Source organism: Schistocerca americana, chromosome 4, assembly GCF_021461395.2.
Source record: "Schistocerca americana isolate TAMUIC-IGC-003095 chromosome 4, iqSchAmer2.1, whole genome shotgun sequence".
Classification (NCBI taxonomy): Eukaryota; Metazoa; Arthropoda; class Insecta; order Orthoptera; family Acrididae; genus Schistocerca; species Schistocerca americana.
Window position 1 is genome coordinate 154,336,676 of NC_060122.1, and position 144,179 is coordinate 154,480,854.

Genomic DNA, 144,179 nt, shown 5'->3' on the forward strand with positions numbered 1-144,179 from the left:
TCAGCGAATCGTATCATTGATATCCTTTCACCTTGTATTTTAATTCCATTCTTGAACCTTTCTTTTATTTCCATCATTGCTTCCTCTATGTACAGATTGAAGAGTAGGGGCGAAAGGCTACAGCCTTGTCTTACACCCTTCTTAATACGAGCACTTCGTTCTTGATCGTCCACCCTTATTATTCCCTCTTGGTTGTTGTACATATTGTATATGACCCGTCTCTCCCTATAGCTAACCCCTACATTTTTCAGAATCTCGAACAGCTTGCACCATTTTATATTGTCGAACGCTTTTTCCAGGTCGACAAATCCTATGAACGTGTCTTGATTTTTCTTTAGCCTTGCTTCCATTGTTAGACGTAACGTCAGAATTGCCTCTCTCGTCCCTTTACTTTTCCTAAAGCCAAACTGATCGTCACCTAGCGCATTCTCAATTTTCTTTTCCATTCTTCTGTATATTATTCTTGTAAGCAGCTTCGATGCATGAGCTGTTAAGCTGATTGTGCGATAATTCTCGCACTTGTCAGCTCTTCCCGTCTTCGGAATTGTGTGGATGATGCTTTTCCGAAAGTCAGATGGTATATCGCCAGACTCATATATTCTGCACACCAACGTGAATAGTCGTTTTGTTGCCACTTCCCCCAATGATTTTAGAAATTCTGATGGAATGTTATGTATCCATTCTGCCTTATTTGACCGTAAGTCCTCCAAAGCTGTTTTAAATTCCGATTCTAATACTGGATCCCCTATCTCTTCTAAATCGACTCCTGTTTCTTCTTCTATCATATCAGACAAATCTTCACCCTCATAGAGGCTTTCAATGTATTCTTTCCACCTATCTGCTCTCTCCTCTGCATTTAACAGTGGAATTCCCGTTGCACTCTTAATGTTACCACCGTTGCTTTTAATGTCACCAAAGGTTGTTTTGACTTTCCTGTATGCTGAGTCTGTCCTTCCGACAATCATATCTTTTTCGATGTCTTCACATTTTTCCTGCAGCCATTTCGTCTTAGCTTCCCTGCACTTCCTATTTATTTCATTCCTCAGCGACTTGAATTTCTGTATTCCTGATTTCCCCGGAACATGTTTGTACTTCCTCCTTTCATCAATCAACTGAAGTATTTCTTCTGTTACCCATGGTTTCTTCGCAGCTACCTTCTTTGTACCTATGTTTTCCTTCCCAACTTCTGTGATGACCAAGTATACAATCAACCAAAGTGGGTTAAATCGCGGCGACATTCGTGAGCGAGTGGCACTGGCTGGCCTTCTTCTTCTTCCGTGTCCGGATGCACCAATTATATCTTCCCTTCCCAGTAATTAGCAACGTAGATTGCTTTGTCATTGACTTTCAAAATATCATCTTTAGTGCATGTCATAGACATGTCTGGGCAGATCAGTAGGTGGTCCAAGTCCTGTATTGCTCCGCATTCACACCTATCGCTATCACTGTAACCCCATTTAAATAGGTTTAATTTGCACCCAGTTACTCCAGTGCGCAGCCGGTTTAATGACCTCCAAGTTGTAAAAGGTAGTTGAAATCCTGCAGATCCCTCCTCAAGTAGTTCCATTGTGGAGTGTGGCACCATTTCTTCCCAGAGAGATAGCCGCCTTGCGACGGGCTTGGTGGCGAGCTCTTCAGTAGTTTCAATGAAACTCCTGCGGGATTTCAGCCGGACACGTTGTTTTCGGTGCATATACATCGGGTGTCGAGGATCATTCTTTTGTTTTGATCTTTCGATCTCGGCGGCTACTTGTCTGCGGATAGTGGGTGGTGCTATGCCTATGATGGGGTAAATGATGTCTGTGGGAGTTGGTTTGAGGCATCCTGTGGCAATACGTACAGTTTCGTTTACGGCGACGTCAACTTGCTTAGCGTGGGCAGAGTTCCTCCAAACTGGCGCCGCATATTCCGCAGCTGAGATACTCAGCACCAGACCTGTGGTGCGCAAAACATGTGGTTGAGCTCCCCACGATGAACCTGTTAGCTTCCGCAGTATGTTGTTCCTGGCACAGACCTTTTTTTTAGTGTTGTGACAGTGCTGCTTAAAAGTAAGTGCTCTGTCCAATGTTACTCCCAGGTATTTTGGGCTGTTTGTATGTTTCAGCTCTTCCCCTTGCCACATGACTCGGAGTTTCCGTTTGGCTTGTTTGCTCCTAAGATGGAAGGCGGATACTTGTGATTTACTGGGGTTTGGTTTGAGATTATTGCCGTCGTAATAGGTAGCAAGTTCTGTTAAGGCTCCTGTGAGATTCTCCTCCACTTGTTCAAAGGTTTTATCCTGTGTGGCCACTGCTGCATCATCAGCATATATGAACATTCGTGTCTGGTGGCTGATGGGAAGATCATTGGTATAGATGTTAAATAATATTGGAGCCAAAACACTGCCCTGTGCAAGTCCATTTTTCTGTGTCCTCCATCGGCTGTTTTTAGATTGTAAGGTTACATAGTAGCGTCTGTTCTGTAGCATACATTGCACGAACATAGAAAGGGTGTAGTCCTTAGTGACATTATACACTTTCTGGGTAAGCAACTTATGGTTAACTGTGTCATATGCAGCACTGAGATCCAGGAATGCGACCCCAGTTACTTCTCCTCTCTGATAGCCGTCTTCGATGTACTGTGTGAGATTCAGGATTTGGCCACAGCATGATTTTCCTGGTCGGAATCCAGCTTGTTCGTTAATGAGGACTTTGTCCACATAATCAGCTATGCGTTTGAGGATCATTCGCTCCAGCACTTTAAATAAATGACAAAGGAGTGAGACAGGCCGGAAATTTTTAGCTTCAGCTGGGTCTTTCCCTGGTTTTAGTAACGCAATAACCCGGGCTTTCCTCCACAGTTTAGGAATTTGCATTGTTGTAATACATTTATTCATTAGCTCTAGGATCCATGCTTGTACTCCCGGTCCAAAATGTTTAATTTGCTCAGATCTCAGATCGTTGAGGCCAGCGGCCTTATTGTTTTTCAAATCTTTGATGGCGTCTTGTAGCTCCTGAATGGAGAACGGGTGAGCTAGGAAGCTAATCTCCTCGTTCAATTTTCTTTTAATTTTGCCATTCCTGATCTTCCTTTTAGTTTTTCCGTTCATGAGTAGTTGGTGAGCTATCTGATCAGGTGTAACTTCACTGTAATTTGGTTGTGGTTCTGTTGGGTCGTTGTTGAGACTTTTGACCAGTTTCCATGCCTTCCTACTGCTGTGCTTCATGTCCGTCTCTTGTAGGAGGTTGCACCACTTTTCCTTTCTCGCTTCGGAGATACCAGACATCAGTGCTTCACCTGCCTGGATCGTTTCCTCTGAGAAGGGGTCCTTATTGTACAGTTCTTCATACTTTTTCAGAGCTTCCTTGCTGCTACCATTGAGTCCAGCGGTATACTGGGTGCGGCACCCTCTAGGTATGCGCCGACGAGAGATTTTCTTGACAAGGTCTATAAAAGTTTCATATGTTTGTATCTCTGGATTAATTTCCAGGATCTCCTTATCAAGGTCCTCTGTGAAAAGTTCCCAATGAGCTTTTTTGAAATTGAAGCGTCTCTTGAAGGGCATTACATCTGATTTGATTACTGCAGTAATGCAGCAAGTTATTGCTCTGTGTTGCGATCTTGGAATTGGGTCCTCGATTTGCTTTACAGTTTGCAGGGATACCTTTTCGGAGACAAAGATATTATCTGGATTATATCCTCGTTTCCATCTTCCGCTGTTAAATGATGCAGGCAACTTTGGGTCATGTATCAATTTCAGTTTAGCCTGGTCTGCCCAGGTCTCCAGCATTTCGCCATCGTCATTTGTCTCTTTATAACCCCATGCGAGACCGTGACAGTTAAAGTCTCCTAGTACAACTTTCATGTTTTTTGAATGGAAATTTCCAGGCTCCGTAAATTTGAACCTCGCACCGGGTGGTTTGTACACGGATGTTACAGTACATGAATGTAGCTCAATAGTTAAGATTTCTATGTTTTCTTCGCAGGTCAGAGCACAGGAGCGTACGTCTAAGTTCGGTTTCACAAATATAGCACTTCCGTACCTTTCGTGTGGTCTCTCAAGAACTAATTTCATGCCCTGTATTTTTGGTCTATGGCTAGTTGGTGCTCTGTGTGTTTCTTGTAACACTAAAACATCACAGTTGTTTCGTTTGCACATGTCAGATAATAAAATTTCTTTATTTACAGATAAGCCTTCAATATTGCAGGAAGTTGTCACTAGTGATGGTCTTGATAAAGGCCTTTTTTGAGTCTCTTCGGAGAGTTGTTTTGTCATCTTTGGTTTTGGTGCTCCGGTGTTTGCAGGATTGGCCGACTAGGTCGTTTCCAGGGGACGCCCGATTGCTTGTTGTTCGAGTGGTGAACGCAATCTTCGTGGAGGCTCCTGCAGTGTCCCCCTGGCTGGCCTGATGTTTGATTTTGGTCGCATACTGCGCCTCACAGCGTCTGGCAAGGAGTACTTGTGGCACCACTTCTCATGATTCCTCCGTATATCAGGTTTTTAATCGATTATGGGTGTCATACTACTGAACGCAAAACAACAATAATGTAATTCATATAGTTACTTGAAGGATAAATGGCTTATACAACCACATACATTAAAACAAAACCATTGTAAATTAAAATAGAGAAAAAAATTTCCCAGTAAATATCACAACTTCTGCCTGGGTAAAAGATTAACTGGATGTTAATCATTCCCCGTGCCCCCTATACGTGCACTGCCTGACTAAAAATAAAGTACCTGGAAGACGTGGTCGGATATCTAAGTACTCACCATCGGCGGGTACGTAAATGACAAGAAATTCAGTTCTCTGTAACTGGTAGAAGAGCCACCAGAGTGCATGTTGTTCGTGTTTAGTGTTATCAGACATCATGGAGTATATAAGGGGCGCGAATTGCTTCAGATGCGTGATCGCCGTGAAGGAAATGCGGGTCTGCATTTGGTCGGATGGTTGAATCGTGCAATATCAAGATTTGTGGGGCCTCCGGTTGTGACCATGGACTCGTATTGGAGTGCGTGGGAACGTGAGGGCAGCCATTAAAAAAATGGTTCAAATGGCTCTGAGCACTGTGGGACTTAACATCTGTGGTCATCAGTCCCCTAGAACTATTTAAACCTAACTAACCTAAGGACATCACACACATCCATGCCCGAGGCGGGATTCGAACCTGCGACCGTAGCAGTCGCGCGGTTAGGGCAGCCATACTCGGTCCTCAAGATTGTAGTCGACCACGTCTGACCACCACGAAGGAGGATTGTCGTACTGTGCAGCAAGTATATTGTAGCACCATCACATTTGCGTCTGCCATTCAGAAGAAGAAACTGGTTCCCTGCAGTTCTGTGTCATTCTGCACCATTGGTAGGACACAAGCTAGTATCAACCAGGGTAGAGAATTACCGTCCTCTAAGTAGGCTACCGTTAACTTCTCAACACAAACGGTTGCGTCTGGCATGGTGCCGTGATTCGACAGTGAGTCGTGGTTCTGCACTACCGCTGATGACCATACTCGACGAGTACGGCAGCGACCTAGAAATAGGTCACATTCTTCCAGTGTCTTGGAGAGGCACACCGGGATTACTATTGCGTCACTGCGTGAGCAGCCGTCGGATTACGACTTCAGGACATGGGAGATACTGAGGGGACTCTGAGGAGACCAAACAAAAACGCGCACATACTGCGCCCTCATGTGTTGACTTTCATGCGACTGTATCGTGGTGCTATTTTTCAACAGGACAATGATGGACCACGCATGGCACGTGTCTTTGTGAACTGTCCGTGTGGTGTGTTGAAGTACTTCAGTGGCCAACAATTCTGCAGTTGCGTCCCTGACAAAAAATGTGTGGGACCAGCTGGGACGTCAGCTCTGTTTGAGTGGCAGTATCAAGGATATGAAGGCCCAGCGTGCCTCAGGAGAGGATATAAGGGATTTGTGACACCCTTGTGAACCGAATCCAGGACAGAGGGAGGTGCAACGTCTTACTGATGGTTCAAATGGCTCTAAGTACTATGGGATTTAACATCTGAGGTCGACAGTCCCCTAGACTTAGATCTATGTAAACCTAACTAACCTAAGGACATCACACACATCCATGCCCGAGGCAGGATTCGAACCTGCGACCGTAGCAAATGGTTCAAATGGCTCTGAGCACTATGGGACTTAACGTCTGAGGTTATCAGTCCCCTAGACTTTGAACTACTTAAACCTAACGAACCTAAGAATATCACACACATCCATGCCCGAGGCAGGATTCGAACCTACGACCGTATCAGCAGCGTGGTTCCAGACGGAAGCACCTAGAGCCGATCGACCACAGCGGCCGGCGTGACCGTAGCAGCAGCGCGGTTCTGGACAAAAGCGCCTAGAACCGCTCGGCCACAGCGGCCGGCTCTTACTGAGAAGTGGGATCGTACTGTCACTTTGTAAATCTGATTCGATTTTGCAATCACTGAAATAAAATCGCATACAATCTTAATCCACGAAGATTCCTTTTGGTTCTTCGTCCTCATCTGGGCATTTCACAATTTTGATCGGCAGTGTAGTTGACTGTGGTTATACAGTTACATTTTCTACCGTCTCGCACCATCGTACTCTTCTAGGAGCGTCAAGACTTTGGAGAAGGTCGTCTGCAATGTCGCTGTCGCCAGTTTCGCCATATTCTTCGTAAAGCTGTTCGCAATTTTCATCACACCCTGGTATACGTTCCTTTCTGTATCCAGGAGAGATAAATTATTTTAGAAAGTGGCGGCTTAAAGACAGTACAAGTAAAACTGAAGTATGGGCAGTCCATCTGAACAACAAACAAGCTAATCGAGCTGAGAGTAAAACTTAACGGGAACATTCTTTGCCGGCCGAGGTGGCTGAGCGATTCTAGGCTCTACAGTCTGGAACCGCGCGACCGCTACGGTCGCAGGTTCGAATCCTGCCTCGGGCATGGATGTGTGTGATGTCCTAAGGTTAGTTAGGTTTAAGTAGTTCTAAGTTCTAGGGGACTGATGACCTCAGAAGTTAAGTCCCATAGTGCTCAGAGCCATTTGAACCATTTTAACGGGAACATTCTTTGCCACACCAAGTACCCTAGGTACCTTGGTATCACCCTTGACCACACTCTTTCACATAAAAAACGTCTTGAAAATACCTCTCCCAAGATAAAATCTTCTAACAGTGTTATTCAAAAATTGTGTGGGATGATATAGAGAGCTTCAGCAGATACCTTGCATGCACCATCCGTTGCGTCGGTCGTCTCAGCAGCTGAGTATTGTGCCCCAGTGGGGCTAAACAGTTGCCACACAAATTTCATCGACGTCGAGTTTGGCTTCCTCTGCTGAGCAACATATATCCACCCGCAATCCTTAGAAGCGAGGCCTTGCTTAGGGAATGCCGTAAGTTACAAGGAGAACCTGGAGTTACCCATACAGGAAGTCGTACCATATCTAAGACGAAATACACCCCGTTTAAGAAACCCACTGTTACAGAAGTAGAAATGCTGTATGCCAGTAATATCGAGGTGAGAGAACTGTGTGACGAGAACTGTCCATTTATCTAAAATCCTGAAGAACGTGAGTGGTTCCGGTACTATAACTGTGATACTGTTGACACAGAACTCGACAGAAAGCTATGGGTCAAACTGAACAGAGCTCGAGCAATGCCGAGAGTCACTTTGCAGACGGTGTGCTACAGAGGCTCCGGTTTGTGACTGTGGGGCTCCGAACCAGATAACCAAGCACCCTCGAGATGACTGCCTCTTGGGATCCTCTCAGGAGAGTTGGAGGGACCTCATGCAAGCTGACGATACAGCTCTTCCATGGATTAGGAACTTAGTTAATGGACGTTTAGTTAGTTTTATATGTAGTTTTGTCTTTCTGTATTCTTGTTATATGCATATACTAGTGCTGTATACCTGTATTTTTGTACTGCATGTGAGCCATAGGAATGAATAAATAAATAAAATACAATTTCCAAGTATTCTTTGAGCTTGGAGTCATCAACTCCAGTTGAAGCAGAGTTCTCCTCTCATAGTGACGGCAGTATGTCAATCGTAAGAGCCCGGGTTCGATCCCGGGCTGGGTCGGAAATTTTCTCCCCTCAGGGACTGGGTATTGTCCTAATCATCATCATTTCATCCCCCTCGACCCGCAAGTCGTCGAAGTGACGTCAAATCGAAAGACTTGCACCCGGCGAACGGTCCACCCAACGGGAAGCCCTGGTCACACGACACTTACTTAGTGAGGGCAGTTAACCTAGTCCACTTCAGCAATGTTGTAAATGTGACACGCACTGAGCTGCTAGCCACTCGGTCTGTGGAAGCTAAGCAATGGGTAATAATCCACGTAGAGTTCGCTAATAACAGACAGAAAACTCATCAGATCAGCAATAAGTTACATCGGACGGATAGTCACTCAATTTCCTTTCTGTGCAGTCCTTTTTATATGTTAAGTGTCCATTCTCTTACACCTTGTGAAACTTCAGCATGAGCCCGTTCAGGGCTGTTAGTCCGTAGTTACACGTTTTTCCACAAATGTTGGACGCTGTTACTGGAAATTGTAGCTGCTCAATTCCTTCGTGTTTATTGGCGACTCTCTTCCACTTATACTGTTCTTCATACATCATCTGGACATCAAAATAAAAAATAGCCTCGTAGGTGGCCTCCATCAGCTATAGAACATCATATATGTTCTTGTACTGTGAACATTCGCTATTTCCAGCATTGTTTCAGGCAACACAACGTTGTATGTTTCATATAGCATACAAATTAGCCCACTTCAAGCCATCGATCTGCAGCCCGACAGCATGCGGTTTCCTGAAATCTGCTTACAATGAAAGCGCTTGTAACAGGGCAAGAAATGCAGCACATTTTACAAGTGTCCTTAGCTCAGAAATCCATAGAGGAGAATGCTGGCATACTATAACGGCTGCCTGTGGATAGACTTAGAGTTGTCTGCCTTCCTCACATATAACACTGTGCTTGTAGCGGAACAACTCCTATGAACCTTATATAATAGATATACCGATTTGTAAGTAGAACGAGCCGTTCACGCCACTAGTGTTGAAAGGCAACCGTCCTATTTGCCATGACGATTTTCGGGTAGTTTTGGCCATAAATGTGAATAAAGTTGCGAATTTTGCAAATGTACTCAACCTCTGTAATATTATTTTCCTCATAAGAGACCAGAGATGTTGGTCACAGAGGTTACTTCATTTTGAAGAGAGTAGCAGTGTGTGTTGGACAGTCTGTCTATGTATTTGGTTTGAAAAAGATCGAAGCTGGCCTGTTCAAATGGCTCTGAGCACTATGGGACTTAACATCTGTGGTCATCAGTCCCCTAGAACTTAGAACTACTTAAACCTAACTAACCTAAGGACATCACACACATCCATGCCCGAGCTAGAGCTGGCCTGTAGTCCACTACATTATTTAAAAATGATTCTCTACTAACATGTTTTGAGGAAAGAAAATGAAATTATATTAATTGAAGAATGCCAAAAGCCAGTATTAAGGTAATCCAGTTTTTTATATTTTTGTAACTATATAGCTTCTTATAGATGGAACATTGCGTATGGTTTGAGTTTACTGTAGATATCTTATAATGCAACATATGGTTTTGTCTTATTCTTGAAAACAGTGTCAAGGAAAGTAACGGTGCGCAGAAAAGTTACTAAGAAATGCTTTGCTAACTTGTCTGGGTGTGAGAACTTTATAATACGGCGATTGTCGTCATGGCTTAATGAAGCATAGTTAAACATGGAGACTTGTTCTCATTTATCAGTCGTTAAGATTACTTCCCCATTTTCACTTACTTTCATGACTGTGTTTGCACACTCTCTTTGCACATCTCCAGTTCTGTAGTGAGAAGCATTTACGAAAATTGAAAATTGGTAAGATACCGTCTTGCACAGCATATTGCAAGTACGCCAAATGAAATTTGATTTTTGTCTATCTCATTATCCTAATAGTGACAGGTTGCAGAGAAAAGTGCTGTCTTGTGAATTTTCAAGCAGTTTTATTAGAAAGTGGCGTTAATTTTTATGTTCATTTTCTTCGTAATTACAGTTACAGTTCTGGTATAGCGATAATTTGCGAGAGTAGAGATAAACATTAGCAATATCAGGGCCAATATTTTTATATAAATCATTTTGCTTTGCAGTCAGCCGGTGTTTGTAAATTTCATGAAAGACTGATTACGAGTACTTTCTAGCAGGCGAATTGTTTAATGTATTAGCTAGTCTGTATTTCGTATCGTGTAACGTGAGCTCACATATTTCCGTTCAGAGATAAACCTCCGAACAGTTCTGTTGACCTGCACTGAGATTTATGTATTTCTATACCAAAATAAATTTCACAAATTTTTCAGATACCAACTTGACACTTACGACAACGGTTTTAAATATAACAAGAAGATTTGAGAGTTTCTACAAAATAAATTCAACAGAGCATAACGTCTCAACACTGACTGAGTTTGCCGTAGGCCCTTAAGAAACACTTGAAGACTTGCTTGTTTGACTAGTAACCGTATGTTATTTCTCGGACAAAGATCACAGCCATAAGGATAATTGAAGGGATGTATTTTTGCTAGAATTCAAGGTCCACGTTTTTTTTTCACAAGAAAATCACGGTTTTAAGTAAAAAAAATAGGCAAGCAGAATATCAAATCGTGATGCTTACGATGTACAATGTGGGAAAAGTAAAGCTGACCCACTAAATATTTATAATACGACAAATGGGACTGACACTTGTTGACAAACATCACAGAAGGTGCTGTAAATGGCCGCCGTTGACGATGATGCAGCGCTGCACTGGAATTATCAAATTGTGATGCAATGTTACTTTATAAATGAATAAAAAGTAGCCTGAATTTCAACTAATGCCTAAAAATATTATAAATAATTTTCACATGTATAAATAAATTTGTATATTAATTGAAAGAAACGATGTGCTAATGAGATGATGTATTTTTAATCACCCATGAAATATTTCGTAAAAAAGGTGTCCACGAGTTAAAATGTATATATAAAACTTTTTGAAACAAAACGCAATAAATACCTTCGTTTATCTAACAATATAAGGAAGCGGAACGCGACTAGCTCTCTCTCTCTCTCTCTCTTTTGTCCCCAGCTATTGAGATAAGCTGTGTGTCCCTTGTAGGCTTTTATTGAATAATTATGTTAATTTTATATTAAGGAGCCGTGTCTCATCTGAAGATTCCTTTCCTTGCTACTCATGCTGTATGTGATTTTATTACGCATTTTTTTGGTCCAGTTTCAGGCTGCATCGAAGAGAAGTTGCTGGCTCATTGTTTGGTAGCCACGGCCGAACACTGTTAGCGTCCATTCGCCGTTTAATCCATTACATCATAATTTAGACATCCCTGAGATCATTACTACCAATCTTTTCTCTCAAAATACAGGCAATGTAATTACGCGAAACGCGTAATATTCGGATCGGTTATTGGCCTCCAAATAATCTCGCTGCCAACGCACTCGCCAGTCTGTTGTGCTGACAGTGCTGGAAGGCAGAGTTCAGTTTAATGAGAGAAGAGAGAAAAATTTTTCGGTGACATGTTTCATCATTTCAGTAGCTTTGCCACCAGCAAAGCAAGAAACATTCATGTAGTGTTCCCAACCAGTACTTACCAACTATTCATTGCTTTCTTAAAAGTCATGATTACTAGCAGAAATAAAATCTATTAACATTTCATTTTAATTAATTAATCCATATCCATCCAATCAATAATAATAGCATAAAATATATCTTATTTTGTTATTGTTTTTTAAACTGTAAAACGCTACAGGGAGACAAATGTAGCAGCTGTCCATGAGAGAAAGCAGCAGCAGCGTTTTCAGTGCCCTGCTGTAGCTCTTGCGTTGTGTTGGGATTGACTGAATACATCTCTCCATCAATTTCCTACACAGGCGAAAATCACAGGGATAGAGATCAGGCGATCGATGTAGAGACTGAGACTGCACTATCTCTGCTGACTGTTCTCTCCTCGTCGAACACCTCACACTCTCGCGACAAGGTTGTCAATGCGGTGTTTGCTTTTGCTCTGTCTTGCAGAAAATACCCATACAGTGGGTCACCCTCTGTCGGTTGATCCACATATGGATTAAATAGCTCTGGACAGTCCACTTACCATTAACAGTTTGATGAAAGAATCGTGTTACGATGCGGACACCGTAGCCTATATTGTCCACCAAACACCAGTCTTGAGTTGGTGCAACGACTTTTCAAAGTACTGATGGAGATTTTCCGATGCATACTGTTTCGTATTCTGGAAGTTCACACACCTTGGCAGGCTGAACCAAGTCTCATCTGAAGAAATGACAAACTGGAGATCTAGAAGCCCTGATTCCATTCAATCATAAATCACCAGCAGAATTCAGCATGCGAGAGTTCGTATGTACGCTGTAACTCATACAGAATAGTAAATTTGTAATGATTGTGGCGAAATAAATAAATTAATTAAATTTATTGATTTTTCATAAGAGAAAAAATTATTGATATGGAACTGTAACTTTAGAATTTTTTAAAGGCTTTTTACGGACTGTATTGACCGGCTTGAATGCGGACAAATTCAGTGCTGCGTGAAATTTCCCTGTAATATAATTTACAATTCCGATTAATTACAGTTTTGAATTCTACGTCATTTTTGATTTCATCAGTGTTCTCACCTTAGACGTAGAATTAGTCCTTCTGCCACAATATTAATTCATTTGTCGCCATCGATGTTATTCTCGTTGTTGACCGTGTGTATCTTCCTAAGTCGGCATCGGTTTACTTCACGAAGACGGTGGAAACCAAGGAATACATTGCTACGTCGCTTTAAATAATTCTCTAAAAACTTAAGATACATTTCACATTTCCTATTCACAAGACAATAAGACTGCTCTGCTCGTCACACAAACCATAAATACTAACAAGATGGTTGCCTTTCCGCACACACCACAAATTACGTCCATCCCCCACGAGGTAACAATCGAAAGTGTATCTTAAATCCTTCTTGGAGTATGAAACAAAAGAGAATCCAATATGTTGAGTGGTAAATTCGAGGGCGAATTTCTCCGAAGGGTGGAGGAATGTTGAGTGGTACTTAAGTAAATAAATTAGTGAAATCAAAGTGAACTAGAAATTAGAATATAAATGGAAAACTTGGTTTAGTTTAGAGAGTTACATACTGGCATTCAGCGGGCAGAACAGAAGAGACAATGACCATGAAGTCAGCAAGTTCCACATAAGCGGGCGCTGTCGATTCAGCCGTCAGGGCATCGCCCGACCGGCTCACGTGTTTCTCAGTTGTCGCATGGGAGCAAAGGCCCTCGCCTACATTCCAAGAGCCAATGACCGACGTTAAGAAGATTCTTTGAGAAGCTTTTCAACGTGACGGAAGAGGCAATGACCGGCTCACGTGTTTCTCAGTCGTCACATCCAAATGTAACAACTAAAACTGCTTCTGACATCAAATGTAACAGTTGTGTTACTAAATGTGACTCAATGTAACTGGGTTTTCTCTTTTGATGCTGTCAATTGTCAGGATGAGCATTCTAAAGCATTCTGTCAGGGTGAAAATATTAAATAAATTAACTTTTCTCTCTTAATAACATGTGGGCAGGGTGGGTTCTTCCTTGGCTCGGGTATGAGGTCGAATGAAACATCATTTTTACATAAGATAACTTTTATTGAAGATTTGTACAACTGTATCTTACGGGATGTTCTGGTTCGGAGAGCGGCAGCTGTGTCGTTTGTGAAGTCTTCTGCTGTGGCAGCGGCGGCGGCGGCGGCAGCGGCGGCGGCGGCGGCGGCGTCTGATTACGCGTAGCGGTGTGTATCTCGTGTCGCTGTCTCGCCCAGCTGACGGGAGACGCGCAGCGCGAGGTGGCCGGTTTAACTATTGCGAGCGAAGTCGTGCATCGGATGATACCTTGGGTGTGGCGTCCCAGTGTTTCTCTTCTCTAAGCGGCCGCGTGTGTTGTGCGTCGACCAGCGCAGCGGCGCGGCGGGGCAAGGCCAGTGTCCCGAACTCGAACCACGGACTCCCGCTTGCCAGTCTTCGGCTATCAGGTCTTCATCCCAGCTCACAGGTGACTGCTGAGGTGAGGCCGTCTCCTTCCCGTCCTCACGAATCACCCGGGTACGTAAAAATCAGACTTCAAATACCTTTTAACTTCTGTCTTCTGGCGCCGCGGCTGCTGCTTGCTATTCCATTACAGCGGCGGATAGTCTCTTCTTGCATGACGGTCTTCAGCACAGAAACTGACTGAAAACTACTGCTACTCTTCTTTTCTTCCTTCGTCTCTCGTCTTCGTCTCCGTCCCCGTCTCCGTCTCCGTCTTCGTCTTCGGCCCCGTCTTCATCTGTCTACATCTGTCGGGCCCACCGCGTCTCGCTTATTTATTCACTTCAGTTCACTGGAGGTGAACGACTTCACGTTGAAAAGCTTCTCGAAGAATCTTCTTGACCTCGGTCATTGGCTCTTGGAATGTAGACGGGGGCCTCTGATCGCATGTGACGACTGAGAAACACGTGAGCCGGTCATTGCCTCTTCCGTCACGTTGAAAAGCTTCTCGAAGAATCTTCTTAACGTCGGTCATTGGCTCTTGGAATGTAGGCGAGGGCCTTTGCTCACATGCGACAACTGAGAAACACGTGAGCCGGTCGGGCGATGCCCTGACGGCTGAATCGACAGCTCCCACTTATGTGGAACTTGCTGACTTCATGGTCATTGTCTCTTCTGTTCTGCCCGCTGAATGCCAGTATGTAACTCTCTAAACTAAACCAAGTTTTCCATTTATATTCTAATTTCTAGTTCACTTTGATTTCACTAATTTATTTACTTAAGTACCACTCAACAAATATGAACATTGCAGAGATTATATTCTACATCCCTCTCAATTTAATCTTTGGCGCAGCCGTTAAGGTATTGTATGTCTCTGCGTCGGAATGTGTCCTTACATGATACAGATGAAGATCCCTTTTGATAATGTTTTGACGCAATGATCTCTTAATTTCCGCTTGCACAAATAAATAGCGTTGAGATTTCGTCTGTGTTTGATTCAGGTTTTCCTTCACTTGAGCAGAGTTTTCTAGTGTTCTAACACTTTTCGATAGTTAGGGTTTTTATTCACTGCAGAGCCTGTGTCACTAAGACTTTGCTGGAGGTTTTGCCAAAATACTTCCAGTTTCAAACTCTTGCACTAACACATCGTTCTCTGGACCGAATATTTGGGATGTCGTATCATTTTGTGTGGAGTTGCCCGCATCTCGTGGTCGTGCGGTAGCGTTCTCGCTTCCCACGCCCGGGTTCCCGGGTTCGATTCCCGGCGGTGTCAGGAATTTTCTCTGCCTCGTAATGGCTGGGTGTTGTGTGCTGTCCTTAGGTTAGTTAGGTGTAAGCAGTTCTACGTTCTAGGGGACTTATGACCATAGCAGTTGAGTCCCATAGTGCTCAGAGCCATTTGAACCATTTTTTTGTGTGGAGTTCTGTGGACATTAAATACGCCTACTCCTCTCACTCACTCAAACGTAATGACACAGCAATTACCCAGGACAGAGCATGGGCGAGACCTGCAAGTGCTGACTTGTGACAGCAACCAATCACGATTTCCAGCATTTTCTGCGATTAGCATTTCTCCTGCTTACTAACAGGGGTCAATTCCGCACCAGTCTAATAAATATTTTCGGGGCCTGTGTTATTTTACCCGCCAAGTATTATGCATTAACAAATTCGGAAAACACATTACTGCATAATAAAATAAAATTCGCAGGTGCAAATCCCATTTGTATGCGTTATTCAAAGCCATATGTATGCACGATTCGTTAGCAAACAATGTCTCAAACGTATCTAATATACACTACAGGCGATTAAAATTGCTACACCACGAACATGACGTGCTACAGACGCGAAATTTAACAGACAGGAAGAAGATGCAGTGATATGCAAATGATTAGCTTTTCAGAGCATTCACACAAGGTTGGCACCGGCGGCGACACCTACAACGTGCTGACACGAGGAATGTTTCCAAACGATTTCTCATACACAAACAGCAGTTGACCGGCGTTGCCTGGTGAAATGTTGTTGTGATGCATCGTGTAAGGAGGAGAAATGAGTACCATCACGTTTCCGACTTTGATAAAGTGCGGATTGTAGCCTATCGCGATTGCGGTTTATCGTATCGCGACATTGCTGCTCGCGTTGGTCGAGATTCAATGACTGTTAGCAGAACATGGAGTCGGTGGCTTCAGGAGGGTAATACGGAACGCCGTGCTGGATCCCAATGGCCTCGTATCACTAACAATCGAGATGACAGGCATCTTATCCGCATGGCTGTAACGGATCGTGCAGCCATGTCTCGATCCCTGAGTCAACAGATGGGGAAGTTTGCAAGACAACAACCATCTGCACGAACAGTTCGACGACGTTTTCAGAAGCATGGACTATCAGCTCGGAGACCATGGCTGCGGTTACCCTTGACGCTGCATCACAGACAGGAGCGCATGCGATGGTGTACTCAACGACGACGAATAGCAAAACGTCATTTTTTCGGATGAATCCAGGTTCTGTTTACAGCATCGTGATGGTTTCACCCGTGTTTGGCAACATCGCGGTGAACGTTCATTGGAAGCGTGTATTCGTCGTCGCCATACTGGCGTATCACCCGGTGTGGTGGTATAGGGTGCCATTGGTTACACGCCTCGGTCACCTCTTTTTCGGACTAACGACACTTTGACCAGTGGACGTTACATTTCAGATGTGTTACGACCCGTGGCTCTACCCTTCATTCGATCCCTGCGAAACCCTAGATTTCAGCAGAATAATGCACGTCCGCATATTGCAGGTCCCGTACGGGCCTTTCTGGACACAGAAAATGTTCGACTGCTGCCCTGGACAGCACCTTCTCCAGATCTCTCACCAATTGAAAACGTCTTGTCAACTGTGGCCGAGCCACTGGCTCGTCACGATACGCCAGTCACTACTCTTGATGAACTGTGATATCGTCTTGAAGCTGCATGGGCAGCTGTACCTGTACACGCCATCCACGCTCTGTTTGACTCAATGCCCTGGCGTATCAAGGGCGTTATAACGGCCAGAGGCGGTTGTTCTGGGTACTGATTTCTCAGGATCGATGCACCCAAATTGCATGAAATTGTAATCACTTATCAGTTCTAGTATAATATATTTGTCCAATGAATACCAGTTTATCATCTACATTTCTTCTTGGTGTAGAAGTTTTAATGGCCAGTAGTGTAATTCTAAGTCTAGGGGACTAATGACCTCAGATGTTTAGTCCCATAGCGCTTAGAGCCATTTGAACCATTTGTACCATTTGAAGCAAACAATGTCTTAACGTAAAAAAATGCATAAGAGGGAGGACAAAAAGAAATTACGCAATTCCAGATCGTTTAGGGGTGAGTCATAGCGGACAAAGTGGCCATTTGGGTCTTAGGGGCTGTAAGGTGCTGACATGCCGCGGAAAATGCCCTAAGTTATTCCACCTGGAGGAGCCAGTCACCCCACGAAGTCTAAACGGTTAACTAACTAATTTAACTAACGCCTGATCAGTGTTACACGCTCTGATAGCATATCACTTCATTGATACGATGAAGGAATCAGAGTGTGTGAGCGATATTATATCTGTGTCTCATAGTACCGTTGTCGGCTGCCGCTACTACAGGGTGTTCCGGCACGCACGTCACATAGGGATGGGCGCTTGTCTTACTCAGGAAACAAATACCTACTCGGATAGTTGATCAGCAGTTCCCATCTAGTTGCGCTGGCTGTCGAGAACAATTGTTATCTCTCTGTCTCGAGTTGGAATTTGACTTTGAGGCCCATATTATTGTGTGTTGCTGCTTACGACGATTATAGTTTTGGCTGTCGGTATAGCATTTTTGGCAACCGATATTTCTTTCATACTGGCTTCCGTATGCTGCGTGGTTCGAAGCCGTGGCCTTCCTAATTTGTTTCGCAAAACACACATTTTCGATTACAATACATTCCACTACCCTTGTGTTCTCAAACCACTCTGAAATACTCTATTAAGAAAAAAAGCTTTTTATTTTCAACGCTTCAAGGCATAAATATGTAATACAGTCATCTGACAAACGTTACACGTTATTCACCAGATCTACAACTATCCTACATCATATAAATTACTACTACAGAGGATACAAACAGACTGTTTACGGTGGAAGCAATTTTCTTCCATCAGTCTATAACTTTAAACTTCCAGTTTGTTCCAGAGAAGACCATCCTGTCAATAACAGATCTACGTTCATTGCTTTTGTCTTTGTCTCACATGGCAGTTCCCTTCAGAGTCGGCGTAGGAAACAGGAATTCCGGCACGGTTTATCAAAATCTGTAATCTCTTTACAGGTCAGATGGACCTTTGTGCTCTTCTTTCTAAATTCTACCGCATTTGACCATTTAAAACCGTTGTCGATTTCATCCACGATAATAACTTGTCCTGCAACGCATTAAAATGGCTGTGAGCACTATGGGACTTAACATCTGAGGTCATCAGTCCCCCAGAACTTAGAACTACTAAAAAACCTAACTAACCTAAGGACATCACACACGTCCATGCCCGAGGCAGGATTCCAGACTGAAGCGCCTAGAACCGCTCGGCCACACCAGCCGGCTGCAACGCATTCTTCGCTTCTGACAACCATGAGAGTACATTTTCTTCGTTCGTGTCACTCTGTAGTGATAACTGGAATGCACAGTGGCAAAAAAAAAAAAAAAAAAAAAAAATGGTTCAAATGGCTCTGAGCACTACGGGCCTTAACATCTATGGTCATCAGTCCCCTAGAAATTAGAACTACTTAAACCTAACTAACCTAAGGACATCACACAACACCCAGTCATCACGAGGCAGAGAAAATTACTGACCCCCGCCGGGAATCGAACCCGGAAACCCGGGCGTGGGAAGCGAGAACGCTACCGCACGATGCACAGTGGCGCTACCACTTTATTGCAATCCTGACATATGTCACGTCAGCCAGTACGCCTGAAAGTTTACTTTCATGAGAAATCGTATTTAAATGACAACGAGCTGATGTTTGTGAAATTAACAGCCACAACAGTTTTTCGATCCTGCATTCGTGTCGTGGAAACAAGGATGATTATAGTGCAATGAAAGATGTGCGTTAGAAATAGAGTGGAAGAACGAGAAGTCCATTACATTAAATCATGCTACAATAAAAATCTATTTTCCTAGTAAAATGTCCCAGCTACTGCCGTTCAAGCATTACTTCTTTGTCACCCTTCGTAGCAGTGCCTTCCATCTTATTATGTACTCCTTGATCGTCAACTATGAAGGTTTTTCTTCTATGTACCAATGAATCAATCTCTAGTGACTTACACATTTTAGTATATTATTATTATTATCGGTTAATTAATTAAAATATACTTTACATCTTTATTTTTACAAATAAATAATCTTTATGTGTGCTTTTATTTTAATTATTCGTTTAGTTATTCGTTTCAGTTGGTTTAGCTTAGTTTCTTATTTCCCTTTATCTTTACTCTCCTGAAAACCTGTAAAATGTAAATAATTGTTTTAAAAATCACAGGAGAGCAAGAGGTGCATTCCGCAGCGGCGATCTCTCGGAAATTCCTCGGAACGCTCCACCTGAACTCTCTAAAACCTTTATTCGCTACGCAGATCGGGCCGACCGCTGTGGCCGAGCGGTTCTAGGCGCTTCAGTCCGGAACCGCACTGCTGCTGCTACGGTCGCAGATTCGAATCCTGCCTCGGGCATGGATGTATGTGATGTCCTTAGGTTAGTCAGGTTTAAGTAGTTCTAAGTCTAGGGAACTGATGACCTCAGATGTTAACTCCCATAGTGCTCAGAGCCATTTGAACCATTTTCGCTACGCAGATCGTTCGGCAGGTTGTTAAGTCCTGGCTCCTGACAAAGAGCTCCTCGAAACTGATCGCCTGTTCGCGTACTTCTGTCCTGAACACCTGTGGAAATTAGTTGAATGTCAGTGAAAGCAGAAGCAGGAACAAGGTGTTGGACGACCACACGTCGTCACAGAGAGAGTAGGTCTGAAGCTTGGCCGCTCTTTAAAGCAGGACTGGCAGAGGCTTGTGGCAGATCTGACGACAAGTACTATGCTGATGAAGGCACAAGTGTTTCAGGGTATACCGGTAGTGCACATTGTTGAACTTGGGGCTCCGCAGCGGACCACTTCTCCTAGGTGGTCCCATGTTGACCCAACAACATCGACAATTACGATTGCACTGGGCACGGGATCACTTAGACTGGACCTTGGATCAGTGGAACGTGTCGCCCCGTCGGTCGAACCACGTCTCTTGTCATACGGAAACGCCCTCATTCACGCTAACTGCTGCCCGCTCAGCTTCCATGCGACCAGTGGTAGTAACCGAAGGCACCATGACAGCTGTGGACCTAGTGAAAATTTTTGCGGACCACTTCCATCCCTTCATGCTTGGGATCTTCGCCAACCCACGTAGTCTTCCAGCAACATACAAGAGCGTGCTAAAAGGTGATGCCTTCGGATTGTTTATGTGAGAACTCAAAAGATGGCTCTGAGCACTACGGGACTTAACTTCTGAGGTCATCCGTCCCCTAGAACTTAGAACTACTTAAACCTAACTAGCCTAAGGAAATCACACACATCCATTCCCGAGGCAGGATTCGAACCTGCGACCGTGGCGGTCGCGCGGATCCAGACTGAAGCGCCTAGAACTTCTCGGCCACACGGGCCGGCTTATGTGAGAACTCAAAGCATTCTAAATAATGCAAACTTTATTAATATTCCACATCTTTATTCTTCACGTCTGCATACTTATTTCTCAATATAGTCACACTGGCGGAGAACGCTTTTCTCCCAACGAAAGACCAGTATGTTGATATCAGAGTTGCAAAACTACCGTCGGCTATTGTAGAATATCATAAGTAAGCGAAGGCTGTAGTAGTTTTCCTAGTAGCCTTCGTCAGTTAAGATTGTAACCACGTTACCTGTACATTACCTGTTTTGCATACCTATCGTGCGTTATCTCATGTCGATCGCTTTGTTAGCATATGCGATCAGTGTCTTACTAGATCCGCCTAGGAAGCGGAAGTGGCGAACCGTTTAGAAACTGACCTCACCTCTGCTTCCACCACTTCATCAGTATCAAAGTGAAGTATTCAAAGGCATTCTTTATATTTTGAAAACAGCTGGAAATCGTATAGGACCTGTATGTGGACTTTACGGGGACCATCGATGACAGTGAATACAAGGCGTGGGATTGTCGCAGGTGCTGCAGCGTTCCTCCCGCCAGAGGTTCGAGTCCTCCCTTGTGCATTGGTATGTGTTTTGTTCTTTGCATTAGTTTAAGTACTGTGTAACCTCAGCAGTTTGGTCCCTTCGAAATGCACACACATTTGAACATTATTTTTTGTTGCAGCGTTCGTGTCTGGTCTCGTACTGTCTGGCTGAAGGAGAGGGTGATTATGTTTGGATGAACTCTTCGAATTCGAAACTCGATTACAGTACGCTGTTTCTCACGCCCCGACATTGTTACATTACACGCCGACATGTTACGGGCTAAAATTCGGAACTCTCGAGCGGCAGAAGGTTCCAACATACGTCAGCCAAACGGGAAAGTCTACCGGGTAAAATATACGGCATGTAATATCTCAGTCGATGCTAAAAACACATCAAAAAATCAGAGGCAACACTCGTCAGCACGCACTCGTGAGCGAGCGTGTCACGATGCCCTATCTTGCCACAGTGGTTTGAGGATGTTAACCTAGTCCGCCTGATCTGAAACCGATTGAACACGTGTGGAACACTATCAGGTTCCGGCTCCGCGCTCATGTACCACCGGACAAAAGCTTACGCAAATTTCGTACCCTACGCGTACACGTCGGGTGTCAAATGTCTTCGGAAACCTACTAAGGACTTATCTAATCAGTCTCACGCGGAATCGCTGTTGTATTGCGTTTCAGATGTGGATCAACGTGCTAGCACTGTACGCAGGTGGTCGTAATGTTTAGATTCAACAGCGTATGTAAATCTGGCAGACAAATCGATGTTTTTTTCTACAGTTCGTGATAGTCCCTAAATCTAGCAGCAAGCGAGACTGAAATTCAGTACGATCCATATAAACCGAAACTACTTTTACGAGTCATAATATTTGAAGTAATAACAGGACATTTTTGCAATGTTGGGGATGATAATAGACAACTGGGAGATTACATAGATACACACAAACTCACAGCATATTTTGGAAGTGATCTCCGCCAACATCGATGCACAGTTGTACTTGTTTCACGATATTCCGCGGCGTTCTGTGAAATGTATCCTCGCCAATGTTGCTTATTTCATGGGTAATTACCTCACTGAGTATCACAGTTGTTCATGGTCTATTCTAATACCCTCGGCTTTTAAGATACCACTCACAAGAAAAAAATCGGGGAGTTGAGGACTAGATCAAGTGATTGGGGAGGCCACAATTTTTTTGATATTATTCGGTCACCAAACAAACTGGTTACAAGTTGCATGGAAGCTTAGACATGTGAGATACTGCTCCATCTTGTTGGAAATAACCTTCTGTAAGTTTGATGTCATCCCTTGTTGGAAATAACCTTCTGTAAGTTTGATGTCATCCAACAATCCTGGAAGGTGACACCAAACATAGCAATCCGATTTTTCTATCATGTAGTCATGCTTCGTGGGTAGTACAGTGGTTTACACCAGTCTAGCGTCTGCTGTTTTGTGTGTTGATGTAACCTCATAGATGGTACCACGCCTCATCTGTAAACCAAATTGTGGAGACAAAGTCTGTCGTTGAATAACAAACCCCTGAAACCATCGACAGTAACTTGTTCTCTTCTAGTGATGTTTCTTGCAATGCTTGCATCATGTGCACTGTGTGTAGTCGCAACGCCGATATATTCGCAGTTCTCTAACATGTGCGTTATGAAATGCTTGTCACCTGCCCCAATCGACGCAAAAATTTCTGCAAATCTCCAAGCGCCCACGAGTATTACCACTAACCTCTGCACTCATTGATGGTCTATGTTTACCACTGTCACTGTTTAGTACACCAGTTGTCTCCAGCTTCCTTACAATCGATGAAATTGTTGCCTTTGTTGGAACATCGCGCTCACTGAACTCTCTCAGACATGCCCTTTGTGTTGTGACCAATGAGTCTCTCTTCCAATATATTTTGACAATAAAAACCCGCTCTCGAAGTGTGTACTGCATGTTTTTTCCAGCCAAAGACTGCGAACGAATCACTAACTTGCTCGATATTCACTACGTTTACATGTGACACATCTTCCGAAAGACGAAAACTGAATTTCGGAAACCGTTTTTCGCTGTCGCTGTCGCTGCCTGAAAAACAGCTGTTACAGTTTCTGATTTAGCCAGCACACATACTATTTCTCTCCAATTAGACGCGGTGTGAAGTGTTTCAGTCTAATCTATTTATCATTCACTGTAACGAACGTCACTCCGTCCATATTAGACGAAAATTTTTAAAAGCACGTTTCAAAAGGCAACTAGAAGCGGATTTCCAGAATCGATTTTGAAATGTTTACATGACCACCCAGAAGCCGTATTGAAAAATCGGTTTACGAAATCCGGTTTTGGGAGCCCATGTAAATGGAGTGATTGTGGTGGAGTTCCTAAGGGACCAACCTGCTGAGGTCATCGGTCCCTAGGCTTACACATTACTTAATCTAACTTAAACTAACTTACGCTAAGGGCAACATACACACACACACACACACACACACACACACACACACACACACACACACACACACACACACGCCCTAGTCCACGCGGCGATCCTGCGCGCCTGGTGATTGTCACAATGTCCAAACTATACACTCACTGACTTCACAAAGCGCGACCGACGAAGCTACGAACGAACTAACACGAGCCGAGCAAGCGTGACATTATACCAGACAAAGGACTAATACGCAAAAACAACAATCAACTTCCAATGACGGGCGATACTTCTGATTCTCCCAGAGCTACTAAGATCATTTAAACAACTTTCCCGTTTCTACGAGATTTCGTGGGGAAATTATGACCCACTGAAGTAGTTCAAATGTAATTGGGTAGCCCTATACCGAAGAGCTGGATATTCGAGATAAGAATCTGCAAATTGTACTTTCCTCACTGACGTGAAACGATGAGCCAAAATGTTTAAAATAACTGCACAGTTGAACGTTAAATGTTACTAAAAATGGTAGGGTATCTCAGAAAGTTATTTCTAGATACCACACTTCCGCCATCTGGATACTGTTGCATATTCATTAATCTAAAACGTAGGATAAATTTGTCTCCTTTCTTCTCCCGCAATGTCCTCCAGATCTTAACAGAGCCACTAATCCCTTAATGCGCGTCGTTTTTCGAATCACAGTACAGCCGCGGATAGTTTTTGTACCCCAAACCTCCTGACCCGTGATTAACGGCGCTTTAAACCCGCACCGGGCGGGAGAAGTTTCTCAACTGCGATCGCTAAATAATTATGTTGCTGCCGATGAATAATTCAGGCCGCCTTAAGCGCACCGAGATCCTCGCCCGCCGGCTTAATGTTGCGTGAAGAAGTTGAATACACGGCCGCTCGAAGAATATTAAACACTGAAACAGAGAAACAAGCAATTATAAATTGAAACAAAGTGATGAAACTCGGCAGCACTTAATTTCAAGTTCAGCAAAAGTTAAATTAATTTTCTAATTGGAATTATAGTCATTAGAGGTCCAGTATAAAGAAACTCCCAGCCGAGGGTAATGGTTTTGGTCCTTCTGAGCGCGCCTCCAAGAACACCCGGGGCACCGCAGGATTATCTCTCCGACTGCTCCCGTCTTTTCGCTTTGAGACGAAACAGTCTCCTTACATTACACCAGCAGCATGTGAATAATCCAACAGTTGTTAAAATGTTCATACGTTTTTGACCTATGAATATATATGATGTAATGGACAGTGGGTAATTGTGCGTAGGGGATAACCGTACATCTACATCTGTATGACTACTCTGCAATTCACAGTTACGTGCCTGACAGAGGGTTCAACGAACCACCTTCAAACTATTTCTCTAGCGTTCTACTCCTGAACAGCGCGCGTGGAAACAACATTTAAATCTTTCCTTGCGAGTTCGCGCTTATTTTATTACGACAAGCCTATGGAGCGTGGTATCAACAAAATATTTTCGTATTCAAAAGATGAGGTTAGTGATTCCAATTTCTTGGAAAGATCTCACCATAACGAAAAACTCCTTTGTTCTAATGACTACTCCCGAACTCGGATACCAAACGCATGACACTCTGTTCCCGTTTTCGCTATAATACAAAACGTGCTGCCATTCTTTGAACTTTTTCAATGTCCTCTGTCAGCTCTATCTGATACGGATCCCATATCGAATAGCAGTACTCACGATGAGGTCGGGCAAGCGTAGTGTAGGCAGTCTCCTACAGTAGACCTGTAGAAACACTGAATATTTGAAACTACCGATAAATGAGACGACTTCCGACTACTGCTGCCCTCTTCTGATACCAGTGAGTAGACAGGAACAAGTTCACAGACCTCATTTCAACTGTGAAATGCGTGATGATGATGATGAGGTCCCATACTCCGAGGGGCGTAGGGGACCATGCGGGAGACCCGCACCGCCGTACTAGGCAAGGTCCTAGCGGAGGTGGTTTGCCATTGCCTTCCTCCGACCGTAATGGGGATGAATGATGATGATGAAGACGTCACAGCACCACCCAGTTTTCTCGAGGCAGAAAAAAAATCCCTGACCCCGCCGGGACTCGAACCCGGGACCCCGTGAGCGGGAAGCGAGAACGCTACCGCAAGATCACGAGTGTGAGGCAAATAAAAAAAAAGGCCAGTTTCTTATAATTTGCAGCAGGCAGAAAATAAGGTGGTAAGTTTACAGTTATTACCATTTTACTTTTATCTGAATATGTTGTTAAAACCTGTATTTCATTGTATCATATCATCAGTTTGCTTTCGAAATGTAATAGTGCGATGAAGAGAATGATTGTATTAGTATGTAGTGGAAAACTGAAGCCGTGGTGCACTAAAAGAGAACACGTGAAATCACTGACAAAAAAGCTGGAAGAAGCTGAAATGAAGAAGGAACTGAAGAATGAAGGAAACACCAGAAAAGGTTGAAGAACAAGAATGGGAAAACTGTACGTGGGTGCTGCACTGAGAAGCCAGAAAAGAAGGAAAATCATAGTAAAAGGAAGGAGGAAACACTAGAATTACCGAAAATGTAGGATGTTCTCAGCATTTGCATAATGTTGGTTAAGATGATTTTGACAACAAGTTTACTGCTCCACTGAACACAGTACCTGCGCGTAATACATAACGTAATACATTTGTGTTGTATCTGTGGAGATATAGGTAAATACGATGAATTGTGTCCTGTGTGTGTTCGGTGCTCTGTTTGGAATAATTCTGCATGTACAGAAGACATCCAAGTACTATGTGATGACTGCTTATCCAAGAAGCGAACATTCTACAAAATTTTGAAAAGTGAAACTGCAAATGATTACACATTCCGTGTTGTTATTGAAAAACGTTCCAATAATACAACTTCCTAACAGAAATCGGCAGATAATTTAAGTGGCGATAATTTTCATTCATCCATCATTAATATAAGCTTCCCGTCTCAAGGCACAATTCCGAAATCACTTACACCATGGGTTAGGCTGCCATACACAACCTCTTCTTCACGATATTTACAGTTAAACTTCATTGTAATTATATATATATATACTAAGATAGTATCTGTTCTTTCGGACATGTCCGAAAGAACAGATACCATCTTAGTATATATATAGTTAAGGCTCACCGGCCACTTGACCATCTTCTTCTTCTGTGCGAATGCACAAACAGTGCCAGAAATCTTACGGGAATCGGCAGTAAAGCCGCGAGTAATGAGTATAATGGTCGGGGCACTACGAATGTAGTGCGGGACAATATGCTGATAATGTGAGTTTTCGCGGGAGGCGTGCTAGAGATAAATCCCTGCAGTCGCGCTGTGTCCTCGGTGTGTCAGATGGAGGTATAACCGCAAAGCTCTATGAGGCTGTGACACCCCATAGCTTGCAAGCACCGATTGATGTCCGAAGGATTAATGCCCGTCTGCAGTATGTGAGGAACTTTTACCTCGAAGCAAATTATCTTAGTGACGAAATCAGAAGCAACACATGTATCACAGCGCGCGACATCATACTTGAAAGCAAGTTAAATGAGGGCAGAAACAAAATTGAAAGAAAATTCCCTAATTGTGTCTGGAAAGCTGTATGGCGGAACACCAACTATGCCGGGCTATCTACAGACGCTATTTCCGCATGGTACAAAACAGTTAACAATGACATCAGCACCAACGAGAGACTATATGGGATCGGTTTAAACCAGACACACCTTTCTGGAAAATGCAATCTGGCGGATACACTCATCCACAGATTCACCTGTGGCGGCAATTTGAATAACTGGAATTGGATCCGGCAAGAAATCACCTTTCTCAACAGATCCTCGACGGAGTATATAACGCCATCGCTCCTCCTGAGACCAGACATGACATACTTTCCGAAATGAAAAACCAACGCCATTAGCTGGTTACTAGGAAAGTATGTTAGTTATGTCATCAACGAACTTAGGTCGGACAACGAGATAGAATTCCGCGTTAACATGAAGTGTGAATACGCAAAAATCAGCACGTATCGCAACCACAAGAAGCACTACTGCAACATGCTGAAGATCATTTTTGAAAGAATGGGTGTCGGTTAAACATGTGGAACCACTACAACACCTTGAACGAAAACAAACAGAAGAAAATTAAAAGTCACTTGTGTTCTTATTATTATTTGCTATTACTTTGCTTCCGAAACTTCTATGTTACACGAAGAGTTTTTTCAAAACATTTTGTTCAGAATTACTCGTGTTCGACTTCCAAAGTGTTTGTGTGATTCAAGAAGAATTGTTAAGTTTTTATCAGTGTTCAGTTTCTACTCAGAGAAGAGGTTTCTTTGTCTTAAAAAAAAGGAAAAAACAAAAAAAGAAGAAAAAAAGATGGATACAGCGTCTGCCATGTAAGCAGGAGATCCTGGGTTCGAGTCCCGGACGGGGCACACATTTTCATCTGTCCCCGTTGACGTATGTCAACGCCTGTAAGCAGCTAAGGGTGTTCATTTCATTGTAATTTCATTCATTGTAATTGTTTGGAACATTTAAACTGATTTAGTATAGTAAAAGTAGAAAAATTACAGGAACCTTACAAACAGTTGGTTTTCAAAGCACTTACTATGAATGTGACAAAATAATAAATTTTGCTTAAGTGCGCACAATTCTGCCACTTTCCAATCCATCTGTCTTTTGAAAATGCTGCTAATGAAACAATAGTCTTCCTGAAGACGATCTGTCATTAATGAGGCGTAGTGCCTCTACATCGTCCGTATTGAGATGGAAGATATGTGAACAGGCGTGCAGTGTGAGTCACGCGCCAGACACATGGCGTCAGATGGAGTGTATGTAATTTCTATGCCATAGTATAGAGGCCGCTAGGTGACGGACGCTGTTGGAGATGCAGTCAAATTACTGTCAGTTTTATTTCCGATTTTGTTGGATTAATTTTCTAATTGTGTATTAATTACTGCTATTATTGTATTTCGCGTCCATCGGCCGTCGTAATTTAATATATTGTTATTACTATTTTTTGATTGTTGCCGACTTACGTGGTGGGCCTTCTTAAAAATGGTATTTCATTCAATTTTGATTTACGATTAAATGCTTTTGTGGAGTTCTCCGTTTTAACAATATTAATCTTAAATTATTTGTTACGTTAATGAATGTTAGACTCGCTGAATCTCAAGACATGAGCATATAAGTTGGACAATGGAATAAACTTTTCATATTAATTTCCTCGGCTAGTCAGTTCACTTTAAAGCAAAAAATCTTTAGTTATTAATTACAATTGCGGCCCACACACACGTGAGAGTATTTCTTCTTACCTCCGTTAACCATTGCCTTGTAGTCGGAGTCCTGGCTCTGGCTCTCGGCTATGGTACTGAAAATAAGAATCTTAAAGCTACTTATTTTCTGCAACTTCGTGCGGCTGTGGAGAAAAATGTGTATTACGTTAATGGCGGGCGAGTATTTCGCTTCCGCTAAATTTTACAAGTTAATATCGCCACGTAATGGCGTCGTTGGCTGCATCGGCCGCTGCGATTGTTGAACTGTAAATTGCTCGAATGCAGGTTAATTCAAAGGAAGGCGGACATGAAATCGGAATCACCTCTTACAACATAAAAGTGAACAATGATATTAAATCAATATATTATCTGCTTAATTCATACAATTATGCTTACATTTGCCAGCACTCGCAAGATGTCCGTCTACACGCAACCAAGACAAGAGAAGAAGTGAAGACGACTAAAACAATTAACAAAAGAGCGTATCTTGTCGTCTCTTTAGATCATTTAGCTATATTTCTTTGTTACTCGAAACTTACACAGAGAAATTATTATTTTACTGCTTCATGATAAAAATATATTATTCAATTTTTAAATGTCTCTTCTTTATAAATACTGTTTTTAAGTCTTTTCGTAATATAGCACTGGGGACGCTATATTGCCCCCCGAAATGTTTATGTCAAAAAAATGTTCGTGGTTTTTGACATAAATATTTCCTATTTCATGTCTACAGTGTCCACACACAGGTTTTTCTTTCACAGTCTACATATGTCACATCGTATATTTAAATCGTTGTAATTACTGAGGTTTGTTGCACACAAAGTGTAATACAGATGAAGTTATTTACATAACAGTATAACATAGAACCCCTCCATGAACCATGGACCTTGCCGTTGGTGGGGAGGCTTGCGTGCCTCAGCGATACAGTTGGCCGTACCGTAGGTGCAACCACAACGGAGGGGTATCTGTTGAGAGGCCAGACAAACATGTGGTTCCTGAAGAGGGGCAGCAGCCTTTTCAGTAGTTGCAGGGGCAACAGTCTGGATGATTGACTGATCTGGCCTTGTAACATTAACCAAAACGACCTTGCTGTGCTGGTACTGTGAACGGCTGAAAGCAAGGGGAAACTACAGCCGTAATTTTTCCCGAGGACATGAGGACATGCAGCTTTACTGTATGATTAAATGATGATGACGTCCTCTTGGGTAAAATATTCCGGAGGTAAAATAGTCCCCCATTCGGATCTCCGGGCGGGGACTACTCAAGAGGACGTCGTTATCAGGAGAACGAAAACTGGCGTTTTACGGATCGGAGTGTGGAATGTCAGATCCCTTAATCGGGCAGGTAGGTTAGAAAATTTAAAAAGGGGAATGTATATGTTAAAGTTAGATATAGTGGGAATTAGTGAAGTTCGGTGGCAGGAGGAACAAGACTTTTGGTCAGGTGAATACAGGGTTATAAATACAAAATCAAATAGGGGTAATGCAGGAGTAGGTTTAATAATGAATAAAAAAATAGGAGTGCGGGTAAGCTACTACAAACAGCTTAGTGAACGCATTATTGTGGCCAAGACAGACACAAAGCCCATGCCTACTACAGTAGTACAAGTTTATATGCCAACTAGCTCTGCAGATGATGAAGAAATAGATGAAATATATGACGAGATAAAAGAAATTATTCGGGTAGTGAAGGGAGACGAAAATTTAATAGTCATTGGTGACTGGAATTCGTCAGTAGGAAAAGGGAGAGAAGGAAACATAGTAGGTGAATATGGATTGGGGAGAAGAAATGAAACCGGCCGAAGTGGCCGTGCGGTTCTAGGCGCTGCAGTCTGGAACCGCCAGACCGCTACGGTCGTAGGTTAGAATCCTGCCTCGGGCATGGATGTGTGTGATGTCCTTAGGTTAGTTATGTTTAACTAGTTCTAAGTTCTAGGGGACTAATGACCTCAGAAGTTGAGTCCCATAATGCTCAGAGCCATTTGAACCATTTTTTTTTTTTTTTTTTGAAGAAATGAAAGAGGAAGCCGCCTGGTAGAATTTTGCACAGAGCATGATTTAATCATAGCTAACACTTGGTTCAAGAATCATAAAAGAAGATTGTATACCTGGAAGAATCCTGGAGATACTAAAAGGTATCAGATAGATTATATAATGGTAAGACAGAGATTTAGGCACCCGGTTTTAAATTGTAAGACATTTCCAGGGGCAGAGGTGGACTCTGACCACAATCTATTGCTTATGAACTGCAGATTGAAACTGAAGAAACTGCAAAAAGGTGGGAATTTAAGGAGATGGGACCTGGATAAACTGAAAGAACCAGAGGTTGAAGAGAGTTCCAGGGAGAGCATAAGGGAAGAATTGACAGGAATGGGGGAAAGAAATACAGTAGAAGAAGAATGGATAGCTCTCAGGGATGAAGTAGTGAAGGCAGCAGACGATCAAGTAGGTAAAAAGACGAAGGCTAATAAAAATCCTTGGGTAACAGAAGAAATATTGAATTTAATTGATGAAAGGAGAAAATATAAAAATGCCGTAAATGAAGCATGCAAAAAGGAATACAAACGTCTCAAAAATGAGATTGACAGGAAGTCCAAAATGGCTAAGCAGGGATGGCTAGAGGACAAATGTAAGGATGTAGAGGCTTGTCTCACTAGGGGTAAGATAGATACTGCCTACACGAAAATTAAAGAGACCTTTGGAGAGAAGGGAACCACTTGTATGAATATCAAGAGCTCAGATGGCAACCCAGTTCTAAGCAAAGAAGGGAAGGCAGAAAGGTGGAAGGAGTATACAGAGGGTTTATACAAGGGCGTTGTACTTGAGGACAATATTATGGAAATGGAAGAGGATGTAGATGAAGATGAAATGGGAGATAAGATACTGCGTGAAGAGTTTGACAGAGCACTGAAAGACCTGAGTCGAAACAAGGCCCCGGGAGTAGACAACATTCCATTAGAACTACTGATGGCCTTGGGAGAGCCAGTCATGACAAAAATCTACCATCTGGTGAGCAAGATGTATGAGACAGGCGAAATACCCTCAGACTTCAAGAAGAATATAATAATTCCAATCCCAAAGAAAGCAGGTGTTGACAGATGTGAAAATTACCGAACTATCAGTTTAATGAGTCACAGTTGCAAAATACTAACGCGAATTCCTTACAGACGAATGGAAAAACTGGTAGAAGCCGACCTCGGGGAAGATCAGTTTGGATTCCGTAGAAATGTTGGAACACGTGAGGCAATACTAACCTTACGACTTATCTTAGAAGAAAGATTAAGGAAAGCCAAACCTACGTTTCTAGTATTTGTAGACTTAGAGAAAGCTTTTGACAATGTTAACTGGAATACTCTCTTTCAAATTCTGAAGGTGGCAGGGGTAAAATACAGGGAGCGAAAGGCTATTTGCAATTTGTACAGAAACCAGATGGCAGTTATAAGAGTCGAGGAACATGAAAGGGAAGCAGTGGTTGGGAAAGGAGTGATACAGGGTTGTAGCCTCTCTCGATGTTATTCAATCTGTATATTGAGCAAGCAGTGAAGGAAACAAAAGAAAAATTTGGAGTAGGTATTAAAATTCATGGAGAAAAGTAAAAACTTTGAGGTTCGCCGATGACATTGTAAATCTGTCAGAGACAGCAAAGTACTTGGAAGAGCAGTTGAACGGAATGGACAGTGTCTTGAAAGGAGGATATAAGATGAACATCACCAAAAGCAAAACGAGGATAATGGAATGTAGTCGAATTAAGTCGGGTGATGCTGAGGGAATTAGATTAGGAAATGAGGCACTTAAAGTAGTAAAGGAGTTTTGCTATTTGGGGAGCAAAATAACTGATGATGGTCAAGTAGATAGGATATAAAATGTAGACTGGCAACGACAAGGAAAGCGTTTCTGAAGAAGAGAAATTTGTTAACATCGAGTATAGATTTAAGTGTCAGGAAGTCGTTTCTGAAAGTATTTGTATGGAGTGTAGCCATGTGTGGAAGTGAAACATGGACGATAACTAGTTTGGACAAGAAAAGAATAGAAGCTTTCGACATGTGGTGCTACAGAAGAATGCTGAAGATAAGGTGGGTGGATCACGTAACTAATGAGGAGCTACTGAATAGGATTGGAGAGAAGAGAAGTTTGTGGCACAACTTGACTAGAAGAAGGGATCGGTTGGTAGGACATGTTTTGAGGCATCAAGGGATCACAAATTTAGAATTGGAGGGCAGCGTGGAGGGTAAAAATCGTAGAGGGAGACCAAGAGATGAATACACTAAGCAGATTCAGAAGGATGTAGGTTGCAGTAGGTGCTGGTAGATGAAGAAGCTTGCACAGGATAGAGTAGCATGGAGAGGTGCATCAAACCAGTCTCAGGACTGAAGACCACAACAACAACAACAACATAATATATAATTGGTTACGAATATAGTCATGTACAAAGGAAAAGGACGTAGAATACAATTAGTTTCATTTTGGCTGCTTCGCCGGCCGCGGTGGTCTCGCGGTTCTAGGCGCGCAGTCCGGAACCGCGCGACTGCTGCGGTCGCAGGTTCGAATCCTGCCTCGGGCATGGATGTGTGTGTGATGTCCTTAGGTTAGTTAGGTTTAAGTAGTTCTACGTTCTAGGGGACTGGTGACCTAAGCTGTTAAGTCCCATAGTGCTCAGAGCCATTTGAACCATTTTTTTGGCTGCTTCCTTTTAAGGTTGCAACTTTTCCAGTGTTCAAAGGTATACAATCATGAGTTAGTCTGTAATACTTGAAGTCCCAGGGGTGTCAACTGTTCGCTCCCCATTTGGCGCGGCCGTAGGGAAACCCTGGGAAAAAACCTCGGCGGAGCGACAGACTAACAGCTTTGGTTACTTTCACTTAATTGTTTCTGGGATCTCATTGGAATACAGGATGTGCATACATTACGAATAATTTTTCGTTGCACTATGCAAAAAATGAGGTCATTATAACAATTGATTGCGGTGTCGTTGATGATCTACGCCGTGACCTTTAGCCCACGACGGCGCCGGGTGGTGTGTTCGGTGCTCGGCGTTCGTGGCGGCTGCGGAGAGGTCAACGCCCGTTCGACGCCAGCGTGTCTCTCGCCGTCGTGGAACGTCAGAATCAGCTGATCGGCTGCACGGTTGGCGATGCGCTTCTGTCTCGCCCGGGCGTGGCGGAGTGGGATGACATCCGCCCCACGCGCTTGTTGGCAGGAGTCAGCTCTGCTACGCATCTCAGACGTAGTACATGAAACATACACACAACCAACGTAATATTTGTTTCTCGCTGCAGATGGTTACGCTAGTGGGAAAGAAGCATTTATTAGTGCGGCAGTTGTTGTTAAGTTTTCGCCAGTTTCCGAGTGTCAAGCCAGCACTCTCCTGCAGAATACATGACATGGATCTTCCCCCGTGAATGCAGTTTTGATGCGCCACTGTTTCCATTACACGTCAGTTTTTGTCTTGATAAAATTATTTATGTCTTCGCCGCACTCGCGGGCACTGGTGAGTGTCCCAATACGAGCTTAGCACAAACATTCGCAATTTCTGCGGTCGCTGTTTTGCAGCAGTCCACACATCGCATTCCAATCTCGCATTATTGTACCCACTGAAATTACAGTCTGCCCCAAAAATATTGACTGTGGGTTCACTTCACGTTAATAGTTCACATTTATAAGCAAATTCACAGTTTTTCGTGCGTAATATTGGCGTTTGGCGTCCTAACCGCTGTTGAACGTTCAATACTAGCACTTCACCGTCCGTATCACAGTTTCACCTTCACAGTTTTTCACACTGCTTCAAGTAACTGTTTGGATTAGTTCACAAACACTAATGTATTTCATTCAGTCTGAACCGGATTTTGGCTCGTGCTGGATTTTACCAGTCTCTGGCACTAATTCTCTCTTTTCATTTTCCACTTAGAGTCGTACTTGCCTTCAGAATTTTTGACAATACAATTGTATTTCCGTCTCATCTGAGGTAAGTCCCCATGTCATGTCGGCCCACTCATTGCGTACTTGCCCTCCAGAGCCAGGCTCCACTTTACAAAACTTTGTCTCTCGCATTATTGTACACATTTTATAATCTAGGCCTATCGTGCAAGTTCCTAGATTAGTGTTAGATTTGTGACTTTTGTTTACACGATAAATTCGTGCAAATCTCTGCCTTAGCAGATGGCAATATATTTTAACAGTGCTTAGCGGTAGTCGCGTTTATTGATTTGCTTTGTACCTTGTCCACAACACATGAGGTACCTTACGTGATATATACCCCGCACTCATGTTGTTTAGTAAATTTTGACTGAGCATATTTCAGGATCGGTATAGACATAAATACATGGAACAACATATACACTATAATATTGAATTTCATAAGTTTCATTACTACTACAGTTCAAAAATATTCATGACACACTAATGAAAAATTCTTTCAACATTACATGCTGTTGAATTTTTTTAATATTTTTTAAAGCATTTTTAAAAATGAAATTTGTAAAATATTCTTAAACCTACGTTCATTTTTTTGTGTAGTTACTTTAAAATTACTGTTATTCCTTAACATCTACAAAATTAAATCACACTAATCTTGTGTGCCTCATTGTCTTTACCTGTTACACTAAAATCTGAACATTTACACACAGAAAAAAATACGCTATAAACTTAACCTACTACACACATATGTAAAAGTTTCTCTACTGAGCGATCTTCTTTAAGTCTTTATATGGATAGAGTCCTTTGATCTCTTCAGATTCTACGTCACCCAACAAATAGCTACATCCATGTGGTATGTCTATGATTTTGTAGGGCCCGGCATACACCGGTTGCCATTTCTTATTCTTTTTCGCTAACAGAGATGACTTGGGATGAGTCCTTATTAGCACCAAGTCACCTGGTTGATACACTGTTACCTTATTTATTTTCTTGTCATGCTTCTCCTTTCGGCGCTCCGCGCATCTCGTTAAGTTATTTAAAGTCTCAGCTATAATTTGTTCGTGAGGTACAACTTGCCGTGGTACAGTTGGTAATGGTGACAGCCAGCTGTCGGTTTCATTCATTCCAGACATGACTTCTAGTGGAGTATAACCGGTGGCTGAATGTGGCAATCTATTGTGGAGTTCCTCAAAAGTCGAAACGTATTCTGCCCACTTGGTGTGGCTATTCGGAATGTAAGTTCTCATGAACCTGTTCAACTCTTTAAAGGTACGCTCTACCAGACTGTTCTCGGGGTGAAATCGAGCTACAAAAATGTGTTTAATACCTTACTCTTGTAGAAACGTTTTCCATTTGAGACCAGTAAAATAGGTGGCATTATCGGATAATATGATCTGTGGTTTGCCAACATTAACAAAATAATCTGTTCGTAATTTCTGAATGAGGGGTGTGGCCGTTGAAGCTTTTACAGGATACAATTTTAGAAATTTGGAAAAGGCATCATATACAGCAAATATATATTTCACACCACCTCTGCCAGTGGGTAGTGGCCCTAGAATGTCAACAGAAACTAGTCGTAATGGTTTGTTATGAACAACAGGGTGCAATTCACTTACAGTGGGCAGATTTGTAGGTTTCGTCATTTGACAAACTACACATGTCCGTACAACATTCTGAATTATTCTTTTCATATTCTTAAAATGACACTGTCTTGCTGCATTTCTCAATGCCCGCGTGTCCCCACGAAAGGCGCACGTGCCAGATTAAATCACTGATACATACTTCCGGCACACAGATACACCACAAGTCCTTGTTAACATCCTTCCGGTAATATAATACTCTATTTTGCACAGAATAATGGCTACCTATCTGATTTCCACCCGAAGCTAGGAGTTCTTGTTTGAGTTTTCCCAAGGCGGGATCTTCGTCCTGTAAACCAGCCGTTGCTTGCACGCCTGCAGGAACTTTTTTCGACAAGTAGGGTCTTTCATAACTAAAATTTTGTACTCTGTTGCCTGTTATAGTATTGTTGTTAGCTCAGGCAGACCTTGCGGCAACCGTGACAAAGCATCAGGTACTACGTTGTCACAACCTTTTATATACATTATTTGAAATTGATATTCCTGCAGAGCAAGCAACCACCTAGTCAACCTGTCGTGCATTAACTTGCATGTCAGCAAAAAACTTAAGGCCTGATGATCACAGAAAATTTTTACATATTTTCCGTACACATAATATCTGAACTTCTTCATGGCCCATACTACTGCTAGTGTTTCGAGTTCGGTGACTGTATATGATCGTTCACAACTTGACAACACTCGGCATGCGAACGCGATTATTCTTACGTTCTTGTTTCCACCCTCCTCATCGATTTGGAATAAACAAGCACCTAGTCCGACAGTGGAAGCGTCTGTAGCAAGGCAAAATTCCTTTGACATGTCAGGATGTGAGAGTAGATTAGCATTTAGAAGGGCTTGTCGTATTTGCTCAAATGACTGCTGGCACAGTTAATTCCATATCCAGGGTGTATTCTTTCTCAACAAGTTTAACAGGGTATTATCTTTTAAAAGCTCGTCGGGTATGAATCGTCCAAAAATTGACACTAGACCCAGAAATGCCTTTAACTGTTTCTTGGTTCTAGGAGGAGGGAAGTTCTCAATTGCTGCCATTTTCTTCGGATTGGGCACAATACCTGTAGTTGATACTACATGACCAAGAAGTTTTATTCTCTCCCTGCCAAATTTGGACTTTGCGAGGTTTGCTGTTACGCCTACCTCAGAAAATCTTTTTAGTACGCATCTCAGCGTGTCCATGTGGCTTTCCGAATCGGGAGTAGCTATTAATAAGTCATCGACATACAACGTTACTCGGTCCAACAAATCTGGTCCTAATACTGTATCGAGCGCTGCAATGAAGACACCTGCACTAACATTTAATCCAAATGGTAAAACTTTAAATTGGTAACTTCTGCCGGCAAACACAAAGGCAGTGTACTTTCTTGATTATTCAGTTAGTGGGATTTGCCAATACGACGAACGCATATCGACAGAGGCCAGATATTTAACTCCATAAAACTTCTGTATCTGTTCATCCAGGTTTTCTGGTCGCGTTCTGACAGGTACAATTATTTTCTTAATATCGCGCGCATCAAGCACGAGACGTAGGCCTATACTGCCGTCCGCTTTCACTACGGCCACGAGCGGACTGCTGTACGGGGATAGAAATGGTTCAATTATCCCCCAATCAAGCATTTTTCTTATTTCCTTCGTATCTGCCTCCTTCTTTGACCACGGGATGGTGTAGTTTGCGTGACAGAAAGTATCGTGAGGTACCACTTCGATGTTATAGGTGTAGCCCTCGATAACACCGGGTTTTTCCGAAAACACATTCTCATAATCTGTAAGTAGCTGAGTCAATTCGTTTTGTTGTGCTTCAGTCAAATGTTCTGACTCCCTGACTTTCATGGCTATCAGTTTCCTTTTTTCCTCTTTGCCTTCAGTAATAAATTCTTTATAATATGCTTGTCTTGTACTTAAGTCAGAATATAAATTCATTACCTGTATTCCTTCGAATCTAGACTGAAAGCTCCGGCAATATTTACCGTGCACTTCCCGTGACCTCAACAATGGCAAAATTACACGTCTACCCTCATTCACAAGGCTTACTCCCCGCACAAGAGGTCGATTTTTGCGTCCCTCTGGCGTAAAAATTCCATCCCCAGGATGCAAGCAACACCTAATCCCTTAACTACTAGGAACGAGCTTTTCATTGCTTCATTTCCTACCGTAAACTCGACTTGCACCTGGTGCTTTATGATATGAGATTGTGCACCTATTGCACCTGTAACACGACAATTCTTCACTGGCAATACTGGTATTCTATTATTTTGACTCAAGCACTTGTAAAAATTTGCACTCATGACATTGGTTGACGCACCGGTATCGACTATTATCTGTATTGGTGCTCCGTACATATCTGCTTGCAATATAGCCTGCACAACAATTTTGTCGGTTCGGTTACATTTCTGCGGTATGGCTACAAGTTCCTTGTCTACTTTTATTCCCTCATTGCATCTCAGCATACAAAGTTTATGGCTGTCATCCGTGAATGTGCCCTCACTACACCATCATGCAGCCAACAACGGAGAGCGTATTGTGGCTGTCTTTAGTTTAACGGATTAGCATTAGTGGGTTGACAGTTGTCTATCACTTCCACTAACCTCACATTGTGGTTCTGGTTGTTGTTGTTGCTACTGTTGGGTTGGCCGCCCTGCCTCCCCGATGGCATGGCCCTGGTTTTGCGGTGGTCGGTTGTAACTTCCTGCCATGTTCTGTGATGGACCTGGGTTGGCATTACATTGTGGCGCTGTGTTTTGTTGCCACTGTGGTGTCGGTTCATTACTACCACGCCACTGGTTTAGGTTGTTCCGCCATTGCGGATTGCCGTTACCATAATATCCATTACTCATGCGTCCATCACGATGCCTCTTCCGATTTTGACGATTATAACCGTTGCCGTTATAACCTTTGCCATTGTTTCTGCCTCGATTCTGTTGCCGGTGCTCTTGCCTATTCCCGTTACCATTTGGTACTAAGTTACTACCGTTACTGTGGCTGCCATTGTAATCGGCTTTTTGTTGAATACAGCCTGCATTGTTCCTCTTGTTTTCGGTTTTCATATCTTCGATCAATAAGTCAACAGAATCCACTATTTCCATGAATTGTTCTATATCGTATTCCGGCACACTGATGAAATATCTTTTAATTTCACTGGGCAACTTCATTTTTATTAATCTGATTATGTCACGATCGGACGTTGGCTCGTCCCAGTACCTGGTTTTGTTTATGTACTTTTCAAAATATTTGCGTAACGTTCCCATCTTAGGATTGTACATTTCTGGACTGTACAACTCCTTGCGTAGTCTTTCTTGGACGCTATCGGACCAGAATTTTTGCAAGAATGCACCTTCAAACTGTTGCATCGTTAGACATTTTTCGGACACGTCGGTGGCCCACAGTGCCGCGTCACCTTGAATAAAGTAAACCACGAACTGTATTCTTTGTCTCTCCGTCAATGTCCTGGGAAACACATTCCTTAAGCGCTTAATTAATACCACAGGGTGGACATTTCGTTTGTCGCTACTGAAGGGTTGGAATGTCCTGTGTTTTATTACGTTGTCCTCTTTTTTGCACATCTGATTGCTACATTCTGTGACATTCATTACTTCGTGATGTGCGCTGCACGGTATCGCATATTGTTCGTGCCCGTAATTCACATTAGGTTGCGGTTGCGCACTCGCACCCTGCATACAGTCTGCGTTATTACAGTAATCAGTACGCGGAGTCGGATTCATCTGTCCGCCACTGCTTACATTGCTTTCCAACGCATACAGTCTCCGTGCGACCTCCTGTTGCCAGTTTGGCAACTCCGCTGTCACACGGGATTTGATCTGTGTTAATGTTAATTCGGCATGTAGTGCGGCAGTGCTAGCGTCAATATTTACACTCGCGGCCGCAGTCGCTTATTCTACAGCTGTGTTTACGTCGCTTTCAATCTTTGCAGATATCTCGTGATCCTTTACTTCTAGCCACTCATTAAATTCTTTGTCGACTTTTTGAGCTTGCGCTTCCAAATATGTATCAATACTTTTCTGTGCATCTAACTCCACATTATCCACGCGGGTGGTTAAAGTCCGGACATTGTCTTCAAACCTAGCCTGCGATATCTGTAGTTTTTTCATCTCGCCGGCTAAGCTTTGCACATGATCGGGTGTTTCTTTGCATGCGTCCCGCATCTCGGCAAGTTCGCTTTGGATACGATCTAGTTTCACTTCACTGCGCTGCTCTTGTTCACTGAGCTTTTGCGTAAATCCTTTCCCTTGGTCATGTAGCATTTGCGTTAATTTTTTCTCCTGCTCATGTAGCATCTGAGCCAGTTTTTCGTCTCTTTCTTTTTCCCTCTGTTCTGACATTCTTTCTTTTTCCCTTTCTTTCTGTTCTCTTTGTTGCTCTTGTTCATAGAGCATCTGAGCCAGTTTTTCGTCTCTTTCCCTATCTCTTTGTTCGAGCCTACGCAGAAATTCAGCAAAAGGGTCTGCAATCGGTGAGCATACTGGTGCCCCGCTTAATCTAGCACTCGATTGGCCCCCCTACCCAGGCAGTGGAGTTGTTACTCTATTCCCATTCTGCTGTGGAGCGTCATTCACTATCCACATATCCCCGCCCCCCGCTCCGGAATTTATGTTACCCGAGGCGGTGGCTTGGGATTCGTTTACGTTTTGCAAATGATCCTCACTTTTCATATTAACAGAATTTTGTTCTTCTGGTACGGATGCTTTAGATTGTCCTATGTTACCCATACTAAATTCACTTTAAGCCACTGACAAATCTTTAACACTGATTCACACACGAGTAATTATCACCTCCAAAAATAAACATATAAATACACAAAATGTAATTTGCACTTTACTTACTATTTTTTCACCGAAGGTATCTTACATGCATATGGGTTCGATATTCCGCACAGAGCTACAGAGGATGCTTGCACAATAGGCCTTACCTTTATTTCTGTTTGTCATAATCCTTTTTCTTTTCTGCACTTTTTCTTCTCCAGATCTCCTCAGGGTGTGGTTTTGTTGTTGTACATGTAAAGAATTCATATAGGCATTAATATTTTACAACAATTATGCACATACATAATTACATTCATTATAATAGTATCAGATTTAATAAATTTCGCCTTTTCTTTGATCGGGCACCAAAGTTGCGGCACCAATCTCGCGTCCGTCGGCCATCGTAATTTAATATATTATTATTATTATTTTGGTTGTTGCCGACTTACGTGGTGGGCCTTGATAAAAATGATATTTCATTCAATTTTGATTTACGATTAAATGCTTTTGTGGAGTTCTCCTTTTTAACGATATTAATCTTAAATTATTTGTTACGTTAATGAATGCTAGACTCGCTGAATCTTAAGACATGAGCATATAAGTTGGACAATGGAATAAACTTTCAGCCGGCCGAAGTGGCCGTGCGGTTAAAGGCGCTGCAGTCTGGAACCGCAAGACCGCTACGGTCGCAGGTTCGAATCCTGCCTCGGGCATGGATGTTTGTGATGTCCTTAGGTTAGTTAGATTTAACTAGTTCTAAGTTCTAGGGGACTAATGACCTCAGCAGTTGAGTCCCATAGTGCTCAGAGCCATTTGAACCATTTGAATAGACTTTCATATTAATTTTCTCGGCTAGTCAGTTCACTTTAAAGCAAAAAATCTTTAGTTATTAATTACAATGCGGCCCACACACACGTGAGAGTATTTCTTCTTACCTCCGTTAACCATTGCCTTGTAGTCGGAGTCCTGGCTCTGGCTCTCGGCTATGGTACTGAAAATAAGAATCTTAAAGCTACTTATTTTCTGCAACTTCGTGCGGCTGTGGAGAAAAATGTGTATTACGTTAATAGCGGGCGAGTATTTCGCTTCCGCTAAATTTTACAAGTTAATATCGCCACGTAATGGCGTCGTTGGCTGCATCGGCCGCTGCGATTGTTGAACTGTAAATTGCTCGAATGCAGGTTAATTCAAAGGATGGCGGACATGAAATCGGGATCACCTCTTACAACTTAAAAGTGAACAATGATATTAAATCAATATATTATCTGCTTAATTCATACAATTATGCTTACATTTGCCAGCACTCGCAAGATGTCCGTCTACACGTAACCAAGACAAGAGAAGAAGTGAAGACGACTAAAAAAATTAACAAAAGAGTGTATCTTGTCGTCTCTTTAGATCATTTAGCTATATTTCTTTGTTACTCGAAACTTACACAGAGAAATTATTATTTTACGGCTTCATGATAAAAATATATTATTCAATTTTTAAATGTCTCTTCTTTATAAATACTGTCTTTTAAGTCTTTTCGTAATATAGCACTGGGGACGCTATAGAGTCCCGGACGGGGCACACATTTTCATCTGTCCCCGTTGACGTATGTCAACCCCTGTAAGCAGCTAAGGGTGTTTTTCATTGTAATTTCATTCATTGTAATTGTTTGGAACATTTAAACTGATTTAGTATAGTAAAAGTAGAAAATACAGGAATCTTACAAACAGTTGGTTTTTAAGGCACTTACTATGAATGTGGCAAAATAATAATGCATGTAATACCTTCCCACCGTGAGACAGACGCAGTTCCGAGAGGAGAAACGAGAACAGAAGCCGAGACCAGAACCGTGTTAAGCAGGAAGGCCCTACGATAAGCGACGGACGGACACCCACGTCGCCAGCTAACCGCTAGGACCACACCACCCGCAAGTTTTAGCGTTAGACTTTTTCGCGTCTCTGTTACGTCAGGACTACCCCCCAGCCAATGTTAAAAGCTAGAGCCCTCCAGAAGAACAGTATAGATCTTACGATAACACAAAAAGAGCTACACCACCTGCAAGTTTTAGCGTGAGACTTTTTCGCGTCCTCTTACGTCATGACCACCCCCAAGCCCATGTTAAAAGATAGATCCCTCCAGAAGAACAGTATAGATCTTACGATAACGCTAAAAGGACCACAACAGCTGCAAGTTTTAGCGTGAGACTTTTTCGTGTCTCTGTTACGTTGCAAACTTTAAAAAACATTGCCCCACCACGAAAAGTACAACGTTTCTCTTGGATAGACAGAATTTTTGTAGGCAGAGCTTAAGGTTAACATTGAGACCCTGATTGGTCAGATGAAAACAAAGCCAGATAGTTTTTTTTAAACCAACTTCGGTAAATTGTAGTAAGGAGAAGTTAGGAGAGAGTTGCTTCGGAGACGGCGAGGTGATCGGAGCTGTGCTGTCCGCCGCCCCCTGACGAACACCGACAAGGTAATGAACGCACGCGATGCCCCATTTTTGAGCGCTTAAGGCTTCACTCAGAACTGCAGAAATCTCATCTGTTACACCCCCTTTTTACGTAATACTAGTGTCGATCGTCAATTAAAGCTCATGGTGTTCACATTTGCCACTTGAAGCAAAAATCTGAAACTCGATGATTTTTCTGTTATATTGTTATTGAGAAGCCACATCAGCCACTGTAATTTACGACAAGTTAGATAAGTAATTAAAGATAATTGAGGGTCACTGTAGACCATTTTGATAGTTTTCTCTCTTGTGAAACTTAATTTAAACCTAGATTATAGATGTGATATGGCATAGGTCATCCTTCGATCCATTATAGAACTTGGAAACCCACTCAGGGAATATTCGTTCACATTTTTGTTGAACGCTGTTGGTTTTTACCATCCTGTATTAAATCATTTCCTTTTATCAATAGTGCAATTTATAAACAATGTTTTGTGAGTAGAATAAAATTTCCAATGGTAAACATAACTACTTTTTCGACGTTATTTTACCAGCTAACTAAAAATAGGAAAGCCTTGAACCCCTTCCACTAAATTCAGTTAGTATTAAGATTCTTTTACAGGGAATCCAGTGGAGCTGACGCTGAAATCATTAAGTATTTGGTTATATCATCGCTAGTCTCACTGAACTCTTCTGAATTCTACATGTTATGTGTGGTCTGGCGTCTCCTTACCAGCAACAGGTCCCAGGTTCAAACTAGTCAATTCCCTAAAAATCACGCTCAGAGCGTCGTTGCGCGAAAGTGGTAGGGAGACACGATATAGAACAAACAGGCACCACGCAGAATGTTAGAGCCTTTGCACCGCATAAGCTATGGTTCAATTGGCTCTGAGCAGTATGGGACTTAACATCTGAGGTCATCAGTCCCGTAGAAACTAGAACTACTTAAACCTAACTAACCTAAGGACATCACATACATCCATGCCCGAGGCAGGATTCGAACCTGCGACGGTAGCAGCAGCGCAGTTCCGAACTGAAGCGCCTAGAACCGCTGGGCCACCGCATAAGCAAAGACTATACAGCAGATTTATAACTGAATATTTTATGAAATAGTTTCATGTTGTTTTGACCCAAGCGTTTCAAGATTTAAATTTCGTTGGGTTGTTCAGTTGATTTGGCTCTATCCCCCCCCCCCCCCCCCCCCACATGTTTGTAATTTATAGTTTGTACACTCAGTTGAAATTGTCAGCGCACTTACTGTTCATTTGGGGTTGTGGCCTCGGTTGTGTTGATTTGATTTTGTGTGCACTCCGTTGGAGTCTCGGTAATTTAATATTTACTAATGTATGCTCTGTACTCCACGCGGCTCCGCTAAACTGGGCTTCTTGCGAGCCTTGCGCTGCTTTGCGCGGCTGTAAGCGTTCGAGCCTGGCTGGGGCTTGTGAACCTGTTTCGCGTGCCCATAGTCTAGAATTCATATACAAAATGACTTGTATTTGGCTTGTACTACTTTTCAAAGTCTTTGACCCAATTTTGGAATGAATTTTTGGTCTAATAGCTTCTGCTATCCAAGCGGTCACTAAATTCTGTATTAAAGAAAAGTGTTTTAATTTTGTTTTAATTCGGGATGTATATTCATACTGAGACATTTCTTTCACTGTTACTGTCATTTTATACTACTAAAAGAAGAAAAGTTCAGATGTTGATGCTTTTCTAAAATGTTGGTGGGTATGAAGAATTTCGCCCGAGACATTCATTAGGATTATGGGGATCCATTGTCGCTCCTAATAGCGATTATCACGTATTGTTCAAAATTATTCTGATAAGCAGGGGCTGGATCGAGTTCTTGCTCTTTATTGCCGTCATCTCGTTCCTTCTACAGACGAATTATTATTAGTATGATTGTGCCCCTTGGGCTTATTCTATCTATCTATCTATCGCTTGAGCCTTGTCCTGCAGTTACGCAGGGTCAGCCATCGTTGATCGGATTTGGCATGTTAATGTTTAAGGGATTGCCGGATGCCCTTCCTGCCGCGACCCCGTACCCCACAGGACAGAATTAGTGTACCCCAACTGCCTGCATCGAGTGTAATCCATGGAATAGTGGCGAAAGTGTTCAGATGTCTGCCAGCCGTGTATCTGTGGCGGAACATGGGGACCAGCCCGGTATTCACCTAGCGGGATGTGGAAAACCGCCTAAAAACCACATCCAGGCTGGCCAGCACATCGGCCCTCGTCGTTAATCCGTCAGGTGGATTCTTTCCGGGGCCGGCCCGCCTACGCGAGTCCAGGAAGCAGCGCGTTAGCGCTCTCGGCTGCCCTGGTGGGGCCCCTTGGGCTTATTATCTTTTGTTAGTAAATTTTCAGATTCATCATTCTTTGTTCGAAAGTTTGCTACCTGCTAAATCTGTCATTTCAAATGATATGTCACTTACTAATTTCTTGTCTTCCAAGGGGTTGTTGTTAAGGTCAGCCGAACAAATTTTTATGTTACTTTAAATTAAATTGTCTTTTTCTATTTGAAAGCTTCATTTTGTTGAATTGTTGCTTTAAATCGTTAACTTTGAGATTAAAGAAGCTTTATATTTTCATGTAAAGTTGTTTTAGTTCTGTAACCCTTTTGAAAAAAATCATTTCATATGCAATAAATAGTGAATGACAATCCATACCCTGGGGTTCAGTCCTTGCACTAAAATCCTTATTGGCGATTTTGGGGCTCCAAAATTTCTCCATTACGACTACAGTGTTTCAGTGCTCGTAATCGTAGCCGCAAAGTTAGACGAATTTACAACATGGCGCTGTCACGAAGCCATATTATTACTATTTCTGGAAAAGCTTTCAGTCTCATCACAGCTACGACTGGAGTGTGGTGAGGCTCTGGTCGGCGGACAGCGATGACTACATACCAGTGCCTAGTAGGGACACACTGATTATTAACACATATGCTACGGATCAGCGTCAGACAGGACGTTCCATAGACTCGACACTGTGCAGTACAAAGCCCTGCGTATAGGTACTGGGGAGTTCATCTCAACCCCAGCCAACGCATTTCTAGTTCAACTGGATGAACCATCGTTAAAGCTGCGACGAATATTTCTCTGCAATAAATTTCTCCTGCTTCTCTGTTTCTACGCATATGAGCCCCTTGAGGAAAAAAAAATCCGAGAGTTAGCGTCCTACTGTGTGTGCGGAAGCTAAATAAGCAACTTACACTCGTCGCCGCTGCATATGTGGAGATGCATGCACTAAGGTACAGGGTGTGGAAAAGCCATTCGAAACGTTGACTCTGCAAGATCATACCAGCACCAGTTCAACGTTTCAAAACTAGGGCCCGACTAATGCAACGGCAATGCAATCCCTGTCTTGCTATCACGATACTTGCGTGGTTTATACAGATGGGTCCTGGTCTAGTGACGGCGCTGGCACTGCGTATTTGGTATTGCAACACTCCACTGTTATGACATTCAAGCTGACTGCCATTTTGGAAGCACTGCTATTCGTACAGACGACCATGGTAGGCACACTAATCGTATTCTCTGGCAATATGTCAGCCCTACAACTGATAAGAAACGATCATAACATTTGCAGCAATTATCGACGTTGTGTCTCGGTTACAGAGTAACTGACACAACATTGTAATGGTGTGCATGAAAGGCCACTCAGCGACACCTGGAAATGAACAAGTAGATGTCCTAGCAAAGCAAGCATCTCTATATGTAGCTATTAAATGTGATAAACTCTGTCACCGATGTGATACCTGCTCAGAAAGCGCTGTCACTGACTGGCAAGAGGAATGGACGAGGACTTGTGACGTCACACTTGTCGGCTTGTCCAGCACACTTCGCGAATACTCGGTCCGTGCAAGGCCTATAGGAAATCAGTATGTTAATGGATTGTCCCTACTATAGGTCTTAACTTTGTGGTGTTCTATCGACAGCGTCCACGCATTTAAAAACGCACTCAAGAATTATTTAACCCCTCTGAAATACACTGGTGTTTAAAATTAGGGCAACAAACCGAAATTTTGCAAGGTTGCGTTTATTTTGCCACAGAACAGTATAATCAGGTGACAGTAAAGTAGAAACAATAAAAAGACTACAGAACGCAAACAACTGCAACACGGCTAGTGATAGACAAAAATGTTCTTCTTTTTTTTTCAATTTAACAGATTTACACACACGTTACGACAGCTGGTTAACGCACTCAGTGTGGGTGTGACCACCTCCGGCCGCAATACACGCCTGACAAACGACAGAGCATGCTGTGAATGATGTCATTAGTCTCATGTTGAGACAATAACGCCCAAGTCTTAGAGAGTGGTTGGGGGATGCAGACGCGATGCAATCCATGTCTCTGGTGCATCCCACACGTGCCCAATGGGATTCGAAAGACCGAGCTGGCCACGCCACGCCACGCCACGCCGTGAGTGCAATATCTTCCGTTTCCAGGAAAATATCAACCATCTGTGCTCTATGAGACAGAACGAAGTCTGGGCCCACAGCACCTAGCAACAACCGCGCATGAGGTCCCAAAATCTCGTCACGATCCCTGACAGCAGTTAAACTTTGCTGATGTAACTGTACCATTTCCTGAAGAGGTGTTCGAGGTGCCAACGTAATCTCTGCCCACACCATTAGGAATCAGCCTCGATATCGGTCCCTTTCCACAATGGTTAGGTCCCGATATCGTGTTCCAAATTTTCTCCAGATGCGAATCCGATAAAAATCACTGTCCAGACTAAATTAGGTGTCATCTGCGAAAAGAATAATGGCCCACTGTTCGACCGTCCACTGTAGACGTTCCCTTCTGTGAAGACGCGTCAGAGGTGCGCATACAGCAGGTCTCCGATAGTAATGGCCACTCTGCCGAAGCCTTCTGTACACCTTTTGCCTCGCTACAACACGTCCAGTGCATGCTGCGAGGTTAGATGCCAGTTGCCGTGCAGTACCGTCGTACCCTTACAGCCAAATAACGGTTCTCTCTTGCTGATATCGCGCGTGGTCGGCCCCGCCCTGGTCTTAGGGATACAGTTCCGATCTCTACAAATTGTCGCCACAACCGAAAAACAACGGAACGATTCACATTAAGCCATCGGGCCACAAAAAATGGTTCAAATGGCTCTGAGCACTATGGGACTTAACATCTGTGGTCATCAGTCCCCTAGAACTTAGAACTACTTAAACCTAACTAACCTAAGGACATCACACACATCCACGCCCGAGGTAGGATTCGAACTTGCGACCGTAGCGGTCATGCGGTTCCAGACTGAGGCGCCTAGAACCGCACGGCCACACTGCATCGAGCCACATCAGTTCTCGACTGTCCTGCTTCCATTCTTCACATGGCCCTCCACCGCAGAGAGCCTGGTAGGAGTCTTCTCTGTGTCATACTGCCACGCCTGTGACTGTGGACACAGGGATTCTGGAGGTGAGCTACCCGACAAACACTACTCCGTTTGATACAGTAGGTGTCCTGACGTCACCGTTGGCGTGGTTGTCTGTTGACCAGAATGCCATCTTCCGTGCGGGATACTACCGTACGGACATCTGTTGACAGTACGATTATGTCTTGAATAGACACAGGAAGGCAGGAAGGGTAAATACTGGTGCGTTGCTTTAATTTTGGACACCAGTGTAGTTACTCGCTCTCCGCCAGAGACAAATGGTTCAAATGGCTCTAAGCACTATGGGACTTAACATCTGAGGTCATCAGTCCCCTAGACTTAGGACTACTTAAACCTAACTAACCTAAGGAGATCACAGACATCCATGCGCCAGGCAGGATTCGAACCTGTGACCATAGCAACAGCGCGGTTCCGAAATGAAGCGCCTAGAACCGCACGGCTACAGCGGCCGGCCGCCAGAGCCAGATGCTGGCACTCGTAACACGTCCTATGTCCCATGCACCACGGCCTGTCTTTCGGCGCCTCGGTACCCAGATTGCTGCAGATGGTAGCCGTCACATCTGAATGACTTCCAGAGGGTGGCCAGCGAAGTCGCGCTGTTACTTGGCTGCAGCCATGGCCGCCTCCAGTCTTCTGCTGCTCTCCTGGGCCGTCCTCTCATTGGGCTGCGAGGCGCGTTACGGTCTCATTCTGTATTCGGCCGTGCCCACCTGCTTAACGGCTCCCTGGCCGCGGAAATGCGTCGGCGCCGGTCCCCGGTAATCACTTTCTCCGCTCCTCCTATGCCACCCACCCTGTCCCCAAAGTTTCCTTCCGTTCGCGAACTACCACAGCAATTTGCGTTTAATTTGGACACGAACCTCTCAGTAATAGCAACATAAACGAGAAAAAATTTCGTTGATACCTAAGAAAGAGAGGTGCCTACATCTCTACATATATTTACATACACCATAAGCCACCGTATGATGCGTGGCATTGGGTATATTGTATCATTATTAGTCATTTCCCTTCCAGCTTCAACCGCAAGTAGAGCGAGGGAAACAACGACTGAGTATTTGCTTCCGTACGAGTCCTAATTTCCCTTACCTTCGTGGTCCTTACGCGAGATCATTCCCCTCTGTTAGGGGGAAGATTTGTCTGATGTGATAGAAGAAGAAACAGAAGTCGATTTAGAAGAGATAAGCGATCCAGTATTAGAATCAGAATTTAAAAGAGCTTTGGAAGACATAACACCAAATGAGGCGGAAGGGATAGATAACATTCCATCAGAATTTCTAAAAATCGTTGGGGGAAGTGGCAACAAAACGACTAGTCACGTTGGTGGGTAAAATGTATGAGTCTGGCGACACACCATCTGACTATCGGAAAAGCATCATCCACACAATTCCGAAGACGGCTTGAGTTGACAAGTGAGAGAATTATCGCACAATCAGCTTAACAGCTCATGCATCCAAGTTGCTTACAAGAATAGTATACAGAAGAATGGAAAAAAATATTCAGGATGCACTTGATGATGATCAGTTTGGCTTTAGGAAAGATAAATGTATGAGAGAGGCAATTCTGACGTTGCTGTTAATAACGGAAGCAAGACTAAAGAAAAATCGAGACACGTTCATAGGATTTGGCGACTTGGAATAAGCGTTCGACAATGTAAAATGGTGCAAGATGTTCGAAATTTAGAAAAAGTAGGAGTAAGCTATAAGGAGAGATGGGTCATATACAATATGTACAACAGCCAAGCGGGAATAATAAGAGTGGACGACCAAGAACGAAGTGCTCGGATTAAAAAGGGTGTAAGACATAGATGTAGCCTTTCGCCCCTACTGTTCAATCTGTACATCGAGGAAGCAATTATGGAAATAAAAGAAAGGTTCAGGAGTTGAATTAAAATTCAAGGTGAAAGGATATCAATGATACGATTCGCTGATGACATTGCTATCCTGAGTGAAAGTGAAAAAGAATTAAATGATCTGCTGAACGGAATGAACAGTCTAATGAGTACACAGTATGGTTTGAGAGTAAATCGGAGAAAGACGAAGGTAATGAGAAGTAGTAGAAATGAGAACAGTGAGAAACTTAACATCATGATTGAAGGTCATGAGGTCAATGAAGTTAAGGAATTCTGCTACCTAGGCAGTAAAATAACCAATGACGGACGGAGCAAGGAGGACATCAAAAGCAGACTCGCTATGGCAAAAAAGGCATTTCTGGCCAAGAGAAGTCTACTAATATCAAATACCGGCCTTAATTTGAGGATGAAATTTCTGAGAACGTACGTCTGGAGTACAGCATTGTATGGTAGTGAAACATGGACTGTGGGAAAACCGGAACAGAAGAGAATCGAAGCATTTTAGATGTGGTGCTACAGACTAATGTTGAAAATTAGGTGGACTGATAAGGTATGAGGAAGTTCTGCGCAGAATCGGAGAGGAAAGAAACATGTGGAAAACACTGATAAGGAGAAGGGACAGGCTGATAGGACATATGTTAAGACATGAGGGAATGACTTCCATGGTACTAGAGGGAGCTGTAGAGAACAAAAACTGTAGAGGAAGACAGAGATTAGAATACATCCAGTAAATAACTGAGGACGTATGTTGCAAGTGCTACTCTGAAATGAAGAGGTTAGCACAAGAGAGGAATTCGTGGCGGGCCGCATCAAACCGTGACAAAAAAATAAAAAATAAAAAATAAAGGCAAATAAAAAACACATCGTTCTGAATTCAGCTTCAAAAGCAGATTCTCTGCACTCTCTCAATAGTATTGCGCGAAAAGAATATAATATTTCCTCCAGAAATTCCCATTTAATTTCACGAAGTAACTTCGCAGTACTCGCGTGCTGATAGAACATATAGGTAAGAAATCTAGCAACACGCCTCTGAATAGCTTCTATGTATTCGTTTAATGCGGCTGATAGGCTCCCACACACTTGAACAGTAGCCAAGAATGGGTCACAGCAGTGTTCTTTATGAGACCTCCTTTATAGATAAGCTACACTTTCCTAAAATTCTCCCAATAAACCAAGTCGCCTTCCCTACTCTTATGCGATCGTTCCATTTGATATCCCTTTGGAACGCTACACTCAGAGCAAGCTGCCATTCATCACACCAACTAGAAACTGTCTAAGTCAACATGTATCGTCCAACAGTCACTCAACGACGACACTTTCTCATACACAACAGGATCATCAGCCGACAACCACAGACTTCTGCTCACAGTGTCTGTCAGATCATCTGTGTATGCAGAGAATAAGAGGGGTCCTGTCACACTTCCCTTGGGCACTCCAGACGATACCATTGTCTCTTGACACCAGCGGTCAACATAAAACGTACTGGGTTGTGTTACTAAGAAAATATTCGAGCCACTCACATATCTGGGAACCTAATCTCTATACTGTGACCTACGTTAACAGTCGACAGTGGGGCACTGTGTCAGACGCTTTCGGCAAATCCTGGAATCTACCTGTTGCCCTTCATTCACGGTTCACAGGATGTCATATGAGAAAAGGGCAAGCTGAGTTTCGAACGAGCAATGCTTTTTAAATGGGTGCTGATATGTAGTCATATATGTGAAAGAAATCTCATTTTTCCCGTGTACTTTGTCATGACGATGTACTGATTGAGGCAAACGAAAGAGAGGGACAGTAGTTCGCTTGTCTAAATAACCCAAACTTTCACAATTGGTACACCAAAGCGAGTTTAGAAAAATACTATGTGAACATGTTACAAGAGAGTGAAAGGCGGCCGTTTGGGAACTAACACTTTTCATGCATTGCAGAATTTCACCACACTCGACGTAACTCACTTGTTCAAGACAGTCAGTGTTTTCTTTCAGTTACTTTCTGTGTTACATGGCGACAGTTCCTTATATGTATGGTATAGCTTTGATAGAGCTACGATACTTCGCAGACACGCGATGTGAAAGTTACTTTCGTTCTTAAGTTTTGTACACCAGTGTATTTAGAGAAAGGAATCACGAAACCACCAAAGTTGTTGTGATGCGCGTTAATTTATCCACAACCAGTCTCGGTCAGCGTACCATCTTCACGTCAGGGACACTGTTACATCATGTTACAGCAGGATTCCTTGGCGTCAAGTACATTACTATCACTATTTGTTGCAATGCGGATAAGTGACAGTCGCCGCGCGGGATTAGCCGAGCGGTCAGAGGCGCTACAGTCATGGACTGTGAGGCTGGTCCCGGCGGAGGTTCGAGTCCTCCCTCGAGCATGGGTGTGTGTATTTGTCCTTAGGATAATTTAGGTTAAGTAGTGTGTAAGCTTAGGGACTGATGACCTTAGCATTTAATTCCCATAAGATTTCACACACATTTGAACATTTTGAAGTGACAGGTCCCAACCATGAAAGAGGAATGCTATTGAAACGAATTTTGTGGTACACATACTCACTTTGATGAAGTAACAATTTCCCAACTGCGTATTCCTCTAGTTTAGCTCCTCCAGGATTTTGATTTCTTTAGTTCTCTCAAGACTTCATTTGCTAGAAGCTGTATGTTTTCCTCTCCCAAGAGTGCTACAAAACAGATGTGTGCTACGCTTAACAAATTTTGCTCAGAAAAATGTCTCTGCGGTTCATCCCTGCGCATTTTCTCAAGAAGATCTGAAAAGTTGGATACGATATTGCAGTGCCTGTGTTATTCCGAATTACAATGCAAAGTCTGAAGGAATAGGCGCTGCGGCGATCACTGTCGTTATGAAACACATTAAATGTATTCCCAGTCGCGAATACGGATAACCATCAGCTGTATAATGGAATGACGACAACGAAAATTTATTCTGGACCAGGACTCGAACCAGGATTTCCCGCCTATAGCGAGCGGTCGCCTTCTCGTTCTTTTTTTTTTCGTAAACCGTCAGCGTATCCATTCAACCATCTTTCATTAAGACGCTATCCCTTTTTTTCTGCCTTCAGTCTCGAAGCAGGGCATCTGAACCACCTTTTTTTTCATTTTTTCTCTTTTTTATGTGCTCAGCTACTGCGCTTTTTAATTATTTCCGCCCCAGGACAGGAAAGGGAAACTACAAAAAAGATCTACTTGCCACCGCCGCTTGTGTTTTAACAAAAATCGAAACTGCACCTCTTCAAGCGTTGGCGCCTATCCACGCCTATCGCAAAACAACTAACCTATTACTACAAGGGTGTAGGAAAGGAAGACAGTAGGGGAAGAACATATAGATTAGCGATGAAACTGGAAGTAGTTGGGTAGGGGCTTTTGTTATTTTAGTTTATTTTATTTCATTTTTTATATTTTTGTTTTGTACTTTTCCTTTTTTATGTTTTTCTTTTTTAATATTTTTTTTTTAATTATTCTTCGTACCAGAATTCCAGGAGTCGCCAGCGCCTTGCCATTTGTGGAAAATCCAAACGTGTCTTCTCGAAGTTTTACTGGATATTTCATTTGCAGTGCGTTCAGAGCATCATATCGCCAAAATAAGCAACAGTATCTCATTGCTTGGACGTTCCAGCTGGAAGGCAGGTAATGAAAGGGGCTCCATAGATAATTGGAAAGGAACTGGTTGTATCTGGGGTTGCGAACAAGTGCACAGTGTCGATCGTTAAGTTGCGTCCAATAACCCAGTTCTGACTTCTAGCCGGGACCAAAAAGGTAGCGGACCGTAAGGCCACGTATCCAGTTCACAGCGTTAGTTTTCGTTGCGTGGTAATAAATCACAAGCCCGCCCGGTTAGCCGAGCGGTCTAACGCTCGGCTTTCCGGAGTGGGAAGGAGCGCCTGGCCCGGCGGACTTGTGTCAAGGTTTGGTGAGCCGGTCAGTCTGTGGATGGTTTTTAGGCGGTTTTCCATCTGCCTAGGCGAATGCGGGCTGGTTCCCCTTATAACGCCTCAATTATACTACGTCGGCAATTGCTGCACAAACAAGCTCTTCATATACGCGTACACCACCATTACTCTACCACGCAAGCATAGGGGCTACACTCGTCTGGTGTGAGACGTTCCCTGGCGGGGGGAGGGGGGGGGGTCACCAGGGGCCGAACCGCACAATAACCCTGGGTTCGGCGTGGGGCGGTGGAAGTGGACCGCGGTAGTCGTCGTGGGGTTGTCGACCACTGCTCTCCGTCATTTCTAGGTCCCCAGTTAACATACAAACAATAATTCAACTGTGGGAATAAAAGCGTCTAGAAAGTGACATGAGCAGGTCTCTGTCGGGTAAGGAAAGCCAAGATACGCAGCGCGAGCCTCCAGACGTCAGACGACGGACCATATGAAAATCGGCGAGCGTCCGTGTCGTCTACACCACAGTGAACACAGAGTGGTGTGTCAGCGAGGCGGATGCGGTGCAAACCAAAGTGGTTGACCTGTTTGCCATTGACGGACGCTGGTGTCGAGAAAACCTGCATGCACCGCTTTCCACACACGTCGCCATATGACCTGGGGAAACTTGTGTTCGATGGGGTTGGAGGGTCGCCATATTTGTAATGTGTCATGTACAGGTTTTGTCTGCAGTATACATGGAGGGGGAGAGGAGAGTATAACTTAATTCCAGAAAGAAATGCTGAAAGGAGGGGGGTGAAATGTCTGATAACATGACTGGGGCTCACATGGCGGCTGTCGCAATAAATGGTTCTGAGCACTATGGGGCTTAACATCTGAGGTCGTCAGTCTCCTAGAACTTAGAACCACTTAAACCTAACTAACCTAAGGACATCACACACATCCATGGCCGAGGCAGGATTCGAACCTGCGACCGTAGCGGTAGCGCGGTTCCAGACTGAAGGGCCTAGAACCGCTCGGCCACACCGGCCGGCGCAGCTGGCGCATATTCGTGTAAAAAAAAGTCCGGTCACGCTCGTCGGGCAGCGGCGCGAGACTTTCAGTTGGGAGCTAACAAAAAGTGCCGTAACTCTGTCTGACACTTGAAATAAATCTACTCCACTACATTCCCGTGGGAGGGCAACAGAGGAAATTGAACTTTAAATAATATCCCGGTACAAAGGATCCCATCGCCATCAACATACGACGTGCGAGGGTAATCGGAACCGGGAACACTTGTGCCACGTGGGGGAGGCGAGAGGCGTGGTTGACATTAATGTATTGCGCACGCTGTACAATGTCGAGGGGTCCAAGTCGGTGGTTCACAAGACCAGCCCTGATTGTTTGGAGGAGATGTCTACTGTTCGTTGCCAATGAACGACTGAGGTCATTCATAAAATCACTGCCCAAACAGCGGACGCTGGTGAACACACTTAGAGGAGCAACATGTCTCTCATGAAGGCCCTCACCAATAAGCAGAACCGTCGATTTGGAAATGTTAAGAGAACCGCCCGATGGTTTGCCATATGTCGCCACCCAAGTCAGAGCCGCAGTCTTCATTGCGTAGGTAGATGACTAAATCGTCAGCCTAGGCCGTACTACAGTAGCGGTGTCTATGCAGTGTCAGGCCCATCAGACGATGGCGCAGTACCTGGAGTAGGGGCTCTAATGCCAAAGCATACAGTATCATGGAAAGTTGGCAACCCTGTCGGACAGAGCGCTCAATCGCTAGAGGCGCGGTGAGGCAACCATTACAGAGTACTCTTGAAGTCGTGCCTTTCGTTTGGCTATCCGAGTAAGACTAAAGGTCATAATCAAACTTCCATACATCGTCAACCATGTATCTACGACCTGTACTCGTACATCCATTGTGTATATTCTTGTACACGGGAGACAATTTACTTGAAGGTTGCTTATTCGGTGTCGGTGGATAAACACGATATTGCAATGTCTGTGTTCTCCGAATTACGATGCAATGTACCTTTGGAACAGGCTCTGCAGCGATTACGGTCGTTATGAAATACGTTAAATGTATTCCCAGTCGCGGATATGGACAACCATCAGCGGTATAATGGAATCAGGAAACCGATAATTTGTATGGGACCGAACTAATGCGTGTCCGAAGGAACTTTGCATCGTAATGTAATCATAATCGTATGTAAAGTACAGCAATGGCAAAAAACCGTCAACACCGTCACTGCGTGATAGCGATGGAAATGTTACCGATAATGGTGCCACTAAAGCGGAGTTACTAAATACAGTTTTCCGTCATTCCTTCACGAAAGAAGACGAAGTGAATATTTCAGAATTCGAAACCAGAACAGCCGTCAGAATGAGTGACATAAAAGTAGATATCTTAGGTGTTGCGAAACAACTCTAATCACTTAACAAAGACAAGTCTTCCGGTCCAGATGGAATACCAATCAGGTTCCTCTCAGAGTATGCAGACATAATAGCGCCTTTCTTAGCAATCATATACAACCGCTCACTCGACGAAAGGCCTGTTCCTAAAGACTGGAAAGTAGCACAGGTCACACCAATATTCAAGAAAAGAAATAGGAGTAACCCATTGAATTACAGACCCATATCACTGACCTCAATTTGCAGTAGGATTTTGGAGCATAGTCTGTACTCGAACATTATGAATCACCTTGAAGAAACTGACTTATTGATACTTAACCAACAGGGATTCAGAAAATATCGTTCTTGTGCAACACAGCTAACTCTTTATTCCCATGAAGTAATGAGTGCTGTCGACAAGGGATCTCAGATCGATTCCATATTTCTAGATTTGCAGAACGCTTTTGATACCGTTCCTCACAAGCGACTATTCATAAAATTGCGTGCATGTGGAGTATCGTCTCAGTTGTGTGACTGGGTTCGTGATTTCCTCTGAAAGAGGTCACAGTTCGTAGTGATACACGGTAAATCATCGAGTAGAACGGAAGTGATATCTGGCGTTCCGCAAGGTAGTGTCATAGGCCCTCTGCTGTTCCTGATTTATATAATGATCTAGGTGATAATCTGAGCAGCCCCCTTAGATTGTTTGCAGATGACACTGTAGTTTACCATCTAGTAAAATCATCAGATGATCAATTCCAATTACAAAATGATCTAGAGAGAATTTCCGTATGGTGCGAAAACTGGCAATTAGCACTAAACAAAGAAAAAATGGTTCAAATGGCTCTGAGCACTATGGAACTTAATTGCTGAAGTCATCAGTCCCCTAGAACTTAGAACTAGTTAAACCTAACTAACCTAAGGACATCACACACATCCATGCCGGGGGCAGGATTCGAACCTGCGACAGTAGCGGTCGCGCGGTTCCATACTGCAGCGCCTAGAACCGCTCGGTCACAAAAGCCGGCAAACAAAGAGAAACGCGAGGTCATCCACATGGCTACTAAAAGAAATCCGATAAATTTTAGGTGTACCATAAACGCACAAATCTAAGGGCTGTCAATTCGACTAAATATCTAGGAATTACAATTACGAGTAACTTAAATTGGAAAGACCACATAGATAATATTGTGGGGAAGGCGAAACAAAGACCGTGCTTTGTTGGCAGAACACTTAGAAGATGCGACAAACCCACTAAAGAAACAGCCTACATTACACTTGTCCGTCCTCTGATGGAATATTGCTGCGCCGTATGGGATCCTTACCAGGTAGAATTGACGGAGACATCGAAAAAGTGCAAAGAAGGGTAGCTCGTTTCGTATTATCGCGCAGTAGGGGTGAGAGTATCACTGATATGATACGCGAATTGGGGTGGCAGTCACAGAAACAAAGGCGGTTTTCTTTGCGGCGAAATCTATTTACGAAATTTCAATCACCAACTTTCTCTTCCGAATGCGTAAATAATTTGTTGACACCCACCTACGTAGGGAGAAATGATCATCGTAATACAATAAGAGAAAACAGAGCTCGGACGGAAAGATTTAGGATTTTCTTTTTCCCACGCGCCTTTCGAGAGTGGAATGGTAGACAGGTAGTATGAAAATGACTCCATGAACCCTCTGCCAGGCACTTAAGTGCGAATTGCAGGGTAACCATGTAGATGTAGATGTAGATGTAACTCGCAATAACACAGGCACTGCAGTATCATATTTATCACCCAACGCCGAGCAAGCGACTTTCAAGTAAAATGTCTCCCCGGTACGTAAATATACCTAATGGATGTACGAGTACAGGTTGTAAACAAGTGGTTGACGACATGTTGAAGTTTGAGCCTGGCCGTGATTCGATTCGTACTTGAAAAGCCAAACGCTTAGGCAATCGCTAGCGATAAGCGGGAAATCCGCGTTCAAGTCCAAGTACAACAAAAATGTCATTGTCGTCCTTCCATTATGTAGCTGATGATTACCCATATTCGCAACTGCGAATACATTTAATGAATTTCATAACGGTTGCAGTCGCCGCAAAGCCTGTTCCTTCGGGCATGCATCGTAATTCGGAATAGTACAGGCAGTACAATGTCGTATTTATCCGCTGGCGCTGGCAAGGGAATGCCAAGTAAGCTGCGTCCACTGTACGGAAAAATACATAAAGGATGAACGAGCACAGGTGGTAGATACATGATTGACATGGTTGACGACATACAGATGTCTGGCCGCGAGTCCTGCTCAGAAAGACAAATGGTAAGGCGACCGCTCGCAATAAGCGGTAAATCTGGGATCGAATTCCGGTCCGGCACAAATTTTCATTGTCTTCCTTCTGTCGTACAGCTAATGGTTATCCATATTCGCTACTGCGAATACATTTCATGAAAAGTTGGAAGTGAAATAGATGTGTAATTAAAGGTTCTTTCCACATCTCCAGTTTTAAACAGGCTGAATGCAATTTATACCGACAAAACTAGATGGACAGTCAGTGGTAATTGCTGAGTGTTTTGGTATAAGGGACCCGTGGTTTCCGGTGGGCCATAAGAAAGTTATTGCTTTTCGTGTGCTTTTGTACAGCCCTCTAGCTGCTCGGTTTTGTCTCTTTTCTCGGCAGTGTTGATTGTACGCTAACAGTGTGTAGTGACTTGGCAAGACAGCCAAGCCACTCGGAGGTAGCCGAAAGGCACGCGTTAAGCTCACGCAGGCTGGCGTGAGGTCTCAATATAAACTGGTAATGCCGCCTTGCTAGGTCGTAGCAAATGACATAGCTGAAGGCTATGCTAACTATCGTCTCGGCAAATGAGAGCGTATTTGTCAGTGTAGCATCGCTAGCAAAGTCGGCTGTACAGCTGGGCGAGTACTAGGACGTCTCTCTAGACCTGCCGTGTGGTGGCGGACGGTCTGCAATCACTGACAGTGGCGACACCCGGGTCCGACGTATACTACCGGACCGCGGCCGATTTAAAGGCTACCACCCAGCAAGTGTGGTGTCTGGCGGTGACACCACATTCAGTGATTCACAGCGGTACGGATAGTTTCACTGATGAGTTCTTGGCCGCTCTCCACGTCGTATATGGGTACCCTTAATGCAACGCCGCTATGCTAAACAATTCCCGTAGCAGTGGCAATCAAATCACAATAATTTTGCAGACAACGGTTTCCGCAGTACTGTTTTATGGTGTGCGTTTTGATGTTCATGCATTGTACCGCTTCTCACATTTGTGAAGGTATTCCCACAGAAAACAGGCAGTATGGATTGCATACCGAAGAAATCGTCATTACACTATTACCCTGTAAGGAGCCATCGACATCAGTAATTATTTGCTGCGAAAATATCCGGAAAATATACTTGAACAGCCTTCAAAATTTTGTCTGTGGAGTTCGCGTTTACTTTTTGGATGGATGTTACAATAACACACTTAAGTCCGTCAGGAAATATGCCATCAGCCGTTGGCTAGTAGCAAAAATGGAGTTCTACCAGGTGAGCACAAGATCACAACACTTTCCTATAAACACCATCATAGTCAATAGAATCACCACATTTTATTGACATAACGAAGTTTCTAATATTCTCAGGGATTCCATTTCAGAAAATAATATCTTCTGGTAAATGTCATGTGATTAGGGCCTCCCCTCGGATAGACCTTTCGTCGGGTACAAGTCTTTCGATTTGACGCTACTTTGGCGACTTGCGCGTCGATGGGGATGAAGTAATGGTAATTATGACAACACAACACCCATTCCCTGAGCGGAAAAAACCTCCGACCCAGCCGGGAATCGAACCCGGGCCCTTAGGATTGACATTCTGTCGCGCTGACCACTCAGCTACCGGGGGCAGATCTTTTGGAGATGTATGCATTTTTTGTGGAAGTAAATGTAACATCTTTTATTTCTTACCATTATTAGTAAGTGCATTGTGTGCAGCAATAAAATCGAATTTGATGGCGAATGATGTGGCACCATTTCTGCGACAATAATTTAAAATCAGTGTTAGTCCAAAAAGGTACCTTATTAACATTGCAGGCTGTTTTTGCTATGTTTTTCGCACGTAATCCATGTGTTTCGCATTATTAACAACTGACTGGAGAACTGTATGTTACTGGTGGGAAGGGTTTTCAGCTCACGACAACAGCTTTTCCTCTGAATAACACAGAGCTCTCTGTTCCCAGTAAATTTTACTTGATTTCATGGAGTTATCTCTCCCTAGTCCCACTTCCGTTCATTTTTATTCTTCTTTGTCAATAACGCTTAAAATCACCGCGGTTCGGGTAATCGCTTTTAAGTGATAATTTGTATAGAAAGCTCTTCTCTTCGAAACGCCAGGAATCCACTACACACTGTATAATCCATCGTTGCCGAATGCAAGTGTGTATCATTTCATAATTTTAAGTTTTTCCTTGAACTGAAAATGTTTGCTGGAGTAAAATATTCCTTGGACGTAAAACTTGACTGGCTTATGAATGAAGTTCAACAATAAACTTCTATAGTTTTCTTCTGTTTCTGTATTTACAGTTGCCTAGTAACGGTCGTTCCATAGAAGGCGCTATCCATTTTCGCTGCTCAGATCTGCTGATATATGGTCCAGTGGAAGTTGTCGACGAACACGGTACGTTAGACATTTCATTCGAGTAGCATTAGTGGGTAGCATTGTCTCAATGAATTTCTTTATTCGTACTCTAATTTAGAGATGTTGTGCCACTGAAAGCTAGAGTTTCACCCCAGGGGTTTGTAAGGTACTCAGGAATTATTTCGAGCAATGTTTTACCCAATAATCAGAATTTGATAATGACCAGTTGTGACATATCACGCGCTGGCCCCGCCACTAACCTAATCCTGAGATTAAAAAATTACGACCACGGGTCTAGTTTAGCAGGGGATACAACCCGTCGGCTTTGACCAATGACGTCAGAATTGGCCAGAGAGCATGTATTACAAAGATGAAAGAGCTGAGAAGAATGTTCAGAAACAAAGGAACGCAAGAGAGAGAAACTGTACTTCACATATATAAGGGCCAGTTGTATTTTCACGTTAACGACATCGTGTGTTTTTATCTTAGTATTTCTCCGCAAAATACAATGAAAATAAATGAATGAATATATTACCAGCAAAGAATACATCACGTTACATATATGTCAGTTGTATCTCGAGACTCTTTCGAACTGTATTGCTTAAGTACAGTACGGGATAGAAGTTTAGCGTACGTCGATTTCTTAGTTTTAACTAGCATTGCTGTCCTGTTGTTCACTTGAACTATGCATCCCCTGCTTCACTAAACCTTAAATGAAACACCGGATACAAATTAAAAGCTCATTCGAAGTGTGTTGCTTAAGTACAGTACGGAATATACGAGTATATCGTAAGTGGATTTCTTCATTTTCACTAGCATTACTGTCTTGTTGTTCACTTGAACGATGTGTCCTCTGCTTCAGTAAACGCTAAATGGAACACGGGATACAAATTATAGATGTGTTGTTTATTTGGTCTCCGCTATTACTAACAGTCTGTTCTTACGCATATATGAGTACTACTAATGACAGAAGGACCTACGTATGTAATATTTGTATATCAGACTTCCGTTGACCTCTATATGTGTACACTGGTAACTAAAAGCTGGAAATAGACGTACGTTACATTTGCAACCTGTACCTCAACTGAACTACACGGAGACAAGAAGACGACACATGTACAATTTGTATCCCGCACTTCACTATGGGGTACAGTTTTTTTGTTGCCTTGGACGCTAATAATATCCCATTCGTTACTTGAGCTATATAGCTATACGCAACATTTGTATCTTGCTGGCCAATTGACATATATAGTGTCAGTGTAAAAGCAAGTGAAGGACGGGATACAAATTTTAGTTGTGTCGGGGGTTTCGCCTTTAATATAGCAAGTACACTTTCGAAAATGTCGTACTAATACTAGTGCTGGGAAACGAAAGATCGACAGCTGAGAAATTTCTATTACGTACTTCACAACACGACAATACACATATTGGTGGTATACAACAGTGATATGTGTCAAAATAGTGAAATACAATAAAAGAAGCAAATGGAAAAGTGAACTTAACAGACGGAAATATCGAGGAATAACCGAAGCTCGCCTAGACAGACAGAAACGAAAATCGCATACCCACGTTCACAACAAACACAACGTTATGAAACCTCTCTCTCTCTCTCTCTCTCTCTCTCTCTCTCTCTCTCTCTCCCCCACACACACACACACACTCTCATTCACCAAACCCCTTCCCCCCCCCCCCCCGCACCAGTGTGAAATTAGCTGTGATATTTGGGACGGTACATTTTTCCAACATGTTTAATAAAACATTTAAACGGCCAATATGTCCGCGGAATACTTTGTCTCCACGAATACTCGTCTAGGTGGCTTTGAAGTGTCGAAATCTGACGTTTCCCTCTCCCTATAAGAGACTTCACCGCTGACCAGTAACCCTCTATACTGTTAGTGCAGGACCCTGTGGATAATGATCTAAATTCAATGTTGTGGTTTACTAAAAGAAGTTGATAACCCATATCCCCTAAATCCCTGTATGAAGAAAACCCATCTGAAATAATAATAGAATCCTGTGCAACCTGATCTTCAATTAAGCTAACCAAAACTTCCTTACTTCTATTTGGTACTACTCTGAACACTACATCGTCACAATAATCCCACCGGAGGTTCCCCCCTGTTGTACTTCCTTTTCCTAAAATGCAACTCGTCAATTTCGACCATAACACCCCCCCCCCCCCCCCCCCCCAACAGCCCCCTATATTTCATGTATTCCCCATAAACGTCCCCCAACAAAACGAGTACCACTCCACTACCGTACGCTTACTCACACGACATTCATGCACACAGAGCCACACAGGATATCTTAAACACCAACAGTAAGTGATTTTCATTATGTCTCTCAGGGCGAGCTTAGATTTCTCGAACCACGTTCCCCTCCTGATAGATCGCCACAACCGGTCTCTGCTGCACCTACATACAAATAAGTCGTGAGTACGGCGACTTGACACACTGGCGAGGCGCATATGTTCGCCGCAGTCACGACATCGGACGTATTCAGCAATAAGACCACACATTTGCAAGAAACAAATTGTGGTCACCATGTCTTCTCCCATAGCTTGTCTTAAATTGTCGAGATTCATTGCAACAGATAAATCCATTCCTATAAACGATAATAAGACACTAAAACTTGTTCTACAATAACAAACTAATACTCCAAATTACCTCAATACCATTACAAATAAAATTAAGTACCATTTGAATAAGAAACAACCAATTAATTTAATTAAATCACACGATGAATAATTTAAGGAATACCAAGCGATCGCTTTTAGATTCACATTCAATTATTTTAATGTACAATGATAGCGTTTATCCGGAACACAGAACTGTTTTATTATCTATGCCTCGCAGTGAAGACATTACTATCTATGACTAATGTATGACCTCATTGGTCAAAATCGACGGGTTGTATCCCCTGCTTGACTAGACCGCACTAATCGTCTGCTTTGACCAGTGACGTTATGGTAACTGCTGCTGTGACGCTACTTCTTCTTGCGAATTTTGATTTGCATTTCTTTATAGCACCATTTGTTCTCACATATTCGTTGATTTCGAGATCAATTATATTTTTATCTCCACTGAGTAGGAGAAACAAAACTCTCTATCTCCTGTTTCGGAGTGAATTATAATAGACCTTCTCAACCTAATAAATAGCCTACCTCCTTTAGTATCAAAAACTAACGTGCATCATACACCTTAATGTAAACAGGTAAGCTAATCAAGCTAATTGTGAAGCGTCCAGAAATGGAGGAGGCCACTAAAACGGACTTTTCGGGTTGAAAGGGTATGTGACAGTATTGTAGTGATTGCAATATCGAGTCAAATTTAAAAAGAACCTGGAAGTATGACCACTCTTATCTGTATGACGTTACACACACCCTGCTTTCCACTCTGGCCTGGATGCATGGACTAATGCGGTTGGGAAGGTTGTCACAAAGTCACTGTACCCTCTACTGATGCAATGGCCAACAGCTGCTACACTTGGTCCTTGATATCATGGATATTGGCACTGGGTAGAGTTAACATCCTTGCTGGTCCCACGTATGTTCTACTGGGCACAGAACTGTAAATATTGTTGGCATTGTAGTACCGCAACATCACGAAGATAGTTCATAGAGACACGTGCAATGTGTAGACAAGTATTGTGCTGTTGAAAAAATGCCACCATGAGAATGTCGCGTGAGAGGTAACACATGAGAACTCAGGATGTCCGTAACGTACCGTTTTGCAGTAATAGTTCCCTCAGTCACTGCCAGCCGTGACCTGAAGTCATACCCAGTGGTTTCCCACCCCGCGACGCCAGGAGTAACTCCCCTGTGGCTGTCTGAAATATAGGAAGAATGTGAACTTTCCCCAAGTCGTCCTCACAGCTGGCGACGATGGTCATCCAGGTTAGAGATGAGCCTTGATTCATCGCTGAACACAATGTGACGACATTCAGCAGCAGTGCGTGTTTCCTGGTAAGGACACCTCTCCAAACACTACCATTAGTGATGGGTGTTAACAGCAGTGCACGCATGGTACGGTGATCCGTTCGTCTGTTTGGTGCTAGCATCCGACCAATGGTGTCGGGTTACACAGAATTTGGCAAAGAGTACGTTACGTGTCCTCGGATGGCTGCCGTAAATATGAATGAATTACGATGAACGAAGTGCACAGTACAGCGATCCTCCCTTGTGGCTGTCAGATGTGGACGAGTAAACCTTGATGGCGACAATGTCCGTCCTCAAGTTTCCATGCAGTCCAACATCAGACCACTCAAACATCCGAATGCCCTCAAATCTGGATACTGAAAGTTTTGACCAGCCAGCTAAATGGAGACTCGTTATGAGCCCCCTTTCAAACTCTGACAGGTGCCGCCAACGATGTGTCACACAACTATTCAGCATATCCTTCTCCTTCATAGTGATCCAATCTGATGCTGTTTGCTCCACTTATATACCCTAACAGGCCTGGTAACAACAATAAACTCTATCAAACTTAATTCACTCTAGTAGCCGTTAACCCTGTCACAGAGAGCTGCAACCCTAATCATTTACATACCTGCCACTGGTGTGCACTTTCACGAAGTTACATAGACATCCGACCATGTCTTCTGGAGACTTCATTTTTTTTATAGTGGGGCGTATTTAAGCCTAGTTGGTCTTTTTTCTTTTCAGTGCTACTTCTTTAGAGCTTTTTTCTGGTATCTGATCCGTGTCACTTACAATATTCAGTAAAGGTTAAGTGTCATAATTGCTTAGTATTACTACCGAGACATATATACGACACTGTGCAGGAAAGTAGTGCCTCAGAATTTTTTATTTGGAGACTCTTAACGTTTTTTCAATAAAATCAATTTTATCAACATGAACAAGTTTGTTTGTGTGGCCATCATCTGCAGAAAGCTTAGATATATTCGTTTTGTAAATGAAAACCGCCTTTTTATTGCTGCGATGTATTTTATTTGTTCCAGGCGCTTCTCACATTTCACTTTAAGGCATAATCAATTAAATATAAAATGGGCCAGTTTGGTTTTTGATACACAACTTTTGTAGATTAAAAAACAGTTCACGTCTAATTTTTCACCTAAATAAGTGATTGCTTACAGTTATTCAAGTTTTTAGCTGGCATCTGCGTTTCCTATCTGTGGTCAAATGCTGAAAATTTCACTTACGAAACATAAGCACAGTTTCGCGTTACGAAATTTTTCTTCTCAATTTTCATGTTATTGTCCCATACTTCGATGCTCCTATACGTACTTTGTATCTGACATTAAACGTTCTGCCTGTTTGTCCTATGTAAGTGCCATCAGAAGTGTTACACTGTAACTGATGTATACATGCTTTCTGGTGTATCTCTATGTCTTTTGTCGGTTCTGAGATGTATTTTTGGATAGAATTGTCTCTCGTAAATGCTATGTTTATGCCCTATTATTTGAAAATGTTGGTGATTTTGTGTGTCAGTTTCTATTTTTACGCCACTGTGTACCATCTTGTGTCTTCTCTTATATTTTCCTGATTATTCTGGGTCCTTTTTATGGTACTGAGTGCTTGTGCTTGCGTTTGACTTTGTTGTGTTGTTGTATGCGGTTTTGTTTTTTATTTTAATTTTAATTTTGTTGTTTTGCTTTGTGACTATGTTAATACTGTAACCATTGTATTTAGCTGTCTGCTTTATTTGTCACATTCGTTTTTATATTTTTCTTTGTTAAATAGCACTGTGTTGAATCTATGTAGTTGAAGGGTTGCTTGCATGTGTGAGTGTGGAGGTTCGAGGATTGGGGGATGGTAGTGTCAGTTGCTGTGGGATTACAATAAATTTCAAACATTTTGGTTGTTATATACAGGAAGCTAATTTGATTATGTGTTCTCTTTCAGTAGTAAATTTTATTTACTTTCTTGATGTCAGTGTGCGTTTTTTTTAATTTTTTGTAGTTGGAGAATGAGGAGGGGAGGGTCTGGGTGAGAGGTGGGTAGGGTTGGTAATTTTGCAGAGGGGGAAGTGGCAGAGACTTTTGGATGGAATGAGATTTTCCAGAGGGAGACTGGGTAATTAACTGATCAGGAGACAAGGGTGGGGGAGCATCCAACAGCTTGAATAAATGAAACCTGTGCCAAAATTAATATTATTCCACTACTGAGAGCTTGTGATACTATCACTACACCTTGAATCTGTTCGCCCTGCACGCAATGATGAATTTCCAATGGTTCCAGTTATCGAAATGCATACTACCTAATCGCAGAGGAAGTGGTACACCCTATCAAAACGTAACTGCCAAGTTTGGAGCACATTAGGGAAAATACTCTCGCTAAGTATAATATCAGAAACCTGGTTAAATATAAGAAATCTTTGATTAGTATTTTAGCTACACTATGTTGCCGAGGAAAGCTGGATTTATATTCAAAGTAAAATTATCTGCATCTCCAACATTGGAGCACAAGATGAATGAGATCCAACTGAGAATGTCTGCCACACGTGTTGCATAAATACATCCATCGATCTTGTGGAAACATTGGTCAAACCAAACTCCCAGTCTAGATTCTCCAAAAGTAACATTCGTTTTCCCAAATTATGTTAATGTTATGCCGACTTATGATCGTGCCATTTACGCTTCAAACAGTCTCTCCTTGGAACCATTCATGGCAGTCCAGTAGTAGTTTCCGATGCACCACTGCACGTTTACTGTAACCCATGGACCATCAAATCAACGATGAAACACAGAAACTGCAACAGGTTTGAATACAAGAGGCACCATGCCGACTTCTCTTCCAGGTGAGTAACGCTCCAAACGGTCTGTCCTAAAATAAAACTTTCCTCAGAGTCCATTACTAGTTTCCGATGCACCAATGCAGGTAAACCCTAACCCTTGGACGTTCACAATGACGATATAGCACAGAAATTGCATTGCGATTGAATACAATAGGTATTACGCCGATATATGTCCATCCGAGTAAAGCTTCAAACGTTCTGTGCTTGGAAACTTTCCTCGGAGTCCAATAATAGTTTGCAATGCATCACTCTACGTTTACTGTAACTCTTGGACCTTCGCATTCGCGATGAAACAAAGATATCGTTTCGCAATTGTATACAACAGGCACCATGCCAAATTACGTGCACCCTAGTGTCGCCTCAAGCGGTCTGTGCTTGAAACCGTTCAGGGGGATCCAGTAGTGATTCCCGATGCATTTATGGACTCTTATGGTAACCTTTGGAACTTGAAATCGACGATGAAACACAGAAACTGCATCGGAATTGAATACAACAGGCACCATGCAGATTTCTGTCAGGGCGAGTAACGCTCCAAATGGTCTGTGCTTGAAACCTTGCCTGGGAGTCCACTAACTGTTTCACATCCACCACTGCAGCTTTTACTATAACCCTTGCATTTTAACATTTACGATGAATCACATAAATTGCATCTGGTTTGAATACAAAAGGCACCATGCCGATTACTGTCCGGTAGAGTAACGCTTCAAACGGTCTTTGCTTGTGTCCTTCCTGGGAGTCGAGTAGTACTTTCCGATGCACCACTGCACGCTTTCAGTTACCCTTCGACCTTCACATTGACAATGATACGCAGAAGTTGCATTGGGATTGAATACAACAGTCAACATGCCGACTTTCGTTCGGGCGAGTAACGCTCAAACTGTCTTTGCTTGGAACCTTAATGGGAGTCCAGTAGAAGATTCCTAGGCACTACTGCACGTTTACTGTAACCCTTGGACCTTCACTTTGACAATGAAACACAGAAATTGCATCGGAAATGAATACAACAGGCACCTTGTCCACTTTCGTGTGGGCGAGTGACGCATCAAATGGTTTGACCTTGGAACCTTTCGTGGGAGTCCAATAGTAATTCCGACGCACCACTGCATGTTTACTGGAACTCTTGGACCTTCACTTTGACTGTGAAATACAGAATTTGCATTGGGACTGAATACAACAGGCACCATGCCGACCTCTAGCTGGGCCTGTAACGCTTCCAATAGTCTGTGGTTTGGTCCTTTCCTGGGAGTGCAATAGTACTTTCCAATGCACCACTGCATGTCTACTGTAAACCTTGGACCTTGACATTAACGATGAAATTCAGAAATTACTGGCATTGTGACGATTTCTGTCCGAGCGATTAACGCTTTTACCGGTCTGTTCTTGGAACCTTTCATTCTAGACCAGTAGTAGTTTCCGATGCACCAATGGTCGTTTATGGGAACCCAGGGAACATGAAATCGACGAAGAAACACAGAAATTGCATCGCGAATGAATAAAAGAGTACCATGCCGACCTCTGTACGGGCGAGTAACACTTCTAACAGTGTGTGATTGGAACCTTTCATGGGAGTCCAGTAATCATTTCCGATGCACAACTGCACGTTTATTTCAACCGATGGACAACCAAAACGACGATTAAACACAGAAATTGCATCAGGTTTGAACACAAGAGGCACCATGCCCACTTATGTCCGGGCACGTAACGCTTCTGTGAAGCGTCTGTGAATGGAACCTTTCATGGGAGTCCAGTAGTAATTACCGATGCACCACTGCACGTTTACTGAAACCCATGGACCATCACATTGACGATGAAACACAGAAATTGCATCAGGATTGAATACAACAGGCACCTTGAAGACCTCTCTGCCGCAGAGTAACGCATCTAACGGTCTGTTCTAGAAACCTGTCCTGGGAGTCCAGTAGTAGTATCCGATGAACCACTGCACGTTTCCTGTAACCCCTGGCCCTTCACATTGACGATGAAGCACAGAAATTGTATCGGGATCGAATACAACTGGAACTATACTGAATACTATATATACCATGCCGACTTCTGTCCAGGCGATTAGCGCTTCGATCGGTCTGCTCTTGGAACCTGTCCTGGCAGTCCAGTAGTAATTTCCGATGCACCACTGTACTTATACTGTAACCCTTGGGCCTTCACATTCGCGGGGAAACAAAGAAATCGCATCGGAATTGTACACCACAAGGACGATGCCAACTTATGTCCATTTGAGCAACGCTTCATACGGTCTCTGCTTGGATCCTTTCCTGGGGGTACAGTAGTAATTTCCCATGAACTACTGCACTTTTACTGTAACCCTTGGACCTTAACATTGACGATGAAACTCAGAATTTCCATCGGGATTGAACACAACAGGCACAATGTCAACTTCTGTCCGGGAGAGTAACACTTCAAACGGTCTGTTCTTGGAACCTATCCTGGGAGTCCAGTAGTAATTTCCGATGTACCACTGTATGTTTACTGTAACCCTTGACCTACACATTGACGATGAAACTCTGAATTTCCGTCGGGATTGAATACAACAGGCACCATACCGACTGCTGTGCGAGCTAGTAACGCTTCTAACGGTCTGTGCTTGGAACCTTTCCTCAGAGCCCAGTAGTAGTTTCCGGTGCACCACTACAGGTCAACTCTAACCCTTGGACCTTCACAATGACGATAAAACACAGAAATTGCATGGAGATTGAATACAATAGGCATCATGCCGATTTATGTCCACCCGAGTAACGCGTCAAACGTCCTGTGCTTGGAATCTTTCCTCGGAGTCCAATAAGACTTTCTGATGCTTCACTGTACGTTTACTGTAACCCTCGGGCTTTTACATTAGCGATTAAACAAACTGTGTTCCTTGGACCTTCACATTGACGATGAAACACAGAGCTTGCATCGGGATAGAATAGAACGAGCACAATGACGAGATCTGTCCGGCTGTGTAACGCTACAAAATGCCTGTTTTTGAACCTTTCCTGGGAGACCAGAAGGAGTTTCCAACTGCACGTATACTGTAACCCTTGGCCCTTCACATTGACGATGAAGCACAGAAATTGCATCGCGATTGAATACTACAGGCATAATGCCGATTCATGTCCGTCCGAGTAAAGTTTCAAACGTTCTGTGCTTGCAACCTTTCCTCGGAGTCCAATATGAGTTTCCGATGCTACACTGTACTTTTACTGTAACCCTTGCAACTTCACATTGGCGATGAAACAAACAAATCGCATCGGTAATGTATGTAACACTCACCATGCCAACTTATGTCCATCCGAGTAACGCTTTATACGGTCTGTGCTTTGATCCTTCCTTGGGGGACCAGTAATAGTTTCCCATGCACCACTGCAGGTTTACTGTAACCCTTGAACCTTCATAGTGACGATGAAACACAGTAATTGCATCGGGATACAATAAAATAGGTAACATGCAGACTTCTGTCCGTGCAGGTTACACTACAAACGGACTGTTTTGTAACTTTTATTGGGAATCCAATAGTAGTTTCCAATGCAACACTGCAGGTTTACTGTAACCCTTGGACCCTCACATTGACGAAAAAACACAGAAATTGCATCGGGATTGAATACAACAGGCACCATGCCAACATCTCTCACAGGTGAATAACGCTCTAACCGGCCTGTCTTTTGAACCTTTCCTCAGAGTCCAGTAGTAGTTTCCGGTGCATCACAAGTTCATTGCAACCCGCAGACCTCAACATTGAGGATGAAATTCTGAAATTACATCGGGACATAATACACCTGGCACTATCTCTACTTCTGTCTGGGCTAGTAACGATTCTAACGGTCTGTGCTTGCAACCGTTCCTGGAATTGCAGTAGTAGAATCCAACGCAACAATGCACGTTTACTGTAACCCTTGGACCCTCACATTGACGAAAAAACACAGAAATTGCATCGGGATAGAATACAACAGGCACCATGAGAACTTCTTTCCCGGCTAATAACGCTTCAAACAGTCTGTTTTAGAACCTTTCGTGTTAATCCAGTAGTAGTTTCCGATGCACCACTGCATGTTAACTGCAATCCTTGGACATTCACATTGACGACGACACACAGTAATACCATCGGGATATAATAAAATAGGCACCATGCAGACTTCTTTCCGGGAGAATAACACTTCAACGGACTGTCCTTGGAACCTCTCCTGGGGATCCAGTAGTAGTTTCCGATGCAGCACTGCACGTCTACTGCAGCCATTTGATATTCTTATTGACGAAGGAACACAGAAATTGCATGAGGATTGAATACAACAGGCGCCATGCCGACTTCTCTACCAGATGAATAAAACTCCGAACGGTCTGCCCTTTGAACCTTTCCTCAGAATCCAGTAGTAGTTTCCGATGCACCGAGCACGTTTATTGTTACCCGTGGGCCATAACACTGACGATGAAACTCTGAAATTACATCATGATGGAATAGAACAGGCACCATGACGATTTTCGTCTGCCCGAATAACACTTCTACAGTCTGTGCCTGGAACACTTCCTGGATGTGCAGTCGTTGAATCTGATGCACCACTGTACGTTACCTGTTACCCTTGGACCTTCACATTGACGATGATACACTGAAAATGCATCTTGATTGAATACATCAGGCACCATGCCGACTTATGTCTGGCCGAGTAACGCTTCAAACGGACTGTTCTTAGTTCCTTTCCTGGGAATCCAGTAGTAGTCTCAGATGCACCACTGCATCTTTACTGTAACCCTTGGACCTTCACATCAAAGGTGAAGCACAGAAATTGCACTGAAATTGAATACATCAGGCACCATCCAGACCACTCTCCGGCCGAGTAATGCTTCAAACGGTCTGTTCTTGGAACCTGTCCTGGGAATCCAGGAGTAGTCACCGATTCACCACCGCACGTTTCCTGTAAATCCAGGACCTTCACATTGACGATGAAAGACAGAAATTGCATCGCGATTGAATACAACAGGCACCATGACCACCTCTCTCCGGCAAAGAACGCTTCAAACGGTCTCTTCTTCGAACCTTTCCTGGGAGTCCGGTAGTAGTTTCCGATGCACCACTGCACGTTTTCTCTACCCCTTGGACCTTCACATTGACGATGAAGCACAGAAATTGCATCAGGATTGAATACAACAGGCACCTTGAAGACCTCTCTGCCGCAGAGTAACGCATCTAACGGTCTGTTCTAGGAACCTGTCCTGGGAGTCCAGTAGTAGTATCCGATGAACCACTGCACGTTTCCTGTAACCCCTGGCCCTTCACATTGACGATGAAGCACAGAAATTGTATCGGGATCGAATACAACTGGAACCATGACGACCTCTCTCCATCCGAGTAACGCTTCAAACGGTCTGTTCTTGGAACCTGTCCTGGGAAAATAGTAAAAGTTTCCGATGCACCACAGCACGTTTCCTTTGACCCCTGGACCTTGACATTGACGATGAAACACAGAAATTGCGTCGGGATTGAATACATTAGGAACCATAACGACTTCTTTCCGAAAGAGCAAGACTTCAAACGGTCTGTTCTTGGAATCTTCCGTGGGAGTCCGATATTAGTTTCCGATGCACCACTGCACGATTCCTGTAACACTTGTACATTCATACTTACGATGAAACACAGAAATCGCATCAGGATTGAATACAACAGGCACCATAACGACTTCTGTCCAAAAGAGTAACAATTCAAAGGGTTTGTTCTTGTAACCTTCCCTGGGAGTCCGGTAGTAGTTTTCGATGCACCATTGCACGTTTACTGTAACCATTGGACCTCCACATTGACGATGAAACACAGAAAGTGCATCAGTATTGAATACATCAGGCACCAAGCCGTCTTTTGTCTGGCCGAGTAACGCTTCAAATGGTCTGTTCTTCGAACCTGTCCTTGGAATCCAGTAGCCGTTTCCGATAAACCATTGCACGTTTCCTGTAACCCCTGGACCATGACATTGACGATGAAACACAGACATCGCATCGGGATTGAATACAACAGGCAACATGACGACTTCTGTCCGAAAGAGTAACGATTCAAACGGTTTGTTCTTGTAACCTCTCCTGGGAGTCCGGTAGTGGCTTTCGATGCACCATTGCACGTTTACTGTAACCATTGGACGTCCACATCGACGATGAAACACAGAAATTCCATCGGGATTGAATGTAACAGGCACCATTACGGCCTCTCTCCATCCGAGTAACGCTTCAAACGTCTGTACTTGAAAGCTTTCCTGGGAGTCCGGTAATATTTTCGATGCACCACTCTACGTATCCTGTACCCCTTGGACCTACACATTGACAATGAACCACAGAAATTGCATCGGGATTGAACAGAACACGCAGCTTGCAGACCTCTCTCCGGCCGAGTAGCACTTCAAACGGTCTGTTCTTGGAATCTCTCCTGGGAATCCAGTAGTAGTTTCCGAAGCATTAATGCACGTTTCCTGTAACCCTTGGACCTTCACATTGACGATGAAGCACAGCAATCGCATCGGGATTGAATACAACAAGCATCATGACGACTTCTGTCCGAAAAAGTAACGCTTCAAACGGTTTGTTCTTGGAACCTTTCCAGGGGTTCCGGTAGTAGTTTCCGATTCACCACTGTTCGTTTCCTGTAACAGTTGGACCTTCACATTGACGATGAAACACCGAAATTGCATCGGGATTGAATATATCATGCACCATGCCTACTACGGTCTGCCCAAGTAACGCTTGAAACGCTTTGTTCTTAAAACCTTTGCTGGGAGTCCGGTGGTAGTTTCCGATGAAGCACAGAAATCGCATCGGGAATGAATACAACAGGCACCATGACGACTTCTGACCGAAAGAGTATAGCTATAAACGGTCTGTTATTGGAACCATTCCTGGCCGTCCGGTAGTACTTTCCGATCCACTTATGCACGTTTCCTGAAACCCTTGGACCTTCAAATTGACGATAAAACAAAGAAAATGCATCGGGATTGAATACAACAGGCACCATGGCGACCTCTCGCCGGCCGAGTAACGCTTCAAACGGTCTGTTCTTGCTACCTGTACTGGGAATCCTGTAGTAGTTTCCGATGCACCACTGCACGTTTACTGTAACCCCTGGACCTTCACATTGCCGATTGATCACAGATTTTGCTTCGGCATTGAATACAACAGGCACAAAGACGACTTCGGTCCGAAAGACTAACGCTTCAAACGGTTTTAACTTGGAACCTTTCCTGGGAGTCCTGTAGTAGTTCGCGATGTACCACCGCACGTTTCATGTAACCCTTGGTCATTCAAATTGACGATGAAACACAGATATCGCATCGGGATTGAATACAACAGGCAACTGGACGACTTGTGTTCGAAAAAGTAACGCTTCAAAATGTCTGTTCTTGCAACCTTTCCTGGGAGTACGGTAGTAGTTTCCCATACACTACTGCACGTTTCCTGTAACCACTGGAGCTTCACATTGACGATGAAACACAGAATTTCCATTGGAATTGAATACAACAGTCACCTTGCAGACTTCTCTCCGGCAGAGTAACACTTCAAACGGTCTGTTCTAGGAACCTGTCTTGGGAATCCAGTAGTAGTTTCCGATGCACCACTGCACATTTCCTGCAACGCCTGGACCTTCACATTGCCGATGAATCACAGATATTGCATTGTCATTGAATACAACATTCACAATGACGACTTCTGTCCGAAAGAGTAACGCCTTAAACGGTTTCAACTTGGATCCTTTCCTCGAGTCCGGTAGTAGTTTGTGATGCCCCACCGCACGTTTCCTGTAACCCCTGGACCATCATGTTGACGATGAAACACAGAAATTGCATCGGGATTAAATACAACAGGTCCCATTACGACACCTGTCCGAAAGAGTAACGCTTAAAATGGTTTGTTCTTGGAATCTTTCGTGGGCGTCCGGTAGTAGTTTCCGATGCACCACTGAACGATTCCTATAAACCCCTGAACCTTCACACTGCCGATTAATCACAGATATTGCATCGGAATTGACTACCACAGGCACCATGAACACTTCTGACAGAAAAAGTAACGCATCGACCGGTTTGCTCTTAGAACCATTAATGGGAGTCCGGTAGTAGTTTCCGTTGCACCACTGCACGGTTCCTGTAACCCTTGGTCCTTCACATTGCCGATTAAGCACAGAAATCGCATCGGGATTGAATACAAAGGCACCAAAACTACTTTTGTCCGAAAGAGTTACGCTTTAAAAGGTTTGTTCTTGGAACCTTTCCTGGGAGTCCATAGTAGTTTCCGATGCACCACTGCACGTTTCCTGTAACCCCTGGACCATCACGTTGACGATGAAACACAGAAATTGCATCGGGATTAAATACAACAGGTCCCATTACGACACCTGTGAGAAAGAGTAACGCTTAAAATGGTTTGTTCTTGGAATCTTTCGTGGGGGTCCGGTAGTAGTTTCCGATGCACCACTGCACGTTTCCTGTAACCCCTGAACCTTCACATTGCCGATGAATCACAGATATTGCATCAGGAGTGAATACAACAGGCACAATGGCGACTTCTGTCCGAAAGAGTAACGCTTCAACCGGTTAGATTTGGGAACCTTTCCTAGGAGTCCGGTAGTAGTTTCCGATGCACCACCGTACGTTTCCTGTAACCCTTGGACCTTCACATTGACGAGGAAACACCGATATCGCATCGGGACTGAATACAACAGGCACCATGACGTCTTCTGGCCGAAAGAGTAAGGCTTCAAACGGTCTGTTCTTGGAACCTCTCCTGGAAATCTAGTAGTAGTTTCCCATGCACCAATGCACGTTTCCTGTAACCCTTGGACCTGTACATTGACGATGGAACACAGAAATCGCATCGGGATTGAATACAAAAGGCACCATGCCGACTTCTGTCCGAAGGAGTAACGCTTCAAAAGGTTTGTTCTTGGAACATTTCCTGGGAATCCGGTTGGTGTTTCCAATGCACTACTGCACGTTTCCTGTAACCCTTGGACATTCACAATGACAATGAAACACAGAAATGCATCGGGATGGATTACATCAGGCACCATGTCTACTACAGTCTGGCCGAGTAACGGTTCAAACGGTTTGTTATTGGAACCTTTCCTGGGAGTCCGGTAGTCGTTTCCGATGCACCACTGCACGTTTCCTGTAACCCTTGGACCTTCTCATTCCCGATGAATCACAGAAATTGCATCGGGATTGAATACAACAGGCACCATGACGTCTTCTGCCCGAAAGAGTATCGCTACAAACGGCCGGTTCCTGGAACCTTTCCTGGCCGTCTAGTAGTAGTTTCCCATGCACCAATGCACGTTTCCTGTAACCCTTGGACCTGTACATTGACGATGGAACACAGAAATCGCATCGGGATTGAATACAAAAGGCACCATGCCGACTTCTGTCCGAAGGAGTAACGCTTCAAAAGGTTTGTTCTTGGAACATTTCCTGGGAATCCGGTTGGTGTTTCCAATGCACTACTGCACGTTTCCTGTAACCCTTGGACATTCACAATGACAATGAAACACAGAAATGCATCGGGATGGATTACATCAGGCACCATGTCTACTACAGTCTGGCCGAGTAACGGTTCAAACGGTTTGTTATTGGAACCTTTCCTGGGAGTCCGGTAGTCGTTTCCGATGCACCACTGCACGTTTCCTGTAACCCTTGGACCTTCTCATTCCCGATGAATCACGAAATTGCATCGGGATTGAATACAACAGGCACCATGACGTCTTCTGCCCGAAAGAGTATCGCTACAAACGGCCGGTTCCTGGAACCTTTCCTGGCCGTCTAGTAGTACTTTCCCGTGCACTACAGCACTTTTCCTGAAACCCTTGGCCCTTCAGATGGACGATGAAACACAGAAAATGTACCATGATTGAATACAACAGGCACCATGGCGACTTCTCTCTGGGAGAGTAACGCTTCAAACTGTCTGTTCCTCGAACCTCTCCTGGAAATCTATTAGCAGTTTCGATGCACCACTGCACGTTTCCTGTAACCCTTGGACCTTCACATTGACGATGAAGCACAGAAAACTCATCGGGATTAAATACAATAGACACCATGCCGACCGTGATCTGGCGAGTAACGCTTCAAACGGTCTGTTCTTGGAACCTGTCCTGGGAATCCATTAGTAGTTTCCGACGCACCACTGCAGGTTTCGTGTAACCCTTGGACCTTCACATTGATGATGAAGCACAGAAATCGCATCGGGATTGAATACAACAGGCACTATGAGGACTTCTGTCCGAAAGAGTAACGGTTCAAACGGTTTGTTCTTGAAACCTTCCCTGGGAGTTCGGTAGTAGTTTCTGATTCACCACTGCACGTTTCCTTTGACCTCTGGACCTTCATATTGACGACGAATCACAGAAAATGCATTGGGATGATAACAGGCACCATGACGACTCCTGTCCGGAAGAGTAACACTTCAAACTGTTTGTTCTTGGAACATTTTATGGGAGTACGATAGTAGTTTCAAATGCGCCACTGCACGTTTCCTCTAAACCTTGGACCTTCACATTGACGATGAAGCACAGAAATCGCATCGGGATTGAATACAACATGCACCATGATGACTTCTGTCCGAAAGAGTAAGGCTTCACACGGTCTGTTCTTGGAACCTTTCCTACGAGGCAGATAGCAGTCTCCAATGCACCACTGGACGTTTCCTGTAACCCTTGGATCTCCACATTGACGATGAAACACAGAAATCGCATCGGGATTGAATACAGAAGGCACCATGACGACTTCTGTCCGAAGCAGTAACGCTTCAACCGTTTTGTTCTTTGAACCTTCCAGGGAATCCAGTTGGTGTTTACAATGCACTACTGCACGTTTCCTGTAACCCTTGGACCTCTACATTGACGATGAAACACAGAAATCGCATCGGGATTAAATACAAGAGGAACCATGAGGACATCTGTCCCAAGGAGTAACGCTTCTAACGGTCTGGTCTTGTAACCTATCCTGGGATTATAGTAGTAGTTTCCGATGCACAACTGCACGTCTCCTTTGACGCCTGGACCCTCACATTGACGATGAATCACAGAAATTGCATCGGGATGGAATATATCAGGCACCATATCGACTACGGTCAGGCCGAGTAACGCTTCAAACGGTTTATTCCTGGAACCTTTCCTGGGAGTCCGCTAGTCGTTTCCGATGCACCACTGCACTTTTCCTGTAACCCTTGGACCTTCACATTGCCGATGAATCACTGAAATCGCATCGGGATTGAATACAACAGGTACCATTACGACATCTGTCCGAAAGAGTAACGAGTCAAACGGTTTGTTCTTAGAACCATTAACGGGAGTCCGGTACTAGTTTCCGATTCACCACTCCACGTTTTCAGTAGCCCCTGGACCTTCACATTGACGACGAAACACAGAAAATGCATTGGGATGAATACAACAGGCACCATGACGTCTTCTGTCCGGAAGACTAACGATTCAAACGGTTCGTTCTTGGAACCTTTCATGGGAGTACGCTAGTTGTTTCTAATGCACCACTGCACGTTTCCTGCAAACCTTGGACCTTCACATTGACGATGAAGCACAGAATTCGCATCTGGATTGAAAACAACAGGCACTATGACGACTTATGTCCGAAACAGAAACGCTTCAAAAGGTTTTTTCTTGGAACCGTTCCTGGGAGTCCGGTAGTCGTTTCCGATGCACCACTGCAAGATTCCTGTGACCCTTGGACCTTCACTTTGACGATTAAGCACAGAAATCGCATCGTGGTTTGATACAACATTCACCATGACGATATCTGTCCGAAAACGTAACGCCTCAAAAGGTGTGTTCTTGGACCCTTTCCTGGGAGTCCGGTAGTAGTTTCCGATGCACCACTGCACATTTCCTGTAACCCTTGGACATACACATTGACGATGAAACACAGATATTGCATCGGGATAGAACACAACAGGCCCCATGGTGAGTTCTCTCCGGCCGAGTAACGCTTTAAACGGTCTGTTCTTGGAACCTGTCGTGGGAATCCAGTAGTACTTTCCGATGCACCACTACAAGTTTCCTGTAACCCCTGGACCTTCATATTGCCGATGAAACACAGAAATTGCATCGGGATTGAATACAACAGGCACAACTACGACTACTGTCCGAAAGAATAACGCTTCAACCGATTTGATCTTGGAACCTTTCCTGGGAGCCCGATAGTAGTTTTCGATGCACCACCGTACGGTTCCTGTACCCCTTGGACCTTCACAATGACGGTGAAACACAAAAATCGCATCGGGATTGAATACAACACGCACCTTGACGACTTCTGTCAGAAAGAGTAAGGCTTCAAACGGACTGTTCTTGTAACTTTTCCTGGGAGAGGGTAGTAGTTTCCGATTCACCACTGCACGTTTCCTATAACCCTTGGACCCTAATATTGCCAATGTAACACAGATATTGCATCGGGATTGAATACAACAGGCACCATGCCGACCTCTCTCCGGCCGAGTAACGCTTCAAGCGGTCTGTTATTCGTACCTGTCCTGTGAATCCATTAGTTGTTCCGATGCACAACTGCACGTTTTCGGTAACCCTTCGACCTTCACATTGACGATGAAGTACAGAAAACACATCGGGATTGAATACAACAGGCGCCATGCCGACGTATGTCCCGCCACGTAACGTCGCAAATGGTCTGTTCTTGGAACCTGTCCTGGGAATATAGTAGTAGTATTCGATGCTCCACTGCAAGTTTTCTGTAACACTTGGACATTCACATTCACGATGAAACACCGAAATTGCATCGGGATCGAATACAACAGGCACCATGACGACCTCTGTCCGAAAGAGTAAGGCTTCAAACGATTTGTCGTTGGAATCTTTCCTGGGAGGCCTGTAGTACTTTCCGATGCACCACTGCACATTTACTGTAACTCTTGGACCTTCACATTGGCGATCAAACACAACAATAGCATTAGGATTGAATACAACAGGCACCATGACAACCTCTCCCCGGCAGAGTTACGCTAAAGGGTCTGTTCTTGGAACCAGTCCAGGAAATTCAGTAGCAGTTTCCGATGCACCACTGCACGTATCCTGTAACCACTGGAGCTTCACATCGACGATTAAGCACAGAAATCGCATCGGGATTGAATACAACAGGATCTATGACGATACCTGTCCGAAAGAGTAACGCTTCAAATGTTCTTTTCTTGGAACCCTGCCGGTAGTAGTTTCCGACGCACCACTGCACGTTTCCTGTAACCCCTGCACCTTCACATTGACGATGAAACACAGAAATTGCATCGGAATTGAACAGAACAGGCACCATGCCGTCCTGTCTCCGGCCGAGTAACGCTTCAAACGGTCTGTTCTTCCAATCTGTCCTGGGAATCCAGTAGTAGTTTCCGATGCACCACTGCCCGTTTCCTGTAACTTTTGGAACGTCACATTGACGATGAAGCACAGAAACCGCATGGTGACTTTATACAACAGGCACCATGACGACCTCTGTCTGAAAGAGTAACGCCTCAAACGGTTTGTTCTTGAAACCTTTCCTGGGAATCCCGTAGTTGTTTCCGATGCACCATTGCACATTTCCTGTAACCCTTCGACCTTCACATTGACGATGAAGCACAGCAATCGCATCGGGATTGAATACAACATGCACCATGACGACTTATGTCCGAAAGAGTAACGCTTCAAACGGATTGTTCTTGGAACCTTTACTGGGAATCCAGTGGTAGTTGCCGAAGCACTACCGCACGTTTCCTGTAGCCCTTTGACCTTCACATTCACGATGAAGCACAGAAATCGCATCGGGATTGAAAACAAAAGGCACCATAACGACATTTGTCCGAAAGAGAATTCTTCAAAAGGTTTGTTCTTGGAACCTTTCCTGGCAGTCCGGTAGTAGTTTTCGATGCACCACAGCAAGTTTCCTGTAACCCCTGGACCTTCAAATTGACGATGAAAAACAGAATTTGCATCGGGATTGAATACAACAGGCACCATGCCAACTTCTGCCTGGGAGAGTAACGCTTCAAACATTCTGTTCTTGGTACGTTTCCTGGCAGACCGGTAGTACTTTCCGATGCGCCACTACACGTTTGCTGTAAGCATTGGACCTTCACATTGACGATGAAACACAGAAATTGCATCGGGATTGAATACAGCAGGCACCATGGCGACTTCTGTATGGGCGAGTAACGCTTCAAACATTCTGTTCTTCGTACCTTTCCTGGGAGGCCGGTAGTACTTTCCGATGCACCACTACACGTTTGCTGCAACCATTGGACCTTCACATTGACGATGAAACATAGAAATTGTATCGGGATTGAATACAACAGGCCCCATGCAGACCTCTCTCCGGCTGAGTAACGCTTCAAACGGTCTGTTCTTGGAACCTGTCCCTTATATCCAGTAGTAGTTTCCGATACACCACACCACGTTTCCTATAACCCTTGGACCTTCACATTGACTATGAAGCACAGACATCGTATCGGGAACCAATACAACAGGCCCATGCCGACTTCTGTCTGGCCGAAGAACGCTTCAAATCGTACCTTTCTTGGAACCTTTAGTGGGAGTCCGGTAGTAGTTTCCGATGCACCACTGCACGTTTCCTGTAACCCTTGGTCCTTCACATTGACGATGAAGCACAGAAATCGTATCGGGATTTTATACAACAGGCACCATAGCCACTTCTGTCCGAAAGAGTGAGGCTTCAAACGGTCTGTTGTTGGAACCTGTCCTGGGAATCCAGTAGTTATCTTTGATGTTCCACTGCACGTTTTCTGTAGCCCCTGGACCTTCACATTGACGATGAAGCACAGAAATCGCATCGGGATTGAATACAAAAGGCACCATGACGACTTCTGTCCGAAAGAGTAATGCTTCGAACGGTTTGCCCTTGGAACCTTTCCTGGGAGTCCGGTAGTAGTTTCCGATGCACCACTGCTCGTTTCCTGTAACCCTTGGAACTTCACATTCACGATGAAGCACAAAATCGCATCGGTATTTTATACAACACGCACCATGACGACTTCAGTCCGACAGAGTAATGCTTCAAAAGGTCTGTTCTTGGAACCTTTTCCCCGGAGTACGGTAGAAGTTTCCGATACACTCCTGCACGTTTTCTGTAACCCTTGGAGTTTCACATTGACGATGAAGCACAAAAATCGCATCGTGATTGAGTACAACATGCACCGTGACGACTTCTGTCAAAAGGAGTAACGCTTCAAACGGTCAGTTCTCTGAACCTTTCCTGGGAATCCGGTAGCAGTTTCCTATGCACTACTGCACCTTTCCTGTAACCCTTGGACATTCCGATTGATGATGGATCACAGAAATTGTATCGGGATTGAATACAACGTGCACCATGCCGACCTCCCTCCGGCCGAGTAACTCTTTAAAGTTTCTGATCTCTCACCCTGTCTAGGGAATACAGTAGTAGATTCCGATGTACCACTGCACGTTTTCTGTTACCCTTGGACCTTGATATTGACGATGAAACACAGAAATAGCACCGGGATTGAATACAGCAGGCACCATGCCGACTTCTGTCTGTCCGAGTAATGCTTCAACCGGTCTGTTCTTGTTACCTTCTGTTCTTGTTACCTGGGACTCCGGTAGTAGTTTACGATGCACCACTGCATGTTTGCTATAACCCTTAGCCCTCAACATTGACGATGAATCACAGAAAATACAAAGGGTTTGAATTCAACAGGCACCATGTCGTTCACTCTCCGGCTGAGTAACGCCTTAAACGGTGTGTTATTAGAACCTGTATGGGAATCCAGTAGTAGTATCCGATGCACCACTGCCCGTTTCCTGTAACCCTTTGACCTTCACATTGACGATGAAGCACAGGAATCGCATCGGGATTGAATACAGCTGGCACCATGCCCATTTCTGTTTTCCCGAGTTACGATTCAAACTGTTTGTTCTTGGTACTTTTCCTGGGAGTCCGGTAGTAGTTTCCGATGCACCACTGCACGTTTGCTGTAACCCTTGCACCTCTACAGTGACTATGAATCACAGAAATCGCATCGGGATTGAAAACAACAGGCATCATGACGACTTCTGTCTGAAGGAATTACACTTCAAACGTTTTTTTCCTGGAGCCTTTCCCGGGAATCCGGTTGTAGTTTCCGATGCACTACTGCACGTTTCCTGTAACACTTGGACCTTCACATTGGCGATGAAACACAGAAATTGAATCGGGATTGAATACACCAGGCACCATGCCGACCTATCTCCGGCCGGGTAACGCTTCAAGCGGTCCGTTCTTGGAACCTCTCCCGGGAATCCAGTAGCAGTTTCCGATGAACCACTGCACGATTCCTGTAACCACTTCACCTTCACATTGACGATGAAACACAGAAATTGCATTGGGATTGAATTCAACAGGCACCATGCCGACTTCTGTCTGGCCTAGTAATGCATCAAACGGTCAGTTCTTGGTAACTTTCCTGGGAATCCGGTAAGAGTTTCCGATGCAGCAGTGCACGTAACTGTAACGCCTGGAACTCGACATTGACGATGAAGTACAGATATCGTATCGTGATTCAATATAACAGGCACCATGAGAACTTCTGTCCGAAAGAGTAACGCTTCAAAAGGTTTGTTCTTGGACCCTTTCCTGGAAGTTCGGTAGTAGTTTCTGATACACTACAGCATGTTGCCAGTAACCTTTGAAGCTTCACATTGACGATGAAGCACTGAAATCGCATCGGGATTGAATACAACAGGTACCATTACGATTCTGCCTGAAAGAGTAACGTTTCAAACGGTTTGTTCTTGGAATCTTTCCTGACAGTCCGCTAGTAGTTTCCGATGCACCACTGCACGTTTCCTGTAACCCTTGGACCTCCACATTGATGATGAAGCACAGAAATCGCATCGGGATTGAATACAACCAGCAATATGACGTCTTCTGTCCGAAACAGTACCGTTTCAAACGGTCTTTTCTTGGAACCTTGCTTGGGAGTCCGGTAGTAGATTCCGAATCACCGCTGCACGTTTCCTATAACCTTTGGACCTTCACATTGACGAAGAAACACAGAAATTGCATCGGGATTGAATACTGCAGGCACCATACATACCTCTCCCCGGCCGAGTAACGCTTCAAACGGTCTGTTCTAGGTACCTGCCCTGGGAATCCAGTAGGAGTTTCCGATGCACCACTGCACGTTTTCTGTAATCCTCGCACCTCTACATTGACTATGAATCACAGAAATCTCATCGGGATTGAATACAACAGGCACCATGACGACCTATCTCCGGCCGAGTAACGCTTCAAGCGGTCCGTTCTTGAAACCTCTCCCGGGAATCTAGTAGTAGTATCCGACGCACTACAGCACGTTTCCTGTAACCCTAGGACCTTCACATTGAAGATGAAACACAGAACCTGCATCGGGAGTGAATACAACAGGCACCATGACGACTTCCGTCCGAAAGCGTAAAGTTTCAAACGGTCTTTTCTTGGAACCTTACCTCGGAGTCCGCTAGTAGATTCCGATGCACCGCTGCACGTTTCCTGTAACCCTTGCAACTCTACATTGACTATGAATCACAGAAATCGCATCGGGATTGAATACAACAGGCACCATGACGACTTCTGTCTGAAGGAATAACGCTTCAAACGGTTTGTTCCTGGAGCCTTTCCCGGGAATCCGGTTGTAGTTTCCGATGCACTACTGCACGTTTCCTGTAACACGTGGACCTTCACATTGGCGATGAAACACAGAAATTGTATCGGGATTGAATACACCAGGTACCATGCCGACCTATCTCCGGCCGAGTAACGCTTCAAGCGGTTCTTGGAACCTCTCCCGGGCATCCAGTAGTAGTATACGATGCACCCCTGCACGTTTCCTGTAACCCTTAGACCTTCACATTGATGATGAAGCACAGAAATTGCATCGAGACTGAATCCAACAGGCGACATGCCGACCTCTCTCCGGCCGAGTATCTCTTGAAACGGTCAGTTTTTGGAACCCGTCCTGGGAATCCAGTAACAGTTTCCGATGCAACACTGCAACGTTCCCTGTAACCGCTGGACATTCACATTGCCGATGAATCACAGAAATTGTATCGGGTTTGAAGACAACCGGCACCATGCCGACCTTAATCTGGCCGAGTAACGCTTCAAACGATCTGTTCTTGGAACCTGTCCTGGGAATATAGTGTTAGTTTCCGATGCAAAACTGCACGTTTCCTTTGACCCCTGGACCTTCACATTGACGATGAAACACAGAAATTGCATCGGGATTGAATACAGCAGGCACCATGACGACTTCTGTCTGCCCGAGTAACGCTTCAAACTGCCTGTACTTGGTACCTTTCCTGGGAGTCCGGTAATGCTTTTCGATGCACCACGGCACGTAACTCTATCGCTTGGACCTTCACATTGACGATGAAGCACAGAAATCGCATCGGCTTTGAATACAACAGGCACCATGACGACTTCTGCCCGAAAGCGTAACACTTCAAACAGTTTATTCTTGGAACCTATCCTAGGAGTCCAGAGTACTTTTCGACGCACCATTGCACGGATACTGTAACCCTTGTACCTTCACATTGACGATGAAGGACAGAAATCATATCGGGATTGAATAAAGCAGCCACCATGACTACTTCTGTCGGAAAGGCTGACGCCTCAAACGGTCTGTTCTTGGAACATTTCCTGGGAGTTTCTCTGGTAGTTTCCGATGCACCACTGCACGTTTCCTGTAACCCTTAGACCTTCCCATTGACGATGAAATACAGAAATTGCTTCGGGAGTGAATACAAAAGTCACCGTGCCAACCTTAATCTTGCCGATTAACGCTTCAAATGGTCTGTTCTTGGTACCTGTCCTGGGAATCCGGTAGTAATATCCGACGCACCACTGCACGTTTCCTGTAACTCTTGGACCTCTACATTGACGATGAAACACAGGATCGCATCGAGAGTGAATACAACATGCACCATGACAACTTATGTCCGAAGAAGTAACGGTTCAAACGGTTTGTTCCTGGAACCTTCCCTGGGATCCGCTAGTAGCTTCCGATTCACCACTGCAAGTTTCCTTTGACCACCTTCACATTGACGATGAAACACAGAAATTGCATCGGGATTGAATACAACAGGCACCATGACGACTTCTGTCCGAAAGAGTAAGGCTTCAAACGGTCTGTTCTTGGAACCTGTCCTGGTAATCCAGTAGTTATTTACGATGCTCCACTGCACGTTTATTGTAGCCCCTTGACCTTCACATTGCCGATGAATCACAGAAATTGCATCGGGATTGTTTACATCAGGCAGCATAACGACTTCTGTCCGAAGGAGTAACGCTTCAAACGGTTTGCTCTTGGAACCTTTACTGGGAGTCTGGTAGTAGTTACCGTTGCACCACTGCACGTTCCCTGTAACCCTCGGACCTTCACATTGACGATGAAGCACAGAAATTGCATCTGGATTGAATACAACAGGCACCATGACGACCTCTCTCCGGGGGAGTAATGCTTCAAACGGTCTCTTCTTGGGAGCTGTCCTCGGAATCCACTAGTAGTTCCAATGCACCACTGCATAATTTCGGAAACCAATGGACCTTCACATTGACGATGAAACACGGAAATTGCATCGGGATTGAATACAACAGACTCCATGACGACCTCTCTCTGGCTGAGGAACGCTTCCACGGTTTTTTCTTGGAACCTGTCCTGGCAATCCAGTAGTAGTTTCCGATGCACCGCTGCACGTTTCCTGTAACCCTAGGACCTTCACATTGACGATGAAGCACAAAAATCCAATCGGGATTAAATGCAACAGGCGCCATGACGACTTCTGTCCGATAGAGTAACATTTCAAACGATTTGTTCTTGGAACCTTTCCCTGACGTCCTATAGTAATTTCCGATGCACCACTGCACATTTCCTGTAACCGTTGGACTCTCCCACTGACGATGAAGCACAGAAATCGCACCGGGATCGAATCTAAAAGGCACCATGCCGACTTCTGTGCGAAAGAGTAACGCTTCAAACGGTTACATCTTGGAACCTTTCCTGGGATTCCGGTACTAGTTTCCGATGCACCACTGCACGTTTTCTGTAACCCTTGGATTTTCACACTGACGATGAAGCACAGAAATCACATCGGGATAGAATACATCAGGCACCATGACGACTTCTGTCCGAAAGAGTAAATCTTGAAACTGTTAGTTCTTGGAACCCTTCCTAGGAGTCCGGTAGTAGTTTCCGATGCACCACTCACGTTTCCTCTAACCCTTGGATCTTCACACTGACTACGAAGCACAGAAATAACATCGGGATTGAATACAACAGGCACTATGACGACTTCGGTCCGAAAGAGTAAGGCTTCAAACGGTCTGTACTTGCAGTCTTTCTTGGGACTCCAAGAGTAGTTTCCGATGCACCACTGCACGTTTCCTGTAACCCCTGGACCTTCACATTGACGATGAAACACAGAAATTGCGTGGGGATTGAATACAAAAGCACCATGACGACTGCTGTCCGAAAGAGTTACGCTTCAAACGGTTTGTTCTTTGAAACTTTCCTGGGCGCCCTATAGTAGTTTCCGATGCACCACTGCACGTTTTCTGTAACCCTTGGACATTCACATTGACGATGAAGCACAGAAATTGCATCGGGATTGAATACAGCAGGCACCATGCCAACTTCTGTCTGGCCGAGTAATGCTACAAACTGTCTGTTCTTGGTACCTTTCCTGGGAGTCCGGTAAGAGTTTCCGATTCACCACTGTACGTAACTTTAGCGCTTGGCCAATCACATTGACGATGAAGCACAGAAATCATTTCGGGATTCAATACAACAGGCACTACGACAACTTCTTTCCGAAAGTATATCGCTTCAAACGGTTTGTTCTTGGAACCTTTCCTGGGCGTCCTATGGTAGTTTCCGATGCACCACTGCACGTTTCCTGTAACCCTTTGGACCTTCACATTGACGATGAAGCACTGAAATTGCATCGGGATTGAATACAACAGGCACCATCCCGACTTCTCTCCAGGCGAGTAAAAGTTCATAGTGTCTGATTTTGGAATCTTTCCTGGAAATCCAGGAATAGTTTCCGTTGCACCATTGCACGTTTACTGTAGCCCTTGGACCTTCATATGGACGATGAAAGAAAGAAATTGTATCGCGATTGAGTAGAACAGTCATCATGCTGACTTATGTCCACGCGAGTTACGCTTCAAACAATCTGTGCTTGGATCCAGTCGCCGGAATCCAGTAGTAGTTTTAGAGTCACCCCTGCAGGTAAACTGTAACACTTGGACCTTCACATTGACGAGAAAACACAGAAATTGCATTGCGATTGAATGCAACAGGCATCATGCCGACTTATGTCCATCCGAGTAATGCTTCAAACTGTCTGTTCTGAGAACCTTTCCTGGGAGTTGACTAGTTGTTTCCGATGAACCACTGTAGGTTTAATGTAAATTTTGGACCTTCACATTGACGATGAAACGCAGAAATGGCATCGGGATTGAATACAACAGGCACCATGCCGACCTCCGTCCGGGGGAGTACCGCTTCAAACGGTCTGTTCAAAGAAATGGTTCAAATGGCTCTGAGCACTATGTGACTTAACTTCTGAGGTCATCAGTCGCCTGGAACTTAGAACTAATTAAAGCTAACCAACCCTAGGACATCACACACATCTATGCCCGAGGCAGGATTCGAACCTGCGACCGAAGCGGTCGTTCGGCTCCAGACTGTAGCGCCTAGAACCGCACAGCCACTCCGGCCGGCAAAAGGGTCTGTGTTTGGAATCTTTTCTGATAGTCTAGTAGTAGTTTCCGATGCACCACTGCAGGGTTGCTGTACCCTTGGATCTTCACATTGACGATGAAACACAGAAATTCCATCGGGATTGAATACAACAGGCACCATGCCGACATCTTTTCAGGCGATTAATGGTTCATATGGACCGTGCTTTGAAAAAAATGGCTCTGAGCACTATGGGACTTAACATCTATGGTCATCAGTCCCCTAGAACTTAGAACTACTTAAACCTAACTAACCTATGGACATCACACAACACCCAGCCATCACGAGGCAGAGAAAATCCCTGACCCCGCCGGGAATCGAACCCGGGAACCCGGGCGTGGGAAGCGGGAACACTACCGCACGACCACGAGCTGCGGGCGTGCTTTGAACCTTTCCTGGGAGACCAGTAGTATTTTCCGATGCACCACTGCTGGATTACTGTAACCCTTGGCGCTTCACATTGACGCTGAAAGACTGAAATTGCATCGGGATTGAACACACCAGGCACCATTCCGACTATTGTCCAGTCGAGTAGCTCTTCAAACGGTTTGTGTTTGGAACCTTTTCTGGGAGTCCAGTAGTAGTTTCCAATGCACCACTGCACGTTTACTGTAATCCTTTGACCTTCATGTTGTATATGAAACACAGAAATTGCATCGGGATTGAATACAATAGGCACCTTGCCGACTTCTGTCCAGGCGAGTAACCGTTCATGTGGTCTGTGCTTGGAACATTTCCCAGAAATCCCCTAGTGGTTTCTGTTGCATCATTGCAGGTTTACTGCACCGTTTTACATTTTCGGATTGGATTTCCTTGTGTACTGATCGGGTGGAAAGTAAGTCGTCTTGTCGGTGGTTTCTTTGACTGTTTCTTGGTCGGGATATAGTTGGGCCGATTACCTGTCTCCCGTATGTGAAAGTTAATATTTCAAGTTCAGACCAATCCCCGGAAACTTCTGAGCGCCTCTGCCTATACTGCCTTTCTTATTGGTGTTTTTTGATTCTTTATCTTAATGACTCATAGCCGATGGTTTGAATTTGTATGCTTTTAGTTGGATTTTAAATAATGGGCCTTCAGCCGTTTTAAAACTGAAAGTTCCTTACTTATCAAGTGTTGCATTCATTGGGCCTTCAGCCACATTTAAAACATTTTTTGTGGATAAAGCTTTGGGCCTTCTGCCTTTTGAAAATTTATTGTAGTTGTGTTTTCCAATCATGGACCTTCAGCCGTCATAAATTTAAATACCTTACTTGTTAAATCTTAGACTGTTTTGGCCTTCGGCATCATTAAAAAAATTATTTAATGGTAAAGCCTTGGGCTTTTTGCCTTGTAAAAATTTATTGTATTTGTTTTTGAATCATGGGCCTTCTGCTGTTTTAAAAGTAAAATTCCTTGTTGTTAAGTCTTAGATTGTTTGGGCTTTCAGGCTCCTTTTTATAAAATTATTTTAGGATAAAGCTTTGGGCCTGCTGCCTTTGAAAATTTATTGTAGTTGTGTTTTTAAATCATGGGCCTTCGCCCATTTTAAAATTAAAATTCCTTACTTGTCAAGTCTTAGATAGTTTGGGCCTTCAGCCTCATTTGAAATATTATTCCTTTTGAAAATTTATTGCAGTTGTGTTTTAAATCATGAGCCTTCAGCCGTTTTAAAAATTAAGGAGGTTGTGCCCTTAAGCCTTAAGATTGTGTGACGTATTCAGTTAATAGTTAAGGTCGGAAATTTGCGCTGTAATGTTTGGGCAACTAAATAAAGTAATATGTGTTCGAGTGTAACTGACAGCCGCTCGTTTTAGGCCCCTTTCCACAATTCCAGCTACCTGTTCCGCCCTGCGGATATAACCAGGCGTTTCACGTTGCAATGATCTCGCTACTGAAATGCCGTACAGGGAACGATTTCCTAACAGGCATCATCCATGTCGACGAGTGGTTATCTCAGGTTCATTGGAAAGAATAAACGAGGGACCTGGCAACGTGAGGACCACTCGCACACCCCATTTTGGAGGGGAGGTGCTGGAATGTGCTGCAGCGGACCCCACTGGGAGTACTCGTCGTTCTGCACGTGAAATGGCCGCTGCACACACTAGCGTGTGTCGAGTACTCCACGAGCAACAATCACACCCATATCATCTTCGACGGGTCCATGCAATGGTTGTGACTGACTTCGCACTAAGGGTGGCACTACGTCAGTGGTTGCTCCAACAATGGCTTCATCGACCAGATTTCCTCCAAATTGTTCTGTTTACTGACGAGACGTCATTTGGTCGTGATGGTATTTCGAACAGCAGGAATGGCCTTGTGTGGGATGAGGAAAATCCTCACGTAGTAGTAGAGTCACACCATCAATAACGTTTTCCTGTGAATATCAGAGCCGGCATTGTATGCGACAGTCTTATTGGACCACATCGTGTAACTGGCCGTCTGAATGGCCACCTGTACTAGGGGTACGCGCAAAGAGTTTTACCTGAGTTGTTGGGAAACGTACCCTTGGCTGTTCGTGAGAGGATGTGGATACAATATGTCGCTGCACTGTCTCACCTCGGTGCGGATGTTCGCAACCATCTCAATGCTGTATTTCCTGGTCGCTGGATTGGAATGGGAGGTCCTATTCCATGTCCCGCAGGGTCGCATGAGCAGAATCCCCTTCGTTATTTCCTATGGGGATATCTAAAGTCACTTGTGTATGAGACCCCAGTGGATACAGAAATAAAATTAGTTGCCGTAATTGTAACTACCTGTAATGTGATTCGAAACACAACCAGGGACATTTGTCAGGGCGAGTCAGAATCTCGGCTGCTGTCATGCTGGCATTGAGGCTCATGGTTGTCAGTTTCAGTACATTTTGTAAGATACAGTACCAATGGTACGCTCATTGTATCAGTGATGGTATTTGCAGTTAACTGCTACTGTTGTTATTGTTGTGGTCTTCAGTCCTGAGACTGGTTTGATGCAGCTCTCCATGCTACTCCATCCTGTGCAAACTTCTTCATCTCCCAGTACCTACTGCAACCAACATCCTTCTGAATCTGCTTAGTGTATTCATCTCTTGGTCTCCCTCTACGATTTTTATCCTCCACGCTGCCCTCCAGTACTAAATTGGTGATCCCTTGATGCCTCAGAACATGTCCTACCAACCGATCCCTTCTTCTAGTCAAGTTGTGCCACAAACTTCTCTTCTCCCAAATCCTATTCAATACCTCCTCATTAGTTATGTGATATACCCATCTAATTTTCAGCATTCTTCTGTAGCACCACATTTCGAAAGCTTCTATTCTCTTCTTGTCTAAACTATTTATCGTCCACGTTTCACTTCCATACATGGCTGTACTCCATAAAAATACTTTCAGAAAAGACTTCCTGACACTTAAATCTATACTCGGAGTTAACAAATTTCTCTTCTTCAGAAACGCTTTCCTTGCCATTGCCAGTCTACATTTTATATCCTCTCTACTTCGACCATCATCTTCCCCAAATAACAAAACTCCTTTACTACTTTAAGTGTCTCATTTCCTAATCTAATTCCCTCAGCATCACCCGACTTAATTCGACTACATTCCATTATCCTCGTTTTGCTTTTGTTGATGTTCATCTTATATCCTCCTTTCAAGACACTATTCATTCCGCTCAACTGCTCTACCAAGTCCTTTGCTGTCTCTGAGAGAGTTACAATGCATTGGCGAACCTCAAAGTTTTTATTTCTTCTCCTTGGATTTTAATAGCTACTCCGAATTTTTCTTTTGTTTCCCTCACTGCTTGCTCAATATACAGATTGAATAACATCGGAGTAGGCTACAACCCCGTCTCACTCCCTTCCCAACCACTGTTTCCCTTTCATGCCCCTCGACTAACTGCCATCTGGTTTCTGTACGAATTGTAAATAGCCTTGCGCTCCCTGTATTTCACCCCTGCCACCTTCAGAATTTGGAAGAGAGTATTCCAGTCAACGTTGTCAAAAGCTTTTCCTAAATCTACAAATGCTAGAAATGTGGGTTTGCCTTTCCTTAATCTAGCTTCTAAGATAAGTCGTAGGGTCAGTATTGCCTCACGTGTTCCAATATTTCTACGGAATGCAAACTGATCTTCCCCGAGGTTGGCTTCTACTAGTTTTTCCATTCGTCTGTAAATAATTCGCGTTAGTATTTAGCAGCCATGACTTATTAAACTGACAGTTCGGTAATTTTCACATCTGTCAACACCTGCTTTCTTTGGGATTGGAATTATTATATTTTTCTTGAAGTCTGAGGGTATTTCTCCCGTCTCATACATCTTGCTCACCAGATCGTAGAGTTTTGTCGGGACTGGCTCTCCCAAGGCTGTCAGTAGTTCTAATGGAATGTTATCTACTCCCGGGGCCTGCTACTAATGTAAATAAAAAAGTACACAGGAACCTGATTATATTCCTACTATCTCCTTAAACTGGCTTCTCCGACCACGGTTCCCTGCCACAAATTGTTCAGTGGAGCATCCTCTATATTCTGTTAAATTTTTGCACGCCCTTACGGGACCACCCTGTATGTGTATGCTTCAGATATTGTATATTACTTTCGTAGGAATCCTGCCTTTGTTCTGATTTCCACTACTGTGCCTGCTGCAGGGCGCATACCGTTTGCAGTTAATAAACTCACGAATGAATATTTGGTGTGCTTCTATGTTTCACAAGTGAGCGACTTTGAGAGTAGGTTACTGTGTTGACATAACTGTGCCTTTATGACTCCCAGTGTGGCTGGCACTTTAATGTGAAAAGAGATTTCCTAATATCATTCATTCAGGTGAAGGGTGGTTGAGTCTTATTGCGTTGAAGGACAGATTACATTGGACCCACTGTTCCTCGACCACCCCTAATCTACTTCAGCCGGAGGCGCCACCCGCTGTTCCCGGCGGAATGGGCCAGTACTACGCCGCGGGGACTGCTCGCATCGCCGGTGAGAGCGGCAGGGCGCGGAGCGGCGCGGCGGCGGCTTCGTCCATTAGTAACGCGCCGGGCTTTCACGGCGGACGAATTATGCAGATGCGTGTTGGGCCGCGACGAGCAGCCGCCGCCCCACACCGGCTCGTCAGCGTCGCCGTTTTAAATTATTCGCGCGCGCGCCGCGGCCGTCCGGAGCCGCGTGCAAATTCGACAGCACGCCCCGCTGAATGTTTTGTGGCGCCCAGATAGGCAGCGGCCGCCGGGATATTTGCAGCCCGGTCCCGCTTAAACTTGCAGCGCAGAACACGCCGTGACGCGATTGCGTACACAGGTTTCAACTCCAATTACTTTCTTACTGGATTGCGGGGCTCGGGGAAACTCTCTACAACTTGTAATAGGTCCCACGCTAACGAAGTCACACCGACCTACATCACTAAGGGAGCTATACTGTGGGATGCGTTCAGCCACTCGATCAGAAAGGTTTTCGATCTCGGCGCGCAGTGGGCCCTTTCCACGTTGTGTCAGAGATGTGTGTTAGGACAGTAAGTCTCAACGATATGAAAAAATAAAAAGTATAATTTTAAAGTTTCGCACAAAATTTGTAAACCCCCATGGTGTGCGTAACATATAGTGTATATATGTGTGGTTGTCTAATGTTGTGTCCCCAGTGGAATTCTCAGGACTACAAATGATTAAAACGACCCTGCCATTGACAACCTACATATAGGAATTTCCATAAAATGAAGTATCACGTTGTGGTTTTACGTCACTTCAGTTTAACCAGTCATTTCTATCAGGATACTATTAGATGAGTCACAGTTTGGATACCATAAATTATTTATTCTCAGAAAGCAAGTAGAGTGCAAAGAGAAGTGTATAAATATGAAGCACACACTGCTGGATTCTACCCTAATTGTTGTTTCTAGATTTGCAGAATATTTGTTTGACTTGACCGCCTCCCCTTTTATTACGAGGCGTATTCGGAAAATAAGGTCCGATATGGCGCGAAATGGAAACCACTGTGAAAATCCGAAGGAACTTCGCACAGATGTGCTGGGCAGTGTCTTTAGCGTACCTGTCGATCGCTTCACGTCGCTCTTTTCAGTTTAGAGTGCAAAGTGATCACGTAGAAATTTCAAGAACAACCGTGTCTCCCACCAAGTATGTGGATCTGGTGAGATGTTTCGCCTGAAGCTATGCAGCCCAAATAACTTAAACGCCATCCGTTTCTTTCTTCACGACAATTCTCAGCCACGTTCGACAGGGGAAATGAAGACGCTCCTACAGAGTTTTCGATTGGAAGTGTTTTATCACCCACAATACAGCCCTTAAGTAGCTCCCTCCGATGTTCGTCTCTGTTCACATGAGCCGCTAGCTACGAAGACAACATTTTGGCACAAACAACGAAAGGCAGATTAGCGTAGAGAATTGGCGGAAAGCACAGGCAGCTACATTCTGTGACGCGGATACTAAAAGGTTTGTACAACGCTACGATAAATGTCTGAGTCGGGGCGGCGACTATTTACAAAGGTAGCTGGAAGGTGTGGCTACCTGTGGCGAATAAAAAATATTTGATTTTCACTATGGTTTCCATTTCGCGAACGATCGGACCTTACTTTCCGATCAACCCTCATTGATTGACACGAAGTTGGGAGATTATCAGTGAGTATCAGAATACCAGCACCCTGATTGGCATTTCAGAAAAAGATCTGTGGACAAGCAAATGGAACTCAACACATCTGCTTTGAGTGTTTCTCTATCCGTCGAACAGAAGTGCGGATATCACCTATTGAAAGAGGGACAGCAGTTGTACTGCGCCGACAATCCACTCAATCGGGCGTTGGCCACTGTGCAGATGATGTATGTGCGTACCGGCAATTCTCTTCTTACAAAGTGGATACAGCATGCCGTCTTCGAACTAATAGGGCTGAAATTACCTCGGCACAAGACAGAATACGGATCAAGATTTCTGTTTGCTCACTATCCGGGAACAGAAATTCGACTAAAGTATTCTTGCTTAAAGAAGCACTTTGATGTGATCATACTGACACATGTACGTTTAAATATGATTGAAGTTAGTGAAACATGCACGTTTGAAGTAACGTAACAGATAGTAGCTTTCAACACATCTGTTAGAATGGAAATGACAAGCGAACGTGTATTTTATCTCGTCGCTTGTGCGATTTGCCCTGCGCCGAACTTTCCTGACTGCGAGAATGTAAACTGTCAGTAACATTAACTCAAACAAAACTGCATGAATTCACCTAACACAAAAACTGAATATGATGCAACACTATTGATATGAAATTGGCTCTGATAAGAAATCAAAATGCGATCAGTTTTAGAATAATGGTCCCTGTGCTTAATCAATGCTGTTCCTAAAATAATAAAATTTCATACCTTTATCTGCACAGTGGTAACGCTCTTCGCACTGCTCTCTGTTAGTACTTTAAATTGTATAGTTAGCATACAGCTATTGTGCAAGGCTGTTGCTTAGAGTACATTTTAATTAAATCGGAAATGACTGAGACAATAACTTGTTGAGCAAGATAGTTAATCAAAAACGACACGGATCTGGGAGCTGGTATTGACTTGTGGTATGTAACAATATGGTACTAACTTTAAAACTTGTATTATGACTCTTTGAAAATTAATAACGCTCACAATAAACTGATTATACAGTAACAATTAGCTTTGCAAAAAACATTGGATGTTTGTGCCTCACATTGTCTCAATCATCACTTATGAATACGCGCATTGCATTGGTAACAACTTTCTTTACCTTAATTACTTCCAGTATGGTATCTTGCAAAAACGATACTGCCCGTAGCGAGTAAATATATACACAGCGCACATCAGGTACAACACGTCTTTACACTTGAGTGTCCTCCATACTTCTCTCTATATAAAGTTACTCTAACATGTTACCCATAACACCATGAACCATCGCTGTTGAGCAGCGACGCTGCTACGCAATCGATCCTACATTTGACCATTTCTGGTTCCGTATAAAATTTTTTTACAAAATTTCACCCTGCGTATGTACCTTTGAAGACTGCACAGAGAGATAAAGAATCATCTCTCGAGTAAACAGCCGCGCGGGATTAGCCGAGCGGTCTATGGCGCTGCTGTCATGGACTGTGCGACTGGGCCCGGCAGAGGTTCGAGTCCTCCCTCGGGCATGGGTGTGTGTGTTTCCCATAGGATAATTTAGGTTAAGTAGTGTGTAAGCTTAGGGACTGATGACCATGGCAGTTAAGTCCCATAAGATTTCACACATATTTGAACATTTTTCGAGTAAACAGAATAACGTTTCATTCAGGAGATATGAATTCACACACTCCTTGTGTTAAAAGTGGCTCTTCTTAAAGTCTGACCGATGGATTCTGCACTGTGGCTCTCGCCGACGAAGTTTCTAGGTCGATCCCCAGAGGAAAGCTTTTCGATCAACCCCACAGGGAGGTGCCTTCGACTGATCACCACAGTGAAGTGCCTCTCCACACTACACACCCACTACCTCCTGGTCACATGTTTCGGTTCAGGTGAGAAATCCCAGTGGCCATTATAAAATCGTTACCTCCCACTAAATATGTAGTGAATCGGCCAGCCAATCATCTGAAGCTCACACTCTTTTCAGAGGATTTTTTGGAAGTTTCCATTTCCCCTCCTGCATCCTTAGCACTCGGTCAATCTAATACTCACCTCAGCTTTTCGGTACGAAGTGTACCCCGGCACATCCTCTCACAAGATTCCTAGGAGGTCGGCTCACCACCAACATTTGTTATCCGGTGCATTCCTTCGCACTAAAACGATGTCTTTTCGCCTTGGTCCACTCTCAATGCTCTTTTGGCAGGTACGCTATTCAGAAACTTTCATTAGCCCACCAGGGTGCAACCTCCTGCCTACAATGTCCGCTCAATGGGAAATGTGTGGCCTCCAGCATTGTAAAATGTCGCCTCCTCGACCTGCTCTCTCAGGATCTGCTCTTTAGACGATAGCAGCTTCTGTGGAACACACAGCCCTCTCTCTCAGTGCTCAGCTCTAATTGACTCACAGGCATGTATTACTATTGAAATGTCCGCTTCCGTAGCGCAGCGATAGCGTTACCGCCTACCATGCAAGGGGGCCGGGTTCGATTCCTGGCAGGGGACTGGGTGTTATGTGTCCTACATCATCTTTTTCATCATCATTGACACGCAAGTCGCCGAAGTGGCACCAACTAAAAAGACTTGCAATACGACGACCGAACCCCGAAGAGGATATCCCGGCCAATAAATGCCATACGATCATCTCATATACTACAGAAATTATTAGTATGTGCTGCTAGCCAAAATCAGCCAATGAAATGGTTAACAATCCAATTGCGCACTGTAAACAATGATCTAATATAAATATAAATGGAAAGGAATTTACAGAATATTATACGTATGGCGACAAAGTCTTGTCACCTTACAAATTAACCTTTATTAACGTAGTAAGCAAGGAATACAAGAAGAAACTGGCAAAAAGTAAACAATTATTTCAAGGTGGTGGTTTCTCTTTGGAATATAGTAATAATATTTTTCACAAATTTATTCTTTATGAAAATAGTAAGCATTGAATAAGAGAAGAAATTGGGTTTTAACGAAGTGGTGTTGCTTTGGAACCAACTGGACATACAGTTTTAAACCACTCATAATTTTATGTGATATATATGACAGTAGTTTTGCACGTTCCCTACACTCAGTTCCACATCTCGAAACTCCCGTGTACTGATAAGGTCTGCAGCAAAATATAGTGCTAAGTAGCAAGGAAAAATGGGCCTAAAATTCAATTTTATCAAAAGTACATACTGCTCTAGTGATTTCATTTAGACTCTACTCATAAAAACAGATGTACAAACTCAAGTTTACGTTACAACGATTTTGGATATGCTTACTTTCACAGTCAAAGAACTTCTAAAAATGATCATTACAAACATGATTATCTCCTTGAATCATGTAGCACAATCTGCACGCCGGCTGTTGCTTGAATGCTGTAAATGACTACTACATTGCACGACATTCGTAGACGTATATCAGTTTGCTACTAGAGGTTCTGTCTTCCAGTAACTTCGGTGGTTTGATGCGAAAGGCTCTGGTACTTCAAAGTGAAATTAATCAAATGCTATTTTGAGGCAGAAGCCACTGATACTCAAAGGGTTGAGTGAATCTGTTGAGTGCAAATGTCTGTCTTGTGTACAGTGTGGTTTCGCACAATGATGACAGAAGGAAGAAGATGAAACCTAGTGCCGGCGGATACCTTTCCCCTCTCGAATGGTACCAAGAGATGAATAGTAATCAGTAATCGCTTGGTCTCACTTTATGAGACGCTGCAGAGAGCTTTTGAAATCCAATCCAGGATACTGGCGCGAAGTCTGGTGATCAGGCATTTTACGCCACTATCTTCTTGCCCTTGGGGGGCAAATGCTGGTGGTGAAAGTTTCTTGCACCAAAACTGTGGTGTCACCGCCAGACACCACACTTGCTAGGTGGTAGCCTTTAAATCGGCCGCGGTCCATTAGTATACGTCGGACACGCGTGTCGCCACTGTCAGTGATTGCAGACCGAGCGCCACCACACGGCAGGTCTAGAGAGACGTCCTAGCACTCGCCCCAGTTGTACAGCCGACTTTGCTAGGAAAGGTTCACTGACAAATACGCTCTCATTTGCCGAGACGATAGTTAGCATAGCCTTCAGCTACGTCATTTGCTACGACCTAGCAAGGCGCCATTACCAGTTTATATTGAGATTGTTATTAATGTATCAACAAGAGCGATGTTCTCCAATTATGGATTAAAGTTAAGTATTACATCAACTACGTACTATTTTTGGCTACTATAATTCCTTGTCATTTTTCAGACCTCACGCCAGCCTGCGTGAGCTTAAACGCGTGCCTTTCGGCTTCCTCCAAACTCCGTGAATTGGCTCCTGCCAATTCACAACAAAAACGGTTACAACTGGTGTACCTTCTAGTCGAGTACCACTGCGCTCGAGCGAGTCTACCGAGGTGGGTGATTCATGACACATTAATCACATGCACTTGTAAATTACTTTAAAGCCCTTAAAACTGTGTAGTAGGACGATTGTGTCTATATTGAAAAGGTCAGACTGCTGAGGAGCGGGGTTAGTAAAGTCAGTTTCAAGGCGTTGTTGATATTGACTGAAATATGTGGATACGTAAACAGGGCATATCTTTTATAGATGGTTATTTATAGGAATACTGTCAAGCAAGAAAGGGTAATAACTACTGTGTCGAAGTCCAACCCCAATTACAGCAGTCATACCTGGTAGTGTATGATAATAGTCAAAAGAAGGAACAGTCGAAAACCACTGTCCCAGTAGTGGCCGTCTCAGTACAGTTGGCACTGGAGCCCGAAAGTCAAATACGTGAAAGCAAGATCAAGGTCTCGATGATGTCAATTACGACACAAGATTCTTGAAGTGATCGGGCACGTAGTACATGTAAAAGTATTTGTTTTTTTTTCTGTTATTGGTCATTTCCTACATCACATGAGGAGAGCGGTGGCAGCGTCCGGCATACATTCTGTAGAATTAAACAGATAAAAATGATGGGATTAAGTTACAATAAAACAAGTGCTTTTTGATGATATTTCTCTAAGCAACAAAAGTGATGATAGTATTGCTAGTGCTGTGATGGAGGTGTCAATGCTGCTTCTGGCGGTGCCCATGGAGGTCAGGTCCGAACACGTGTCATGAGGGAAATAAAAAAAGGCTGGAGGGTCGAAGGGCAATGGAGATTGATCGTACTTTCTGTAATTGTGGAGGGTGCAATATAGGACTGGGGAGTATCAGATCATCGAGAAGAGGAGGCTGGAACAGAGGAAGGAAGGTACTGTTTTTGTGGCTGTCATATGCGGAGAGGATATGGGATTCAGAGACTTTGCTCGATAATGTCAGTATTGAGTTTTGTATTAGGAAGAAGGAGGGCATTGAAGTTTCCTTGTGAGTGTATTTGGATGGTGTCGTGGTAGTGGGAAGGGTGGGGGGGGGGAGGGGGGAGAAACATGTTTAGCGAGATGCGGTAGCTGGGCTGGGATACAATGTTCATTTGATCTTCAAGTATACGCGATATTCAAAGAATCTGAAAAGTGGGCGATCTTAGTTGCTTTTCGCTGTGCATATTTGTTTTTATTTTTCGCTACCTTCTGTGTAATTTCTTTAGTAGTTGTGTATTTCTCCTGGAATTTCCTACGTATATGTTGAGAATTGCTTAGAATATGTTGTGTGTCATTAAAAAGAGTGCGTCACTGTTAGGAAAGAAAAGTGTATCTTAGGTGAAATTCTGTGTTACGGTAAAGACTCGTGAGCAGTTCAAAATGCAGTGAGATCAGCTCTTGAATATTCAGTCCGTTAGGAAAACTGAGGGAGCTGAGGAACCAGCAGAAACGTGTCAGCCCCTAGTTGATCCTGTGGCTGAGATTCTGTAACAAGCAAGATTTTTCCGGAATGAGATTTTCACTCTGCAGTGGAGTGTGCGCTGATATGAAACCTCCTGGCGGATTAAAACTGTGTGCCGGACCGAGACTCGAACTCGGGACCTTTGCCTTTCGCGGGCAAGTGCTCTACAAGATTTTTGTCTGCTAAATTTGAACGATAAACACAAAAGTACTCAGAGATACCTACCAGCGAGAACTCTAGAACTCTGCCTACCGAGGGGGATTTTGATCAAGTTAAGATACAATCTGATGGAATAGCCCAAAAATAGCCAGTGATGCCTACCAAGGATGTCTTTGATAGGGTTAAGACACAAGTTATCGGAGTAGTTCGAAAGCAGATAGAAATCTCAATGCAGATAAATTAACTGGGTGTGGCTCAAGAGCAATGCACACACGAGTTACGAAAGGTCACACAGGAAATAAAGGAATTGTAAACAAGACAAGATACAATGGAAACCATCTTCAGCCAATTAGCTGAACAGTAACAAGATTGTCCCCTGGCTGTGATCAGCTAATCGAATAGAAGTTCGATGAGCATCAAGAATATGTCCATGGGCACAGTCTAAGAATAATAAGTTGTCTATTGTGTGAATCACTTCATTAAATATGCAATAGTATACCTTTCTGATGATAATTTTCTATTAAGTAATCAAATTAAACAAGATCTGCAAGATGTTAAGGAACGGTTAGGATCAGACTTTCTGCAGTGACGGACAAAAATTATCTAATCAGTCAAAACATTCACGTGAGACGTAGAAGAGGTCCGGGAGACCGTAAAAGAGTGTGAAACTGAATTGTGCGAATATAGCGACGCGCTTGAGTATCAGATATTCGGCAGCAATACATATTCCGCACAGGCCATTCTTCCAGCATCGAATCTGTATACCATGATGTTTATTGAAGAAAAACTTCTGAATCATAGACAACTTCAACGTTTATCGCCACATAAGAAAAACGTAAACCCTGTAATTTTTATATGATGGTTCAGAGAAGTATTACTGAGACCGTGGACCAAAGCCCGGCCGACCGGAATGACCGAGCGATTCTAGGCGCTTCGGTCTGGAACCGCGTGACTGCTACGGTCGCAGGTTCGAATACTGCCTCGGGCATGGATGTGTGTGATGTCCTTAGTTTAGTTAGGTTTAAGTAGTTCCAAGTTCTAGGGGACTGATGACCTCAGATGTTAAGTCCCATAGTGCTCAGAGCCATTTGAACCAACCAAAGCCCGAAAGATCAGTTAGTGTCCTGCCGCATTAAAGGAGATGGCGCATGTGGGTTGTATACATGATGAAATCTTGCGAGACGTATGAAGAATTCAAATGGATATTCCTGACCAAATGTTGGTCTCGTAAAACCTTAGAGCGTCTGAGGAATCAAGTTCTGAGTGCAGAGCCCTTCCGTTTTAGAAACGGTAGCTTGCAACGATTCTTTGGAAAGTATTTAAATAAAGGAAGATAACTGGGATACATGGAGTATTCTGTTCGGATATCAAAAAACAAGATACCGAATAACTGCCCACCTAGCATAGGAAGGTCAGTTGCTTTTGCTCGAAACTTTGTTGCAACCAGTCGAATTGAGATGCTCTGTCACCGAATCAGCAGCGGGACACTGCACCATTCCAGTACCAACCACTTATTTGTTATGGTGCATTTTTAACGCCAAGAATGGGAAGTTTCTGCAGTATTCCCTTGTTTTACCAAGAAATCAACGCTGTTATCGTCCATCACGTTGGCAGCAGTATTAAGAGATGCTTTTACAGTACATAATCAACCCACAGATGTTGTTAAGTGAATATGACAAGGTGATTGTTTCTCTGGTGATTTGTCAGACTCATTAAACTGTGGATGTGATAATGAATTACTTCACTGTGTATATTCAATGACAAGACCACACAGAAAATGTCTGGAGGGAACATGTTATTAAAAATATAATAAATAATTTAATAGTGACTAATTATTGATATTCACATATTGTTTGTTATATTTTTTTTAAATGTCCAGTAATCGTATTGTTGTAAAACAATGATGAAACTGTGTGCATGTTACACACAAGTATGTTATAGTTTATGCCAAAACACTTATTTCTTATTACAAATAAAAACTATCAAAAAGAAAGCTGTGACAAATCGATGACTGGCATGCTTTGTTGCGTTAATTATATCACACGGTCATCGTCAACATAGCCTCATCCGAGACTGGAAGCTTTGTGTATGTACATTAATGCATATGAGTACCTAATGAGCGATCGCATCATTCGAGATAGGTTACCTGTTTGTTCTGGCACACAGTGTGTGGCCCGTCTATCATCTCCTCCAGGGTGATAAACTAGAATTGTTTGCCGCTGTCCTAACCAAAGAGAGGCGAGTGGGTTGGTCACATGAAGTGGGCTAACGATAACCACCACAGGCGTAAATTAGCCGTTAACGTTAAATCATGTAGTGGAACGCACACTGTGCTTTCAAGGGTAATCAGGAAAGTTGCACCGGAGGACATTAGCTTGAGTGAGGAGACTTGTGGATGTACATTGTTCAAGAAGCTCTCTCACCACTTATGTGATTGCTATAACGTTATTTTGATTCCTTCCTATTTCACAGATGTCATAATTGACCAAGTCATAGGAGCCCATAAGCACAGTCTTCAATTCATAAACATATACTTAGTGACTTTTAGGTGTCTACGAAAAATTAAACGATGTATAGATAAAGCTAAAAGGCGTTACAGTTTCATGCATCATATTGCATGTAAACCAGTATGTTCTGTAGCTCACAAAGAACAAGTAGGAAGAACATAAAACCAAACAGTTCATGCGTAAATTGATCGCTTTGTATCTTTTTCATAGGTGGTGGTGTTGGTGCTGATGACGATGATGATGATCATGATGATGGTGGTGGTGGTGATGATGGTGATGATGATGGTGATGCATTTTGGGCACACAGCAGCTAAGTCTTAAGAGCCTGTACTAAAATTTTGTGAGATGTAGGTAAAAGTTGCAGAGTAATAAAATATAAACTACAGTTCATAAACATTAAACTGCTGCAAAAAGAAGTGCACTCACATTTCAACATGTGGTGCCATGCACTCTTCTCTGTTTCACAGTTTCATATACTGTGTGAAAGCATTCCTAGCGCAAGTCACTTCTTGTTTTCAGAGAATTGCCAGCCTCATGATTTCGGTCGGCCAGCAGTGCTGTATTTGCGCCACTTGTTGTAAGTGTAACATATCTTAATCACCTCAGGATCGTTGACCAGCTTGAGCCAATGAGGGTAGGCCGCCAACATTTGGTTGTACTGACATACTCCGAAAGAGGAAATTATACTCTCATTTCAGTGTCCTACTTTGGTTTGGTGTAGACGTTCTAATAGGCGGTGGTGGTTATTTCAGTGTTTCGACATGCTGTTTGCTACAACAGGGTGACGTTACTGCATGTTGTAGGCCTTAGCCATGCATTGAATTTCAGAGTCCACTCACGTTCTTTCATTTGAAGTATATTTCCAAGTCATGTTTATTCACGATAGCTTCTCATGCCATATGTATGTTCTATTTGCAGTGGGACTTCAGTATTTCTTTGTTCCTCATTCTCTCTCTGTCTCTCTCTTTCTCTTACAAAGCAACAGAAACACTCTGCAGCTGTCATTGTGGCTTTCATCAGCTGATTGTGTGATTTGTGAGCTTTTACATCACTTGTACTGTTGATTTACATTGTCCATAATGGACTACCATTTTGGTGCTATTCTTTTGAACATTTCAACATTCATTTTTCACATTTTTGTGAACTCATATTTCTTGCATTAGAACATTTGCTTTATTCATACATACAACCATGCGACCTGGTTCATTCACATTAATATTAGTTGGTCGTGTGGCATCTAGTGCCATTTTCCTCTGTCATTTATTTTGAAAGAGAAGTACCTATTCACTTTGCAATGTCCAAACCAGATATCTTTCTTATTATTTTTTTGCGATCAGCTAAGGGCACTGTAATGCAGTTCCAGAAATGCAGCTTGCAGCAGTAGTTTGATTTCAAATCTACTACAGGTCATGATCTAATTTGTACAGTGATAAATGTAACACATACCAAGAACATCTGCGCTGCATGTGTGTGTGTGTGTGTGTGTGTGTGTGTGTATGTGTTTGTGTGACTTGGGATTTAGTATTCAGTCAGCGATTTTTAGAACTTTTGGTAGTTCTCTAACATCAGTTATTAATTTTCTGAGTCAAAGTGCATTTTCCAGGATTCCATATTTGAAAATTTTGTATACAAGTCAGTGTGAAATTTGTTCGTAACTTTGTTTTACCATTCCATTAAATCTTTGCGATACATGGCCAGCTTTCAACATGTGTGGGCGCGCGCGCGCCCACACACACACACACACACACACACACACACAGAGAGAGAGAGAGAGAGAGAGAAATATCACGTATTTTGTCAGATCTAAAACTTAAAAATGGAAAAGTCAGTCGAAAGAATTATAATAATATAGCAGGTAGTTGTGGATGGCTATTCGCCGAAATAAAAAAACATAAGCTAGTTGCTCTGAAACACGCTACAATTTCCAGTCTAAGAGACTGGGCTAGAGACCAGACACGACATACCCAAGAGCTAGAGGCCCTATTCCCAAGCAACTTCGCTTCTACCCTTTCATCACAATAAAGAGTTTCTTAGTTAAAACGTGGCATATAGTTTATTGCATACCACAGGCACCGTGGGCCGTTGGGGAGGGGGACTCTTAGTACGAAGCCATTTGCCAATGGACAGTGCCCTGTTCGGAGGCAGGTCAGTCACTTCCTATTGTCAGAGTGACAAGTATAAGATGTGCTATGGCCAGGTGGTAGGCCTTACCAACCCAGCTTATTGTCTCTCTTAACCAGCCATTCTCCCTCTCACTGTTGCATGCTTCTCTGTCTCAATGGGGAAATGGCGGTTTTCAGGGGAATGACACATAATGTCACGTTATGTTCCCTGCAGGCCTACTTGGTTTGCGTGGTTTCTTTGCTCATTTTCCCAAATTCCCCCTTTCTCTGGTACCCAGTAGAATGATAAACGACTACCTTACGGTTGAAGAAGTAGCAAATTAGTCTGATTTCTTTGTTTTCCTCTGCTCAGTATATTTGTTGCAATTCTTGTATGACACTAAGGGAATTGGAACAGATGAGACAAGTTTTACTCTGAAGATTATAGCCACTCGCCGTCGATCTGCTGTGTCGACTTCTCTGACGTAAGATATCGATGTTGTTATCTACTGTATATTCCCGGCATTTCGTTATATCCGCACATCAGATGGAGCAGCCACAAACATCTTTACTGTAACGGCGACTAAATTTCGGATTTTCGTAATAATAATTAATATTGGCTTTTTGCATAGTCGATCACCCTTCATTTGTTGCTGCGTTACCGAAGCCAAGATAGTTAATAAGGTCTTTGGAGGTTAGTTGTTATTTCATCTTCCTATTTCTGACGTTACGTCTTATCCGCACTGTTTGCTTCTGTCAGATTGGAAATGAAATGTTAAATAGCTTTTAAGTCGCAATTTACACTTCGTAATATTTCGTAATCGAACCTTCCGTCTTCCAGACTTACAGTTTGTCACTTGCCTATGATTATCGTTGACTAATACACACTCTATTGTGGAAATCACTTTAGTTTTTTGTTAACAACATTTAATAGTAATTAAATGATCATGAACGATTGCGTTTTGTATATAGAGAAAAGGAGGATTGATTCTATAATTACTCTCAGCAATTACGGCAACTAAAACGCCCGTGATTTTTTATAGTTCGCCACTGAAAGGTATTGTAGCAATGACTATGACCCATTACTATACTTCGATACAGTCATTCAGACTTCGTACGCTTTTACTTTCACAAAGTTAAGTGTCTAATTCCTTTCTTATATTCAATATAACGTCCCTTCGTAGTCCACAGGTCTTATTATCGGCTATTCAGCATGTAATAAAGTTTAATACTGCGCACTACTTTCTCTCGCGCACTCAGCAGTCTTATTCAGAGCGCAGAAAACAAGACAAGAGAACTAACAGTACCCGTGGATGGTTTATGTAGTAGAATTTAGAAACAAAAGTAGCCGCGTTAAACCGTATTTGTTTTCCCTGAGGCACTACTTTGGTGCGGGCGTTATTCTAATGCGAGATTATATATCGATAATTTTAATTAATGCTTTCTCAGTGCTATTAATTATTTCCGATATTATCGATTACCTCTTCCCTATACGTCAATAATCCTGATAATATTATTCTCAACTAAAAGAGCGGCTATAAGATGCCTCATATTCTATACTGTCAGAAGGATCGAATGAGGCTGTGTGCTAAATACAGTGTATTCACAGGGTAGGCGAATCCTGAAGAACTGATCAGGGAACACGACTGCACAACTGTGAACCATCAGTGCACATTATTCTATAACAGGAACACCTACTAAAAAGTTACAAAACACAGATTTAACGGTAAAACCTGGAGTGTAATCCTTTTTAAAATCTGTCAAATCTAAAATAAATCTGAACTCTTAACAAGCAAAGATGGAGATGTGCTCTAAGCTTAGTGTAAAATATTAGAAGCAGCCACAACCAACCCTAACAGTCAATCTTACTATCCTTGGCGTAAATCTCAAAGGGTCTTCTTGCTCGCTGTCATTTATTACAATGTCCTTGCAGATATCATTGACATGCATTTTGCTTTATAGGTGCATTATACCATGAGAATATACCATATGATGTTATGTGGACGATCACCAACCATAGTGTAGTATGAAGTTGGTTCTAGAGGCACCGGTGGCCATCCTAATTCCATCATAATGACTACGTCCAACATTTTAAAATATGATGATCTTGCACACAAATAAACCATGCATCCATAATCAGTCCAAGTTCCCATAAGGACTCCATAAGACTGGATCAGACAGAACTCCTCTCTATGAATTATGGTTTAGACATTTTAAAATATTAATGCTCTTAGGAAATGTGAAAGGCGGCAAGTTCTTTGAACTCTCCTTTCTTCAAAGTTATTTGTTTAGCCAAGCAAACCCATAAAATTAGGGCATTTTCATTAGGTTAAGAAGCTCTGTGACCAATGATGCTTATTAAAGAGGACTGAGAGTGGTTGTCATATAGAATTCAATGACAGCTAGTTGCATGAAGGAATTAGACGTGGTGGAACTGAGCACCTTTTGTCAGACATTCACACCTGCTACCATACCACTTTATTAGTGCCAGTTCAGAGAACCAGAAGGAGTTCAGGAGTAAGGGCCGGTACTTTCACGTAACAGAAGGCAAGACCGAGGACATGGCCTGAGCCACAGAGGGCCCAATAGCCACAGGCAGAGGAGAGGTCGTAAAGGGCATCGATGCATTATCCCAGGAACCAACAACAGAACTTCTGTGACTGCTTTCACTGACTTTCAATGAAACAGCGCCAGGGCAACTATTCTCAGCCAAGGAGAATGCATTCCTCCGATTCTACAGGTGTCCTCATGATGTTTCCTGTGGACATTCCTGTGAGACCAGTATTGATAGACTTGTGAAAACCATTCACCTTAGCAGCCCAAACGGGCCAGCACTGTAGAACACCTAACACTATATCACCCAGATAGCTGTTGTATTCTTTTCAGGGCAAAATAGGCACCAAAAGCCATGCTGATTTTCGTTTGCACAAAATAACAGACGTTTTGATTGGGTCACTGCCTGTGACATCAGAAAGCATACCAATCGAAACCTGTTCGATACTGTGTCATGTGTTGGAATTGGATGAATGGATTTCGCACTATGGGACTTAACATCGGAGGTCATCAGTCCCCTAGAACTTAGAACTACTTAAATCTAACTAACGTAAGGACATCACACACATCCATGCCTGAGGCAGGATTCGAACCTGCGACCGTAGCAGTCGCGCGGTTCCGGACTGAAGCACCAAGAACCGCTCGGCTACCGCAGCCGGCTTTAGCGAAAAAAAGTTTGTTCGAAGTTGTTAAGTGCCCTCATTCTCAAATACTGTATGGACACAGTCTCGGTAATTTGCACGTCATGAGTTACATTGTCTCGAGACATAAAACTTTAATACTTGACTTATTGTGTTAAACATTTGAATTAAGGTTATATTACTTAATGAGTAACTTATGATATCATTTTAAATTTTTGAATGCACTCAGTAATTTTATGAAATACTGAAATCAAATTTATTTTATTTTATTTTACTTTTTGTCCCTGGAGGCCATCAGATAGGCAACCTGCATCTGGGATTGGATGACCATTTTGCCGTTTAGTAATATAAATATTTCATGACAGTACACCCCTTTTCTTGTAGAATGTTTTCTTCGCCCATGCGAATTTGCCACTAATACTACTCTACTACTATGAATTCTCCATTTCCTATTGATAACGCATTAATCTCTATTTTGCTGCCCTTCGTCACTCCCATCCTCTCTGTGTTGGTCATGAAGTTACATTTTCTGGATTCCCATCCCACATGATAGTGCTTTTCCTTTCCTTTATTTTCCTTTTCTTTCCTTTCCTTTCCTTTCTTTGAGTAGAAAGGTCAGTGTCGTCTATGAATCTGAATATTTGCGCCTGTATCCCTGTTCCGAAGTTTTCTTTAAGTTACTTTCTCCAAAAAGTAAACAACAGAAGCGAATACCCGTATTCATTGCTCACTTTCCTATTACGACGATTTCTGTTTTGTTTGTGTATTGCGTGAACTTTTTCCAGATAATATTGTGAAGTGCAGAGACCCACACAACGATTGTGGGACGTTTGTCAGTGCTGTAACAAGCAGGATTAAATATTTCCAATGAAAGTGTAAGGAAATAAAAAGGAGTGGAAGTTTTTGTTGGAGTTGAATAAATTGTGCCCTGTAGGACTATTCCTTTACGAAATTTTGAAATTCCTGTGAATATCAGATGTCAAACGATCTATCCACAATTACATCGTATATTTGAAAAATTTAAGTTTTTCCTTCATCACGTAGATTAACTGTCATATGGTGAAAAGTTTTCAATCTTGTTAATGTAATTTTTTCTGCTTGAAAAGTAACACAGTTTCATCCTCAGTTTGTAAGAAAGTGAGCTGCAATCACCGTCTTTGTGATATCTCGATGGTGTAGTTTTGTGCTTAATTTGATGAAAAGAAACCTCTCCTTTAAGAAATACTATAGACTCTTATCCACGAGAAGTTCGAGTTTGCCAGTCAAACAGAACTGTTCTTATCGGATGACAGACAACTGATTACTCTTCAACTAGAATAGTAAAACCTATTTTATTTTTCACTAATCGACATCTCATACGATATACCTGCAACGTTGGTTCAACGTTCTCATATTTCTCTCTGGAATGTCCGTCCTCCTACCAGCTGCAGCAGAGTCTGAGGTTCTCAATATTGGCACATTGTTAGCAATTACAATTGCACATATTTAGTATAGAGAACAAATAGAGGATTACAACGTTTCACTAACAATTTCTACATTTTCTGGCTTCGCTTATCTGGTAGTGGCTGAAAACAATCCCGAAATTTTGCCAAACTTTTATTTCTACCTGCTGTTGCGGAAAGAAGCCACTATCTTTAAAATGCGCCCTAAGAGCATACATAATTTTTTTTAATAAATAAGTATAAACCTTGGCTGAGCACGTGCCCTCAGGTGCAGAAATTTCTCGGTGAAAGAGTTTCTGGGTCACCTGCCGGAACGAATAATGCGAACGCATGGGCGAGCTCCGGCGTTGGCGGCTATTCGGAGCTGACGCTCTCGTTAGCCCGCCGTGATTGATGGGTCTGCTCAGCGTGACGTCATCGCCAGTGGTCCGTAGCCATCTGCCAGGACTTCCCGGCGTGCGCCATTAATGCTCGTTATTTTTAATTACGGTGCTGGGGAAAAAAAATGGAGGTATCCAGGGACACGACCGACGGACACGTAAGCCCCACTCGTTCATAATAGGGAGTACTAACTGCTGCCTGCTTGTGTAACGGCAAAGAACTCAGCACGTGATCAGAGGAGGCCCTTAACGGCAGCCACAGTCTCATCATAAATGCAGCTTATTTCAAGAGAAATAGTAAATGTTAGAGGATGAAACATTCCAAATTTTATTGGTTACACAGATAGAGTTACTAGGATGAAACCCAATCAATTACTCACAGAAGGTGTTAAGAACAAGCAAATGATTAAATTCAAAAGTGATTTTCAGTGATTCCACCTTAGACTTCGGCGTACCTTCAAATCCCCTTGGCAATACCGTATGCAGTTCTTTAGAGGTTGTCTTGGCGTCATGGGGGCAGCACTATTCGTAGTTAATTCTAACGATCAATTCACCTCTTGTGTTTACTCTTTCTTCATAGACTGGTCTTTCAAACATCCCCCCCTCACCCCCCCCCCCCCCCCTCTCCCGGCAGAAATTTAAATGGGTTATGTCCAGGGACGTTGGTGGCCTAGAAATGTGACGATTTCTGATGATCCATCAACCGTAAAGTGTTAGATGATGTGTCCCTTGATGACTAGAATATGCGAAAGCCCCGTCATGTTGGGAAGATATATTAATCCTTATATCCAAAGGAACCTCTTCCAGCAATACTGGAAGCTTGTTTTCGAGAAAATCTATTTAACAGGATCCCGTAAAAAGTTGCGGTAACACAAGAGGCCCAATCATCTGATTGTGTTACACCATACCATACATCTAAAGGGAAGCGTTCTTGAGAATTTGTCTTCACAAAGCCACGTGGGTTTTCGTCGGGCCACGGATGTGAGCTACGATTGATGTTAATACCGCCACGAATGACAGTGTCTTCATCGATACACAAAAACAGTCGGATTACTCGAAGATTTGCTGTTGACCAACGATGAAATTCCCATCTCGTACCACCACCCTCTTCTTGAAGGTATTGAAAGCGTTGTAAATAATAAGCATAGATGCCGTGCGTATGTAATGCCCGACATATTCTTGTATGTGGAACATCGATACGTCTAGAAATTCTGCTTGTATGTGTTCAAGGACTAGATTCTACCGCCGGCCTTGGTGGCCGAGCAGTTCTAGGCGCTTCAGTCTGGAAACGCACGACAGCTACGGTCGCAGGTTCGAATCCTGCCTCGGGTATGGATGTGTGTGATGTCCTTAGGTTAGTTATGTTTAAGTAGTTCTAAGTTCTAGGGGACTGATGACCTCAGATGTTAAGTCCCATAGTGCTCAGAGTCATTTGAACCATTTTTTAGATTCTACCAAATCAATATCTTCTAGTTCATCCACATTCTGTACGTTTGCACGTTCAGATGTAATAGACCACTGGACACTACAACAGTTTCAGGCAGTTTACTGAAAATGCGATTAAACATAACCGAATACGGTACTCCGTGGTTAAGAATTCATTTACCGTATATTGCACAAGCAGTAGAAGCGTTTCAGTTACAAAACCGACACTGAGAATTTGTAAATACTTGCGGCATGCTTAAACTATACGGTAGAATTAGCCAACAAATCACAGTTGAGAAATTGAATTATGTGAACTCAAGCACAACTTCAGTTTCATAACGAAAATTGCAATCGGTAAACCAACTTATTGCAGCTGGAGTACCAACCAACATGCGAAATGAAAAGTTATCTCTGTAACCAACTGTATCACTGCCACGAATAAAAAGTGCACACATGTTACACGGAATGTTTCATACGAATTAGTCGGTACCACTACCTCCTAAAATATTTAGCGTTCATCCTGTACAAATTCGAGCAAATACTTTGCTATTATTCTTACCTTGTGATTAGCATACTCTTAACCACTCTACAAGCAGTGACGGAACTGTATCATTATTCTTGGCTGTCTATAACATTTGCAGAAGAAGTATTAGTCTTTCAATAAGTGTCATGTCGTCTTGCTATTTTCGGCTAATGTTCTCACATCCCTAATCTCTACTGCTTATCCCAATCTTTATCTGATCTTACAACGTATCCCCTCCTCTGATTTCTGTGAGAGTGTAGTCCGTCCACGCACTAACTAGTATGATGATCATCACAAAATGTTCTACTTTGACCTCTGTTAAAGTCGAGGAGATCACAGGATGCAGGACTGTGATGTTGTCCGTGTTTCTTGGTAAGATTGCCCACTAATTTCGGTCCTTAGGGAGAACAGTAGCGGACAGAAGAATACGAAGAGATACCGGGTTAAGGGCAGAAGGAAAAAGTGTCATGACGAGCGCCACGGAGAAAAAACCTCTGCGACAGTCCGTATGGGTAGAAAGGGCAGTAATGGATTTTCTTTTTATCTGCGGCAAACCATGCAAGGATAGGTTATGTTAGTAGCAGGTATCATCCAGCTCGGTACCAGTGTCATTGCCACCTGTTCGTGACAGAGAGGTCAGTACGAATCGATGCAGCAGCGCGGAGGCTCTGAAGGCGCCCACGCTTGCACACTGTTGTGGAGCAGACTTTACTCTGACCTACCACAAGCTGTGCAGTGGGAACGACTGCCGTTCTGTCCAGCGTTTCTGACAAAGAGAGAGTGTCCCAGTAAAATGAAATTGTTGTGACTTGGCAAGACAGCCAAGCCACTATGAGAGGAAGCCGAAAGGCACGCGTTTAAGCTCACGCAGGCTGGCGTGAGGTCTGGAACAGTTAAAGGAATAGAGACTAGCAAAAAAGGTACGTAGCTTCTGGAATACTTAACTTTAATCCGTAATTGGTGAACATCGGTCTGACGGTACATGCATCACAAGATAAATAGCAAATGATGATGGCGCCTTGCTAGATCGTAGCAAATGACGTAGCTGAAGGCTATGCTAACTATCGTCTCGGCAAATGAAAGCGTAATTTGTCAGTGAACCATCGCTAGCAAAGTCGGCTGTACAACTGGGACGAGTGCTAGGAAGTCTCTCTAGACTTGCCGTGTGGCGGCGCTCGGTCTGCAATCACTGATAGTGGCGACACGCGGGTCCGACGTATACTAACGGACCGCGGCCGATTTAAAGGCTACCACCTAGCAAGTGTGGTGTCTGGTGGTGACACCACAGAAATATGCATTTCTGATGGTAGATTTAGATTGTACGTAAATTTACAAATCGTTTGGTATATGTCTTGGGTAGCTCCGAGAAATATTTCAAAAGTCGATGAACTATATCGTTAATTAAGTGGTATCAAACAAATTTGCCTCAGCTTTTAGAGATCACCGTAGGCTAGCCTAGTAAGAGAACTGTTGTCTCGTGGGGGCGGAGGATTTTTCCGTTTAACTGTTCATAATATTAAGTTGCTGCATAAGTTAGTAGCGTTTATGTCTTGGTTTCCGGTTACTGTGGGTTTATTCATTATTTTTTAGGTTGTTATTTGAGTTTACATATTGTCAATTCATTTGGAGATAGTAACTGGAGCTATGAACGCTAGAAAATGAAGTGCCAAGTGAATAAATCAAGACATTTGCGACATATTCTTCTACACTACTGACCATTGAAATTGCTACACCACGAAGACGACATGCTACAGACGCGAAATTTAACCGACAGGAAGAAGATGCTGTGATATGCAAATGATTAGCTTTTCAGAGCATTCACACAAGGTAGGCGCCGGTAGCGACACCTGCAACGTGCTGACATGAGGAAAGTTTCCAACCGATTTCTCATACACAACAGCAGTTGACCGGCGTTGCCCGGTGAAACGTTGTTGTGATGCCTCGTGTAAGGAGGAGAAATGCGTACAATCACGTTGCCGACTTTGATAAAGGTCGGATTGTAGCCCATCGCGATTCCGGTTTGCCGTATCGCGACATTGCTGCTCGCGTCGGTCGACATCCAATGACTGTTAGCAGGATATGGAATTGGTGGGTTCAGGAGGGTAATACGTAGCGCCGTGCTCGATCCCAACGGCCTCGTATCACTGGCAGTCGAGAAGACAGGCATATTATCCGCATGGCTGTAACGGATCGTGCGGCCACGTCTCGATCCCTGAGTCAACAGATGGGGACGTTTGCAAGACAACAACCATCTGCACGAACAGTTCGACGACGTTTGCAGCAGCATGGACTATCAGCTCGGAGACCGTGGCTGCGGTTACCCTTGACGCTGCATCACAGACAGGAGCGCCTGCGATGGTGTACTCAACGACGAACGTGGGTGCACGAATGGCAAAACGTCATTTTTTCGGATGAATCCAGGTTCTGTTTACACCATCATGATGGTCGCATCCGTGTTTGGCGACATTGCGGTGAAAGCACATTGGAAGCGTGTATTCGTCATCGCGATACTGGCGTATCACCCGGCGTGATGGTATGGGGCGCCATTGGTTACACGACTCGGTCACCTCTTGTTCGCATTGACAGCGCTTTGAACAGTTGACGTTACATTTCAGATGTGTTACGACCTGTAGCTCTACCCTTCATTCGATCCCTGCGGAACTCTACATTTCAGCAGGATAATGCACGACCGCATGTTGCAGGTCCTGTACGGGCCTTTCTGGATACAGAAGATGTTCTACTGCTGTCCTAGCCAGCACATTCTGAAAATCTCTCGCCAATTGAAAACGTCTGTTCAATGTTGGCCGAGCAACTGGCTCATCACAATATGCTAGTCACTACTCTTGATGAACTGTGGTATCGTGTTGAAGCTACACGGGCAGCTGTATCTGTACACGCCATCCAAGCTATGTTTGACTCAATGCCCAGCCACATCAAGGCCGTCATTACGGCCAGAGGTAGTTGTTCTGCGTACTGATTTCTCAGGATCTATGCACCTAAATTGCGTGAAAATGTAATCACATTTCAGTTCTAGTATAATATATTTGTGCAAGGAATACCCGTTTATCATCTGCATTTCTTCTTGGTGTTGCAATTTTAATGGCCAGTAGTGTACTTGAGTTTAATAGAGGCGTGACAGCAGGGGAGGCAGCCGTGTGTGGGCATAACGCCATTGGTCAGAATACACCAAGAAAATAGTTTTGTCGTTTTAAGGAGGATCGTTTTGACATTAGTGACTCTCCACGTTCAAGAAGGTCTTCGTTGTTTGGTGAAGATCGTTTCAACGTATCCACAGTGAACAGCGTCAGTGAACTCGAGAACTGGCAAATGTGACGAACTACGATCATTCCACCACCGCGCGCCATTTGCATGGTATGGGGAAGGTTAAAAAATCTGCGGCTGGTCACACGTGCATCTCTGCTTCCTGGCCGTCAATTGTCTCGTGAACACCGACCATCGCTATCCTGTATTGTTACTGGTGACGAGAAACGGTGTCTTTATGCTTGCTAACGTAAGGCAAAGAAGGAAAGGTTGAGACCAAACAAAGCAGCAACTCACCGTAAAGAGCTCGGCGCGCATCCACAAAGGATAATCTTATGCATGTGCTGGAACAGTGACGGTGCAACCATCACTGTTGACATTTATTGTCAACAACTGAGACGTCCTGCAGACGCAATCCAAAAACAAAAAATAACCTGTAAATAGTGAAGCAGAATATGTTATTGATGACTAAAGTCTCTGGTATATGTATCTGTTGTGTTTATAAAACTTAATGAAAAACTATACGAGCTTACGCACCAACCCATTAATTCGCAATTTGAATTTCTTGCCACGGCATCCTATCAGCCCAGGGACACCAGGACGTCCCGCCCGTTCGCATAACGACCGGCACTTCAGGGACCCCAACCACTGAACCGTCAGATCAGACCTTACTTTCGCCCTGTGTAAGTTGGCCACAGGCGTTCCTTTCTGTCAGTGGATGCATGCTTAGGTGCAGTGCCTCGGTAACAAAACACACGAGAGCAGTCCAAACTCATTTGTACTCAGGTGATTCATATGAAAAGGCTTCCCGAGTTGATTATGGCCGCACGACGGTAGTTGGAGTTAGTTGCATTGGCCATTCAACTTCGGAAATCGTTGGGGAATCCAATATTTCGAGATCCGCAGTGTCAAGAGAGCTCCGAGAATACCAAACTTCAGGCATTACCTCTCACCATGGATAGCGCGGTGGCCGACAGCCTTCACTTAACGACCGAGAGCAACGGCTTTAGTGCTAACGGACAAGCGACACTGCAAGAAAAAATCGTAGAAATTAATGTGGGACGTACGACGAACGTATCCATTTGCTCAAAGCGGCGAAATTTGGTATTAATAGGCTGTGGCAGCAAACGACCGACTCGAGAGCTAACTACACGACATCGCGTGCAGCGTCTCTCCTGCTCTCGTGACCATATCGGTTGGACTCTTGACCAGTGTAAAACATTGGACGTGGTCGGAGAAGTCCCGATTTCATATGGTAAGAACTGATGGTATGTTTCAAGTATAGCGCAGACTCCGTGAAGTTATGGACCAAAGTTGTCAACGAGGCACCAGGCAAGCTGGTGGTGGCTCCATATTGGCGAGGGATGTGTTTACATGGATTGGACTCGGTCCTCTGGTCCAACTGAATTGATCATTGACTTTAAATGGTCATCGCTCTGCTGAACTGTGTCTATAAGCTGTTGGAACGTATCATCTACAACAGAATAAGCGGAAAAATTCTTGAAGTGGTACCGATAGAACAGGCAGGTTTTCGACCCAACCGCAGTTGCACCGACCAGATCCTCTCCCTAGCAACTCATATAGAGGCGAGCTTTCAGAAAAAACTCAAAACATCAGTAGCCTTTATTGACCTATCAGCCGCTTATGATACCGTTTGGCGACAAGGCCTGATATTTAAGTTGCTGCGGATCATACCATGTAATAAGCTGGCCAACCTCATTGATAACATGCTCACAGATAGAAGTTTCAGAGTCATAATGGGCGACTTAAAAAGTGACCAAATGAAGCTCAACAATGGTTTACCACAAGGCTCCGTTCTGGCGCCATTGATGTTTAACCTCTACATATCTGACTTACCTGAAACCACTTCTGAAAAATTCGGATATGCCGACGACTGGGCAATAGCTGCAAGAGGCAGATCAATGGAGGCAACGGAAAACACATTAACTGCGGATCTAACAAAGCTGGGAGACTACTTCCGAAGGTGGAGATTACGGCCAAACGCGACAAAAACGGAGGTGACATACCTTCACCTCAACAATGCCCAAGCAAAAAGAAAGCTCAACGTTCATTTCGAAAACAGGCAGCTAAACCATAATAATTACCCCAGATATCTAGGCGTCACCTTTGACAGAACCCTAACATTCAAGGAACACCTACGTAACACAGCCGCAAAACTTAAAACTCGAAATAATATCATACTGAAGCTATGTGGGACCACGTGGGGCTCTTCCGCGGCTGTACTGAGATCTTCGGCTCTGGGACTTGTCTACACATCAGCAGAATATGCCGCACCGGTATGGCTAAACAGTAAACACACAGGCTTGATCGATGCTCAACTAAATTACACAATGAGGATGATATCAGGAACAATAAAGCCAACGCCTTTACACTGGCTACCTATATTGAGCAACATTCCCCCACCGGACCTGCACAGAGAGAACGCTCTCTTACGCGAGTATGGAAAAGTGCTGAACAACGAGAAACTGCCAATCCATAAGGATGTTCCTGCCCTGGAGATGAACAGATTGCGCTCAAGACAGCCCTCTTTAAAAAAGGCAAAAAATACGCATCCTCTCAACCCGGATTATGGCAACCTCTGGAAAATGCGGTGGAGAGAATCTGTGCCCCAAAACCTGCAGAATATGCCATGCATCAATGTCCAACCACCAGGATTCAATTTGCCAAGGAAAACTTGGACGACCCTGAATCGAATTCGGACAAATAACAGCAGATGTGCAGACAGCCTCCACAGGTGGGGTAAAATCACCATCCCGAGATGTGACTGCGGTGCGGACCGGCAGACGATTCGTCACATCGTGGAAGACTGCCCTCTGAGACGTTTTGCAGGAGACCCCAATGAGTTTCTGACCGCGACTGAAAGTGCAATAGACTATGTCACAAATCTGGATGTTTGTTTGTGAACTTTTGTTTGTTATATACACTATTTTTAAACACTTTTATATCTACAACTATATGTTACACACTGTGACTACTTTTTATTTCTGTGTCTTATGATTTTTATGTCTTTTCTATATGATGTGTTATATGCCATAAGCTAAATAAATAAATAAATGGTCATTTTCAGCTACTTGGAGACCGATTGCGGCCGTTCATGGACTTCATGTTCCCAAACAACGTTGGAATTTTTATGGAAGACAATGCGCCATGTCAACGAGATATAATTCTTAGCGATTGGTTAGAACATCATTCTGGACAACTCAAGCGAATGATTTAGCCGCCCAGATCGCGCGACATGAATCCCATTGAACATTTATCGGACAAATTCGAGAGGTCAATTTGTGCACAAAACCCTGTACCGGCAACACTTTCGAAATTATGGACGGCTACAGAGGAAATATGGCCAATATTTCTGCAGAGGACTTGTAACGACTTTTTGATCCCACAGTATTAGGAGATATCCCATGGCTTTTGTCACCTCAGCGTGTATATCCTTGTGCATGGTTACTGTTTTTAGTAGCAGCCATGGACCTCAGAGCTCAGGTTAGTGCTTTTTCGCATTCACTGTAACGTTACCGCAACTATTTCGGCCCTGAATTTGTAGAAATGCAACGGTTCCATCTCAATCGGCGGGCGCAAAGAAGCTAGCCAGGCTTTCAGGATAGTAATGCGTATTGCCCATGTCTGGGCTTCTATCTTCTCAATTCTCGTGGCCATTACTCATTTTGACGAATCTCTCAGCGAACTGTATCTCTGAGCAAAGCGCGCGAAAGGTACATTATCTAGATATTGTTTATTTGTTTAACGATTTTCCTGACGTTCCACCAGCACAAGCGGCTGGTATTTTCAACTGTTCACCATCCACTGCTAGGGGTGGATCAAAATCGTTAAACAGTCATTAAAAACAATTGAACAAACTTTGGTCGAAGATCCCGAAACAAAATCACCAAGACACTTTGGCAGAAAATTTGTACTACACCTCTACGGGGAAAAGATTTCAGAAATATACTGACGCCTTGGGCAACGACGAAAAAAGAAAGTCTGTTACTTGTCCTCTCTTGCCTTTCATTTACATTACCACGATGAGGAGACCGCCCCAAATTCATACAACACAGGGAGGTTTGGCAAGAACTTACTAGCAGCTTCTGGAGATTTTCTATCAACTAAGTGGCAGCATTCTCCAAGATGACTGAGGTAACATGAAAACCATCACTCACTGTGTACGTGAATGCTTATATGTCTTGATATTCTCTGTTAGGATTAGCGTTTTTCGTTCGCAAGTTGCATGTATTTGTACAAATGGTTCAAATGGCTCTGAGCACAATGGGACTTAACTTCTGAGGTCATTAGTCCCCTAGAACTTGGAACTACTTAAACCTAACTAACCTAAGGATATCACACACATCGATGCCCGGGGCAGGATTCTAACCTGCGACCGTAGCGGTCGCGCGGTTCCAGACTGAAGCGCCTAGACCCGCTCGGCCACTTCGGCTGGCTGTATTTGTTCAGTAGGAAATACAAATAGTTTTCTCAGCATTCAAATGAAATTTTAATTTAAGTTAAACGTTTTTCAAACTATGTACAGCAAGCGGGAGTAAAAGTTGATTACTGTTTCTTGTGTTTTCATGCCGCAAAAAGATCTATTATACGCTTTGGAGAAAAATACGCCCAGTGACAGACGAGTGGCATATGGGTATGAAAGGCAAGAACTCCTTACAAAGTCAAAAACAGACAACGTGGGTGACATTTGTGAGCGACTGACACAAACTTGGAACAGGACCAGCGAGATTTAAATGCTTAATGCCTCTGCAATTTTAAAAATAGGTAGTATTCTTTTATTTAGATACACGTTGCACTAGTTATCCGGATATCGAGAGTCCTGCACATTACAGAGTAACGTGAACAACTGCAGCGAACCAGTCTTTGGGCTGAAGACCACAACAACAATAAAAATGCTATACAATTCTGGTAATTTTGATATAAGGGGAGAAGAAAGAGTACGATGCGGTATGTAAATTTAAAAAATAAATATTTGGTATTGCATTAGTGTGTATTATAATTTGTTGAAGACGACAGTACATGGGAAACATCAGCCTTTCATTATCCATATTGTAGCGTGCTACTTATTTAAAACTCGTAGTTGCAGCTTTTAAGGGAAAACATTTCTGGAATTTGCTATTGCTGTAGGTTATTAATTCTCTAAAGGGACCACCACTTGCGTGTGGCCGATTACTCCTTTCTTTACACAGAGCAACATAACTTGACGTTTTATCTTCAAAGTAAGAAAAAATAAAAAATCCAGCTCACGAAATATGACCGCATAGGTGGCTCTTACACTGACGTGACAAGAGTCATGGAATGACTGATAATATCGTGTTGGACCACTTTTTCCACGTATCATGGACTCAACAAGTCGTTGGAAGTCCCCCGCAGAAATATTGAGACAAGCTGCCGGTATAGACTCCTTGATTGGGAAAGTGTTGCCGGTGCAAGATATTGTGCACGAACTGACCTCTCGATTATGTCCTATAAACATGTTCGATGGCATTCATATCGGGCTAGCTGGATAGCTAAACCATTCGCTCGAACTGTCCAGAATATTCTTCAAACTAATCACGAAGAATTATTGCCATCTATAAAAATTCCATTGTTGTTTGGGAATACACGAATGGCAGCAGTGGTCTCCAAGTAGCTGAACATAACCATTTTCAGTCAGTGATGGCTGAGCTAGAGCAAAGGACCGAGTGCATGGGATGTAAACACACCCCACACCATTATGGAACCAACACCTGTTTGCATACTGACTGGTTCACAACTTTGTTCCATGGCTTTGTGAGGTCTGCGCCACACTAGAACCCTACAATCAGCTCTTAGCAACTGAAATCGGTACTCATCTGAATAGGCCATGGTTTTAGAGTCGTCAAGGGTCCAGCCGATATGGTCAAGAGCCCAGGAGACACCTTGCAGGTCTGCTGCCATAGCTTGCACTGTCGTAACGGATGTTCTGGTACCGTGCGCCGCGGAATTTGAATCCCCGCCAGATGTCATGGACATCGAAGACTCTTAGTGGTCTCTGCGCCATCGCGCCGTAAGCTGTGGCGGCGCGTGCGTCCTGGCCTGCACTTAGTGTGAGGGCGCCACAGTGGAACACGTGGTTCCAGCGGCCAATAGCGGCGCCCCCGATAGAGTATTTAAGAGCCGGCCTCTCGGTCAGCCAGCTCCTCCTCCATTGACTGCCTCCTCACCGAGGTAGCCCTCATCTACAATCGCCATCATAAGGTGGACCCCTCCTGTTCCCCACTCCAATCCTACCGTTGCCAACGCTGCCTCACATACAACGACCACATTACCTCTGCCTGCAAGAACCCCCCTACTTGTCCCCACTGCAAAGCTTCACGCTTCCTCAAGAATTGCCCCAACCTCACCTCTCCCCCCTCTTGCAACATCTGTAACCAACCACATCCTACCACTCCTTGAAGTGTAAAGCGAAACCTCCTCCAGACTTCACCGTCCCTGTCTGTCCTGTTGATGACCCCATCCACCCCAACAACTCACTCCGCCCTCCACCTACTGCTGAGGACATCATCCGTTTCATCACCATTATGCTCCAAAACATCCACCCCTTCCAGTGCTCCCACACCCTTTTCCAAATCGCCCTCGCTGCCCGTTCCATCTTCCATCTTACCACCTATGCCACATAGTCCCACAACCAGGCCCACTTCACCTTCACCTCCCTCACCACCCTCGTCTAACTCTCCCCTCCCATGGTACAACAACCCTACCGTATCTTGTAACTCAACATTCGCTCCCTGCCCACCCACAAACTCCTCTTCCTCCACACCCTCTGTCAGCACCGCGTGGATGCCTTCGTCCTAAATGAAACCTTCCTTCAACCCCATATCTCCATCTCCACAGCTCCTTACACCCTTCACCGCACCGATAACCCATACCCTCTGGCACGTGGCGGAGTTGCGTTAGGCCACCTCAAGCACCTCCCTGTCTGGCCCCAACCTCTCCTTAACAATCCTGCCGAGCATCTCACCCTCAGCCTCTTCTTCCCCAACCTTACCATCACCTGTGCCACTATTTATGTCCGCCCTCGCGCCCCCATCCTTTACGATTTCCTGGCCCATATTGACTGCACCTTCTCCACCTACATGATTGCCACCGACCTCAATATCCACAGCCGTGATCCTGCCGACCTTCAGCGGTAGCATCAGTTTCTCACCACCCTCCAGGGAGACCTGGTTCCCCTGCCTCAGCACACCCAACCCAAATCCAACACCACTCCCGATGTGGTCCTTGCCTCTCCCAACCTCCTTGGGCGCATCACCGCAGATGCCCTTGACCTCATTGGCAGTGACCATGCTCCTGTTCTCCGCACTATCTCTAATGGTCGCCATGCCCGCCATGCTCCTCACCCCGACGTCCCTCCTAAACTTGTCCATAATTACTCCCATGCCAACTGGGATGCCTACCGGGACTCCATTCACACCCAGGTTGACGGCCACGACCTTACCCTCCAATCTCCTGATGACATCTCTCGCACTGCTGCCTTCCTGCACCAGACCTTGTCTGACGCGTCGCCACCCATATCCCCACCAAAGACATCCACCCTCACCACCCCGCCCTGCCTCCACAGGCCGTCCTTCTCCTTCGAGAGTCCCGCCGCCTCTACCACTCTTTTCTCTGCACTCGTGACCGGGATACACTTACCCGCCACCGGCAATTACAACGACACATCCGCAACCTGCTTACAGCGAAGAAACGCCGTCCCTGGCGGCAGACATGTACACAACTCAACACCGCGCTCCCCATAAACTCTTCCAAGTATTGGTCTGCTTTCCACCGCCTTACTGGGAACTGCCTCACCACCCAGTACCCTCTCCTCCTTGATGACCGTCCCTTTCCTGACAACCTCAGTAAGGCCAACCACTTTGCCTCTCACCTCTCAGATGTTTTTTCCATCTCAGATGATCCCCACTTTGATTATTCCCTATTCCCTGACGTCATGGACCATACAAATACCTCTGTTCCTCCCCTTGCTCCAGCTTCCAGTACTTGGGCCACACACCACCATCTGAATTCCACACTCCCTTCACTAAACAGGACATCAGCCTCACACTCCGCACGAAACGCAACACTGCTCCCGGCCCCGACTGCATTACCTACTGCCACCTCTAACACTGCCCTCCCTCCTTCCTTTCAGTCCTTGCCACCCTCTACAATGTCATCCTTGCCACTGGCTTCTATCCCAACCTGTGGAAAACCTCCCATATCCTGATGTTCTCCAAACCCAACAAGCCTCCATCTGATGCCTCTTCCTATCGTCCTATCTGTCTCACATCAGTGTTCAGCAAGCTCTTGAAATCCATCCTTTCCTGGCGCATCCCTCACCACCTCCCCAACACCCAATGTGGCTTTCGACTTTCCTTCTCTGCCGATGACCAACTCCTCCACCTCACTCATCTCCTCTCCCTCCAGCTTAACTCCCGTTGCTCCGCCATTTTTGTCTTCCTCGACCTCGAAAAGGCATATGACCGTGTCTGGCATCCCGGTCTCCTGTTTAAACTTCAGACCTATGCCCTTCCTGTCAACTGCACCCATCTGATGGCCTCCATCCTCTCCCGCCGCCCCTCCTGTGTTACCATCCATAATGCCAATTCCCATACCTTCTACCCCTCTGCAGGTGTGGCCCAGGGCTCTGTCCTCTCCCCTCTCCTCTACCTCCTGTACATGGCAGAATGCCCCAACCCCCCCCCCCCTCCAGTAGACCTCTTGCAGTATGCTGATGACACCGCATTCCTTGCCCTCGCTCCTACCCTTCAACGGTCCCAACGCCTTCTCCAGACTCACCTTGACCTTTTTGCTGCATGGTGTAACCAGTGGCTCCTGAAAATCAATCCTTCCAAGACCCAGGCAATCATCGTAGGTCATACCACTCGCTCCTTCCAGGTCCTGGATTTCTCCCTTACTGTCTGCGCCCGTCCTGTCCGCCTCACCCCCACCCTCACCTACCTTGGCCTCACCATTGACCATCACCTCACCTGGAACCCTCATCTGCGCTCCATCCAATCCAAAGCCCACAACCGCCACCGACTCCTCAAACTCCTCTCTGGCTGGACATGGGGGTTGCACCCCTCTACCATCCTCCACACCTACATATCCTTAATCCGTCCCATAATCTGTCATGCCAGTCCCACCTGGATATATGTCCCCCACCCCCAAATTCTATAAGTCCCTCCAGATCCTTGTGCGTCGTGCACTCAGCCTCGCCTTCTGTATACGCCTCCTGTCCCCCACGTGGATCCTCTATGACCTCATTCCTTTCCTCCATCTGCTCCTATTCCTCGAACATATCCACATCCTCTACACCTCCCGCCGCCTTGATCCCTCTCGCCCCCTGGTTGCTCCTCTCCTCTCCCATCCGCGCCCACTACCACATCTTCACTGTTGTGTCCCCCCTACCCTCCATCTCTACACCCTTCATCTCCTTTTGTATTCCCCTCCTCTGCGTTCCCCACTCCCTGTCGCGTCTGCCCTGCACCCTCCACCCCTCTTCTGGGTCCTCATCCTCCATCGGCTCCTTTCCCCCCTCCCCCCTTCGTTTTTCCTCTCCTTCTCACCTTTTTTTTCCCATCATCAGTCCAGTTTTCCACCACCTGCTCTCGGCTGTGGTATGTCACATTTGCCAACTTTTTAGTGCAGTGTTCAAATGATTGTTCAGTGTTGTTCATCTTTCCCAAGTGTTGCGAACATAAACCATGTTGTCGCTGGGTGAAAATTTTATGTCTTTTGCGAACGGAAACCAGACTGTCGCTGTGTTTTTTGTCTGCCAATTATTTTACCTGTCTGCTTCATATGTATTTTATTAGCATCATCATCCCTTTGTTCTATCTTTTTAAGTTCCACGATATTTTCGCCATGTTACCATTTAAGTCTCTGATTTTATCGCCTGTTTTTATTATTTATTCTCTTCATCTTTTTAAAAACAAAGTCTGTAGGTTGAAGAGCGGCATACTAAGCTGCTGCCAGTCCACCCCCTTCGGGGGCAATCGAAACTAAAAAAAAGAAGAAGAAGAAGAAGAAGAAGAAGCTCAGCCAGCCCCCACCTTTTCCCCTTTTTGGCGGCAGGTCCCCGGCCCGGACTTCTACACGTAAAGTGAACATTCGCGAGCCGGGGACTGTAGCCAGTGTTTTGTGTGTGCCATCGTGTTAGTGACTCAGTGTTTCGTCATTTGTGCTCCTTCGTTCACGTGTGCCATTTCTGTAGTCTCTGTTAGTGTCCGAGTGCTGAACGTTTTTATTTGGACGCTGCACTTGTGAACGACTTCACGTATTTTAAATTTGTGTGTCTACTGTTGTCTATCCACCGTGTTGTTTCGTTTTTCGATGTCTCCACCTGTGGCCACTGTGGCCGAAAAGCGGCGTAGTTTTGCCGCTGCCGGCCTACCTTGTATGAGGTTTCAAAATGACAATAAGAAATAAAAAAAAAAGCTCAACCAGCGAGTCTAATCGTTGCATGAGTCTCGACACATCGGCTCGACAACAGACCGCGTGTTTATTGTTCTTGTTTTCATTAATAGCGGACGTCTCGGATTCGTTTGGTAGTCTCTGTCATTCCGTTGCTTCTTGCGTGTTGTCATCGTAAGGTCTCTCTCCATCGTCCGTCGTTGTTTCGTGTCCGTCCTTTCCGTTAGTTTGTTTGTTCGCGGGCCGCTCTCCGTTTGGTCCTGCCGCGCTTTATCGACCACCCCGCGACCGTTCCGGTCGCGGTCACGACGTGTTACAACAGATAAGTTCTTTGTTCATTCCATACTGATAACAGCCGCTGTTTCACACAGTCTTGCTTGTCTCTTAGCTCTGATAGCTCTACACAAACACCGCTGCTCTCGTTTGTTAAGTGAAGGCCATCGGCCACTGCGTTGTCCATTGCGAGAGGTGGTGCCTGAAATTTGGTATTCTCGGCACACTCTTGGAATTGTGGTTCTCGGATTGCTGAATTCCCTAACGATTTCCGAAATGTAATGTCCTGTGCGTCTAGTTCTAACTATCATTCCCCTTTCAAAATCTGTTAACTCCCATCGTGCGGCCGTAGATAGTCGGAAACCTTTTCACATGCATCAAGTGAGTACAAATGTCAGCTCTCAATGCACTGCCTTTATATACCTTGCGAACGCGACACTACAGCCATCTGCATATGTGCACATCGCTATCCTATGACCTTTGACACGTCAGTGTATCATGGTAGTAGTGATGCGTCTGTTGTAATTATGGCTTTCCAGTATGTGGACGGGAGATGAAATAAAATTAGAAAAAAGTAAGAACTTGGGTAAATATTTTTTTGCAATCTTAGAACAGCGGGTTTTTACGTTCTAAAGCCGCCACTACTAAATTACCAAGAAAAAGTAACTTTCTTGTGAAATTCTAAGCGAAACTTCACTCATCGTAGATTCTGTAACAGTAAACTCGCCCTAATTTTGAATGGAGATCTTTGGCCTGGTACTTTGTTGACGGAATTTTCAATTACTTTACTGTATACAGTACTTCCTGGACGAATTCCGAATTATACGATTACCATTCTTGTTTTGTTCATGATGTATCAGCTTTTACAACAGATACATGCAGAACGAATTAGACCACTACACCGAGCGACAGAAGGAAATGTTTGAAAGATGTGGAAAGCAGACAGATAATTCGATTCCCGGGTCACACATAGTGGTCTACATCTACATCTACATCTACATTTATACTCTGCAAGCCACCCAACGGTGTGTGGTGGAGGGCACTTTACGTGCCACTGTCATTACCTCCCTTTCCTGTTCCAGTCGCGTATGGTTCGCGGGAATAACGACTGCCGGAAAGCCTCCGTGCGCGCTCGAATCTCTCTAATTTTACATTCGTGATCTCCTCGGGAGGTATAAGTAGGGGGAAGCAATATATTCGATACCTCATCCAGAAACGCACCCTCTCGAAACCTGGACAGCAAGCTACCCATCGATGCAGAGCGCCTCTCTTGCAGAGTCTGCCACTTGAGTTTGCTAAACATCTCCGTAACGCTATCACGCCTACCAAATAGCCCTGTGACGAAACGCGCCGCTCTTCTTTGGATCTTCTCTGTCTCCTCTGTCAACCCGACCTGGTACGGATCCCACACTAATGAGCAATACTCAAGTATAGGTCGAACGAGTGTTTTGTAAGCCACCTCCTTTGTTGATGAGCCTGCCAGTGTGGCCGAGCGGGTCTAGGCGCTTCAGTCTGAAACCGCGCTACCGCCGCGGTCGCAGGTTCGAATCCTGCCTCGGGCATGGATGTGTGTGATGTCCTTAGGTTAGTTAGGTTTAAGTAGTTCTACGTTCTAGGGGACTGATGACCTCAGATGTTAAGTCCGATAGTGCTTAGAGCCGTTTGAACCATTTTGTTGATGGACTACATTTTCTAAGGACTCTCCCAGTGAATCTCAATCTGGCACCCGCCTTATCAACAATTAATTTTATATGATCATTCCACTTCAAATCGTTCCGTATGCATAGTCCCAGATATTTTACAGAAGTAACTGCTACCAGTGTTTGTTCCGCTATCATATAATCATACAATAAAGGATCCTTTTTCCTATGTATTCGCAATACATTACATTTGTCTATGTTAAGGGTCAGTTGCCACTCCCTGCATCAAGTGCCTATCCGCTGCAGATCTTCCTGCGTTTCGCAACCCAAGCAAATATCCACTGACCTTAAGGTAGTGGTTCCCAACCTTTTGCACCTGGTGCCCCCTTCGCAACCCCAGAATATGTCATGTCTCCGATGTTTGTTTATTTCACTCATTTTTTTCACTTCTTCCGAAAAAATGTATTTGACAATAAGCTGCATCCACACTTTAGTAAAAGAGAGTTACCAAATGTACTTAATACAAAACTACACTGGTTCAAAGGACTTCATAGCTGAAATAGAAATGTCTTTATGTCTTAGTTAATTACCTAAAGATATTGTTTTCACTTGAAAGACATTTTCATATCTAATTTTTTTTTGTGTGTGAGGAAAGTCGCAAGAAAAAATTCAGAACATATACGATTGAAATTGTTTTCCTTTAAACAGTTCCTGAATGTTTGGTTCAAACTCGTTAAAGCTCGTCTAGGTCAGTCTCCACGTTCAGGTGACTGTGGTTTTTGTTTGCCACTCCTGGATAAGTAGGATGAAGACTGCCCAAAATTCTTCTAATGCCACATGTTGAAACTTTCTTTAGCGCTCGATTGACATTTCAGTTCAATTGCCCCCCCCCCCCCCCCCCACCGTTTTCTTTCATCAGGAAGTGCATGCACATCAGCAGTGAAGGTTGATCTTGGTGAGTTGTACTGCCAGTCTTCTGAAGGCAAAGGAGAAAAATAAACTTTTAACTCTTCTTGCAGCCGTTCCAGGTGTTCAATGACGATAACTCTCCACACGTTGACTTCACATTGTTGCCTATGTAGAAGTTAACTAAGTCGAGGGAATGATTAAATATTTGCAATGGGAGCTTTCAGGTGACGCTTCCATAGTTGCATCTTTTCCAAGAAGACCCTTATGGTACCATTGGTATCCATTATTATGGTGTTTTGACCTTGTTCTTTCAAATTAAGATCATTCAGGGTTTCGAAGTAGTCTCTGTGGAAAATATAAAGCTATCATCAGTGATTGCGTGTTGAAACTCAGCTTCCTCCTGAGTCAAAACAAATAGTTCAATCTCTGATTTCAGTTCACGTAGCCTGCTAAGCGTACTGCCCTTCGAAAGATTGGTGTTCAGCGTTGATATCGTTACACAGGACTCGTAACAAACGAATATTTACAGCACTTGACTAATGTTTGTTAACTACAGTGGTAACGACTTTCAGTGCTGCGTTCAGTTTCTCAGGTGAAGTTTTAGAAACTAACACTTGTCTGTAGATCGTATAGTGTGATCCAATAAGATCAGACTTTTTTGTTTCTTTGGTAGTACTTAGGAAGCCAGGACCTGAACTTAACATGGCTAGTGCTCCGTCAGTACAAATTCTCATAACTATGTTCAACCAAACATCCATTCACGGAAGAAATTACATCAGAAACTTTTGATGTTATTTCCATCTTTTTAGAAAACAATAGTTCCATTATTTTTTTCTCTTCCACAAATCCCCAGTATACTATTAAGTGACATTGTTGAACTACATCAGTACAATAGTCACACTTGAAGACAAAAAAACGGGACACTTTTCAGTCCTTTAAGTTGCTGTTACTTCACATTCAGGCCCATTTTTTCGATTCTACGGTGCACACTGTTGCTTGAAGAGGTATCATATCCATTTTTCCTGACTATCAACTCCAACGACAATTCTGGATGCTTTAAGATTGGGAAATTTGATTAACATCTAGCGAACATAAGTTTTTATTCATTTTTGCTATAAGGAGAAATTTCATACATTGCTTCAATAATTTCTCATTTTTCTGCTGAAAGATCCCAGTACAGTCCAGTTTCAAAAGATTTAAAGAATATCTGTTTTCAACAAAAATCTCTTTTGGTTTACTTTTCAATGCCCTGTGGGCTGTTATACGACGCTCGAGACGCACAGGTTGCGGTTAATCCCTACTGGGGAATTATGTCACACAATACTGGCCATTAAAATTGCTACACCAAGAAGAAATGCAGATGATAAACGGGTATTCATTGGACAAATATATTATACTAGAACTGACATGCGATTACATTTTCACGCAATTTGGGTGCATAGATCCTGAGAAATCAGTATCCAGAATAACCACCTCTGGCCGTAATAACGGCTTTGATACGCCTGGACATTCAGTAAAACAGAGCTTGGATGGCGTGTACACGTACAGCTGCCCATGTAGCTTCAACACGATACCACAGTTCATCAAGAGCAGTGACTCGCGTATTGTGACGAGCCAGTTGCTCGGCCACCATTGACCAGACTTTTCAATTGGTGACAGATCTGGACAATGTGCTGGCCAGGACAGCAGTCGAACATTTTCTGTATCCAGAAAGGCCCGTACACAACCTGCATCATGCGGTCCTGCATTATCCTGCTGAAATGTAGGGTTTCGCAGGTATCGAATGAAGGGTAGAGCCACGGGTCGTAACACATCTGAAATGTAACTCCACTGTTCAAAGTGCCGTCATTGCGAACAAGAGGTGACCGAGACGTGTAACCAATGGCAACCCATACCATCACGCCGGGTGATATGCCAGTACGGCGATGACGGATACACGCTTCCAATGTGCGTTCACCGCGATGTCGCCAAACACGGATGCGACTGTCATGATGCTGTAAACAGATCCTGGATTCTTCCGAAAACATGACTTTTTACCATTCGTGCACCCAGGTTCGTCGTTGAGTACACCATCGCAGGTGCTCCTGTCTGTGATGCAGCGTCAAGGGTAACTGCAGCCTTGGACTCCGAGCTGATACTCCATGCTGCGGCAAACGTCATCGAACTCTTCGTGCAGATGGTTGTTTTCTTGCAAACGTCCCCATCTGTTAACAGGGATCGAGACGTGGCTGCACGATCCGTTACAGCCATGCGGATAAGATGCCTGTCATCTCGACTGCTAGTCTTACGAGGCCGTTGGAATCCAGCACGGCGTTCCGTATTACCCTCCTGAACCCACCGATTCCATATTCTGCTAACAGTCATTGGATCTCGACTAACGCGAGCAGTAATGTCGCGATACGGCAAACCGGAATCGCGATAGGTTACAATCCGACCTTTATCAAAGTCGGCAACGTGATTGTACGCATTTCTCCTCCTTATACGAGGCATCACAACGAGGTTTCACCAGGCAACGGTGGTCAACTGCTGTTCGTGTGTGAGAAATAGGTTGGAAACTTTCCTCATGTCAGCACGTTGTAGTTGTCGCCACCGGCGCGTACCTTGTGTGAATGCTCTGAAAATCTAATCATTTGCATATCACAGCATCTTCTCCCTGTCGGTTAAATTTCGCGTCTCTAGCACGTCATCTTCGTGGTGTAGCAATTATAATGGCCAGTTGCGAAAATAAGCGAGCCCAGTTCTTCTGTGTTCTTTTGATGGTAGTGTCTCTTTGGGTAAATTTGATAAGATGTCAAGTCGCCTGTGAGCTGCGTGTCTGTAAGCGATTACATGGTGAGCACTCAGCAAGCCTTTATTCATAATCATGCCTAGAATAGACATCTGTCACTTGAACTGTGCTTTAGTCAATTGGTTATTGCGAATATACTTGGGTGAAATGGTTAAATGTTATGAATTCGTTCAGATTAATGATTTGGGCTTCTACACAGTGTCACTAACGTACATTAGCGGTCACCGCCGTACCCTCTGCTTGCCCTACAAGTGAGTTACTTCAGATCTTATTTGTTTCACTGTTTTTATTATTACTCTGTGTGCAGCGACCATTCAGTACAACTTCTTCTCTTGTACTAAATAAAAATGACAATGATTCACAATACTGTGGTCATGGTAAACTTTCTGTTAAGGTTATCCTTATATTGAGAGGCACCCACATGCTTTGCTCATACTGTGGCATCAAGCAGTCAGGCCTGCAAGATGAGTGGTCTGCCAAGCGAATGTATTTTTGTTATTTCTCTATCGAGTAACATCAATGACTGATTATGAGCTCTAGTACCCACAATTAAGCTACAAATTATTCTTCTGTTTGAATATTAAGCAACGGAAACGGATAACGCACATCTGATTATTGAGAATTTACACAACTCTGATTTTTCACTACGCTCTGGCAATACCACATTTTCTTTCTTACCCAACGGCTTTGATCAACACTTGGCCATCGCACTGAATATGAGTGGCGCATACATTATAAATCCTGGTTATCATGACTACACACTATTCGAATAACAAGGCCACCAATCTTTTTCTTTTCACTATCATTTTTATTCCAATAAATTATATTATGATTCAAAGATAACCTAAACACACCATTACATTTTGTGCAACAATTACACATGAGAAACTCCACCCAGTCGGCATGGCTTTACGTTGGTGATTCTCTATCTTATGATCTCGTAATTATCTAACGCTACAGTACACTTTCTGGGTAGGATAGTGGGTCTTTTGCTATATCTCACACTTCGACTCTCTCATCCACCATCACGAAAATTTACTCCAGACCGAGCGGTACAAAAAGGAACACGCATAACCCACTGCCTCTGAACCTATATTGCTACTCTCCCATGCAAACCACACATACTTAAATTACATGAAATACATCCCACTGGCAACATAGAACACATTACAAAAAATAGTCTCAACGTTAGAATCACTTCACTTTCAGCTTTCCCACTTCAATTAGTATTCCTCTCAGTTTCACACGACACTGCCCCACTTCATAACTTTTCTTTCCTACTACGAGCTCTGGAGAATACATGCACGTCTTCCTGTGTAATGCAAGCCAAGTGGCGTTGCTGGATAGACGGCTGCCTCACCTTGCTTCTGTCTCAGAGTATTAGAGCTTGAATCTAGCGTCACGCGGAAACATAACACGCAAAGTAATACTAAGAACATATTCGTCACACACGCGAGTCCTCAACGGATACCATGGAAGAGTACTTCTCTTTATCCTTTGTCTCATACACAGATTGAGACTCACACAGTACTCACCACGTGGATGTGCTCGTCTCTAGTTTCAAGTCCTGCACACGCCATTTCTTAAATATTTCCAACTTTCAGTACCCACGCCAGTAATTCAGCTTAACTTTAACACTCGGAAGTACTTCAACTTAGTACTAGCACTCGCAAGTATTTCAACTTATTGCTACATGTGGTTTCATTGTGACCGCTGGTCACTTCCGAAGATTACTATGATCCCCTTAATATTACCTGCCTGTCATTTAATTCTCCCCCCAAAAGTTCCTTTAATAGAGAAATAATTATTCCAAGCTACTCTTAAGTATTTCACATGCATACCATTCTCTCCATTCTTTTGTCTTTACGGAGCCCACCTAAGACAGGTCTTACCAACACAAGATACAGTGCCAGAGTGCTGAAACATGGCCGTTCTTCAGATCATCTCGCATCTCCGCCGAGGTGGGGGAGCACCATGCTACCATATTGGTCAGCCACATTTCAGGTGCTCAGAGCTCAGGTAAATTTCATCTCTTTGGTTCCACCAAAGGTGACCAAAGGACCGTCTCAAAGATGATCATATATTGCACATTCACTGTCTGTGGTTAGCAGACGACCATACATTCATTCATTTCACAGATCTCACCAATTTGGATGTAGGGATTTATTTTGTGGGAGTGCACATGTGATCAGTTAAATAAATAAATTGTCCTTCTTTCCTACACTGGTATCCGGCTTCGGTGTATTAAGTGAAATTGAGTTATTATTCCAAAAAATATGTTGTTCTGACAAGAATAACGAAGAATGTTGTACCTATTTTCAATGTCGGGCGGTACTGTACTCTTTCAATACTTCTGTGTGATACTTCAGATATTTTATTAGCAAATTAAGATATAAATTAAGGGATGGACAATGCTGAGCTTTATTCTCTCTACACAGGAGGAATTCTGGGCCAGTTTAATTTTAAGGCACTTCCTTTCAAACAGTAATTAATTGTGATCACCAAGATGCTGGAGACGTTTAGGGAAGCTCCTCGGTTTGAAATAGGACGCCAGAAGGGTAAGGATACCTTTTTGGGAGATAGCGGTCAGGACTGCCCAGGTGATGGCAACGTAACAGATCTGGAGAGTTATGTCGGAAGTCGCTGGGAAGATATACAGCTTTTTGTAGGAACTTTCATTTAATGTGGTAATAGAAAATAGTAGCTACTAAGAAATTCAACTGTTTTCTTGCTTGGAGAAGTTTTTAAATAGTACCCAAAAGGATCACTCTCTCACATTTGTCGGTGTTATGGATCAGGCAACATGTAGTGCGTCCGGGACTGTTGCAGAGGATCTCTTGGACGGCTGTTTGCCGGTATCAGCACAACACAGTTAGATGCTACAGCGCACAAGATAAGTAACGCATCATCGTACTCCACTGTTGCAACTCTTTGCTAGCATTTCTTTCTCTCTATCGTGTCAGTCCTTTAGGGACTTGACCGAGTGAAGTGGCGCAGTGGTCAGCCGACTGGACTCGAATTCGGGAGGACGATGGTTCAATCCCGCGTCCGGCTGTCCTGATTTAGGTTTTCCATGATTTCCCTAAATCGCTCCAGGCAAATGCAGGGATGGTTCCTTTGAAAGGGCATGGTCGACTTTCTTCCCTGTCCTTCCCTAATCCGATAAGACCGATGACCTTGCTGTTTGGTCTCTTCCCCCAACCAACCCAACGCAACCCTTTACGGACTTAATTTACAGAACTTTTGAGCCTTTAAATCGACTTTTGTTTATCTGTGTGCCGGATGCTGAATACTCGAAATAGTGCATTAAATGCTTAATATTCTACTTTTCTTGCCTTGTAAATCCTGAATGAGGAACATATCTAAATTATGGAATAGAAATTTGACTCTTTCCATTGTTAGGACTGTGATACTGTACCTCTTGCCCGATTACATATCCATGATGAGCTTTGATTAATCCATATTCAATGTGGCTGAATGAGTCACTCTTCCTTCAAGTAGGTTCGATTCAGATATTCGAAGGTCGCACGGTATAGTACTGACTTTCATGGGTGCCATTTACTAGCGGAAGCGGTGGACGGACGAGGTTGAGCACCAAATGCTTTATTTAATAATTCACATTTTATTTGTTCTTTAGACTGGTATTTCATTACTTAGGTCTGATAAAGGCGCAATGAAACAGTGCTTACCCAAACCCGTCTGTTAAAATACTAGCCACTGATTTGATTTGTTGTTGTATACACGCCCTCCAATGCTTAGGCAACAATTAATTAATATTATCTGACGATTATATTCGCTTCATTTATCTGTTACTATAAACCACTCGTTAATGCTGGTCGTAAGCACTCCTGGCTCACTGACGTATGAACTGGCGAAACCTATGGCCTTTCTGGTACAGCTGCGTGTGACCTTCTCGGATCGCATAGGCTGATAAATAATTCACGCTGCCAGTGCCAGCTTATTTGGTACATCTGTGGAAACTGTCGAGCTGATACATTCGCGACTATGGTCACCACTGTATTAAGGTGTCTGGAGATGATATACTGTCACGACAGCACACAGTGTTCATGCGGCAACGACGCCTATAAACAATGAAAGGTAAAATCTACACTTTATAAAGACAGTCTTTGTCACTTTTACTGAACATTTATTATCTTTTATAATTATAGTGCCAGAACAGTTGAACTACTTTTTATTGAGTAATTTTAGTGCATCAATCTTAATATCCATTTTCGTACTCACAAACAGTGTGACTAAACTCCGTTTATTTTCTATCACAAAACCACTAAAAACCACTGTTTCTCGTAACTTAGCTGAAATTATTTCAACTGGCCAAAAGGGCATGAATTACTCGCAGAAGGTCAAATATTCTCATGTGTCGAAATTCCCATTTTAATGGGTCCAAAAATGTCAAAAATGTAATCTGAAGGGGATTGGAATGAAATAACATATCCTCTTCCTGCAGTCTTCCTCAGTTCCCCCGCTCCCCTTTCCAGTAACTAGATTTCAGTATTACAATGCCATTGTTCCAGCATTAGAAAAAAGTATCAATTGGGAAGTGTTATACCTATGCGTCCAATAACTAGAACACTTTCTTTGCCAGAACTGTAAATGACTATTGACCATTCTTCAGACTCGATGTTCATCAGTTAAGAAGATCTAACCTACCTCTTATTTTATTACAACGACATTACAATTCGCAAAAATTATTTTTTGCATTACTAACGTCACAAATTTCTTCTATGATTTTGTTCGCAGTACATTTTCTATCCTTGAGAACAAATAAAAGGAGACTGTCCCTAAAATTTGATGTTCAGCCTTACTTATCTTGTGTGGGCTGTCCATTACTAATTATCCTCGTCGTTGGCACGGTTTATAGTAGGTAGAACCTACATGGGGGGAGGGGGGTAAAAAAAGCTACCACGTGTATTCAGTTTAAACCGACACACATTATAGAATGAAATTTCACAGGACGCTGAATTACTTCTTTGTCCGGTCAATTCACACATTTCCTTTCAGTTGCATCCAAATGACGCAAGGTCGAACTCACAGCACGCTAATGGTACATCTGAACCATAATACAACTCACGCCAAAACTTTAAAAGGCTTTAAAATAAAAATATTCGAATACGCTCAAATTCAGCTGCCCCCATGCTGTTCTTTTATGCAACCCGCAATGCTATAGGCGGCCTTCGTAAACCACGATCGAGATTTTCATATCCTCTCGCTCGCTACGCGCAACTGTTTTTCCTACCGAAAAAATGAGCGGGACGTTCTTCGTAGGAAGTGCAATGTAGGTAAATTTTGCACTGGGATACGTTACCGCTATATGTCTTCGAGTTATTCAAGAAAAATATACAAAACTGATCTTCAAACGCACCAGCATCACAGATCCATACCTCATCAGGCATGATTTTTAGTATGTTGCTCCCGACACTCCCTCCTACCATCGAACAAAAAATTTTTGGCTACGTGAGCTATTCCCGATATTCGATCTTTTTTGGTTCTCTGTTGACTGAGATATTACTCCACCTGCATAGCTGGCTACTTTATTAACATTACTAATTTAAATGTTTCGTGAGGGTAATGAACGAAGAAAGACTTTTGTAAATGTTACACTAAAGCCAATAATGTTGACAGTTTTATCCAGACTTAAATCCTACAAGCGCAGTAGCTTCGCAGTCAGAAGGCCTGACGAATACAACGAAGCAATTGTTTATTTTATGCTGTTATAAATTCACAAAATTACTAAGTGAAATTTACGCAAACGTCATCTTTACAATTTGTAAGTGCTCCATTATGAAGGAGGCGTAATAAGGCCAGTCAACGAAGACCAAGAAAAGGCTAATGTGGGAAAATAATTCGTGCAGTCATCAATATTTGTACAGTTTTAGGAGGGAGTGCCATGAACAGAATACTACAAACCCTGACAGGTGAGAGATGTGTATCCCAGTACAATATTTAACTACATTACGTTTCCTACAAGAAGATACTTTCCGCTTTTTCTGTAGGACTAATAGTTTGCGTGTAGCGAGTGATGGCATATGAAAATCTCACACATGGTTTATGAAGACGAGCTATAACATTGCATGTTGCATAAAACGACAACGGTGGGACAACTGATTCACCTTTTACAACATTTTTCTTAACAGAAGCATGACACAGGAATACTGAGGGACCAGAGTTCGCGCCCATTTTCCGGCAGCATCCTCTCCCACCCCCTCCACCCCCACCCCCACCCGCCAGTCCACCTGACGCGGCGTGAGGCTGGAAGTGGAGGAAAGGATGGGGGGCGATAAGAATATAAAAGAGGTGGAATGTAGCAAAGACACTCATTCTACAATTTTATCTGAAGATGATGGTTAGGTAGGTACGCTGTCGAAATATCGTGTTATGAAAGCGACTGCACTCAACTGGACACCCGGCAACAGTACAAACACTTCATTTGCTGGTGAAAACCAAGATCTCACAGTGGCAATTTACACTACTGCCATTAAAATTGCTACACCACGAAGATGACGTGCTTCAGACGCGAAATTTAAACGACAGGAGGAAGATGCTGTTATATGCAAATGATTAACTTTTCAGAGCATTTACACCAGGTTGGTGCCGGTGGCGGCACCTGCATCGTGCTGACATGAGGAAAGTTTCCAACCGATTTCTCATACACAAACAGCAGTTGACCGGCGTTGCCTGGTGAAACGTTGTTGTGATGCCTCGTGTAAGGAGGAGAAATGCGTACCATCACGTTTCCGAATTTGATAAAGGTCAGATTGTTGCCTATCGCGATTGCGCTTTATCGTAACGCGACATTGCTGCTCGCGTTGGTCGAGATCCAATGACTGTTAGTAGAATATTGAATCGGTGGGTTCAGGAGGGTAATACGGAACGCCGTGCTGGATCCCAATGACCGCGTATCACTAGCAGTCGAGATGACAGGCATCTTATCCGCATGCCTGTAACGGATCGTGCAGCCATGTCTCGATCCCTGAGTCAACAGATGGGGACGTTTGCAAGACAACAACCATCTGGTCGAACAGTTCGACGACGTTTGCAGCCGCATGGGCTATCAGCTCGGAGACCATATCTGCAGTTACCCTTGACGTTGTGCCTGCGATGGTGTACCCAACGACGATCCTGGGTGCACGAATGGCAAAACGTCATTTTTTCGGATGAATCCAGGTTCTATTTACAGCATCATGATGGTCGCATCCGTGTTTGGCGACATCGCGGTGAACGCACATTGGATGCGTGTATTCGTCATCGCCATACTGGCGTATCACCCGTCGTGATGGTATGGCGTGCCATTGGTTACACGTCTCGGTCACCTCTTGTTCGCACTGACTGCACTTTGAACAGTGGACGTTACATTTCAGATGTGTTTCGACCCGTGGCTCTACCCTTCATTCGATCCATGAGCAAACCTACATTTCAGCAGGATAATGCAGGACCGCATGGTGCAGGTCCTGTACGGGCCTTCCTGGATACAGAAAATGTTTGACTGCTGCTCTAACCAGCACATTCTCCAGATCTCTCACCAAATGAAAACGTCTGGTCAGTGGTGGCCGAGCAACTGGCTAGTCACAATAAGCCAGTGACTACTCTTGATGAACTGTGGTATCGTGTTGAAGCTGCATGGGCAGCTGTACGTGTACACGCCATCCAAGCACTGTTTGACTCAATGCCTAGGCGTATCAAGGTCGTTAATACGGCCAGAGATTCTGGGTACTGATTTCTCACGATGTGAGTACCCAAATTGCGTGAAAATGTAATCACATGTCAGTTCTAGTATAATATATTTGTCCAATGAATACCAGTTTATCATCTGCATTTCTTCTTGGTGTAACAATTTTAATGGCCAGTAGTGTAATTTGATTTACTTTGCTTATATTTTATAAATGTTCCATTAATCAGTAATAATTATAATTACAGACATCACAATTGAATGTGAAATAATAATGAATCGTGTTTTGTGTATTAGAGTAGTTTATCGTGCGATTTTTTAAATAGTAACAGATAGAATTGGCCAGTTCATTACGAGTAGCATCAGACCGTTTAGATCTCCAAAGGTGAAACTATAATTTAAGATGAGTATTCTTACTATTTTTCTCAGAAAAACAAGTGCATCATTTTTTGTGTTACACCCTCATTGCACAGGAGACTACAGTTTTACGACAGAGGTAAACGCAGCCACGGCAAGGGCTGCAGCCACGAACGGCCACTGCTGTCAGCTGCTACCGATCCACAAACAGCACGGCACTCGAACGGCGAACAGTTAATCAGTGCTACCGCCGGCAATTAAATCCGCTGACTGCAAGTTAAGCGGCTATTGGCACAACGGATCCGCATTTTGTTTAGCATTCAGTGGTCGGCGCGCTCTGGTGGAACCTGCTACATTATGTATCGCCTCTGGAAAGCTGGCTGTCCAAGTGCAACTCGGAAACTGCCGCCGGCACGCGGGCTCAGGCACAGGGGACCAACATGCTGAAAAATCGTCAGCAACGTCACAGCCTGGCAAAAAAGAGAGAGAGAGAAAAACCCCGTCCAGCAACGCACCCCGGCAGATTATTTTGAGCATGCCGTTGCCAATCGCTTGTATACTGCAATCGAAAGTGTAAAACGTGTTTCACGCACAGTTGCAGTGTGACTACTGGTTGCCTATGTGAGGTACGCACTAGTACACGTATTAGTGCAAGGTTACGAGAATGTTCTCTGGCTACACTGGTTTCTATAAACAGAGGAAAAAAAATAAAAAAATAGTTAAAGAGTAATCCGTTGGATGAGGCGTAAGAAAAATTAAAAGAAGTAGATTTACCGGCAAAGAATTATCTGAAAAAGCAGAATATTTTTGACATCTGCCTATTGGATATGTACGTCTATTGAAAAAGAAGTTCAAATGGTTCAAATGGCTCTGAGCACTATGGGACTTAATTTCTGAGGTCATCAGTCCCCTAGAACTTAGAACTACTTAAACCTAACTAACCTAACGACATCACACGCATCCATGCCCGAGGCAGGATTCGAACCTGCGACGGTAGCGGTCTCACGGTTCCATACTGTAGCGCCTAGAACCGCTCGGTCACCCCGGCCGGCGAAAAAGAAGAATCTTCGACAACGACAGTAATTAGTTCAAGCAGAGGCAAACCACTTACATATTGGTTAACCCTGTGAGACAAACTTCACAGTATTTTTCCCAATGTTTATCCACAGACAAAATATTGTGTTTTTTCACTGTTTCACTACAGGGTGATTCAAAAAGAACACCACAACTTTAAAAATGTGTATTTAATGAAAGAAACATAATATAACATTCTGTTATACATCATTACAAAGAGTATTTAAAAAGGTTTTTTTTTTCACTCAAAAACAAGTTCAGAGATGTTCAATATGGCCCCCTCCAGACACACGAGCAATATCAACCCGATACTCCAACTCGTTCCACACTCTCTGTAGCACATCAGGCGTAACAGTTTGGATAGCTGCTGTTATTTCTCGTTTCAAATCATCAATGGTGGCTGGAAGAGGTGGCCGAAACACCATATCCTTAACATACCCCCATAAGAAAAAATCGCAGGGGGTAAGATCAGGGCTTCTTGGAGGCCAGTGATGAAGTGCTCTGTCACGGGCTGCCTGGCGGCCGATCCATCGCCTCGGGTAGTTGACGTTCAGACATTGTGACGGTTTCCCGTTAGTGTGGAAAGTTGCTTCATCACTAAACACAATCTTTGATACGAAAGATTCATCTGTTTCCATTTGAGCAAGGATAAAATCACAGAAATCGATTCTTTTAATCTCATCAGCTGCAGACAGTGCTTGAACCAGTTTCAGACGATAAGGTTTCATAACTAACCTTTTTCGTAGGACTCTCCATACAGTTGATTGTGGAATTTGCAGCTCTCTGCTAGCTCTGCGAGTCGATTTTCCTGGGCTGCGAACAAATGCTTGCTGGATGCGTGCTACATTTTCATCACTCGTTCTCGGCCGTCCAGAACTTATCCCTTTGCACAAATACCCATTCTCTGTAAACTGTTTATACCAACGTTTAATACACAACCTATCAGGAGGTTTAACACCATACTTCGTTCGAAATGCACGCTGAACAACTGTCGTCGATTCACTTCTGCCGTACTCAATAACACAAAAAGCTTTCTGTTGAGCGGTCGCCATCTTAGTATCAACTGACGCTGACGCCTAGTCAACAGCGCCTCAAGCGAACAAATGTACAACTAAATGAAACTTTATAGCTCCCTTAATTCGCCGACAGATAGTGCTTAGCTCTGCCTTTTGTCGTTGCAGAGTTTTAAATTCCTAAAGTTGTGGTATTCTTTTTGAATCACCCTGTATTTTTACGCACACCACAATCACAAATAACACAGGAACAATCAAAATAAAACGAAAATTTTGATACAACTGTGAAATATAGAAAGGACTTGATCGCACAACTCTTCTTTCAGCATCGGGCATTCAAAAATTTCATTATC